General features: G+C 31.6%; 11 protein-coding genes, 1 long non-coding RNA gene and 3 pseudogenes across 19 annotated transcripts; 5 read left to right on the top strand and 10 right to left on the bottom strand.

Moving 5' to 3' along the window:
- Window positions 1–3,061: 3,061 nt before the first annotated feature.
- Window positions 3,062–5,834, top strand: LOC111318080 (uncharacterized). Its single transcript, XM_022920717.2, has 2 exons — window positions 3,062–3,735; window positions 5,497–5,834. The coding sequence occupies exons 1-2, from the start codon at window positions 3,505–3,507 to the stop codon at window positions 5,650–5,652; spliced, it is 387 nt and encodes a 128-aa protein (XP_022776452.1). The 5' UTR covers window positions 3,062–3,504; the 3' UTR covers window positions 5,653–5,834.
- Window positions 5,835–6,967: 1,133 nt separating this feature from the next.
- Window positions 6,968–8,464, top strand: LOC111317708 (F-box protein SKIP28-like; annotated as a pseudogene).
- A 68-nt stretch (window positions 8,465–8,532) lies between these two features.
- LOC111318079 (glucan endo-1,3-beta-glucosidase 3-like) lies at window positions 8,533–13,280 on the bottom strand. Its single transcript, XM_022920715.2, has 4 exons — window positions 12,944–13,280; window positions 9,693–10,946; window positions 9,265–9,292; window positions 8,533–9,155 (listed from the first exon to the last, which is right to left on the bottom strand). The coding sequence occupies exons 1-4, from the start codon at window positions 12,999–13,001 to the stop codon at window positions 8,999–9,001; spliced, it is 1,497 nt and encodes a 498-aa protein (XP_022776450.2). The 5' UTR covers window positions 13,002–13,280; the 3' UTR covers window positions 8,533–8,998.
- A 705-nt stretch (window positions 13,281–13,985) lies between these two features.
- Window positions 13,986–29,277, top strand: LOC111318081 (mediator of RNA polymerase II transcription subunit). Of its 2 annotated transcripts, XM_022920718.2 has the most exons (21): window positions 13,986–14,160; window positions 14,264–14,307; window positions 14,391–14,490; window positions 14,936–15,916; window positions 17,445–17,679; window positions 17,956–18,173; window positions 18,423–18,630; window positions 18,907–19,187; window positions 20,237–20,320; window positions 20,960–21,054; window positions 21,394–21,556; window positions 21,648–21,893; window positions 22,448–22,618; window positions 22,770–22,883; window positions 22,964–23,089; window positions 23,767–23,915; window positions 24,150–24,390; window positions 24,474–25,248; window positions 27,001–27,182; window positions 28,380–28,483; window positions 28,583–29,277. In XM_022920718.2, exons 1-21 carry the CDS (start codon window positions 14,056–14,058, stop codon window positions 28,782–28,784), a joined length of 4,824 nt encoding a protein of 1,607 aa, XP_022776453.1. In that variant the 5' UTR covers window positions 13,986–14,055; the 3' UTR covers window positions 28,785–29,277. The 2 variants fall into 2 exon arrangements, with proteins under 2 accessions (XP_022776453.1, XP_022776454.1); XM_022920719.2 differs by lacking the exon at window positions 14,936–15,916.
- Window positions 29,278–32,436: 3,159 nt separating this feature from the next.
- On the bottom strand, window positions 32,437–35,999 carry LOC111318082 (protein TIFY 6B-like). 2 transcript variants are annotated; one of them, XM_022920720.2, is made up of 7 exons: window positions 35,727–35,999; window positions 34,959–35,131; window positions 34,363–34,655; window positions 34,171–34,261; window positions 33,737–34,073; window positions 33,438–33,492; window positions 32,437–32,835 (listed from the first exon to the last, which is right to left on the bottom strand). In XM_022920720.2, the coding sequence occupies exons 1-7, from the start codon at window positions 35,812–35,814 to the stop codon at window positions 32,763–32,765; spliced, it is 1,110 nt and encodes a 369-aa protein (XP_022776455.1). In that variant the 5' UTR covers window positions 35,815–35,999; the 3' UTR covers window positions 32,437–32,762. The 2 variants fall into 2 exon arrangements, with proteins under 2 accessions (XP_022776455.1, XP_022776456.1); XM_022920721.2 differs by lacking the exon at window positions 32,437–32,835 and adding an exon at window positions 33,209–33,336 and having other exon boundaries at window positions 35,727–35,975.
- Window positions 36,000–45,830: 9,831 nt separating this feature from the next.
- LOC111318083 (plant UBX domain-containing protein 2-like) lies at window positions 45,831–52,127 on the bottom strand. Its single transcript, XM_089754334.1, has 4 exons — window positions 50,909–52,127; window positions 47,945–49,949; window positions 47,197–47,475; window positions 45,831–46,202 (listed from the first exon to the last, which is right to left on the bottom strand). Exons 2-4 carry the CDS (start codon window positions 48,857–48,859, stop codon window positions 45,963–45,965), a joined length of 1,434 nt encoding a protein of 477 aa, XP_089610460.1. The 5' UTR covers window positions 48,860–49,949; window positions 50,909–52,127; the 3' UTR covers window positions 45,831–45,962.
- LOC149520171 (uncharacterized) lies at window positions 51,520–52,043 on the bottom strand. The gene has a single exon (XM_089754337.1). The coding sequence runs from the start codon at window positions 52,041–52,043 to the stop codon at window positions 51,651–51,653; it is 393 nt and encodes a 130-aa protein (XP_089610463.1). The 3' UTR covers window positions 51,520–51,650.
- A 1,687-nt stretch (window positions 52,128–53,814) lies between the features above and the next one.
- Window positions 53,815–57,681, bottom strand: LOC149520172 (plasmodesmata-located protein 6-like). Of its 2 annotated transcripts, none has more exons than XM_089754343.1 (3): window positions 56,753–57,680; window positions 55,063–55,185; window positions 53,815–54,051 (listed from the first exon to the last, which is right to left on the bottom strand). In XM_089754343.1, exons 1-3 carry the CDS (start codon window positions 57,495–57,497, stop codon window positions 54,044–54,046), a joined length of 876 nt encoding a protein of 291 aa, XP_089610469.1. In that variant the 5' UTR covers window positions 57,498–57,680; the 3' UTR covers window positions 53,815–54,043. The 2 variants fall into 2 exon arrangements, with proteins under 2 accessions (XP_089610469.1, XP_089610466.1); XM_089754340.1 differs by lacking the exon at window positions 53,815–54,051 and adding an exon at window positions 54,457–54,925 and having other exon boundaries at window positions 56,753–57,681.
- A 6,519-nt stretch (window positions 57,682–64,200) lies between these two features.
- Window positions 64,201–64,820, bottom strand: LOC111318085 (uncharacterized; annotated as a pseudogene). Its single transcript, XR_016333600.1, has one exon. The product of XR_016333600.1 is annotated as an uncharacterized LOC111318085 (transcript).
- Window positions 64,821–67,800: 2,980 nt separating this feature from the next.
- Window positions 67,801–70,826, bottom strand: LOC111318084 (plasmodesmata-located protein 6-like). Its single transcript, XM_022920723.2, has 3 exons — window positions 69,905–70,826; window positions 68,265–68,387; window positions 67,801–68,127 (listed from the first exon to the last, which is right to left on the bottom strand). The coding sequence occupies exons 1-3, from the start codon at window positions 70,647–70,649 to the stop codon at window positions 68,117–68,119; spliced, it is 879 nt and encodes a 292-aa protein (XP_022776458.2). The 5' UTR covers window positions 70,650–70,826; the 3' UTR covers window positions 67,801–68,116.
- A 4,993-nt stretch (window positions 70,827–75,819) lies between these two features.
- Window positions 75,820–80,597, bottom strand: LOC111317522 (putative peroxygenase 4). Of its 3 annotated transcripts, none has more exons than XM_022919953.2 (7): window positions 80,195–80,597; window positions 79,955–80,071; window positions 79,776–79,861; window positions 77,489–77,583; window positions 76,477–76,602; window positions 76,180–76,326; window positions 75,820–76,063 (listed from the first exon to the last, which is right to left on the bottom strand). In XM_022919953.2, exons 1-7 carry the CDS (start codon window positions 80,229–80,231, stop codon window positions 76,057–76,059), a joined length of 615 nt encoding a protein of 204 aa, XP_022775688.1. In that variant the 5' UTR covers window positions 80,232–80,597; the 3' UTR covers window positions 75,820–76,056. The 3 variants fall into 3 exon arrangements, with proteins under 3 accessions (XP_022775688.1, XP_022775687.1, XP_089610489.1); XM_022919952.2 differs by having other exon boundaries at window positions 75,820–76,022; window positions 80,195–80,592; XM_089754363.1 differs by having other exon boundaries at window positions 75,820–76,326; window positions 80,195–80,593.
- Window positions 80,598–85,496: 4,899 nt separating this feature from the next.
- LOC111318086 (ubiquitin-conjugating enzyme E2 variant 1A-like) lies at window positions 85,497–90,986 on the bottom strand. The gene is made up of 5 exons (XM_022920726.2): window positions 90,611–90,986; window positions 88,012–88,151; window positions 86,255–86,380; window positions 86,060–86,186; window positions 85,497–85,782 (listed from the first exon to the last, which is right to left on the bottom strand). The coding sequence occupies exons 1-5, from the start codon at window positions 90,636–90,638 to the stop codon at window positions 85,724–85,726; spliced, it is 480 nt and encodes a 159-aa protein (XP_022776461.1). The 5' UTR covers window positions 90,639–90,986; the 3' UTR covers window positions 85,497–85,723.
- Window positions 90,987–91,843: 857 nt separating this feature from the next.
- On the bottom strand, window positions 91,844–93,940 carry LOC149520173 (uncharacterized). The gene is made up of 3 exons (XR_016327323.1): window positions 93,802–93,940; window positions 92,113–92,435; window positions 91,844–92,026 (listed from the first exon to the last, which is right to left on the bottom strand). It is a non-coding gene; the product is annotated as an uncharacterized LOC149520173 (long non-coding RNA).
- Window positions 93,941–105,543: 11,603 nt separating this feature from the next.
- On the top strand, window positions 105,544–108,177 carry LOC111317523 (1-aminocyclopropane-1-carboxylate oxidase homolog 4-like). Its single transcript, XM_022919954.2, has 3 exons — window positions 105,544–106,038; window positions 106,418–106,805; window positions 106,975–108,177. The coding sequence occupies exons 1-3, from the start codon at window positions 105,596–105,598 to the stop codon at window positions 107,221–107,223; spliced, it is 1,080 nt and encodes a 359-aa protein (XP_022775689.2). The 5' UTR covers window positions 105,544–105,595; the 3' UTR covers window positions 107,224–108,177.
- Window positions 108,178–127,881: 19,704 nt separating this feature from the next.
- Window positions 127,882–131,024, top strand: LOC111317524 (1-aminocyclopropane-1-carboxylate oxidase homolog 4-like; annotated as a pseudogene). The gene is made up of 4 exons (XR_016333608.1): window positions 127,882–128,419; window positions 128,766–129,153; window positions 129,558–129,808; window positions 130,612–131,024. The product of XR_016333608.1 is annotated as a 1-aminocyclopropane-1-carboxylate oxidase homolog 4-like (transcript).
- Window positions 131,025–132,179: the final 1,155 nt, after the last annotated feature.

Here is a 132,179-nt window from a genome sequence, read left to right on the forward strand (position 1 = left end):
AAAATCAAGTACTGGCATGCAATGCCTAATGTTCACAACGAAAAGATCATGCGACCAAAATTAAGGATAGATTTTTGACTATCTTCATCAAATATCTTTAAATTAATTTCTAATAAAAATATAAAAATGAAATAAAATTAAAATTAGAGTAGATGGACTAAGACCACAAATATGATTGAATTAATTCAATCAAGCTTCTAGAATAATAATATATTTGTTCTATTTTTTCCGTCGTTTTTTTGTATTTTTCAAATTTTTATTTTATTTTTTTAATAATTAAAACTTTTACTACTTTTACATCCCCAAATTTTTTTTCATAATTTTCTTTTACTTTTTAACATTAAAAGAAGTAAAAAGAGTTGGGTAATGTATCCAAATTAGGAAGACAGAAAAGTGTGTGATTCCAACATCATTATTGAAATTTAATATAAACAAAGCAAAGCCTGGAGTGCTAGAGGATGGGTTGCAAAGGTTAACATATATTTATTTAATTGAAAAGGTTAACATATGTTTATTTAATATATATATATATATATATATGATAAATAATTATTTAATTATTAAATAAAATATAATAATTATTTAAGTTGGTTAATGAAATTAAAAACTCAGTTATTGTAATACTATTCGTCTCATCATTTTTGTTTTAAATATTTGGATTCTTATGTAATAGTTAATTTATCCATGAATTAATATATCTCATTTTTTAATTTATAATTATATGTAACGTTATGGAATAAAAAATTTTGGAGTAAAGTTGGTGGATGAATAAAATAAAAAATTATTACATAATCTATTAAGTTCTTTTCTCTTAATAAAAAATATTATTTAATTAATATAAAGTTACCCGTAGAAATGTCAATGGATAAGGGTAAAACATTTTTCATCAATGTTTTCGAATTTTATTTTTGTATTTATATTCAATAAGTATTCTGAATTTATTTTCATATTTATCTTCACAAATATTTAATAGGTACGGATAATTATTATATTTATAGCTTTTTCTAAAAAAAACCAAAATTTATATTTTTACTTTATTTTTTTATATTTATATAATTTTTAATAAATAAGAATATATTAGTTATAATTAATCTAAAATAAAATTTATATTATTTAATAAAAAATTTATTTATTAAATATATATAAATAAATATAAAGTTATTTGATAAAAAGTTTAAAATTATATACACCTTCATTCTCATCTAATTTAAGTAAAAAGTTAAATTTTTAATTGATTATGAATAAGATTGATATCCTTAATTATCCATCATCAATCAATGAAAGTAAATCTCATATGTACATTAAAAAAAGATGATAAATTTTTTTACGTAAAATAATAAATTTAAAATTTATCGAATGTTAAGTTTTAAAAATTATTAGATGAAACTAGAGTAATTATGAGTTTATGATAAAACTAATTTTGATTATTAAGATTTTATGGGTCATAAATATTGAAACAAAATTAAACATACAATCTAATCTAAGACTCTGAGTTAAGATCATAAAAAGATGTAGCTCGGCTTTGGTCGTAGAACTTTAGATTGGAAACTTAATTTAATTTATTATATATTGATACTCAAACTTCGTTGAAAAACTCAAATCAATTACCTACATGTATAAAGATTGCATATTGTATTTAAAAGAAAAAAAAGAAATTCACTATTCATGAATAATGATATTCTTTCTTTTTCTTTAGCATAGTTCTCTGGACTAAGATTGGTCATGATAAAATTGATGGTTCATACAGGAAATGGAAGCCAGGCCAATGAGCAAAGTGAGGGACTGAAACTACCCCCTTAGAAGGGCAAAGGATAGGAGGAGCCAAAAGACCAAACTTTAGTATATAATTTTCGACTCTCGAGTGAAGGTTGGGGGCCCATCACACCTTCTTTTTACCCGTGATTGCCGCTCGTTTGTCCAAAAGAAATCGGGGACCCCTTTAGGAACGGCATTGACTAGGCAACAAGCTTCACAACTGCAGAGTTTCTATACTAGTTCCACATGCCAAACTTCAACAATAATTAATTGTGAAATTACCGCAAATCTCAATTCAATTTAAGAAGTAAACAGAAAGATGAGACTAGAAGGGAAAATTTTGGTAATTAACAAATGATTTTCACTTGTAAGAGTGTAAGTAATCTGCATAATTGGTTGGGGTAGCTTCTAAGAAAAATGGGAAATGGTCAAATGGTTCTTTTCTGATACTGTCAAATCAAACAGGGAGCACACTCATTAAGTTTGGGCTGAAAAGAAAACAAAAGACAAAGTGTAGCACCTTCCTGTATACACCTAGACAAGGATTGGAAAACAGATTTTCTTCGAAACCAAAACTATCTTTTCCAAGACTCCAAATCTTTTGCTTAGATACATATACGCTTGTCATTTCTTTCACTACTTTGAGATAAGATGTACCAACAAGCTCCTTTTCTTGATAATTTATACAAATCCTTCTTTCCCATATGCTGCATCAATGGCTTTCCCCCCTTTCTAATCCCTTCATCTTCAAGCATTCAAAGACCTAATTTCATTAAATGAGGATGTGACATCAAGGATAAGGTACATCTTCTAGACATACATTACCTTTTATGATAAAATTTAATGTAATCAAGGTATCTTAAAATTTTGTGCTAGTTTGTAAGCTAAGCATTTACCCAAAATGATGACAAATAGAATTTTCTACTATCTTCTTCTAAACTTTTACCTGTCCATACTAATAGTAAAATTAGTATTAAAATACTAATTCAAATTAGCATGAAAAGCTCAATCAACTAATCATCAAACAATCTAAACAATGTACAATGATGAACTTGAGGCTTAAGTCAAGTGGTTAGTCCCCTACTCTTATAAAATGAATTTTGATAAGATTGAAATTAGATCCCATCACTTACAATAGTTAAGTAGATTAAGGCATCATTTATCATAATTTCATTTCCCACTTTCCCACCAATAAATTAGTACTATATAAATTTACAATGGGTAACTTCCCACTAATCAATACATAGAAATTTTAATTCATTTTGTCTCAACCCCAAGCCCAACAAATATAAAACTAAATTTTTTTTTTTTATTTTTTTGATAAAAAAATTTAATTCAAAATCAAATTTCTAATACCTTCTCGTGTGCCTTTAATCACTGTACCAAAGACTCGGTAACAAAACTAAATATTTTACCACCGATACATTTAAACATCAGGGCTATGTGCTTTTGCCGTGACCAACAGGCCTTGAGAAGAGAAGTGGGCGTGGGTTCTAGCCTTACCATTCCCTTCGCCCCTTGTAATCCAATGATAAAAAAAAAAAGGCTATGTTCTGTCAGTAACTTTACCTCATATTTATCTACTTTCTTGTTTTTGTTCAGACTTTTTATCAAACCATTGGCACGCATAGCATTGCCAATTGAGAAATCAAGAAACTTTTTTGCTCTTCAATTTCTTTGATTTTTAACTTCTTCTGGGTATTTCTTATTTTGATGATAAATTGAAGAAAGAGAAAAAAAAGGAGAAGAATGGATGGAGCAGAGTTGGAGTTAGAGAGGAGAAGCAAGTTTTTGAACAGTTTGATTCAAAAGAAGAAAGCTATAGAACAACAAGAGCAAAATGAACTTCTTAATATTAAAGTCAGAGCTTTTGATATGCCTTTACCTCTTCAAAACAAGGCTTTTAAATGTGCCCGAGAACAGCTTGATTCTATGCCTGGAAAGCTTGATAGTAAACGCCTAGCCCTTGCTCTTAAGAAGGTTAAAAATTCAATCTTTCTTGCTCTCTTTTATTACCAGTGATTCTTTGTTTAGATTCTTGTTTTTTGATGTAAAGAATAATGGGTTTGTTTAGATTTTTCATTTCATTGTTTTGGTTGACATAGTTTTAACTTTGGCATGTAGGTAATATTGGTCAATTTATTTATTTTTTTTCATAATGTTGGATAAATTAGTTTTTATTTATTTTTGGGTGTATTATGGGTTTTAACATGTTGTTTGGTAAAGAATATTGGGTGAATGAGGTTGAGTGTTGTGGTTGGATTTATTATGTTGGAGTGTTTTGGTTGTACAGGAGTTATAGATACCATTGGTCCTAGTGAGAATTGGATGGAAACGTTTCTAATAAATTAGTTTTTTTTATTTTTGGGTGTGTTATGGGTTTTAACATGTTGTTTGGTAAAGAATATTGGGTGAATGAGGTTGAATGTTGTGGTTGGATTTATTATTTTGGAGTGTTTTGGTTGTACAGGAGTTATAGATACCATTGGTCCTAGTGAGAATTGGATGGAAACGTTTCTATTTCTAGTTTTGCAAGCCAAATTTTGTCTTAATTCAGTTTTAAGTGAACACATTTAACCCTTCTTGTTTTTCTCTTTCCTTTTTGTCTTTTTTGTATTGTATTGGACTTAGTTAGCCTGTTGCATTAAACCCCATTACTTATTACTGATTCCAACTGCAAGAAGATGTTGCTTATTGGTTTTGATTCATTGATGTCGAGGGCGCTGCTGGTCCTTGTGAGAAGAGAATTTTATTATATTTGCACCTTTGTGGAACCCGTCATTTTTTTTTTTTTTTGCCAATGAACCCAACTTTGTTCAGTTTTACAGTTTATTGCCCGCAATATCTGGAGTTGGAATAAGCACAGATTATGATTATTATATATATTTTTTCAAATATCAGACATATTATCTATTGCCATTATGAAAACAGATTGAAGGTCACAGAGAGTTTCATGATGAATTTGATTTAATTTCTCAATATTTACTAGGTTCAAATTTGTCCTGGCCTGAATTTGTGGCAATGGATACATCCTTGATATAGTGCACTCTGTCATCAGGGACGCAATTGAGCAAATCTCATCCCTGCAATTGCATTGGTTTGTATAATTTGAAAATGGTTTGTAATGGACCCTTCCTTGTTAGGCACGCTAGGAGTATGAAGACTGTTTACACATGACTCTGTCGGCAGCGACTGATGAGTCATATGGTTGTCCATACACTGAATCTAAACTAGCACATCTAATATATATATATATATATATATATATATGAGGAGGGATCTGCTGACGCTATTGTGAGAGTTACACATTTTTTTTATCCTTGGATCAAAATGGCTAAGTGTAAGGGACTCCTTAAGCTTAATATGGTTCATAGCATTTAATCACCTCCTGTTTAAGAGTTAATTTGACAATATTATGATACACTTGCTTTGAGAGTCACCTCTCATTTGACTCAGAGTAACTACTTGTGTCTCAATTTCAAGAGATAGGTTATTCAGTTCTGTTTTCCAGTCCTTTGCTGTGGAGATGATAATGAACGCTCTAACTAGTATGGTAATGTGTGTGTGTAAGATTGAGCTTGTCTGATCTTTGATTCTTACCAGTTGAATGATTCAGTATTCTAGTTAGATGTTTGCTAAAACCTTGTAGTCTAAAATATTGCTGGGTTCTAATTATCGGAATTTTTTAATTTTTACTTTGATATATGAATAGCCCATTATAAGGATCCATTTACCTTTCAGGAATTTGACTCAACATATGGTCCTGCTTGGCACTGCATCGTGGGAACTAGCTTTGGCTCATACGTAACGCATTCACTAGGAGGTTTCTTGTATTTTTCAATTGACAAGGTTTACATCCTTCTCTTCAAGACTGCTGTTGAGCCTTTAGACCATTGATGGTTTCAACAGATTTGTGTTCTACACGTTTCTTGTGTTGGTAACAAATTTACAAATTTCCATTTTAAGTTGCATGTACAACTACAGAATGCAAAACTGATAAACACGTGTATTGTTGGTTCTTCAATATCTATGCTGTATTTGCTAAGTGCTAAAATTATAAATGAGTGATAGGTTCTGTCAATTTCCTGTTCTTACAAATTTTTTATCCTTTATAGATACACAGAAAGTGCCAGTGTTTTGGATGGAGTGCTAGCCTTGGTTTTGTATATTTAGTATCTTATTTTTTACGTTCTTTCTCAATTAAAGGGGCAATAATCTTTAACTTGTAGGGTACTTGAGCAATTGCTTTAGTAATAGGTGCCTGTGCCATGCATGTATCTTCCTGCTCAAAGATTTAAGTTAAAATCTCTCCTGCCCCAAATAAAAAAAATTAAAAAAATAAAACCTTTAAATGAACCAACTTGAATAATGTAAAGGGAATTGATCTACATATAAATAAGAATAGAACCGAATGTGCCTGATCAAGATATCTTGATTAAAGATCTTAAACTACATGTTAAAATCTACTCCTTTTAAATCCAGTCCAAAGAATACAGCGAAAAATAGCTCAGCAGTTATAGCAATACAAAAATAATCTTGAATAATCCCTCCTTGGGCTTATTTGTTACGTAATATAATGGCATCTCTCATCTGCTGGCCGTATGTTCAGTCAAATTTGTCACCCTGCAACTCAACTCTAGGAGAAACAAAAATTGGGCACATGGTGTAAGTATTTCAATAGAAATTGTGTCAATATAAAAGGGCAAAAACACAAATGCAGAAGTTTTACAAGAAAATAATGATTATCGCATAGTTGGAAATGAGAGTTGTGTCATCCTTGCATCTTTTTGAAATCCAACTTTGTTCTGTTATTATTGACTGCAAACTCTGGAGTTGGAATTTATTTATCTACCTTTCTGAAATCTTGTTCGTGTCTTGCTGCTTTGGAGCAAGGAAAGCAAATTCATGCCTGTACCATTAAGCATAGATTAAGTCTGGAAGTTCCGAATTGGAAGTTCTCTTTCACCATGTATACAAAGTTTGAAAATCTGGAAGATGAGAACCTTGTCGTTAGGAGAATGCCACGAAGAAATATGTCGACGAGGAAATGCTGGATCACGCACCGAGAGAGGTTGGGTTGTTTCAACACTGATAAATTTGGAATTATTCCAACTTCAAAGAGTAGAGCACCATGCTTGCATGGTTGATAAGCCGGACCGTGCAGGAAATCTCGTTGATGCTAAGTAATTCACTGAATCAGCTAGCATAAACCATGGCATGTGCTTATGGTATATTAACTATGAATTGGGAGCATATGCCGCATCAGACAAAATTGGAGTTTGGCCCTCAAGAATCATCTACCAATGTCTTATTGTCAAGAGTATCTATTTTGCCTTAGGTAGGTTGCAAGATGTGGAGACGTTGATCAGGAGGATGATGAGTATTAGAGGGGTGAATAAAGAACCTAGGTGTGTAGCTGGATTCTGTTTCATTTCTGCAATTTATTACGGTGACCAGGAACTAATCGCTGCTTGTATGTGATAATTTATTCCATTCTTTGGCCAGTCCTTGTCTACATAATTTTCTACATAGTAATCTAACTTTAACATCAGGATTTGTATCTTTATCAAAGAGTGGCAAATGAAATGCATCTCATCTTGTGGCCTGCTAGATGTCAGTCACAGTGTAAGAGGCATTGTTAGACTGCAACATCATTAAACATTATTGTTACTACTCCTAGGACTTTTATCTTATACTGCTAGCTGTTAAAAGTATAAGAGCAATAAGTTTCGCCCAAGCAAAAAAATTATAAGGGTGAGGGGTATGGTTTTGAAAATAGAACTTGTAACTAAGATATTAATTTATTACCACATACCAACTTATTATATGCAACTTTAGTAAAATGCATCTTCATTTAGGAAAGGATCATGCAGTATATAAAGTTTGTTCACTTCAGTCGTTTTTGATGTATTGATTCAGCTGCACATGCCAGGTTGCACTGGCTTAAACCCCTAATGGACTAATAAGAGCTGTGCAGACGCTATCCCAGCACCAGTTAAATCACCACAGCTTAAAAAGCCTTCGGATAAATGGCATCTACAACATGTAGAAACAACACTTCGAAAGGCTATTACCTTCTACCAAACCAAACACAACAGCAGGTGTAGCAAAAGCAACATCCTTTCCTATATCATAATTACAGAAAGTTTCAAGCATACAGATTGGAAGAATTTGGCAGAATCATTGATGTGGAAGTCTGTCGCAAGTGCAATGAAGTAAGGATGGTTTTTTATTGTCCTAGGGAGGAATGCAACAGGAAGGGAGAGCATTCCCTGACTGGTTGTAGTATGTGCCAGTTTTGCATTCCGAGGTGTAAAGAATGTGGAAGGTAAGGCTGTTTGCGCAGAAACTCTTTGCTCAGATTTTTGGATTCAGCTTTCGAAATGTAAATTTTGTAACAAACCATGTTGTAAGCAACATTCCAATCTGCAGATAACTTCATCCGGTTCAACTGGGTGGATTTGCAGTGTCTGTCGTGATAAATTGTTGAGAAGTTCCTATGTTTCTGACCAATGACATTCCTAGCATGTCACATTTTTTCCTCGAAAGCAAATGATTGGAGAAACCTAGACATGTCATTTGTTTTTCCAGATCAAAAACAATTTCAAGACATATTATTTGAGCATGAGATAAATGAACTTACCATGCTCATGCATTCCATTTTTTTTAATCTTTGGATGTAAAAATCAGCGTGACAACTTTCTTTGAACATGATCGTAGCACTATCAATTTAAAATTTTAGTCTCAATATAAAATTTGGGAGAGCGACAAGATTTTGAAGCCCACCAACACTGGCAAAGAACCAAGTTGGCAACATTTGACTGAGCCAATAAATATCTTGAACTACATATTCAAATGGACATTCTACAAATCCAGGCCAAGTTACAACCAAATGTACCTTAACAAGATATCTTGATCAAATAAATATCTTGAACTAAAAATCGAAATGGACACCGCAAATCCAGTCCAAAGAATACAACCCAATATACCTAACTAAATAAGATAGTACACAGCAACAATCTTGAATAATCCTTTGGTTTGTTTGTACAGAATCCAATAACAAAGCACAACTCATTTTAAAACTACTTGCTGTCCATATGTTCAGTCAAATTTGCCGCCCTGCAACTCAACTCCTATAGGAGAAACAAAATTGGGTCTGCTGCAAGTATTCCAATAGAGATGGAATCGAATTTCTTGAAAGATTTGAATGCTGTTAAAACTGAAGGGCAAATAAAAACAAGTTCTACAAGAAAACAACACTCATAAGTAAAACACCTATTATCACAGATGTTGTGAAAGAACCACTCTCATAGAAATACTGTGGTGGGCAGCCCGAACTTGAGGAGTTTGTTGAAGGAGCCACTGATGTGTCATTAATTATGGTGCCGTTTTTTCCAATACTACAAACAAAAGTAAAGTCACATCAGCAGATTTCTCTATGGCCATCATATTATGCATTATATAATCTGGCTTGAAGAACTAGTAACATTTACGAGCATCAGTGCATACCTTCCAGGAAATACACATGAGCCATGACCTGCACCGAAGGACAACATTTGTAAGTTATTAGGTGCTATTAGAAACAAAAAAGTGAACTATTAACTTTTCCTTCGCATGCCTCTCTTTTTTTATGTGAGGAATGACAGAATGCAATCTACTATTCATGTTCTCATTTAATGATTGAATAACACCACAAGTGCATCAACTAATTGCACATTAAAACATAGCCTAAAAGCCCCCTCGATTGTATCCCAAGCCCAACTAGACTCAGTTTTCATCATGTCTTGGAAAGACCAAATTAGCAGCATGTAACAATGATTATACAAATACCAGCAAATGTACCATCAAGAAGTTTGATAGCCTTAACCACTATATTGTCAGTTAATCAATTCTCAAAATGACAATTTACAATAAGAACCAATATCATAGTCACATACTTGGATCAGTTGTAGTGATGGTAGCCACCCCCTTGAAATCACAGGTCCCAGGAGACTTGGCCATCAGCTGGAAATAGGCATTGAAAGCATAAGTTGAATGGGAAACCACATTATTGGGCTCATAACATGGATGCCCCTGCAACAAAGGTGAGCAATCAACTTTCCCTGGTCCACAAGCCCAATCAAGAGCTGCTTGTAACATCTTCGGATCAGCACCCTGCTTTGCAACACAAAAAGTTTGGTTTGTAGTGTCATTCGCCAAAACAGTGCCAGCACCTGTCAAGTGCAAAATATAAACGGGTATTCCATTGGCATCAAATAGCCCCCAGTTTCTTTCTGAGACTGACCCAGATCTCAAATCCTCATTGTAAAGCTCATAGATGTAAGTACTAACTGCAATCCCAGGGTGTTTAGGAGTGCCAGTGTTGTTAAACACATGCTTGATCAAGTTACTATTGTACGTATTAGCATTTTCAACTGTAGCATCAGGCTCAGATGAATCACCCTTAGAAGGCCAACCAGACTCAGTTACTACAATCGGAATGTTGGTAATGTTTAAATAAGACATCGCAAAATATGCTGCATCAACAACAGCATCAAAGACATTAGTGTAATGCAGGAGTGTGTTAGAATCCACAGCTTCTTTGTTAGGAGGGAGAGGACGGAAAAGTGCATAGTCCAATGGGATCACGCCATTTGATTGCATGTAATCATAATACGGATATACATTGAGCATAAGGTACGACCCTGTAGACTGCAAAAACTTTAGCAATGGAACCATGACTGGATCCCATGAACGATTAAAGAAGGCTTGAGAAGGTGGAAAAGAATCCAGAATAATCGAAGAAGAATGTGGAGTAGAGACTTTGATTTGACCGTCAAGATTAGAAGCAACAAGGGCAGAGTGGATGAACTTTAGGGCAGAAACTAGGACTGGAGCAGCATTTGGGAGTGCAGTGAGAACTTCAGATCCAACAGCTATTGCCGTGATATTGGTAGCAGGGACATGGGCTATAATATTGCGAGCTACCCAGTTGGCAGCAGTGGCATTTGACTGACCAATACCAAGGAGTTCATCATTGGGGACAGAGACAGTCACCTGGATGCCTGTGTTGGCAAGTGCAAGGAGCATGGCCCTGTCAGCATCATAAAGCCTGACATTTCTGATATTCTGAGCCTTGAGAAGGGCCACCACTTGAGTAGGGCTGGGCATGTCAGAAAGGTCTGTACCAATGTTCACACCGATGAAGGCATCTGCATAGAGAGGTCACAAGTAGATGTTAAGACAAGTATGTGATCCACAAAAAATGAAAGGTCTTCTATTTTGATAAAAGGTTAACAATGTCAGTGACCACAGCAATTTTAGAGAAGATTGCCATATATGCTAACAATAGGCTAAACCAAATGAAATTTAAAGAATTAAACCACATAGAAGAATGGGGAGAAAAAGAAAAAGGAGTGTGTGTACGATTCAAGCAACTACGATATAGATAAAAAAATTAAGACATACAAGACAATGCAATAAAAGTAGTAAAGAACTACAATAGGCTATGCGGCTAGTGATAACTAAAGAGGAAAAAGATTGATAAAACCAATAGATTTTATAAATCCTATAAACATTATAGTGGCATGGTAATGCTGCAGCATTTGGGGACACTTTCATCAAGATTTACAGTTCCAATCCTTCCATTTAGCAGGATAGAAAATTTTAAAACCGGGAATCTGTAATTCCTTTCAGCCCCTACTCGGAGAATAATTTCATCACATTAATGAAGCATCTTAAAGGCTTCTACATAAAGTTCAATATCAAATCTACACTTCACATAGATATAGATCAATTTTATCAATTCATTTTACTTTAGGATCAATATAATCTCTTAGATCAATCCCATATTTCCATTCAGTAGTAAGTTTTGACTCAAAGGTTCCAAAGTCATTTCAGATTGTTGCCTTCTTCTTAGTAGAAGCAGAGACACAGAGGCAAAACTGTTGTATTTAGAATAAAATTGTATACTTCAAATGAGAGTAATAGAATATGGGTAACATATCAGACCATATAAGCAGCACAATCCTCCCCATACTTGTCAATCTCTCAAGACTCCAGAAGAAATCTAGCATCAGTTAACTTGTATAGGTTTCATATGTATATTATAAATTTTTTCAGTATAATTCTCCCAACAATTAAAGGAAATATAAAAGGAGACATCAGACAAGACACAGCATCAGCATCCATCATAAGTAATACCAAAGCACATGAAATGATAACTCACTTGACAACTAGAATAACCAACAGTTGAATCTGTATCCAAGATTCTATATTAATTTTTTTGATGGAATTTATCATTATTACTTCATTATAAATTTATACGAAACAGTTCAGGGAGGAGATGGCCACTACGTATAATATACAGACCAACTACGCAAAGATGCTATCTTTCTACGATTAAGATGACAATACTACCCTCCAATGTACATTCCCTAGGATGCAAATACCTTAAACATTTGGATCCCTTTCATAAGGTTATTTTGGTCCTACAAAATATTCTGTGGGGATGTAGTTTTTAAACGGGATAAAGGACGCCAAATGAGCAGGGACGCATAATAGTTGAGATTCCCATTAAAGATGGAGGAGAAGAAAGATCAGAAGAGTTTCCAACAAAGGGAAAGACTTTCTACAGAGGCTTCTGCTTTGACAGGAACAGTTAATCCCCAAAGGGAAAGGACTATTCTCTCTCTCTCTCTCTCTCTCTCTCTAGAACCATCATAATTTCCAGTTTCCACAGAAAAAAGTTCATGATAAAAGAAGTAAAGTAACATTGTGATTTCAAACAACACAACCGGATTAATGGCCCACAAAACCAAACAAGAAAATCGAAATAATAGCACTTACAGTCAACTCAAATTTTTTAAAAATCCAAATCAAAATGTAGACACAAACTTATACAGAAACATATCAAGGCATACAAAGAAACAGCAAATGAAGAAGTAAGAAAGTACTAACAAAGACTATAGGGGCAGACAGAAGCAAGGGGCAAAGAGAAAGCTTATTCAAAACACCAAAAAAGTAGGAACCCCCAATCACCAAGAAAAATAGACACAACCCATCACTGAAAGAACAAATGAAAAGAGCAATGACTTAGAGAGAAACTAGAAAGATTAAACATAGTTTTTAACAGAGATAAGCCAGAAGTACCCACAGAGACAAACACATACATAAATGCAGCAGTGACTATAGCTTCAAAGAAACTTACCTTCATCACCAGAAACAGCAGAGACAAGCAAAAGCAGAAGCAGCAGGAAAATAGCCATTTGAGCGAGTAAAGTTTCAGTCTTTCAAAAATATACAAAGCTATTCAGTTCAACCTCAAAAAGAACCCAGACAAAAAAAAAAAAACCCCAGACAGAAAAAGAGAGAGAAAGAGGAAAGGGAGCTCCTTTTGAGGTTTTGGAAGTAGAAATAGAACAATTGGTGGAACTGTAAGGGAAGAGGGGGTTTTAGACTTGGTTTTAGTAGTAAAGGAAAGAGAGGTTTTTTGTTACTTTATACTATTTCTTGCCATAGATACTTGTGTCAGAAATCCAACGTTCCAGATTTAAATGCTGAGATGGCTTTTCATTTTTTTAATTATTGTTTATTTTTCAATTTTTTAAAGATTATGTGTTCGTGCTGTTTGTGTTGTGCTTTTTTGGTCAGTGACTCAGTGTTCATGCAGAATAGAGTCACAGTCTACGAGGAGAGTACTGTCTCTTTGCTGACGTGGCATGCAGATTGGATTCAACGGTCATATTCTCTCAGATCTTTCATCAGTTTTTTCCTACTTCAATAATTCTCTGTTTTTTATTTGTTTGATTCTGTAACTGGAAAAACAGGTTTGCAGGGAAAATAAATTAATAATGGGACAGCCCGAATTAATACAAATTTTGCAGCTGTTTGGTTGCTGAGAAAATGCTCTGAACCGTATATATGCCATTGCCAGTCTACTTCGGTAACGTATGTCATCTGTAGTAATCTCGTTTATTTGAAAAATCAAATGAATTAGGTAGAGATTTTTGTTCTAATAGTAGTGCTGTTTATGTGGGAGATTGATGAATTTTTCCCCTTGATTTAAGTGTAATTATTTAACAAATACTCATGTACTTAAAGCTTGGTTGTCAAATTAATAAGGTAGGGTCCGTAGAAAGTCTTTTGCTTTGGAAAAATAAAACCCGAACAAAAAGAACCGTATCCGACCCAACTCCTTTACCCGAATCTATTAGACTTTTGACGTCGAACTTCCTCATCTTAGCTAGCTCGTCTTCTACGAGTGAGCATAATACTAGGGTTTCAAAATGAACTGAAAATAGAGAAAGAAGAGAAGGAAAAATGGATCAAACGCAGAGATCACTGGCAGCAGCTGCAAACTCCCGAACCTATCAGTTCCACCCTGCCCGATCCGCTATTACCGATCTTTTCAATCTTTACTTAGGAGTAATAATTTCCATTTATTCTTTTCTCTTTTCCCTTTATTGTTTTTTAATTTCCAAACTAAAACGTAATGATTCTTTTCTGTCTTTTTCTATTTTGTTTGCAGAGAAGTAATCGCCAAAAAGCTGAGGATTCTATTCGAGAAGCACCGTAAGTCTTCTTTTTTTTTTTTTTTAATTTGATGGAGGTTTAATCGATTGTTTTTTTTTAATAATTAAACTTTAAATTTTCAGGAACAAAACCCAAAAGCGTGTGCTTGCTCTTAATAGAGAGCTTCCTCCTCGAAACGAGCAGTTTCTTTTAGATTTTGAGCAACTTCAGACTCAATTTGGTGTAAGTTTTTCCCCCTTTTTTAAGCATCAAATGCCACTTTACCTTTTGTTTCTTCTTCTTTTTTTTTTTTTTTTTAAATTTTGCTAATGTTTTATTTAAGCTCGGGCTGGTTGTTACTTTTTCTACTTGCTGTAGTGCAAAAACAGATGATAAAAATCAAAATTTTAACAAAAGAAAACAAATGTCATGTCAATTATAACATAAGTAATATATATATATATATATGAAAGTAAAATCTATGTTTTTCGTTTGTTTAAAGAAATTAAACTTTTAATTTTTAACTTTTTTACGGATATTGGTTGCATTCCTATCCAAATGTAGAAGCAAAAAGCAAGTAGTAGCAGTAACAACCGAATGGCACCTCAATTAATCTGTCACAATAAAATTTCTAAACATTGATTCTCAACTGTACAATTATTTATTGATGCTGTGCCGTTCTTGTCAGGATCAAGATCAGTTGCGGTCTGTGACAGAATCTGTTCTAATATCTTTGGTTATTCAGTGTTGTAGTCATGCACCACGGGCAGAGTTTCTTCTTTTTGCTTTACGTAGCTTGTGCAATATAGGCTACATTAATTGGGATACGCTTTTGCCGTCCCTTCTGTCTTCAGTTTCCTCTGCAGAAGTGCCGGCAGGTCAAGGGAGTCAGGGAGTGCCTTCTGTTTCATCGACAAGTTTATCACAGTCTGGGATGATGCCATCTACTAGTGTAATAACTAACACTTCTAATTTTCAGTCCTTGAATCCTGTATCTACATTAACTTCAGTTCAAGTTATTGGGTCTCCAGCACAACCTACAATTGAACCTTCTTCCGGTGCAACTTTATCCCCTGTAAAATCATCTGATATTTCCTCTAATGGTCAACCATCTACAACTAGGATGAATTCATCTATAAGAGATAATGCTATAAGCAATTTACGTCAGCTATGTTGCAAGATCATTTTAACTGGGCTTCAATATGATTTAAAACCAGTGACTCAAGCTGAAATTTTCTACCATATGCTGAATTGGCTGGTTAATTGGGATCAAAGACAACAGGGAAATGAGGAATGTGAAGGAAAGTCCTGGAGACTGGACAAGGCTCTAATTGAATGGCTGCACAGTTGTTTGGATGTAATTTGGCTGTTGGTTGAGGAAGATAAATGCAGAGTGCCCTTTTATGAATTACTTCGAAGTGGATTGCAATTTATAGAAAACATCCCAGATGACGAAGCATTGTTTACACTTATCCTGGAAATACATAGGAGGAGGGATATGATGGCTATGCATATGCAAATGTTAGACCAACACCTTCATTGCCCCACATTTGGAACTCATCGGATTTTGTCACAGACAACTCCTAACGTTTCTGTTGAAGCTGTGGCAAACTTGCGGTATTCACCAATTACATATCCAAGTGTGCTTGGAGAACCACTGCATGGAGAGGTGCTGACTGTTATAATTTATAAATGCTCATTATAATATCTAAAATATAGTATACTTTCCTTACTGAAATGGTCTCTAAGTTTTTTTTAGTTTCTTTTGGCAGCCTTATTAAAGTTATATTAGTCTATATAATTGCTTGTTATGTAGTAGAATAGTGGTGTGCTTCAATGTTATGTCTTGGAGGTTCTTTTCTTTTGGCAGCCTTATTAATGTTATATTAGTCTATATAATTGCCTGTTATGTAGTAGAATAGTGGTGTGCTTCAATGTTATGTCTTGGAGGTTCTTTCCAGAGAAATGACTTTGTATTCTAACCTTTAGTTATATAAAATGAAGAAGGTCAGTGATGGCCAATGGTTTGTCTTATTCGAAATGAAATGTGCTCTTTTGACGGCAATGGTATGATTGTCAGAGCCTTAAATCAATTCTGTCCATTGACCTATTGGGATAGCAGTCTTTGAGCTTTGGCCTGCCTTTCAGTAAATTATGACTATGTTCTCTTTGAAAGAAAGGGGTCAATGAAACTGCTGCATCTGTTCTCTTTCTTAGTCAATGGGCATAAGGGTCAGCATAAAATAGAGAATCTACTTCAGATAAATCTACTTTGCTAGGCAGCCTGTGGAATGGCCAAGAGCCAACCTTTCTGATATATTATCCTAGTGGAGAATGGATTTGGTGGGAAGGGGGACAAGAGAATAAAAAACCTAGACAAACCTTTGTTCCTCATCATATTTTGTTAACAACGTTTAGGATTCCTCTATGTTGCTTAATGTCATTTCAGATCTATCAGCATATATCTCATGGAGGTCTGACATCTGGTCTTTTATGAACCCTTTTTTAAGGAATCACTTACGTTTCTTATATCTACTTTTTGGAATTTTGAAAGGATCAATTGTGATTTCTGATTAAGTGCCTTTGATCATTTGGAGCTTATAAGTTTTGTTTTGATGTTATTTTTTGGTAAATCCTTTTTGAAATTAATTGATTTGAAGCCTTCTTATTGGTTTCTCTTGTTGTCTGCTTGCCTAATGCTTGTAGATACTTTATCCTCTTTTATGCATCATTCTTAGATATAAACTAGTGAGTTTCTTTATCTAGCTGAGGACTAAATATTAAAATTTGTCGTTTAAATCTCGAGTTTGATTCATGCTAAATTCTCCTACAAAATGGGGAGAGGCTGTCAATTTCTCAAGTACTTTTTAGTTTGCTTCTATTTGGTAGATTCAGCTTCTGGTTGAAAACCATTTCTGTTTGCATGGATATGTAAGCTTTTTCTACGTTTTCTTTAATTATGACTTGTATAAATGTTCTTTGTGTATTTGGGAGGGAGGGAAGTAAAAGAAGCGTGCACATGCACACACACACACACACAGAGACACAGACACACACAAACTCACATATAATGGGTTACAGGGACTAAGTGTGGTCAGATTAGTTTCTTTTAATAGGGAAAGGGGGGGTATAGGGGTTGTAGGAACAATATTGGGTTGGCATTTAGTAAGTATGTATTAATAGTTTCTTTTGTGTAGGATCTTGCAGCTTCTATCCAGAGCAGTAGTTTGGACTGGGAGAGAGCTTTACGTTGTATAAGGCATGCTATTCGCTCTACTCCTTCTCCTGATTGGTGGAAACGTGTGCTTGTTGTGGCACCTTGCTATCGAGGTTCTACCCAAGTGCCTACTCCTGGTGCTGTTTTTACCTCTGACATGATTTGTGAGGCAACAATTGATAGAATTGTTGAGCTTTTGAAGTTGACAAATTCAGGCAATAAATTCTTCCATATACTTATTTATTTATTTATTTTTGGCTCTAGTCAATTTAAAAAGCCTGTAAATCATTATCTTTCCGTTAATAATTCCTAGGTGATTGATTCTGGTCAATGAGTTCTAATTCATCTGTTTGATGCTAGGTTTTTTTTCAAACTTTGTCCTTTTAGCAGTGCCAGTTCCCCAAAATAGTAGTGGAATTATGAAGGAATTGATCTTTTAGATATCCTGAATTTCTCACACTTTCTGGTTTCCAACATTTTTTTAATTGCAGAGATAAATTGCTGGCAGGAGTGGCTTGTCTTCTCAGATATATTCTTCTTTCTTATGAAAAGTGGATGTATTGATTTTGTTGATTTTGTTGATAAGCTGGGTTCACGCCTTACAGAGAGTGATCACCACATACTTAATACAAATCATGTTACCTGGCTTTTTGCACAAATCATTCGGGTTGAGCATGTCATGGCTGCTTTGAATAATGATTCTAGAAAGGTTGTTTCTAAATGGAAAAGTTCATTGCCTTTATCATATTCAGTTCGTTCCAACTTGATGAACTTTAGGTCTTGTACAAGTGCATCATGAGGGGATGTTTATGTTAGGGGAGACTTAGTCATAGTCTCATGAAATATGTGTATCTTTCATTCTAAGGTTTATTATTCTCTGCATTGATTACTTGTTAGTGATTGAGAAAATTATATGAATCGATTTGCTTCAACTTAGGCCTTACAATTCTGCTTGTAGGTGGAGCTGACAAGAAAGATTCTATCATTTCATAGAGAAGATAGGAGCTCGGATCCTAATAATCCCCAAAGCATCTTGCTTGATTTTATTAGCAGTTGTCAAAACTTACGCATTTGGTCATTGAATACATCAACCAGAGAATATTTGAATAATGAACAGTTGCAGAAAGGGAAGCAAATAGATGAATGGTGGAGACAAGTGAGCAAAGGTACATATCATGCACATGCTATTGTAGACTTGAATAAACTTAATATGCAGCTATTATAGGTGGTGAAGCTAAAGAAAACTGTGTCCTGCATACCCTGTTTATTGCTTTTTGCTTTGTACTTCTTGTTCACTGTTACAACGAACTTATCATTAACCTGGTCACATTACGTTGACATGTCAGATCTTTAGCGTGCCTGTAAAATTCATCAATACCTGAATAGACCATAAAATATGGCACATCTTTTTACAGTTTTAACATGTTCTGGTTTTATTTTAGGGGAATGCATGATGGATTTTATGAATATGGATGATAGATCAATTGGGATGTTTTGGGTCGTCTCCTACACCATGGCACAACCAGCTTGTGAAACTGTCATGAATTGGTTATCTTCTAGTGGAGTTACAGAGTTGTTACCAGGAGCCAATGTACAGCCCAATGAGAGATTAATGGTGATGCGGGAAGTTAGTCCATTGCCAATATCACTGTTATCTGGCTTTTCAATGAATCTTTGTTTGAAGTTGGTCTCTCAAATGGAAGAATCTTTATTTGCTGGGCAGGTATGATTTCATGTTTCTGGCCCATATAAAAACTTGTGCCTGGAATAGATTTTTTACATCTTTATGTGTGCTTATGTAACTTAGTGAGAGGAGAAGAGGATTACTATAGAGCTAATTGAAAGGTGGTTTCAAGTAGATTTTTCTTCACTAGAATGACAGTTGACAAACAGGTTTAGGATGTTTCTTAATGAACCTACTTTCTTGCATCCTGCCTTCTCTTGTATTAAGTTGAGCTGTGTGTAAGCGCTGGATGATTTTCAGCTTTGTTGTTCTGGCTGTGAAGCTTCTACCACCTGTAAGCTAAAGCCTAAATGTTGCATGGTACCCTACCATGCAGTGGTGTAGCAAGAAAATTTTTTTTCAATGGTGTCATATATCAATTCACCAACTTCTACTTAAATGCAGTATTTTTAAGCATTGTATTATTAAAAATGTTTTACATTATCCAAAAATATACAAAAAAAAATGTGTAATAATATTTGTAATACAAATATAAAGAATTTTTATTTTTTTTGAAGCTACATATTACTCATTGTCATTATAAAAATGGATGGAAATTTTACTTGTTTTGACCCCTCTCTTTATATTTTTATTTAATTTTACTGGGGTTAAAAAGAAAACTATAAAAGAGTTACTCTTATATAACTATATAAATTCAGATTTTCTAGAGTTGCAAAACGTGGCTATGCCCTTGCTACCATGCATAACTAATTTAGTTGATGTGAAGCAGATAAATTAACAGTTTAATGCTTTCTTGCTTTTGTTTCCACATGCAAGAATGACTTTTGTCTCTTAGGTCGAATGGCCTTTGTTGTTTTGGCCAAATTATCTTTATAACTCAAGATGCTGATGGCAGAAACTATTAAAAAGAGGTGTCAAGCAAAAACAATTAACAGGACCTTGTTTAACTGGTTCAACTTAAGTTATGATCCTAAAATAGAATTGTGTAATCTAATTCATATAGTTGACCTCTGTTTGTTGTAGGTTTAATTGGATCATTACTGGTTGTCGAACTCTTTTTAATGCTTGATATTGATACTTTGATGCAGGTTGTTCCTAGCATTGCTATGGTTGAAACATACACCAGATTGCTGCTCATTGCACCTCATTCATTATTTCGTTCACACTTTAGTGTAATTTACTTTGCCTCTAAAGTTACTATTTCTTATCTTTTTAGAAAATTTCTTATAAGTAAAGGAATATTGCCATTCAGTTCTCTTTTAGATCTGTGGTATAAATTTGTTGTTCGTCTGAAATGTTAGTTTCTTATCATTTCTAATAGAAGCCTTAAGAGGTAATTGTCACTTTAATATTTTTTTCCTTTAACCTTAAGCTAGCTGAAAGTAAATCAGTCATCCTCTAATTTGGAAAAACAAATTTTGACTTACAATGACTTCATCTATCGATATATGTGTTTTTCAGATTTCCTGACATGTCTTGCACTGTCATGACAGATGAATAAATCTGTTCAAGATCATTGGCTGCTCTGGAACTGACTAGAAGAAACAATCACTGATTATAAAACCATTTTTTAGAAAAATTTATATTCTTACACTAATTTTTTGATTTTTCTCTCCAAACCCATGGTGAGTTATGATCAATAGATGACCCGATTTAGTGGGAAAAGGCTTAGTTGTTGACTGCTGCATTTTTCCAATTTAGACCAAAGTTTGAGTCTATTTCCCTTATTCTCACTTTTTTGGGTTTATGAAAATATATATTATTGCTAGCTAATTCAACAATAAGATGTCTTAAAAATCCTATCTTTGCAGCATTTAGCTCAGAGGAATGCTTCTTTATTGAGCAAGCCTGGGGTGACACTTTTGGTGCTTGAAATTGTGAACTATCGCCTGCTTCCACTCTACAGGTGATCTTCGGCCTGGTTCATCCAGCAAAGATATTCCTCTTCCCTCAGCTGCTGATAGTGTGTGATAAAGTCTAGAATGATAACTGTTATCAATTCTTCAGGCACTCCTCTGGACATCAATGTTTCAAACTTCTTTTTCAGAATTGAGCTTTCTGATTCCCTTGGGTTTCTGTGTTCTTTGCCCATTCTTCACTTTTGTCTCATCCCTTAATGAGTTTTTATAAATTCTCAAGATTAGTCTCTTACTCTTAGGATTGTGGCAGCTTCAAATTCTAAGCCTTGGTATTTAATCTTCAATTTGATTATATAGTATATGAGATTTGCAATCCCTTTTTGTAGGTACCAAGGAAAATGTAAAACTCTGATGTATGATGTTACAAAAATAATTTCTGCATTAAAAGGAAAACGGGGAGATCATCGTGTGTTTAGGTTGGCTGAGAACTTGTGCATAAATCTGATTTTGTCATTGAGAGACTTTTTCTCAGTGAAAAGGGAAGGGAAGGTAAATGCTATTATCTCAAACCAAAAACTTTTGTTGTTCTCTCCTTTCCATTGCTTAATGTAGCTAAAATATTTGAAATTGATTTTTACAGGGCCCCACTGAATTCACAGAAACTTTAAATCGGATAACTATAATCACTCTTGCCATCACCATTAAAACACGCGGAATTGCAGATGCTGATCACCTACTTTATCTTCAAACCATGTTGGATCAGATATTGGCAACTAGCCTGCATACTTGGTCAGAGAAAACACTACGTTATTTTCCCTCTCTTCTTCGTGATATCTTAATGGGACGGACAGACAAAAGAGGATTGGCAATTCAAGCATGGCAACAGGTTCAACTGATGTTTCCTTAAAAAAAATTCAATTTTCTTTTTTCTTTTTTTTTTTAAATTTTATTTGATATCTTTTGTGAGATAAAGCGATCCCAATGGAAATTCAAGGCACTTGCTTAGCAAATATGCAAAATGAGTGTAAGAAGAAAAGGAAGAAATAGTTAATGCCTCAAGCCTCAAATGTCTATAGAATTTTCATGAAAGGGCTTGTTAGACAAAAAGGAGAAATCTAACGTAAATAGAAAATGCTCTTGAAAGCTATTAGTTTTTTTTTTTTTTTTAATTCTATTGATTAGTGCTTAATTCCTGTCATAATTTGAGAGTGAACAGATTATTTTAGACACAGGAACACTGATATATACATGTTTTTCATAGGTTTATAAAAAAAACTTGAAATATGCTATCGTTAATCACTCTGTTGAAATATTTTGTGTTGTTTCGATGCATGAGTTTATTGTTATTAATAGTTGTTGTCATCATGTTATCCTCATTTTTTCCTTGTTTGCCTAGATTTCATGCAGTAGCTAATATTGGAACATTTACTTATTTTACAGTCAGAAACAACAGTGATAAACCAATGCACCCAACTTCTTTCTGCATCTGCTGATCCAAATTATGTTATGACTTATATTAGTCACAGTTTCCCTCAACACCGGCAATATCTTTGTGCTGGTGCATGGATACTGATGCAAGGGCGCCCTGAAAACATTAACAGTGGAAACCTGGTATGTTTATCTAGTCTTTTCTCACTTGCCTGGAAAGATCACTTGAATAGAATCATATTGTTACTTTCCTGATAGCTACTATGCACTTCCTTTTTCTCCTAAAAATTTCATTAAATGTTAAAGACATAATCTTTTGCAAAAAATGAGTCAGGCACGGGTGTTGAGAGAATTTTCACCTGAAGAAGTGACATCAAATATTTATACAATGGTGGATGTATTACTTCATCACATTCATATGGAGCTTCAGCATGGGCATTCCTTGCAGGTTTTGTAGCCATTTTCTATGTAGTTTCATTAACTAAATTATTGCTTTGTTAAGTATTTCACCTGATTTGCCTTTTTCAGGACCTCTTTTTGAAAACTTGCGCAAACCTTGCCTTTTTTGTTTGGACCCATGAGTTGATTCCTTTGGATATATTGCTTCTGGCACTCATTGACCGTGATGATGATCCCCATGCCCTGCGTATTGTGGTATGTTCCACTGAAATATTTTACTACTTTTCTCATGAAACTTTTGTTCATAGATGCAGTTGTCTAAATTGATTGTTGTGCATAACAATTGGCCTCATATAAGTTCCTGTCTTGTAGTTTTGTTTCTGGTCTCAATCTTCAGGAGTCATGACTAACTTGGTCATCTGAATGTTTGCTGCAATGAGCAGTAGTAAGGGTTTTTGAAGTCTTGTATTGTACATGTATTTAACTGGCCTTTTATCCTTCTCTTTGGATCTTTAATATGGAGGCTACTATTTTTGTTGATTGCTGTCTATGAGGAATCTGTAACTTTTTTTACTGCAACTATGGTCTTTGCAAGGCCTTTATTTTAATACTGAGTAGCATCATACTCTAGTGTCATTGAGTCAGATTATTGTGTACACGAGGTTCTGATAGCAGTTTGTTTACTTCCCATATTTTTCTTTTATTCTTCTGTCTCGACTCTTGATTTCATTTTCATTCTCCTTTATACCATGCTGACCATTCATTTGATGTCATCTTGGAGATTTTTTAAATAAATTAATTTTTATTCTGCTTGAGTTTATCTAAAAATTTGTAAAGTTTAATGCAGAAAATTCTTACTACTACTAATTAAGATAAACTGTTGACTTATTGTTACTGCATTGATGTTCTGATAATGTAATTATAAATTGCAGATAAGCCTACTTGACAGGCAAGAACTTCAACAAAGGGTGAAACTATATTGTGCGAGTCGTGGGCCTCATGAGCATTGGCTTAACACTGGAATGTTTAAGCGCACTGACTTGCAAAAGGCCCTTGGCAATCATCTCTCATGGAAGGACAGGTGATTTTTTTTAAAACATGAAACACTCCAGGTTGGAGTCTAAACTTTTATTTATCTGGTGATTAGTAGAGCGTTGTAGTTAAGCTAATATATACACTAATATATATGGTTAGGAGTGGAATATGCTATGTGCTCTGTTGGGATAGATACTTAGTAAAGTATGTTGCTCTGTATTTTCTGTTTTGTTATTTATGTTTAGCATTATTATTGACACTGTCTTTCTAAGCTTTACAGGTATCCTACATTCTTCGATGATATTGCAGCACGTTTGCTTCTAGTCATCCCATTAATTGTTTACAGACTTATTGAGAATGATGCTACAGAAGCAGTGGACAGGATTCTGGCGATGTATTCTGTATTTTTAGCTTACCATCCGTTAAGATTTACATTTGTTCGTGACATTCTTGCATATTTCTATGGTCATCTACCTGGAAAGCTCATTGTTCGAATATTGAAGGTATTAGATCTTAGCAAGGTAATTACACTTTCTGCTCCCTTCCATTTACCTTGTATACATACTGGTTTTCTCGAAGCTTATTGGCTTCAAATTTGTTCCAGATTCCTTTTTCCGAATCATTCCCGCAGCACATTGGTTCATCAAATCCTGCGATATGCCCACCTCCAGAATATTTTGCAACTCTTTTATTGGCTCTTGTGAATAATGTAATACCCCCATTAAACAGCAACTCAAAAAGTGGATCAATGGGAGATGCTTCCAATAATTCAGTGCGTGGTCCTCATAATAAAACTCCAGCAACACCTCAGTCTGGACCAGCAAATGCTTCTGAGGGTCAAAAAGCATTCTATCAAATTCAGGACCCTGGGACATATACTCAGCTGGTTCTCGAAACAGCCGTCATAGAAATACTCTCTCTTCCAATATCTGCTTCTCAGATTGTGTCATCTCTAGTTCAAATTGTTGTTAACATACAACCAACACTGATTCAATCCAGCAATGGTTTGCATGGAGCTTCCAATGGTTTGGGGCAAGGTTCAGTTTTACCAACATCCCCTTCGGGAGGCAGCACAGATTCTTTGAGTGCAGGCAGATCGACTCCTTCTGTATCAGGGATCAACACCTCTAGTTTTGTTTCACGAAGTGGTTATACATGCCAACAGCTATCATGCTTGTTTATCCAAGCTTGTGGTCTGTTGTTGGCTCAGCTCCCTCCTGAGTTTCACTTACAGCTTTACATGGAGGCATCACGTATAATAAAAGAAAGTTGGTGGCTATCTGATGGGAAGAGATCAGTGGGTGAATTAGACACAGCTGTCACCTATGCTTTGTTGGATCCAACATGGGCTTCCCAAGATAATACCTCCACAGCTATAGGTATTGTATCATTCATGGCATTGATTTATGTTGACTTTTTTTGGGTGAGAATATTCGTATTAACTCAATTTCATGTTTGCTTTATCCCCTTGTTGACTTGAAGCATTCCAATTTGCTGAAATTGCAATAATTTAATTCTGAAATTGTTTTTAAAAAGGTTTAAAGTCATGAATGGCCCATAAAATGTTCAATGTGGTTTATTAACTTCAAAAATCTCTAATGTGGTACTTGAACTAAGAATTTGTTATCTAATGTGGTACTCACCCTTGATGTGGTTAGCTTCAAATAATGACACGTGGTGGAAAAACAATCTTTCAAGTACCACATTAGTTAACAGATTCATAGTTCAAGTACCATATTAAATATTTTTAAAGTTTAACAAGTACCACATTAGTTAACAAATTCATAGTTCAAGTACCATATTTGAGATTTTTAAAGTTTAAGTACCACATTGAAAATTTCACTATAGTTTAGAGCCATTCATAACATTAACCCTTTTAAAAATTACAGAATATACAAACGTACCTCTGAGAATATGGATGAAGATTTACAATTTAATTGTTTTCAAGATTAGAGAGGACAACTAACTTGAATTTCTCATGAGTGACTAATTGAGGCAAGCAAAAATGATACTGATTCCATGCATGGCTGAGTTAGTTTATGCTCATAAGGTCAATGCAGATCCTCAACAATTCTGCAAGGGAAACAATGTAGTCTCTATATTGATATTGATACAAGATAGGATCATGCTTATTGAAGGGTTAAACTATTAGACATCTGTTTTATTAATTATATATTTTTATGTGTTCAATTATTATTTTAGTATTTAAAGAATTATTAAGGCTTTTAGGATTGTATTGGGTATATTGTATTTATATTAGGGTTAAGGTGTAACTTATAAATATGGAAGTCATTCTAGTTTCTAGTTGCTTCAAAAAACGAGCTGCTGAGAAGTGAGATATGCTCTAAGTAGTGAATCCCCTCTTGCTTCAGTCTCTTCTTCCCCCTATTTCCTTTGTTTCTCCCTCCTTTCCGAGATTTCTATCTGATCTTTATTCTCCCTCTTTTACTCTCTTATACCTCACCAGATATGTTCTCTTTGATTTACTACTTAGAGGTTGATAGCTGGGGAACAATCTTATTCCCCCTCCCTTTCTCCCCCACCCCCATTATCTCTCTCTCTCTCTCTCTCTCTCTCTCTCTCTCTCTCTCTCTCTCACACACACACACACACACACACACACACATACTTACACATACATGGATATGCAAGCACATCTTATTTGCCTCTTTCTGCATTTGGCTATTATATTCATTTTACTGAAGTGGATTTGTCCTGAACATAGCCATCCATACCTTCATAAAGGGAAGGGGACAATTTCTGTCTGGTCTTCTCTTTTCAAGAACTTTAAGATTAGTGCTAGACTACTACTTTTGGATGCTACATTTCTACTGATTCACACCCTTTCTGCTTGCTTCTGATGATTGGTTATCTATCAAAAAATAAAATTTAACGAATAAGACAATAAAATGTTATCATCCCTAGTGAAGTTCAAACAGATGATAATCATTCATCCATTGTGCACCTTCAGCTTTTCATCATCGATAATTTTATATTTTAAACATCCAGATGTCTTATCATAAGGTCTTCCAGCTTCCATACTTGACAGTTATATTAAAAGTGCCAGTGCCAACACAATGACTTATCATTCTATACTGACTTGCACTCTGATTATTCCACTGTTGTATCAGGTAATATAGTTGCATTGCTTCATTCTTTCTTCAGCAACCTTCCACAAGAATGGCTAGAGGAAACCCATGTCATTATTAAACATCTCAGGCCAGTAACATCAGTTGCTATGTTGAGAATAGCATTCCGTATAATGGGCCCCTTGCTTCCAAGACTTGCCAATGCTCATAATCTTTTCAACAAGGTATAACAGTCAATTTTTCATATCTTCTTGAATGTTTTGTCTCTAGATGAGTTAGATTTCTTTTTATTGGAAGCTTATTTTGTTTTATTAATTTCTCCTGTATTGCTTACCTAAGATTTAACAAACTTCTGGTTGTGGAGGTTTTATCTTGAATATGAAACTACCATCACTTCATCATATAGAGTTTGACGTCCACTTTGGAGATTCTAAGTTAGCAAACTTGTTCTTTTGACAGTAATTTATCAACATGCTTACACAGATGTAGCTTGTAATCACATCTACCCTTTCATGTGTACTTGTCCTTGGCTCTGGTGCATCATTAGGTGTTATGTTGCATGTCCAAACAATTGAAGTTTCGACCTTAAGAAAAGAAAATCTTCAATTGGTTCCATCTCCAACATACAAATGACAATTATTTTATCCTATTGGATAGCAGTTAGGAGTTGCAGTATGGTTTTGACAAATATTATGATATTATTATTCTGAAAACTAAAAGTATATAGATTGTGAAATATTAGAGAAAGATGCACACACAGACAGTGCAAAATATTAATCTTGAAATCTTAATGTAGGACAGGTAACTCACAACTCAAATATTAATAAATCTCAATAAGTCATTCATCACAAGCCCTCCGTTCTCCACCACTTAATGTCTTGAACCCCAAGTCTCCAAAATATTAGTCTTTGTAGTTGGACATCAACCAACAAGAGGTTCTTTTTGGTTTTATAACAAATCATATGGCAAGATGATTTAGCAAAAGGCTTATGTTCTAAAGAAAACAGCATTAGGATGCTGACATGCTTGGTATATGGTATATTGGTATTTGAATAAGTATAGAATCTTTAGTAGAAAATGAAAAGAAAGGGAAAACCTTGGCTGATATTGTGGTCAGGATACCAATTCATTACTAAACCATTTCAGAGACAATATTTACCATTGAACTACTATTTGGGATTGTTGGGAGCATTCCCTTAATAACAACGAAAAAGGGGTAAGTTCCCACTCTTTGTAATTATGCCAAAAATTTATTAATTTGATGGACATGATCGCATGTCTTATGATTTTATTGTGGACCTGCTTTTTATGCATATTTTCAATTTCTCTACCACAGCAAGCATAGTCCATTTTTTTGAGGTTAACATTTAACTATGCATGATTTGGTTTCGTATGCTTAATTTTCATTAATTGTCTTTCAGGTTCTGTCATTACTTTTAAATACATTGGTGGATGTATTTGGGAAAAACTCTCAGACACCTGTTCCTGCGGATGCGTCAGAGATAACGGATATCATTGATTACCTGTTAGTATTACTTTTTTTTTTCCTTGGTAGAAGGTTTAATCTTTCCTTTATCTTTGCTTTAAAGTACTTTGATGTGTGCCTCATTCATGTTCTTTTCAGTCATCATGTCATCCACTATGAAGGACAAGGAGGGCCAGTGCAGGCTAACAGCAAGCCTAGGCCAGAGGTCTTGGCTCTTTGTGGGAGAGCTGCTGAAAGTCTACGTCCAGATGTACAGCATCTTCTATCCCACTTGAAACCTGATATTAACTCTTCAATATATGCTGCTACCCATCCAAAGTTAGTTCAGAATCCCCCCTGACAATTAGTTGCCCAGCATCCTTCATGAGTTGATTGTGTTCAAGCCACACCTTTATCACCAAAAAAAGTTTGTGTTTAACTGCCGTTCCTCGTCCCATAAGTTTTGCTGTAGTTTCTGGCCATCAGGTGGCGACACAGAATCAAAATACTTTCCAATTTTGATCACAGAGGTAAGGGCACCATTTTGAGAACTAGAGCTGTCTGCAGATGTTTTTTATGCCATTATAGAAAACAAGCAACACTGTTGATAAGATATGACCTATATAACTCTTACGGCTTTAGCAAAAAGCTTAGACCAAGCTTCCAGTGTTGACCACCCATAAAGCATCGTTATCTGATTGTTCTAATGTAGAAAACCAAGCACATACTGAAGTGCATATTGTAATATATTTAGTGGCTGGGTTTTTAATATAATATCATATAAGTTTGTATGTGAACCAAAATTTTAAGAGGATGAAATGGGATTGCTAATAAAGAGTGTTTTTCTTGACACACTTGATATTAGTCTTCTTTTATACTAAAAATCGCACCCCCTTCGCTTCAACATGCAAACTTGATAACTCTTTAAGTTGGAGTTTCAAATTCCACCTAGCAGTGGCAACAGGACGGGTACTTGATATTTTCGAGGTATCTGTATCCAAACTTAATGATTTATCGTACTACCTGAATCCGTTGATTACTCGGATCACTTTGATTTTTGCTATTGGAACCTTATCTTGTCCGAACCTGTTACATATCCTATTATGAGGTTCTTTTGTTCCCCCTTGTCCTTTCATATTTGCAAAAAGGATTTAGTAGTCAATTTAAAAGAAGTGATCAACAAATGGGCATGAAAATTATCCAATCATTTCTGGAGATTTATAGCGAAGCAAGATCAACGTCTGCCTAGCATTTGCCTGGCTTCAGGTAGCGGCCAACCTGCTTGAATCAGCCAAACCCCCAGACCCCAGTCCCCTACTGACCATCAATTGTTTTGAACTAAATTGACTCTTTTTCAGTACCAATTGGGACCTGAAAGGTAGAGAATAGAACTGAAATCCCCAACCAACTAATACGACTTCAAGAGAATAGTTGTTGAGAATATTTGACTCTTCTTTTGGGTAATAAACTCTCTCCAAATGTCATTGGACACATGTTTTTCACTTGAAAACAAAGTGCAAATTATTCGATGTTAAGATATTGTTGGTTGGATAGCTCTGGGCTTCATAAAATATGAGGTCAGAGCGTAAGAATATGGTGTTACATTTTTAGAATTGAGAAAAGTATCTTGCTTTTTTGATAGTTGGTGTTAAGCATGGTGATGAAATTAAAAAATTGCATCGCTTAATCTATTGGATTTTTTAAAAATGAAAAATAGATTTGGAGTGACAAGTCATATTACTATCCTTAGCTATGAATAAAGGTGGTAATTACTTCAATTTTAGCTTGATGGGAATAATTTTTATCGGATTATAATGATGTTTTATTATTGAATTTTAAAGATTTAATTATAAAATAATATTATGATTCGATAAAAGAAACTTTCCTCATATGTAAAGGACCTTTAGTTTGAAAATATTATTTTTATTATTTTTGTTTCAAAAATTTTGAAATTGATTACTGTCTTCTTTAATGAAAAGTTTGAGTGAATTGCATAATTAGTTTGTGATTTTTTTTAATGTTTTATTTTATTTATGGCCTCAAATTTTTAATTTTATTAAACTCCAACAATCTGTCAACATGCTATAAAAGTATGAAAAGGATCTCTCCTCCCATTTGTATTTGTATTTTTTTAATTTACGGCAAATTTCATCCATATTCTCATGATGTTTTAATTTGAAATAAATTTAAAAGATCGTGAACAAGAAATCAAATATTTTAAGTTGTCGACGAAAATAGAATATTATGAAAATATTATAAATTGATGGTTCAAGTTTACGCTAAAAAACTTAAAATAGAAAGAGTAATAATCCCTTTACAAATATAACATTTGCAACTAAAGGAAGACTAAAAGTAGCATCTATTTATGTTGAATTAATAATTTATAAAAAAAATGTATTTAAATAAATATTTTGAAGGTTAAAATATAAGATTTTGAATAAAAAATTACGAATTCCAACTTTGAAATAAAAGAGTTGATATTTACGACAAGGGTGAGAAATGGTGACTTTGCTTGTACATTATGGGTTTGAATAATTTATAAACAGCATACTAATCAATATTTTATAAAAAAAGTTTATAAATGTTAAGATTTAAAAATAATTATATAAATAAATTAAATTAAAATTTTAAATTTATACTTATTAATAAATTATTTTCAATTAAAAAATGGAAGTGATAAAAAGTAAAAAGTTGAACATTAATGAAATGAAAATAACATAAACATAAAGATGAAAGGAAAAGAGTAAGGAATAAAAAAATGAAAATGAAGTTCTTTGACATATATATTTTTTTTGTAAGAAAAAAATTTAAATTAGTTTAGTCTCTTATATTAAAATAAAATATATTATATTTAATAATTTAAAATAAATAATTATAAATTATGTATTTAAAATAATTTTAATAAATGATCATTGATAAAATTTAAATTAAAAATTTTTTTTATAAAAATAATAATTTTAATGATTAAATTAATTATTTATTGATAATATATCTAGTGACATACAGATATAAAATAATTAACTGGGTTAAGAAAAGGACTTAAAAACAGTTGGAAAAGCAAATATTATTTGAATTTATTCACGCTGCCCGTACCCATACCAATACGCAAAATGAAAATCTCTTTCTCTCATTCGATGTGAAGTTTGACGAAAACTGTACGTTATGTTATGGTTCACACAACTTGGTGCGGTAGCCCATAGGCCTGCCCACCAAATAAAATAATAATAAATAGATCACTGAAAACGTGACGGGATATTATTTTTTTTTTGAATTGGGGTTTCTGAAACCACCGAAATCCTCCATCTAATCTATGGATGAGAATTTTAAAAGATTAAAAAAAAAAAAAAAGGTTTGTTCACTTGATTTTGGTATATTTTGGAAAGCAAATGGACATAGAAATTGGATTTTTTTTTTTAATGATTTATGAAAGGACAACCACTCATCTCATCGATCTACATGATATTACTTCCATTGTCTTTCTGTGAGCACGTGAACCTTGTGTCTAATTTTGAGGAAACTAATAGCCCATTCTAATTTTTGGAGACGGCCTTTTTTTTTTTTAAATCTTTTCTGCCATTGAAGGTTTTTTTTGGAATGCTATTGGAAAAAATCTCGAGACAGTACTATACTTGTTGCTAAAGTTGAACAAGTATGAAACTGGTTGCCGAGGGCTTAGCCTGGCCAAATAACCAAAACTGAATATTAGGGTTGGAAAGATTAAGGTCCATTTGGCAGCGTGATGATACCATGACTGCCTCACAGCATCGTGAAAATCCCTCCCATGGTGCTGTCAACCTTAAGAGCAGCCAAGCAACCTCAATTCAACATTCTTCAACAAAATCCATATCAGACCTTAACATGGGACACAGCTTTAAAATCTAAACATGTTAAGACACATTGAAAGGGATAGTCTTGCCAAAGTTAGCCTTGCATTGTTTAGTTACAAAAAATGCAAAGATTACTCCAAATAAAGCAAGAAAAACAAAGCATAAGATGATTCAGAACTAAATAGATGAGATAGAATCTTAGTATTGTATTATTTCTACCATGTAACATCAATTGAATGGTTACAAAGTAGCAAATCGTCCACACTAAATACAAAGAAAACAATAAGGGTAATAAACCTACACCAACTACATATTAAACTTAGTTGATGGAAATTAAGCAAAGTCAGGATTACAGTTCTTTTAATTAGAGATACAAAACGCCAATTACTTACATTTTCTACCACACACTATATAAACTTGCATTAACTTCCTTCTAATGCCGAATCATAGATCATGTTTCCCTCATTACTTGCCCAGAGAGAACAACCCTGCTGCAGAGATTACAGCAAAGTTCACGCATTGGATTCCAAGGTAGCATAATCTAAAGACTGCTTGGTAAGATTGTATGGAGCTGCACTCATAACCCTACAACAGCAAATAATGGGCTTTATTTGAGCACGCGATCAGAAGTCCAACTTCTATTGACAACAATAACTTATATAAAACTTAATAACTGAAGGCAGCCGATTTTTAGGATTATAATTCTATATAACCATAAATACATGTCCAACTAATATAGCAATAATTTTATAGGCACAGAACAAATTCCAAGCTAAATTCTTTAACCTCAACTCCATCGAGAGATGTTGACAAAGGGAAATTTTTTTTCATGGTTTCTTTGAATTCTCTCCCTTAATCTCTCCTTACATAAAGAGTGTAACACCAAACTTGCTCATAAGCATAAAATCCCAATCAAAGACAGGCACATGTAGCCAATAACTGAATAACACAGTAAAGTAGCCTATACATGCCTTAAAGCTCAAGCTAAATACCCAACATAATCTGGATTCATGCCTCAACCATGATTTTAAACACCAAGTTAGGGATTAATATTATGCATCCTAGATGTCTTGCAACTTCTGGCCTCTACCATGATACAAAAGAAACATAGTCAACTAGTAGTTTAAAAGATTTTCAAGAACCATATTTAGGATGAAAGTACAAAAATATCTTGTACAGCAACTAACCTTTCCTTGCGCTTCTCCAAAAATCGAGCCAAGGAAGCTTTGCGAGCCTGTGGAACTGCAGGCAAACAATTTGGAATCATTTATAAATGAAACTTCATTGATACGCCATGTTCCAAACAGTTTATTTAGCTAAAAAATAGTGCAAGCTAATATAAAAGCATGCAAATTTCTTTTGTAATTTCTGGAATATGCATGGTTAACAAAATGGTCAGAGATAGTTCAGTTTCTTTCCAAGACCAGAAACTTTTTCCTTGAAGACAACACAAAGAACGGAAATCTTTAAGAGCACAAGGGCATACCAGAAGGCATCATGCCCGTTGCAGCAACAGATTCTATGGTATTCACTAATTTTTTAGGCTCCACTTTGCTGATAGGGGTTGTTGGAGTTCGTGTGGTCTTGCATACCATCAGTTCTTCAGTGCCAGAGGACCCACTCCTGGACTGAGAACCAGTATGAGATGAAACAGATAAAGGGCTTGAGATACCAGAGCTCAGTTGTGTATTTATGAGCTGGTTTGCAGGAACATTATCAACTTGAACTGGCTTTGAAATAGGTGTCTGGACTTGGAACTTTGGATGTGCCACATTAGAAGCCATGGAGGACCCATTCCCAGCCAGGAACATGATAGCCTGAGCCTGTATAAGATTCAAAAGAAGTAACTTTCTAAGCTCTGCACTGACTGATAGATTGCAACAAAAGCTTATTTTCTGAAAGAGAAAGAAAGAGAAGCACCTTCTCAGGGGTGATATCATCATAGACATTCACTGTACCCGCATAAAAGATAGTCAATTGAGCAGGTGATCCAGAGGCCTTGACAATTTTCCTAATTATAAAAATAAAATTCCGGCCAAGCCAAGTTTGAATATCTTATTGTTAACAAATTTGCTAAAGTAACTGAACTCAAGCATAAATGTTTAAGTTTACCATGGTTCAATACTTCCACCAACAGAACCAAGGGTGGGAAGAATAGTATATGGAGTTGTCACTGGAATTCCTCCAAGTACTTGTGGCTTCTTAGTATTAACGGGAAAATTTTGACCAGTGGTTGCAAAATGATTCTTCATGAATGGGTTGCTCATAGAAACAGAAATTGCCTGGTTTGAGACTGGAAACATCTTCACATCATAAGGATATTGAACAGGATGTACATCATGTTGAACAGAACAAGCTGTCAATGGGAAAGGACTGCCACCTTGCCTATTGTGATTGAACAATTTCTAGATGGTAAAGACGGGAAAATGAAAGCAATATCAGTTAACTATTCACATAGAATTGGATACAGTGCCAACCAATAAATTAAAAAGCTTTCCAAAAAAACCCATGTAAATCAAGGTGCAGCTCTATCTGCATGGTGAAGTGATGCCTAAAGAAGGTTCATTCCTCTCATAATTTGATAAACAAGAAAGAGATTTTTCATTTTAGAAAAAGAACAAGATCCAGGAAAGCTGTTAACATAGACTCAGTTGAAACGGTCATAAAGCAGCTAATCCACAATAGCAAGACAAGGGAAGATGCCAAACCTGAACTTCAGCAACATCTGCTGTTGAGATAGGCATGAACCCAGGGGAAACTAGTGAATCAGATCCAACCTTTTTACTTTTATCTCCTTGAGCAAAATTAAAATTCATCAACTGTGGAACAGCAGAAACCTTGTTTGAAAAGGGCCATTGTAGCCCTGAGCTTTTAATATAACCTAAAATCCCAAATAAAAATTACAAAAACCACCAAAATTAGATAAATGCAAAGTTTTATGTAAAGATAAACATAACAGGCACAACTTTATAACTAAATACACAAATTAACATAAGTAATTGCAGGAAATATCCAAACAAAACAAAGCTATCTATTTCCAACCACCAGTACCCTAAAGGAAATTTATCCATCCTTTTTTTTTATGTGCCAATCATATAATTGCTTACACGATCCTAATCCTGTAATAGAATTATAACAATAAAAGAAAAAAAAAATAGAAAAGACAACTTGTTTTCATAGCACAGTGCTAACAAATGGATTTTTATCAGAATTATCCAAAGAAATAAAGAAATAAACTGTATTAAACAAACACTTCTTATAAAAAAAATCCACATTTAATCCTTTCTATTTTTTCCACTCAAATATCTTTAATTCTACCATCCATACAATACAAAGAACAAAAAAATTTTCCAAATTCAACCCAAAGCCAAATTTTAGTACAAACAAAAAATCACCAACACCCCCACCCCAAAAAAAAAAAAAAAAAACTAAACTTTAAAGAACTTCAGCGAGAGAGAGAGAGAGAAGATACACACCTAGTTCTTTGTACCCATCAGTGTTAACCTCTTCCTTAACCACCGCCAATGATTCCTTTGAGTTCAAACCCAGAAAATCTCTCTCCATTTTTCTTTCACTCTCTCAATTCAAAATTCAAGCAAAAACCACCTTAAAAATCCAACCAAAAATCCACATAAAGAAAAATATTTCACTTTCTCAAATCCCCTCTACGCTTTTTCTTCTCCACCAAACATGAAAAAACGGAAAGCCAAAGACCAAAGCTTTATAACTGCAGGCACAGCAAGAGAGTTGTTTTATAGTACAAAGGTCTTGACCGTTATTTATCCTTTTTTTTTTTTATTTTAAGATTAAAAAAATTCTTTTTTAAGCAAGTTTGGAAATTACGGGAAATAACCGGTAAGGCAACCGGATAAACCCGTAACTCAACACGTGGTTTGAGGCTTTAATTTCCTGACACCACTTGTCGGTTATGGAAGCACATGTGTACTGTCTTTGGTCTGAAAGATTGACACGTGTAAAAAACTCGTGACGAAGTTTTTTTCTCCTCGCTCGTGACTTAATTGCAAACGCGTTTTTAAATTTTTATATTATTTTTGGTGGCCGATTAATCGGGAAATAACTGCTTGGTACTCGCCGCTTTTTTTTAATAAAAAATATCAATGCTTTTTTATTGAATCGGAGGTGTGCCTCTTGGTGTGCCTCTAAGATCAAAAAGAGGACACCTGTACCTTTTTTAGCACAACCACAAATGTTTTGCTACGTGGCACCAGATAAATGAATTCATTTTATTTACTGAACTCGAATTAAAAAAAATTTAAAATTCAATCTAATAATATATGATAAAATAATATAAAAATAATTAATAAAATAATTTAAAATTTTTTAAAAAATTATTTATGATTTAATAAAAATTTTGTTTTTAAAATTGAGTTGATTTATTTATATAATACAAAATATTAATAATTTATATATATCATTTTTAATACGAAAATTATATATTATAATTTATATAAATAAAAAAATTTTAAAATATAGTTTTATTTCTATTAAACCATATATAATATCTTTAAAAAAAATGATGCAAACAAAATAAAAAAATATATATAAAGGGTAGTTGCAAGGATAAACATCCATGTTTACCGCCTTCTTAAAATTATATTAATAGACAAGATAAATTATTTATATTAAACCCTTAAAAAAAATTATTTATGTAAAACAGTGACATATTTCAATGATTTTAAATGAAATTTGAATTTTTAAATTTTATTATTTTAATATATTTATATTGGACTTTAAAGACAGATATTTAATCTTACAATTCTTCGAACTTTCCAACTAACTAAATGCTAACATTTATGATGTAATGGCCAGATGAATATAACGTTGTTGTACTATAAATGGTGGTGTAAATTATAAAACGCCTTTATTTATAATTAAAATAAACTTTTTTTTAAAATATGGTTAAAAAAAAAGAATAAATTGTCTAATTAATTTAATTAAAAATAATTTAAGAAAATTTGAATAGCAACTTATTAAAGGTAAGACTTGGTTATTTAGAAGTAAATAATTGTAATTAATTTAATCAAAATATTTATTCAAGGTAATTTGATATGTGGAATATTTTAATTGTTATTAAGAAATATTTAATGTAAGTTTTAATAATATCTTTGAAATCAAATTTATTTTATTGTTCAAATTTTAGATTTTATTTTTGAAATGTAAAATTAATTACATGATACATGTCAAATTTTTATATTATCCCCATGTTAAAAGAATAGGTTATCCACATTAAATAATTTTTTTTTGTTAGAAATTTTGATTTTTTTATATTTACATAAATTGTAATTTCAAAAAATTACTAAAAATAAGTTTCTTTAATATAATTTTTGTATTGTTTCTCTCTTTTGTGACCCAAAATTTTGGCTTTCAGATTTTTTAGGAAGCCTTTAATTAGTTTATTGATAATGTATGATGGAGAAATGATTAGTTTGAAATCAAAGTTATTAATATCATATCGAACATTTCAAATTTTTTTTAAAATATGATATATATATATATATTGGTACCAGTTATTTTGATATATTATTTTTGATTATCAGTTTAGTATAAATATATTTATAAACATACATAAACTTATACATTATGATATTATTAATAAGTCACAAAATAAATATTTAATACATCCAAATTAAATAAATAAGTTAAAAAACATAAAAAAACGATATCATAAAATTTTCATGATATTTTTAAATACTTAATCTGATCATATAATATTTAAATAAATATTTTTATTATAAATATTAAGATAAAAATAAAAAGATGAAAAAAATTAATCAAAACTTTATGATTGTTAAACTTTATAAAATTAGTATAATTGTTTACTTAAAAAAATTTAAATATTTATAAATTTTGGTTTGAAAAAATAAAATATAAAATTATAAACTTTGATTTGAAAAAATAAAGTATAAAAACAGTTAAAATAAAAAATAAAGATACTCAACTTTTAAGAATTATTTTATCAATTAATTTTATTTTTATTAAGTTAAAAATAATTAAATAACAAAAAAAAATTAAAAATTACAAAATATATTTCACGTTCACGCACCGATTGAAATATATTATTCCACCAAAATTTATTGAAACAAGTAAAAACTAACGAAAATAATCAATATTACTTGATATTAAATCTGATAAAAAAATATTTTTAAATATATTATATTTTAATATAATTAAAGCATATCAATTGATACGACTAATATTAAAATAAAATTGATAATTATATTTCAAACCCCAAATAATATCATTACTGGAATCCAACCTGACAATAAATATATAACAATAAATAATGTAACAAAAAAAAGTTAATAATGTGCCATACAATAAACAATACAAGAGAACAAGAACATGTTGGCCAAAGCCTCTATCAGTCCTTTTTTTTTTCCTTAAGTTCCATCAATTGACTTGTTTATATCAAAAAAAAAAAATTTGTGAAAATTCATCTCTTTTTTCGAGTTGTCTTGATCAAAATTCCCTAGATTTGATCAATGATTATTTTTGTCTTTCCTCAATTTCATTGGTGGTGCAAGAAAGTAATCCTTGACTTATTTAAATGGTATAGCAAGCAATTCGTGTTCAACGCAGAATCATATGATGTTCAATTCAAAATCATCAAAGGAAAATAATATTAATTTGGTATTACATATAGCTGCTAGCCTAGTTAGTTTGTGATCATTAAAAAATTTTTGAATTTTGTTTCTATAAATCCTCTTTTCTGATTAATCTAAATATATTTTATTTACATTGTACTTAACGAAATTATAAAAAATATATATTTTTACAGTTTTTTAATAATAATATAGAGACATTCTTTAATCTTTTTATTACTTAAGCCAACAATCCATTGATAAACTAAGTTTTTTTTTTTTTTTGGCCAATAACCTGTCTAAGCTTTTGAGTTTTTTTTTTGGATGCTCGAGGAAAGAGGGGACTTTAAGATTTTGTAAGAAATGTTGTTTGGGCCAATTATACATAGAGAAGTAAAAATATCTGAAATTGATGGTTTCGATTCAATTTGATCTGTTAAGATTGAATTTTTTTTTTGAAAATCAGGTTGAAGTCGAGTTTTAAGTAAACTTGATCTGATATATATAAAAAAATTATTTTTTAATTAATTTTTTAATTTTATATTTAATTTTATATATTTTTATATATATTTAATTTTATATTTATATTTAAAATAATATTTTATTAATTTATATAATATTAAGTCAGATGAGATTCGAGTATTAAAAAATAAAAAAAATTATCGGATCAGATACGAATACGAATTTTATATGTTTAAAGTCGGGTTAAATTTGAAACAAATAAAAATTCATCCATCCGATCCATTCGATTGTACATTGGACCAATCACATGCTGATTTCTTGACTGTTATTGAAGCACATGTGAAAAACTAACTTGCTTTGGAAATGGCTTTTTCGGGGGGCTCCTCAGATCCTATAAAAGATTTTTCCATGTGATATGCTTCTGCTTGCTTCCAAGAAATTTTGTTTCAGATTTTATCAGCAAACTCTCCCCCTGGTTGGTTTGGCAAACATGATTCTTGTGGATTATGTGTCAAAATTATAAAGCGAAAATTTCAGAAAGACTCATGATTTTTTGCAATATGGATATTGGTTTCTTCTTTTGAAGTGTAGCAGTGAATCCAGCCTTGAGAATTGAATATAGAACAAAGGGTTGTCAGAGACACGGAAGATCTGTATCAGGAGAAAAGAAAAGGTGAAAATCTGACAAAATTATTTTCTTTAGCAGTTGCCAATTTTAGACCATGCAAGATATATATAATTATTATACGTACTACAGCTACTTAATAAATATTTATCCAGACAACATCAAATATAATACATTGATATAATACAAAATTAACACAAATAAAAGGTATAAAAATGATTAGTACAAAAAAAACAGAAAAAAAAGTTCCAGAACCAACAAGAAAACTACTAAGAAAGAATGCCATTATTTTTCATGAATCAAATGACATCTAGATTACATTTTGGAATGGATACATATATAAATAGTACATTTTAACGTTACAAAGTTGCACAGATTAAAATAAAACTAATCAATGAACTCTTAGTAGGACTCTATTTCCTAACAGTACTCAACAAACTAACAAAATCTAACAATAAATAAAAAGTAATTGTAGAAATTGGCCTAAAAACACTCCAAGACTCTTGATTTAATCTTAAAGATTATTGAAATAACATAACGTTAAAATAAAGTCCAAGTACTAGTTTTTAACACTTCCCTTTAGTGCATGTTTATTATCAATAACTCCAAATGCAACTATAAATATTTCAAACTTTGACTTTGCTAGAGCTTTTGTAAAAATATATGCAACTTGCTCATTTGTTCCAACACTTTCCAACTTTATTTCTTGGCTTAACACTTTTTCTTTGACAAAGTGATGATGAACTTCAATATGCTTTGTCCTTGCATGAAATACAAAATTTGAAGCAAGTTTGGTAGCACCTTCATTATCATGATAAATTTGCACTACATAGTTAGTTTCAGAAAAAATCTCCCACTAAATGTTTAAGCCAAATATACTTAAACAATAAAAAATGCTCATAGCATAGCTTCCTGGAGACACAAAATATCCTTGGTTTGACTTTTCAACTTCAAGACCAAGAAAGCATCTAGCCTCACTCAAAATTTTCATTTCAAAATGAGTTGAAAGGTTATCCCTTAGACAAGAAATTTTAGATTCATTGTCCCCACTAATTATCATGTCATCCACATATAACAAAACCAACACATGCATATTCAATTCTAGTTTAACAAGTAAATTAGAATCTGAGTCTGAAACTCTAAAACCACAAAAAGTAAGGTGTTGAGCAATCTTACCATACCAAGCTTGTGGTGATTGTTTCAAGCCATACAATGCCTTTTTCAATCGACAAACATGATGAGGAAATTGAATAGAAATGAAACCTTTAGGATGTTTCATGAAAACATCATGGTTTAGCTCTACATAGAGAAATGCATTCTTTACATCAAGTTACCATAGCTTCCAACCTTTAAATGTAGTAAGCGAAATAATTGATCTCATAATCACCATCTTCGCAACTAGACTAAAAGTCTATTCATAGTCCAACCCATAACTTTGAAAGAATTTATGAGCAACAAGTTGAGCCTTATGTCTCTCAATCATTCCATTTGGTTTCTTTTTCAATCGATAAACCCACTTACAAGTCACTGGTTCATGATTCTCTGGTTTGGGTACAAGCTCCCAAGTTTCATTCTTTTTCAAGGCTTCAATTTTTTCTTGCATCATTTTTTCCCATTCAAGACATCTTTTAGCTTTATTATAACATGCTGATTCTTTATCTAACATTCCTTAAAAGAAACATGAAGTAACTGAACAATAGTTTAGTTATACTTCATAATCTTTGAGATGATATGGCTATCTTATTTTCTTTGTTAATCTTCTTGTAACATGTTCACCACTTACTGAATTTGTGTTTTTAAGTCTAGATGGCAAAAAAGCTTTATTTTTTTCATGTTCAGAACCATCATCACTTGAAGCTTGCATATTTAGCTCAGGAAATGGCTTCAAGTTCTTTAAAGCATCACCATCAAGGATAGTACCATTGTTAGTGAGTTTTGAGGTGAAATAGGAAGATGATGCCTCATCAAACACAACATCCCTTAAAGTAGTGAATCTTTTTATCTTTAGATCCATACACCTCCACCCTTTCTTGTATGAGTCATAGCCAACAAATACACATTTCTTTGCCCTCAGAACAAGTTTAGTTCGATTTTGTTTAGGAACATAAACATAACAAGTGGATCCAAATACATGAAAATAATTTACATTTAGCTTTATTTCATACAATAGCTCAAAAAGAGACTTTCCTCTACCTGGCCATGGAGGTAATCAGTTTATCACATGACATACACGCTGAATGGCTTCTACCCATAACTCTCAAAAAAGTTTTTTATCGTGTGGCCATAACAAACTTGTTGCACAAAGGTGAGCCAATTTACATTCAATGACTCCATTTTGTTGAGGGGTTTTTGGACACATTATTTGGCGTTGAATGTTATTGTTATTGCAATATTTAAAAAATTCATCTGATAAGTACTCACCACCAGCATCACTTCTTAAACATTTTATCTTTCGACCAAATTCTTTCTCTATGGAGTTCTTGAACTCAATTAATTTAAACAAGACTTCACTTTTTCCTTTCAAAAAATACACCTAAGTGAATCTGGAGAAACCATCCAACAATACCATTGTATAGTGATAACCACCATAACTTGGTGTTTTTGTTGGGCCCATCAAATTTGTATGCATTAGTTTAAACAAATTTGACCTACGGTTAGATGAATTTTTTAAAGGAAAATGATGTGATTTACCATATTGACATCCCTGACAAATCACATTTTCTTGTACATGTTTGAGGGCTGGAATTCCATCTCGTAGCTTTTTTAAGGAGATTATCTTCAACATTTGATAGCCTAAATGGCTTAACCATGCATGCCAAATTGTCGCATTGTTGATTCGGCTTGTTTTTTTTTCATAAGTTTATTTTGCTGTCATTATGAACAAAGACCCATTCTTCTCATCAGTAAGAACTATTTCAACTTTGACATTTCTCACTTTATCAAGTATTTTGACATTGTTTGGCCTAAACAAAACATACTTTCTAGAGTTAATAATTTAAGAAACTGAAATTAGATTTTTCTTCAAACCTGGAATATGGTAAAATATCGTTTAAAAGAACATTCCTAACCTTGGATTCATCATCGAGCTTCAAAACACTTCTTTTTATTGGATGAATTGAGTTATCGACTGTAATGATTACACTCTCCTTCTTATGTTTTCACAATTTTGATAGTAGCGAAACATTACTGATCACATGATACGAACATCCGGAGTCTATAATCTAGTTGTCTTTGTAGTTAATGTAGTTAACAAAAGCTTCAACCAAGTTTGGTTTGGTAGTATCAACATCATTATTTTAGACCATTTCAGTATCAAAACATTGCTCCCATCTAATTTAGTTATCTTTATCATCTTCGTATGCAACATTTGCCTTTGAGAGCTTAACACAACAATTCTTCTAGATGTGCCTAATTTTTTTGCATCTGAAGCACTTGATAGGATAATTGTCATTTCCTTTCCTTGCATTTGATCCCTTTGAAGAATTTTTGTTTTTAGTTACAGCAGCCTTCCCATTTAATTGGCCTTTTGAGAATAAGATAATTTCAAATTCAACATTTTTACTTGCCATTTGCTTAGCTAAGACCTCTTGATTGGAGAGTATGTTCTCTAATTCTTCAACTGATGGTTTTTGTATCCATCATTGGATTGAGATAATAAATGGCATATATTCTTTCTTCACTAATCTTCTTATTTAATTCTGAAATTTCAAAACAAATATTCTTAATTCATAAGAAATATTCTGAAATTAACATACCTTCTTCGATTATGGTTACTAACTCATTTTTCAAGAATTATAGTCTTGTCGTGTTCTTCTTAGTGAACACTTTTCTCCTACACTTGTTTTGGAAAGTTGACATCATGAACACGATCAATGTAATCTTTGCTAATTGAAGACTTCAACGTAAATAGTGCATTTCCACATTCGATCCTGCATTTCCTTCGAAGTTTGGCATTTTTTAGGGTATCTACTAAAATTTTTGTGTTAACACCAGTCACAATCTCCCACAAATCTTGACCTTATAGGTAATACTCCATGCACATCTTCCAATACTTATAATTTGTGCCTACAAGTCCTTCAATACCATATTGTATATGAAAATTTTCATTAATAGCTTCAATCTCTTAACTCTAATATCATAAAAAAAGCAAAAAAAAAATAAAATTATAGAACTAATAAGAAAGCTGCTAAAAAGGAATGCTATTATTGTTTGTGAATCAAGAGACATCTACATTACACCTTGGAATAGAAATAGATAGACTTCACATTCCAACGTTACAAAGTTGCACTGATCATAATAAAACTAACCAGTTAATTCTTAATAGTACTTTATCTCGTAAGAATACTCAACAAACTAACAAAATTCAACAGTAAAAAATATATAATTGTAGAAACTGGCCTAAAACACTTTAAGACTCTTGACTTAGTCTGAAAGATTCTTGAAATAACATAACGATAAAATAAGGTCCAGAAATATACACTAATTTTAATAATAAGATTTAAAATTTTAAGAAAAATCATAAATAAATTTAACAAAATCAAAAAATATATTTTATATTTTGTGTCGACATAAATTGTAATACGTAATTTTTATATAAAATATGATATAAATACATAAATTATTAATATTTTATATGATACAAATACATATATTATCATGTATGTTTTTTTGGTATGCTTGATCTTTGCTTTCGGCCACTTTAAAAGGCTAAATATTATGCCTTTTAATGTTGATATGCTAAAATTTTCCATTAATAGACATTGATTTTTTTTTCTTTTATCAATTAATCTTGTTATTATGCAGTTCTCCCATTGGATGAGAAATTCAGTAAGTCATTAAAAGCAAAGGCCCAAAGGCCAACATAAGGGTCAGACCAAGCCAATTTACAATAGCTACAAATGGTTTCAGGGTCAATAGTGCGAGACATAAAAAGCCCTAGGTCGGAGCGCGCCAGAAGTAAAACTCCAAACCCTTGAGGGGAGGATAATCAACTGTTGTGTCAAAAGTCTTACTTTCCAATTTAACTTTTAGGTTCGTTTATTTTCTGAAAAATAATTTTTATATTTTTAAATATTTATTTAGTAAAAAAATTAATTAATTAATGAAAAATAATTTATTGATTAACGAAAAAAACAGATAATTTTTTTAAAAAATTGTTTTATGAAAAATTTTTAAAAAAATTGTGTTATGAAAATTTAAAAAAAAATTTGTTTTATGAATTTGAAAAAAAAAAGATATTAAAAAAATTATTTATGACTAAAATTATTTATCGATATTTTTGAACATAATTTTACTTATAATTAATATTATATTAATAAATAAATATTATTATATTGATAAATATTATCATATTAATTAATAAATATTATAATAATATATTAATAAATAATATAAAAATAATAAATAGTTTTATTTTAAATACTTTTTATATTAATCAAATATTTTAATAGTAAATATTTATTATTAAAATATACTTATTTTTCAATATTAATAATTTAAATGATAAATAATTTCAATATACTTTAGTAATAAATAATTTTTTATATTTTAATAATTATATTAATATTATTTAAAAAAAAACAAAATTTTCAAAAAAAACCAAATAACAAAAAATATTTTCCGTTAACTCATCTAAATAATAAAAACTCTCTTTCAAATAATATAAATATCTTTCAAAAACATTTTTTAAAAGTGATTTTTTGTTAAACCAACAGAGTACGTCTTTAGTTGTACTTTTGTTGAAATGAAGCTTTCTTGATTTCTCCCTGCTTTTATCATTGGTTGCAGGCCTGTAGGCAGTGCCAAAATCAGCCATATCTTTACCTTACAGAGCTTACTACACGATCATTAACTGAATTGATTACTAAACACAAAAACAAGTGGACTCAGGCTTCCTCCAAGGACATTAACAATTATTGACAAGTGCACTAACAAATGTCAAACGGGAAAGAATTAAGGTTTTAGCGAAAAATTACAATATGAATTGACAGCTTTAAAACCAATGTAAAAGAAAATTCATGTACTCAATTGGTTACGAGGGGTTCACTGATTTCCAGGAGTTCATTAGACAGTCCTGTGAAGACGATGTGATCTGTTTCAATAGGCTTGAACTTGATAAGTGCTGAGGGGACCAACTGCTCTTCCTCTAGCGTTATGGGTTTCTCACTTGCTGCAGGAAAAGAAGGGATCACCCGCCGTTTAACCAGTATAGGATCTAACAGCTCAAACTCCAAGCAAGGTTCTTTCAGTGCAGAGCTGACAAACTGAAGATCAAAAAGAGCACAAATCATTTGACATTCCAACATATGCACATTAGATGATTGTCTCGTTAATTGCAGAAAAAAAAAATAGCTTACTCCCTCAATTAAGCATGAAGCTTTACAAATCATATTGAAAACAACAGTTCCACACATAAAGCTTTACCTTCCCCCCCCCCCGCCCCACCATGCTTGAAATGCATGAAGGTGAGACCAAAACCACCACCTCCAAAAGAAATAAGGATAAATAACAAAAAGCATTTGGTGCGGGATGCATTATGGTATGGTAAACTGAAAAAATGCAACTAATGCCAGATGCAGGATGGGCACTAAGTATTTCTGATGCAGTAATGCTTTGCAGACATAGAATCAGGTAGATTTTCATCCATGATTAAAATTTATATTAGGAGGAAGAGGTAATGTTCAAGGACAAGATAGTTTTACACATGGAATAGTGACAGTAAACTTTATGGTAAACATGTTAATTCTGCGGGAGGACATCAAGGCATTAATATTCAACGATTCTTCCATTAACATGAAAGGTCCTCATCTTAGGATCCTGAAAATGCAACAGGTTAAACAATTTTTGCTAAATGCAAACCAAAAAGGGACTTCATACAGGTAGATACAGGAGATATGTGAAATGGATACTGCTAATTTCTGGAGTAGGAGCGTTACATAAACAAAATGTTATTCTAAGTTGAAACAACCAACTATTCTAATGTTTTAAAAGGCTCTCGACTCTCATCTTGCACAACCAAAGTGCAACTAAGTTTCTCTGTTTGATACTAAAAACGTTAAGTATCCTGCTAGAAAGATATTTTCAGTGGGAAAACATGGCTTATGGACAAGATCTTAACCAATGCTGACATTCAACACCACTACCTGTAGATAAAGATACCTAACATGAAATAAGGCCTCAAAATTTGTTTAAATATCAACAGAGTGTATTTAACTCAATTGAAGAAAGTAATATGAACAACTAGACAACAGGACTAACCTCATAGAGAGCACTAGTTGGCTCCCAAGGAGCAAAAACACCTTGAAGCACCACTCCGTCAGGAAATTGGATGCGAATTATTGTTCTTCTGTACCTCTGCCTCACTGCTTTTGCTTGCTTTTCCTTGTAAGATTTAGGAATTAAAAACTGGGATTCTGCAATCTTTTTCTTTCTCATATCTGCTTCTCTCTTCAACTCTTCAGCTGAGAGGTTATAGAAAGAATCTGGTAGCTCGATTTTTGCTGCTACTCTCTCAGGTACAGAGAAGAAAACCTGGATCTATAACAACAAAATTCATGTTCTGAGTTAGAGATATATGCCACAAGACCTAATAAAACGTAAAAGAATAAAGTTGATGTAGTAAGAACGATGAGATACAGGTGACGAACAGGTGATAAAGAACACTTAATATCCTGATTAATCACAATTTTTACTAGTATAACAATGTAAAACTTGTGATATTCACTAAATATCAACATTCAATAAGATAAAAGGGAATGAATGAGAAACATGACAAGCAAGGTTACAGAGAAAATAAAAGCAAAAAACGAAAAAATCGAACACAACACAACGTGGTCAACTTTCCTATAATTTCAAAAGCAACATTTACACCAACCATAAACAAAGGCAATCTACAGTAATGCTCTAGATGTGTAGCAGGACAGTGATTTCATACATACAGAATGGTGAAGTGATTTACGGAAAACTTTTGGGGGACAAAAAAAATATCAGCAAACAATTCATTTACCTGTCTGTCAATCTTCTTTGGCTCAACACTTTCCTCTTTCTCAGCTGGAGCTGCAGGGGAAATATTCTCACTCTGCTTAAGTTGTTCTATCTTTCCCGGTTCCAACAACATTATTGCCTTATTAATCAAACTAATCAGCTCCTCTTTAGGAATCTCCATAACTGCCCACATTTCCCCTCCTTCCTCCTTCAATTCAAATCCAACAAACACCAACAGTTCAACTCCTCCTGCCACATCACCAACTGCTTCCCTTATCCTCGGATTACTCATCCGAATCTTCCTAAACTTGTCATTCCCAGGTTCCTTAACTATATTCCTCAACAACCTATGAACCACCTCAACCGCCCCTTCTGGTGGCTTTCCTGAAAGAAATGAACCAACACAAACCTCCAATTCATTTCTAGACTCTTGTGACTCATTCTCATTCGACCTGATATCACCATCATGGCCTTTTCTATCTGACGAATTAGTATTAACACAAGTTTCTATATGTATAGACACCTCTTCCTCAGACCTATAAGAAGCACCACAAATCGGACACTCAAACACATTTAAAGTAAAACCATTCTTGGATACCTTGCTACAAGTGATCAATGAGTTGTAAGGATCAAACCCATTTTCCCTTTTGCCAGTTGGTTCGAGATTATTGATAGAACTGGGCTTGTTTTGATCATAATTTGGTGGTTTTGAATGCAAAAGAGGCTTAGAATTCGAAGAGGAAGAAGAAGGGGTAGGCTTTGGAGTGGGAATTTGAGTTTGGGTGGGACGCATAAGGATAGGGTTAACAGGTCCAGATGAAGAGGAACCCAAGACTCTACCATGACCCTTGAATTTACCAGATGAAGAAGATGATAATGAAAATTGGTTGTTGACCTTCTTCGTGAATCCATTCCATTTGTCTTTCATCTCATCCATTATTCTTTTCTGGGTATTATTCTCTTGGGTTGAAGCTCAAAATGGAATAATAATACTAATAGCAACAAAGAATATAGACCAGGAATCAGGAACAGAAAAGGCTAATAAAAGAAGCTATTTTATCTCCAAAGAGTCGGTTGGTTGTTAAAGCAGCCTGGTGATATAATTGGGTTTAGAAATGAAAGAAATATGGACAAGAAATGAGTTTTTTATGCAACGAGTTTACCTCGGAGGATCAGAAGAGAAGCGTTAACAGAGTTCGGAGAAGACTTTGGTCCTTGTCGATAACAGATCTTAATCGTTAAGATAGACAGCTGTTATTGGCCGTTGGGATTTGGAATGTGGATTGGGACCTTCTTTTGTATCCGGAGACGTTGAATTCAATGAATTGTTAAAGATTCGATATACACGCTGTTCAACCACGTTAAACTTGCAATTAAACCAATAAGATATCGCCACGTATATGGGCCTTAACAGTTTGACTTATTAGAGTTGCACTTGCAGCAAAGAAGGCCTTGTTTTCCCAGATTTCTTTTGTAGGCACGTGCGAAGGGTAAAGTTATTGAAGAAATTGAAGACGTAGATCCTGCATCTACTTTTGCTTTTGGATCATCCCTAGAAGGGATTTGCAGGAACAAAAACTTCAAAAAGGAAAATATTTTCTCATCTTATCAACAATAAAGGTCTTCCAATCGAAGGAAACACATTGAATAGTTATTTGAAGTTGAGTTATCGACTTTCCAATGAAGTAGCTTTTGCAACCCCAATCATGTAGCATGTTAATCTTCATTGAGTTTCAATCGATTAGCCTTTACAATTGATGGATTATGTGGGTAACCAGTTAGGAGTCCGCATCCAGCGTTCCTCATGGGAAAGTCTTCATAAAAGCCAAGCCCTTCAGTATGTGCTACCTTGCGGCCTTATTACTGATGAACATGGTTACTGATTAACCACGTAAAAAGAGCCACTGTACCCCCCAAAAAAGAAACAGTTTAGAAATACGTTTCATCATATTCTAGCAGTACTTGCATGATTGATTTAGTTTCATTTCACGTCCAACTTAACAAACTAGCAACACTAGAATAAGTAACTGAACGAAGATTTTTTGTGCCCCTGTACTGGCAGATAGCTTAATCAGAAACATTATTTTTGTTCCTTCTCTGGCCAGATGACTCGGTGGTTTGAGATTCAAACATTTCCCCACACTGCACGGCAGAGATTCAAACATTTCCTAACACCGCCGGTCAGTCAAGTGAATCTCATTCATTATTATGGAGTAACTAGAGTTTACCAAAATAATTCAAGAGTCAAGAAGGGAATCATGAGTCATGACTTTTGGCCAAAAGGTTCAGCACCTAGCCTTGAAGCGTAAGGCTGACAGGCAGCCGCTGTCCGGCCAGTAAATACTGAGTCCTACCCAGGCCATTAGCTTGAAAGTCTTCGATGGACAAATATAAGGGCACAATACAATATTTTAAAGAACTCAGAATGGGGGCAAACAAGCCCACACACTTTCGAGTGCTTAAAATTTTAGAGAAAAAGAGTTCAATAGAATAAATCTTCCACCCAACCCAGTGCAAATGCCTGGCCACCATCCAGGTTCTAGAATGAAAAGCTATAGTCAGACCATCCTCCAAGTGAAACGACTGACCACCATATAGAATAAAAAGCCATGTTAAGGCCATTGCCCCAGTTTCAAATGCATATTTCAACCATTTCTTCAGGGGACGGCTGTAGTGCGGTGCAAGAGTAGAGAGCTATAGGTGAGTAAACAGGCGGCTTCAATTTTGACCATTCAATAAGATGGGAACTTGTATCTACGCTACATGAGAAAGCTGCCTGTGTTGAGACATCAGTGACAGCCAGTAAAAAGTATTACTTCAATTCAATTGAACATCCAGATATGGCTGGTATCACCACCAGCCTTACCACGTAAATATAAGATGATTGAATGGTCAGAATTGAAGCCGCTATATCCAATGCCTCGGTTCCCATAGTGCACATATGGTGCTCAGCAAGAGGACTACAAGGGGTACTATTTCTTTTAACTTTAAAAGGAGAAAACCTATGCTGAGCAGAAAATTGGAAAGAATATAGCACTTAAAGAGGTACTCGAAACATTCCAAAAATCAATTTTTAAAAAACTAAGTTTTTCCTAAACCATCTATACAATGTTAAGAAGTAAAAAGTAGAAAGCATAAACAAGAAAGCAAAGCCAGATACTCAGATGACAATTAAGAATTGCCAAATGCCAAGCATATATAAAATTATTTGCTCAGATCATTGGAGATATTATCAGACTCGGGATGGATTTGATGATATAATCCAAAAAGTGAACAGAAAGCAAATTCAGAAGCTAAAATGGCAAGCAGCTAACTTGGTAATATAGATAGTGCACTAATAAACCACAAAAATACCAATTTGTAGCTAACTTTTTATAACCAATCTAGGCTAGGGTAAGTGGAAGCTACATTGCCAAATCCCATATGCTAATCAACTTGTTCTTAATAGAAAACAGCAGGCAGAACAAAATTACTAAAGCTTCCATTCCAACTCCAAAAGCAGCTTTCAGTGTTGAATTAAAATAAATTTATGACATAGCTGTAATTTTGAACCAAAACCCTAAATTCTATATCAAATGATAAATTGAAAAAGGAAGATGCAATGCAAAAATAACAACATATAATTTTCATCATATAAATCCTTCAAATTATCCCAACACATCATAAAGGAAATTTACACAAAAAGATACCCCAAATACAAGCATTCTCAAAATAAGCACTTATCTCACTCAATCGCGATTTTTAAGCATCTCAACGCGCTGGTTCAACTGCTCAATCTTAATAACAAGGTTAGTAACAGAGTAAAGCAGCCAATAGAAAATTAGAGCGGCGGCTATGAGAAGCGCGTTGCGTTGGCTCTTCATGATGGATTTCTGGTGACGAAGATGCTCCGACGGAGTACATGAATCGCCATCGCAGTGAGGGCGCGTCTCGTATTTCCAATATATATCCATCAGAAGGAAGAGGCAGAAGGGGACCACCGACAAGAAGGGTTTCAGGAGGTTACGTGTTACAGCAATCAAGCCCTTGCGGAGTCCGTCGAGGCCAGGGATTGTTAGGAGGAGCACCATGATGGCTTCTGCACCCGCAGCATATCCTAGCACTACCCATTCGAGAGCCATTTTTCGGGAAAATTTTTAGATCTGATTTTGATATCTTTGACCGGGTAGCGGCTTTGGTGTTAGGGGAGTTCGCTTTTGTTACGTGCTTTTCTTAGTGAGGAAGGACGTGGGAAGAAAATGGAGACCAAAGGAAAGACGGGAACAGAGGACACGTGGAGTGTTGTCTACTGAGGATTCGGCCCGTCTTAAGAATATCCAAGTAAGTTAGGAGCCCAACATGGAGGCCCTTGCCAAGTTATAAAGATGGGCTAAAATTTCTTGTAGTGGACAAAAGTTAAGAGCTTGGGCTGAAGTTTTCTCCGTATACGTTGTGAAAATGTATCACGTCTCTATTCTCTTTGTTTAGCTGTGAATAAGATCCATGTTTATCTTGGCATGGAGATCCATTCAACTTTTTTGTTGCTATTATTTGTGCTTTCATAAATCAGTATTTGCATTGGGTAAGGAGGAACACTGGGTCTGAAATTATGCCGCTGATGACGATTCCTCCACTTTGAGGCGCATCATCATCTTACCAGGGAATCAATTCTTATGAAAGCTTTGGTTGCTGCCAAATGCTTTTTACTCCATTGTCATCAAGCATCACAACTAGTTCACTTTTAAAGTTTAACAACAAGTAATATTATTGGAAAAAAAAATTATTGTAGATGCATGTAGAGTCCACCTAACCTTGATCGCACGAAAGGAAGTAGATGACTTTAGGGGAAGCTAACCAGCCATCCATACTTGCATCATTTTCTTCACTTGGACAGTCAACACCGCTACTTCATTTTACTAGAAGGTTCATCTGAGTTCTTATCGGTGCCACGTTTACAACTAAAATGCAAGGATTCTTGCTGCCTTTTTGACAAACAGAGTTCCTACTTCCTTGTCTAGGTTTAGCACTCGCCCTTTTTTTTTTTTTTTTGGTTTAAATAGACCGAGCTGATCGTATTGAATAAGTCGATAGAGAAAGTTATATCCCCTACTTGGTTGCTCCAAAAGATAATAAATAAGAAAGGGAATTCTAGTCTCTTTTTCTTCATTGTCATTATTACTACTTTGAATCAGTCTTTTAGCCTATAAACTGCATGTTCAAACTTCAAAGGACGACTAGCAATCTGTAGTCTTCTCCACGATAGAAGAAAAAAAGTAGAACAATGTTGATTGGTGGATGCTTGGAATTGTAAGATACGACAAACTAGAAAAATCTCATCTGATCAAACAGCCAATGGCCTTTTTGTTAATTTCACAATTACGTTAACAATTCTTTATAAGAAAATGTGTTTTTAAAATTATTTGATAAAAATATTAAATTCGAACAAAATCTGATAATACTCTTAATCAACTTATAAAAAAATGTAAAAAAATGGCACACTTTGATTATAGTGGATGGACCATCAAATTAGGAGTCGCCCAAACTCTATTGATTAGAGACACACGCTTCTAATTCGAGTTTCGCAGACCACAATTCAGAAAAAAAAGGGAAAAAATTTCTCCAAGGACAGAAATAGAACTCAAATCATTTTCCCATGAAGAAAAGAAAGGCTGTGGGGGACTGAAAGAGGAATAAGTTTTGCAACTTGACATGTGTAAAGTGACACTTTTTTGTAGGTGATTGTTAAGCCATAAGTTAATGCAAATATATTGACAGATTATATGAAGCCAAGGGCAAGAGATGAAAATGATGTTCAGCATTCTAACCAAAAAAAAAAAAAAAAGAAATGATGTTCAGCAGATTCTTCAGCATTATGTATTTTGATCGATAAATTTTTTTTCCAATTTGCCTTCCTCAATTTGTCACAACTTTTGTCATCTATGATCATATTTCCTTTTCCTTTCTTTTTTGTCTCCCTTTGTTAAAAGCTAGTCACTATCTAATTCCTCCTCCATCTCTTTGTCTAGGAATAAATATACAGAGGCTTTGAATTGCATTACCGACACCAGTTATAATCCGACGCATGATCCTTTCTGCCACCTTTCTGCCACCCACTTCCGTCTATTTGTTTTTTTTATAGATGTTATAAGCCTGGTTATGAAAAGAGAAATATGTAAAGCAATGGAGCCAAAGGAGTGAATTGGGGCACAAAAAATAGAAAACAAATTACATGGTGCCAAAGGATTTTAGAATGGGACAGAGATCAAAACTCTTGTGATAAAAAACAAAGTAACTCTTGTGATAAAAAACAAAGCCAATTTAGTTTTATAATGGATGAGAGAGAAGATTCTTAGCTAATTCATGAATATTACCCTTAATTATTGGCCTTCAAACAGAGGGAATATTGCCTTAATCATTGCTGTGTGGATCATTAGATATCTCAAAAAGCAAAAAAAAATTGATTGTTCTTTGCTTGATCGATAACTCGTTCTTGGTCTTTAGATTATGGATGTTGGGAAAAACAACACCCACGCGTAACAATCACACACAAAATAGTAAACTCAAATTAAGAATAAAAATAAATAAATATATTTGATTCGATCCAACTCAAAATGGTCTACTCCAAACTTAATCAACTATCAAATAAATCTTTACAATTGTGAGACTTTTAGAATGAAAAAAACCTCCTAAAACTACTTACTCAAAACTTAACCCAAAACCCAATTACACCCTTTAATAACCTACTCACTTAACTATTTTCTTGGTGTCTAACTCTCTGGGATTACTAAACTAAAAATCAAAACATCTTATTTGTAAGGGTAAAACCCTTTATACTTTTACTAAACTCCCAGATGTGGGATACAAGACAAACTCAAACTCACTTAACTTTTGATGTAGGATTCTGAGATTCAAAACAAATATCAACAAATACTCCTTTGACTTTAATCTCCAAACACTTCAATAGTATCTTTAAATCTAACATGCTTACTTGTCTTATTTTCTTCCGTCACAAGCATCTTAGCAGCTGAGTCTCCATCAAACAGGGAAAAGAAAATGAGAGGATGGGAAATTTCATATGTTGTATAAAAAGCAACAAAGCAAACGGAGAAAGAAAAGAAGAAAAAAACAGAGACAAGTAAAAGCATAGTCAATTAAACTTACCTTTGCCTTTCTCACACAGTTTTGATAAGAAGGATACAAATACTATGATCAGAGCAACTCCAGCGATGAGACCAATTAAAATTGCTAGTGTCTTTTCAATCTCATCATCATCATTATTAGTATCTACATACATAAAAATCGAAGAAAACATCATAAAGTTGCCTTTATGCACAATAATTAAACTCATCATCAATGTAGTTTCCAAATTTAGATTGTTTTTTATGAGAAAATCAAAAGAGATTCGTTTTTGGTTCCAATTACACGCTGAAACACAATCCTTTTCATTCTTACTATCCACCATAATTATTTGATCAAACATTTTAGGATCATTCTTAAGGAATTTGGAAAATTCCTACCAAATACAGATCCATGCCCTCATGTATTGCTCATTTAAATATTATCCCAATAATTAGAACTTGAAATTTTAACTCAAAAGTTTCGAGTTCAAATCTTTAATATAACTTGAAATTTTAACTCAAAAGTTTCGAGTTCAAATCTTTAATATATATATATATATATATATATATATAAATGTCTAATAATTTGAACATGTATGAATTTTCTTTTCTTAGGTGGGGGTGGTGTTAGGTACAATGGATTCTTCTTGAGTTCAAATGGGACATTAATTCAAAAGTGAGCTCAATTGCATCAAAATTATACTACCGTTAAGGTGTTGTGACAAGTGACTTTGTTATTCATACAAGAAAGCTAAGGCACTTTGACATTTCTATCCTCACACACCTAATTTGTCAAACTATATTTGAATTCCCATCAATATAATTCATCAAAATCAATGGTCTTCCATTTCCTTTTTCTTTTACAATAGTAATCAAACATATCAACCACATTTAGCACAAAAGTAAAACAGAAATTTCAACCCATGATCTCATATCCGGTACTAGTGGTGATCAAGCAACTATGTGTCATATCAAGGGAAAGGAAGTATAAAGTTAACCATTTAATGGTAGAGTAATAATTCTAAATGCACTTATAATTAACAATCCCATTTTTTTTCTCTCTAAAATCTCTGGTCATTGGTTACTAAGTTACTAATCCTCCTCCATCATTTATAGTGAAATGATTTTCAATTGAACTCAATTTTCAGGATTTAATTTTTGATAATTTTAAATATAAAATATAAAAAATAATTTCGAATATAAAAATATGAAAAAGTAATAGAAAAGTGTCAATTTTTTTAAAAAAAGTAAGAATAAATAGAAATTTGCCATTGAATAGGTTATTAGCTCCATCAAATTAATTAATCAACAATAAATGAAAGTTACTTAAAAAATTTTTGGTACCACACAAGAACAAACATGGAAAGTTCTTAGATTTGAAAAATAAAAAAGAAACGGGCAGAACCGAAACTTAAATCTAAATTTAAATTTAAATATTTATAATTTTTTCATATCTCCAAACAATAATCTTTTTATAAAAAAACCTTAATTCCAATGTCAAAATAATAAAAAACTTTTAGAAATTTTGCAAATATCTTAAATAATTTGGACTAACCAAAATAAACATCCAATTCACACCAATTATTTACACTTCACATGGCATGAAAAGGAAAAACCCAAAAAAATCAAGATTTATCTTATAGTAAATTTCATTCAAACGCACACTGGATTAAACCCAAACCAAAAATAATAATAATAAGAACCGCCATCAAGGGGGTGGCGAAACCGCTCACCTTTTTCGTCGTGCGAGTGGTCTCCACCTACCGAGTACCGAGCGTAGCACTTCGCCAAGTACATGTCACCCCACCTGGCTGCGCCACACTCGGTTTTGAGCCGTTGGATCGCCTCTGATAAGCAATCTTGGCACTCGCTCGGACTTAAATCCCCTACACACTGTGCCATACCACGAAAATCTCCTGACCCGCCAACCCGGAACGGTTTGTAGGTCCCATCACTCGCTAATAAGTAACCCAGCACCGCATCACGCCGAGTCAACGCATCGGAGTAAGACGAAATCAACGGTCCACATTTTTTCACCACCACAGTCTTGTCCTCCGCGCCCATAAAAGTTGTATTATCATATTTAACGAAACACCCTTCGAGTTGCAAGACGCCACCCGTTGAGTCAAGGCAAAGAGTACCGAGTTGACTCACTGCTTTAGCAACACAGCGGCCACAATCACCGTTGTTGAGGTCGCCGCGGCACTGGAACAGACCGTAGACGGTGTCCTGAGAGGAGGAGCCAGCTGCTGGCACGGTGAAGTTGATGTAAGAGGTGAACGTCGCTGAGTTAACTAGGGAATTGAGTATCGAGTTAACGTTATACTCATAAGGTGAGCCTGACATGTATTTCAGCTGCGAACAACCCCCGAAAACGAAGGTATCAGTAGCTGAATTTGATGGGGTTATGAAAAATATTGATAATACGAGAAGAAGACGAAGAAGAAAAAGCAACGTTTCTTTCGTAACTAAAGCCATGGCTTAAGATATTGAGGAGAACAAAGAATGGCTTGAAAGAGAATATAGAAAGGAGAGTGAGTGAGAGATGGTTCAAAGAAGAGGCTATCAGAGTATGAAAACAGACAGCTGACACTGTTTTGTGTGTGAAAGAGAAAGGGCTGTTGCTTTGAGAGGAATTTACGTAAGGAAGGGACTAGCTTCATATTTCATATGAGTTCTCATATCTGATCTGTATTTTTCTTTTTCCTTTTTAAAAATATTGTTGTTATAATTATTATTAAATCATTTTTGCCAACTACTTTAATTAATCAAAATAGATTAACCATTAATATTATTAATATACTAACAATCATAAAATTTATATTTTTTTGGATAAATAATTATAATTATTAGTAATGTTTTAAGAATCAATTACTACAATTACTATGAGTGATTTTTTTCTTTTAATTTTTGTTGAAAAACATTATTGGCTTATTGTTAGATTAAGAATTGTGGAAAAATGATAGATGATTGAAACGAAAAACATTTTGATATATCATGTTAAAAGCTGATATAATTTTAAAATTGAAATATGCGACAAATTATTACTATTATATTAATAATGTTTTTAAGAATTAATTGCCAAGATTTTTTTTTTTTTTGTTTAATTTTGTTGGAAAATGACTTATTGTTGGATTAGGAATGGAGGAAGATGGGTATTGACAAATGAACTAATTGGCTTAATGTTGGTGAGCTTAAGGTCAGATGTGGTTGAGGGACCGGTAATGGTTGACCCAATACATCAAAGATGGTCAGGGACTAAGCTATGCCTCCTAAATTATAATTGTTGATCTATCAAAATCAACTCAATTTGTGATTACAAATATTCAAGTGTTGTTTAATCCGAGATGGGAAATTAACATATGGCACATGTATAAACTTAGTGGGCCGAGCAAGGTTTTCGACCGTTGGACGGATGACGTCCCGTATTATTGGAAGGATTGCAATAGAAAGTGATAGCAGCTAGAATCTTGAGTTTTCTTAGTAGATTTAGCCATTCAAGAAATGCAAAGGATTCTTCATTTTAGTTCTAGAAAATATATATTTGAAAAAAAAAAACATAAATTTTAGAAAATTCAAATGGAAGGTGAGAAGATGAAAATCATCCCAAGTTTGTATTTTGAAGATAATATTTATGTGATTTGTCGATGATATATTGCATTTTCAATTTTAATAATCATGATTTAATTTGATTAATAATTGTAGTTTGGCTATTATATTCATATATGGGACCTACCATATTGTCAAATTGGGGTTTAAGTTGAAATAAAAATGAAAGCTTGTGAATAAGAGCTTTGAAGTAAAAACTTGCAAGAATTATCAGTCCAACCCTTGTTATTATTATTAATGAAGATTATTTTAATCTTAGCAAACATTGTTATAAATGAACAAATTTAATTAATTTGGTTGATAATTTTTTTCTAATGGTGTCTAGATATTGAACCATCCTCAATTTAGGCTGCCTTTCTATAGAGAGATAGCCACTTTGTTCTAGAAAAAGGCAAATTGCTGATTATAACTGTAAATTAATTTATGAACAAATCTTAGCAAGCAATGGGATTTTTATTTCTAATTCATCTAAATTTATTAACCTAAGTCTAACCAATACATATAAAGTAATTGTTCACCGCAAAGGAGTGACTCTTGGCTTCCAAATCAAAAGGATATATTATTTTAATTTATAGGCCTTTTGCACCTTGGTAGACCAAAAGACTTATCTTATGACAAAACAATTTTTTTTTTTTTAATTCAGGTAGTTCTAAATATATATATATATAAAGATATTTTTTATATTCTAAATATAAAAGAAAAAGATATTTTCTATATCAAGGTCTTTTCTTTTTTTTTTTCCCCTTCTATGGATTTAGTTATCGTTGGTGTACCTTCTAATGCAAAATGTAGGGAAAGCAAAAGGGAAGTGATGACACATATAAAGGTTATATTAATAATTCTTTAAATTTCAATTTTAAAGGAACCTTCAAGGAAAAGAAAGAGTTTGTTATTGATAGCAATTTATTCCTACATTAGATTATATATATTTATATATTAATTATAGATATAGAAAGTTCAGGGTGATGAAGGGTCGTTTTCCTTTGATGCTGAGGAATGGAACCCCTATGTTTGGTACAATATTAATGCTCCATATTCATGAAAGTGCATGGAAAATCATCTCACTATTTGTGACAAAGACTTTGATGGTACCCACTTGCAAAATTAAATAAATTTGACTCTAAAATTAAATCAAACTAAAGACAATATTTATGAAACACAAGTATATGTGGTATTCCATGCGTAATCAAATGCCTTTGACTCAGTTTTTCAATCTTTATTTTTCCATTCAAAGTCGACAAGTCTAACTTTAATGGCTAAGAAGAATCCAATGGAGGTTCGGTAAAGAGTAGTGGAAAAGAAATCATACTTCAATTATTTAAGGAAGGAATCGTACATTATATATTATTTCTTTTTTAGTGAAAATAAATTTTTAAAGTGAGGGGAAGCTTCCTCTTTAGTAAAAATTAAATATTCATTTTTGTTCCAGTCAATTCTACCAATACAAGTTCCTGACATTTGTGAATGGTCAATATTTAATTAAGATATGAATAAAAGGAAATGTATGGTGCAAGTATACTTTTTAATACTAGAACTACTTTTTTAAAAGAAACTAAAAGGAAATTTCTTTCCCAATAATTCGCCAGTTTTCTCAACTTTCTTGCCCTGGAATTACTTGACTTTGATTAGACCTTTATAGTTTTAGCAATGATTAATCATATTCATGAAATCGATCATATGTATCTATTTCTAGTTCTGGCTCTCACCAAGAAGCTTCCTGATCTTCTCATGTTTGTTTGATCGTAGATTTCCTTAAGAAAACATGCAGTTGCTTCAAAATAAATACAAGTCTTTTTTGAGTCTTTGGCTCTTGGCTACGAAAAAATAATGATGTTCTTAGAATTGACTGATCTCTTAAGTACATACTCCATTATAGAAAAAATGAGCGAGGAAGTTATCTATGGTATCCATGGTTTAATTTGAGCATGTTCCAATGAACCCACAAAACAAGTAAAAATGAACCTCCCTATATGTTTGCATATATAATTTGCCTATATCTCTAGCTAGGGGGATGTGGACTTTGGTTGTACTAGGGTTGTGGAGGAGCAAGAATGGGCTGTTCCATCAAGAAAAAAATAATGAAGGAATTCGATCGAGAGATGAAGAGAGGGAAAAAGGGAAGGTCACATTCAATAATTAAATCAATGTCCATATATATTCATCACAGTGATGAATGTTTTTGTCTTTGCTATCATGTGCCAGCAGCACTTTTAGGTCTATGGGTTTAACCTCCGACCAAAATGTTGTCATTTTGCCATATTAGATAAGATTAAACACGAGCACCACCGCCAAAAGCCTTGTGTAGCTTGATTTTGGGTTGGATCATGCAATGTCTCGACTTTGGAGCTGGCAAAATAAAAGCAGCACCCTTTATTTTATATAAGCAAGTTTGCCACAACACATTTGTTGCCAATCATTGATCTCTCTTGAACCAAATTATTTTGGTTGTAGTTGAGTTGTAGATTCCAAGAAATAGGAAAATAAAATTTCGATTATGATTGGAGTCTCTGTTTCTAATGTCTTTCCCTGCAAATTTCATTGTTCTTATCTTCATTTTGAAATTAAATTTGAGATAAAACTTTCAAAAAATTATCATGTAATATGTTGATAAAATGTAAAATTCTTAATTTCATTTACAAAAATTTAATCATTGGCCACTTTAAATATATAAAAATATATTTTAAACCACCATATATCATTGCTCAACCACAAGTTTTGTCTTTCTGTTATGTTCTTCAAATGGTTGTTGGTTTCCCTTGCATTCATGAGTCAATATCAGACAAGATGTGCATGTGAGGAACCCAAGACTCTACCATGACCCTTGAATTTACCAGATGAAGAAGATGATGATGAAAATTGGTTGTTGACCTTCTTCATGAATCCATTCCATTTGTCTTTCATCTCATCCATTATTCTTTTCTGGGTATTATTCTCTTGGGTTGAAGCTCAAAATGGAATAATAATACTAATAGCAACAAAGAATATAGACCAGGAATCAGGAACAGAAAAAGGGTAATAAAGAAGCTTTTTTATCTCCAAAGAGTCGGTTGGTAGTGAAAGCAGCCTGGTGATATAAGAGGGTTTAGAAATGAAAGAAATATGGACAAGAAATGAGTTTTTTATGCAACGAGTTTACCTCGGAGGATCAGAAGAGAAGCGTTAACAGAGTTCGGAGAAGACTTTGGTCCTTGTCGATAACAGATCTTAATCGTTAAGATAGACAGCTGTTATTGGCCGTTGGGATTTGGAATGTGGATTGGGACCTTCTTTTGTATCCGGAGACGTTGAATTCAATGAATTGTTAAAGATTCGATATACACGCTGTTCAACCGCGTTAATCTCGCAATTACACCAATAAGATATCGCCACGTATATGGGCCTTAAGAGTTTGACTTATTAGACTTGCACTTGCAGCAAAGAAGGCCTTGTTTTCCCAGTTTTCTTGTGTGGGCATGTGCAAAGGGTAAAGTTATTGAAGAAATTGAAGACGTAGATCCTGCATCTACATTTGCTTTTGGATCATCCCTAAAAATGATTTGCAGGAATAAAAACTTCAAAAAGGAAAATATTTTCTCATCTTATCAACAATAATGGTCTTCCATCGAAGGAAAAACATTGAATAGTTACTTGAAGTTCAGTTATCGACTTTCCAATGAAGTATCTTTCGCAAACCCAATCATGTAGCATGTTAATCTCCATCGAGTTTCAATCGATTAGCCTCTACAATTGAAGGATTACGTGGGTAATCAGTTAGGAGTCCGTATCCAGCGTTCCTCACGGGAAAGTCTTCATAAATCTAAGTCAAGCCCTTCAGTATGTGCTACCTTGCGGCCTTATTACTGGTGAACATGGTTACTGATTAACCACGTAAAAAGAGCCACTGTACTCCCCAAAAAAGAACCTGTTTAGAAATACGTTTCATCATATTCTAGCAGAACTTGCGTGATTGATTTAGTTTCATCTCACGTCCAACTTAACAAACTAGCAACACTAGAATAAGTAATTGAATGAAGATTTTTTGTGCCCCTGTACTGGGAGATAGCTTAATCAGAAACATTATTTTTGTTCCTTCTCTGGCCAGATGACTCTGCGGTTTGAGATTCAAACATTTCCCCACACTGCACGGCAGGGATTCAAACATTTCCTAAAACCGCCGGTCAGTCAAGCGAATCTCATTCATTATTATGGAGTAACTAGAGTTTACCAAAATAATTCAAGACTCAAGAAGGGAATCATGAGTCATGACTTTTGGCCAAAAGGTTCAGCACCTAGCCTTGAAGCGTATGGCTGACAGGCAGCTGCTGTCCGGCCAGTAAATACTGAGTCCTACCCAGGCCATTAGCTTGAAAATCTTCGATGGACAAATATAAGGGCACAATACGATATTTTAAAGAACTCAGAATGGGGGCAAACAAGCCCACACACTTTCGAGTGCTTAAAATTTTAGAGAAAAAGAGTTCAATATAATAAATCTTCCACCCAACCTAGTGCAAAAGCCTAGCCACCATCCAGGTTCTAGAATGAAAAGCTATAGTCAGGCCATCCTCCAAGTGAAACGACTGACCACCATCTAGAATAAAAAGCTATGGTAAGGCCATTAACCCAGTTTCAAATGCATATTTCAACCATTTCTTCAGGGGACTGCTGTAGTGCGGTACAAGAGTAGAGAGCTATAGGTGAGTAAGCAGGCAGCTTCAATTTTGACCATTAAATAAGATGAGAACTTGTATCTACACTACATGAGAAAGCAGCCTATGTTGAGACATCAGTGACAGCCAGTAAAAAGTATTACTTCAATTCAATTGAACATCCAGTTACGACTGGTATCACCACCAGTCTTACCACGTAAATATATGATGATTGAATGGTCAGAATTGAAGCCGCTATATCCAATGCCTCGGTTCCCATAGTGCACTTATGGTGCTCAGCAAGAGGACTACAAGGGGTACTATTTCTTTTAACTTTAAAAGGAGAAAACCTATGCTGAGCAGAAAATTGGAAAGAATAAAGCATTTAAAGAGGTACTTGAAACATTCCAAAAATCAATTATGAAAAAACTAAGTTTTTCCTAAACCATCTACACAATGTTAAGAAGTAAAAAGTAGAAAGCATCAACAAGAAAGCAAAGCCAGATACTCAGATGACAATAAGAATTGCCAAATGCCAAGCACATATAAAATTATTTGCTCAGATCATTGGAGATATTATCAGACTCGGGATGGATTTGATGATATAATCCAAAAAGTGAACAGGAAGCACATTCAGAAGCTAAAATGGCAGGCAGCTAACTTGGTAATATAGATAGTGCACTACTAAACCACAAAAATACCAATTTGTAGCTAACTTTTTATAACCAATCTAGGCTAGGGTAAGTGGAAGCTACATTGCCAAATCCCATTTGCTAATCAACTTGTTCTTAATAGAAAACAGCAGGCAGAACAAAATTACTAAAGCTTCCATTCCAACTCCAAAAGCAGCTTTCAGTGTTGAATTAAAATAAATTTATGACATAGCTGTAATTTTGAACCAAAACCCTAAATTCTATATCAAATGATAAATTGAAAAAGGAAGATGCAATGCAAAAATAACAACATATAATTTTCATCATATAAATCCTTCAAATTATCCTAACACATCATAAAGGAAATTTAAACAAAAAGATACCCCAAATACAAGCATTCTCAAAATAAGCACTTATCTCACTCAATCGCGATTTTTAAGCATCTCAACGCGCTGGTTCAACTGCTCAATCTTAACAACAAGGTTAGTAACAGAGTAAAGCAGCCAATAGAAAATTAGAGCGGCGGCTATGAGAAGCGCGTTGCGTTGGCTCTTCATGATGGATTTCTGGTGACGAAGATGCTCCGACGGAGTACATGAATCGCCATCGCAGTGAGGGCGCGTCTCGTATTTCCAATATATATCCATCAGAAGGAAGAGGCAGAAGGGGACCACCGACAAGAAGGGTTTCAGGAGGTTACGTGTTAAGCAATCAAGCCCTTGCGGAGTCCGTCGAGGCCAGGGATTGTGAGGAGGAGCACCATGATGGCTTCTGCACCCGCAGCATATCCTAGCACTACCCATTCGAGAGCCATTTTTCGGGAAAATTTTTAGATCTGATTTTGATATCTTTGACCGGGTAGTGGCTTTGTTGTTAGGGCAGTTCGCTTTTGTTACGTGCTTTTCTTAGTGAGAAGAAGGAGATGGGACGAAAATGGAGACCAAAGGAAAGACGGGAACAGAGGACACGTGGAGTGTTGTCTACTGATGATTCGGGCCGTCTTAAGAATATCCAAGTAAGTTAGGAGCCCAACATGGAGGCCCTTGCCAAGTTATAAAGATGGGCTAAAATTTCTTGTAGTGGACAAAAGTTAAGAGCTTGGGCTGAAGTTTTCTCCGTATACGTTGTGAATATGTATCACGTCTCTATTCTCTTTGTTTAGCTGTGAATAAGATCCATGTTTATCTTGGCATGGAGATTCATTCAACTTTTTTGTTGCTATTATTTGTGCCTTCATAAATCAGTATTTGCATGGGGTGAGGAGGAACACTGGATCTGAAATTATCCCGCTGATGACGATTCCTCCACTTTGAGGCGCATCATCATCTTACCAGGGAATCTATGAAAGCTTTGGTTGCTGCCAAATGCTTTTTACTCCATTGTCATCAAGCATCACAACTAGTTCACTTTTAAAGTTTAACCACAAGTAATATTATTGGAAAAAAAAATTTATTGTAGATGCATGTAGAGTCCACCTAACCTTGATCGCACGAAAGGACGTAGTGACTTTAGGGGAAGCTAACCAGCCATCCATACTTGCATCATTTTCTTCACTTGGATAGTCAACATCGCTACTTCATTTTACTAGAAGGTTCATCTGAGTTCTTATTGGTGCCACGTTTACAACTGAAATGCAAGGATTCTTGCTGCATTTTTGACAAACAGAGTTCCTACTTCCTTGTCTAGGTTTAGCACTCTCCCTTTTTTTTTTTTGGTTTAAATAGTCCGAGCTGATCGTATTGAATAAGTCGATAGAGAAAGTTACTTCTTGATTGCTCCAAAAGATAATAAATAAGAAAGGGGATTCTAGTATCTTTTTCTTCATTGTCATTGTTACTACTTTGAATAAGTCTTTTAGCCTATAAACTGGATGTTCAAACTTCAAAGGACGACTAGCAATCTTTAGTCTTCTCCACGATAGAAGAAAAAAAGTAGAGCAATGTTGACTGGTGGATGCTTGTAATTGTAAGATACGACAAACTAGAAAAAATCTCATCTGATCAAACAACCAATGGCCTTTTTGTTAATTTCACAATTACGTTAACAATTCTTTATAAGAAAATGTGTTTTTAAAATTATTTGATAAAAATATTAAATTCGAACAAAATCTGATAATACTCTTAATCAACTTATAAAAAAATGTAAAAAAATGGCACACTTTGATTATAGTGGATGGACCATCAAATTAGGAGTCGCCCAAACTCTATTGATTAGAGACACGCTTCTAATTCGAGTTTCGCAGACCACAATTCTGAAAAAAAAAGGAAAAAATTTCTCCAAGGACAGAAATAGAACTCAAATCATTTTCCCATGAAGAAAAGAAAGGCTGTGGGGGACTGAAAGAGGAATAAGTTTTGCAATTTGACATGTGTAAAGTGACACTTTTTTGTAGGTGATTGTTAAGCCATAAGTTAATGCAAATATATTGACAGATTATATGAAGCCAAGGGCAAGAGATGAAAATGATGTTCAGCATTCTAACCAAAAAAAAAAAAAGGAAAAAATTTCTCCAAGGACAGAAATAGAACTCAAATCATTTTCCCATGAAGAAAAGAAAGGTTGTGGGGGACTGAAAGAGGAATAAGTTTTGCAATTTGACATGTGTAAAGTGACACTTTTTTGTAGGTGATTGTTAAGCCATAAGTTAATGCAAATATATTGACAGATTATATGAAGCCAAGGGCAAGAGATGAAAATGATGTTCAGCATTCTAACCAAAAAAAAAAAAAGAAATGATGTTCAGCAGATTCTTTAGCATTATATATTTTGTTCGAATAAATTTTTTTTCCAATTTGCCTTCCCCAATTTGTCACAACTTTTGTCATCTATGATCACATTTCTTTTTCCTTTCTTTTTTGTCTCCCTTTGTTAAAAGCTAGTCACTATCTAATTCCTCCTCCATCTCTTTGTCTAGGAATAAATATACAGAGACTTTGAATTGCATTACCGACACCAGTTATAATCCGACGCATGATCCTTTCAGCCACCCACTTCCATCTATTTGTTTTTTTTATAGATGTTATAAGCCTGGTTATGAAAAGAGAAATATGTAAAGCAATGGAGCCAAAGGAGTGAATTGGGGCACAAAAAATAGAAAACAAATTACATGGTGCCAAAGGGTTCTAGAATGGGACAGAGATCAAAACTCTTGTGATAAAAAACAAAGCCAATTTAGTTTTATAATGGATGAGAGAGAAGATTCTTAGCTAATTCATGAATATTACCCTTAATTGTTGGCCTTCAAACAGAGGGAATATTGCCTTAATCATCGCTGTGTGGATCATTAGATATCTCAAAAAGCAAAAAAAAATTGATTGTTCTTTGCTTGATCGATAACTCGTTCTTGGACTTTAGATTATGGATTCATTTGGCAGCGTGATGGAATCCAATCATAAAAGGACAGTCTCACTCTGCCAAATGAATCCTATATGTATATATCTAGGTTGGTTACATATTAGTTGGCAGATATGATGGCTGAACTAATTACTTTTATTTGATAAAACTATAATATTTGCTGAAAACACGAAGATTGAACAATCTATGAATCTCTCTCAATTTGACCAGAAACAGTACTTTGGCAATTCTTATATAAAATATTGACAAAGATATCGTGTGGGGTTTTAAGAAAATTAAGTTTAGTAGTCTCTGTTCATTCCAGTTCTGATTGATAAATTGCATGCAACTCAAAAATGACTTCACAAATCAATTCATTCATGTAAATCTACAAATTTTGTTCATGGACGTTTGATTTAATTCAATATGTTTTTATCATACGCCTCGAACTGCACATCAGTTGCCTACTTAGCTATCACTAGTGCCTGAATATTTGGTTCAACGGTAAGTGCATATGTTTCTATGGGGAGATTACGTGGAAACATCAAACAAGTAGTGTTGCAAATATCAAAGCAAATCGAACATTGAATTGACAGAAATTATATGTAACTTTAATCTAAGGTATAGATGAATTCAAGCTTTTGCCAACCATACAAACTGGAAAGCAAAAGCTCTAATAACACCCAACAAATGCACTAACTACAGCACTATAAAGAGCACTTTTCATAAAAGTGTTCACTCATTATACACTCAAAAACAAGCTCTAGACATGGTTGAAAAGCTCAAGTGGAATCAGAGTCTTTAGGCTTTTTTCATCTTACTGTAACTTTCTTTTCACTTGTTTCATGAGATCCAGAAAGTGTTGTTTGTTCATTTATTTACCACCTGCAGATATTGAAACAGGGAAAAGAAAATGAGAGGATGGGAAATTTCATATGTTGTATAAAAAGCAACAAAGCAAAAGGGAGAAAGAAAAGAAGAAAAAAACAGAGATAAGTAAAAGCATAGTCAATTAAACTTACCTTTGCCTTTCTCACACAGTTTTGATAAGAACGATACAAATACTATGATCAGAGCAACTCCAGCAATGAGACCAATTAAAATTGCTAGTGTCTTTTCAATCTCATCATCATCATTATTAGTATCTACATACATAAAAATCGAAGAAAACATCAGAAAGTTGCCTTTATGCACAATAATTAAACTCATCATCAATGTAGTTTCCAAATTTAGATTGTTTTTTGTGAGAAAATCAAAAGAGATTTGTTTTTGGTTCCAATTACACGCTGAAACACAATCCTTTTCATTCTTACTATCCACCATAATTATTTGATCAAACATTTAGGATCATTCTTAAGGAATTTGGAAAATTCCTACCAAATGCAGATCCATGCCCTCATGTATTGCTCATTTAAACATTATCCCAATAATTAGAACTTGAAATTTTAACTCAAAAGTTTAGTTCAAATCTTTAATATATATATATATATGTCTAATAATTTGAACATGGAAATCATGTATGATTTTTATTTTCTTAGGTGGGGGTGGTGTTGGGTACAATGGATTCTTCTTGAGTTCAAATGGGACATTAATTCAAAAGTGGGCTCAATTGCATCAAAATTATACTACCATTAAGGTGCTTTGACAGGTGACTTTGTTATTCATACAAGAAAGCTAAGGCACTTTGACATTTCTATCCTCACACACCTAATTTGTCAAATTATATTTGAATTCCCATCAATATAATTCATCAAAATCAATGGTCTTCCATTTCCTTCTACTTTTACCTTAGTAATCAAACATATCAACCACATTTAGCACAAAAGTAAAACAGAAATTTCAACCCATGATCTCATATCCGGTACTGGTGGTGATCAAGCAACTATGTGTCATATCAAGTGAAAGGAAGTATAAAGTTAACCATTTAATGGTAGAGCAATAATTCTAAATGCACTTATAATTAACAATCCCATTTTTTTTCTCTCTAAAATCTCTGGTCATTGGTTACTAAGTTACTAATCCTCTTCCATCATTTATAGTGAAATGATTTTCAATTGAACTCAATTTTCAGTGTTTAGAATTTAATTTTTGAAAATTTTAAATATAAAATATAAAAAATAATTTCGAATATAAAAATATGAAAAAGTAATAGAAAGGTGTCAAATTTTTTTAAAAAAAGTAAGAATAAATAGAAATTTGCCATTGAATAGGTTATTAGCTCCATCAAATTAATTAATCAACAATAAATGAAAGTTACTTAAAAATTTTTGGTACCACACAAGAACAAACATGGAAAGTTCTTAGATTTGAAAAATAAAAAAGAAACGGGCAGAACCGAAACTTAAATCTAAATTTAAATTTAAATATTTATAATTTTTTCATATCTCCAAACAATAATCTTTTTATAAAAAAACCTTAATTCCAATGTCAAAATAATAAAAAACTTTTAGAAATTTATAAATATCTTAAATAATTTGGACTAACCAAAATAAACATCCAATTCACACCAATTATTTACACTTCACATGGCATGAAAAGGAAAAACCCAAAAAAATCAAGATTTATCTTATAGTAAATTTCATTCAAACGCACACTGGATTAAATCCAAACCAAAAATAATAATAATAAGAACCGCCATCAAGGAGGTGGCGAAACCGCTTACCTTTTTCGCCGTGCGAGTGGTCTCCACCTACCGAGTACCGAGCGTAGCACTTCGCCAAGTACATGTCACCCCACCTGGCTGCGCCACACTCGGTTTTGAGCCGTTGGATTGCCTCTGATAAGCAATCTTGGCACTCGCTCGGACTTAAATCCCCTACACACTGTGCCATACCACGAAAATCTCCTGACCCGCCAACCCGGAACGGTTTGTAGGTCCCATCACTCGCTAATAAGTAACCCAGCACCGCATCACGCCGAGTCATCGCATCGGAGTAAGACGAAATCAACGGTCCACATTTTTTCACCACCACAGTCTTGTCCTCCGCTCCCATAAAAGTTGTATTATCATATTTAACGAAACACCCTTCGAGTTGCAAGACGCCACCCGTTGAGTCAAGGCAAAGAGTACCGAGTTGACTCACTGCTTTAGCAACACAGCGGCCACAGTCACCGTTGTTGAGGTCGCCGCGGCACTGGAACAGACCGTAGACGGTGTCCTGAGAGGAGGAGCCAGCTGCTGGCACGGTGAAGTTGTTGTAAGAGGTGAACGTGGCTGAGTTAACTAGGGAATTGAGTATCGAGTTAACGTTATACTCATAAGGTGAGCCTGACATGTATTTCAGCTGCGAACAACCCCCGAAAACGAAGGTATCAGTAGCTGAATTTGATGGGGTTATGAAAAATATTGATAATACGAGAAGAAGACGGAGAAGAAAAAGCGACGTTTCTTTCGTAACTAAAGCCATGGCTTAAGATATTGAGGAGAAAAAAGAATGGCTTGAAAGAGAATATAGAAAGGAGAGTGAGTGAGAGATGGTTTAAAGAAGAGGCTATCAGAGTATGAAAACAGACAGCTGACACTGTTTTGTGTGTGAGAGAGAAAAGGCTGTTGCTTTGAGAGGAATTTACGTAAGGAAGAGACTAGCTTCATAATTCATATGAGTTCTCATATCTGATCTCTATTTTTCTTTTTCCTTTTTTAAAATATTGTTGTTATAATTATTATTAAATCATTTTTGCCAACTACTTTAATTAATCAAAATAAATTAACCATTAATATTATTAATATACTAACAATCATAAAATTTATATTTTTTTGGATAAATAATTATAATTATTAGTAATGTTTTAAGAATCAATTACTACAATTACTATGAGTGAATTTTTTTTTTAAATTTTTGTTGAAAAACGTTATTGGCTTATTGTTAGATTAAGAATTGTGGAAAAATGATAGATGATTGAAACGAAAAAAATTTTGATATATCATGTTAAAAGCTGATATAATTTTAAAATTGAAATATGCGACAAATTATTACTATTATAATAATAATGTTTTTAAGAATTAATTGCCAAGATTTTTTTTTTGTTTAATTTTGTTGGAAAATGACTTATTGTTGGATTAGGAATGGAGGAAGATGGGTATTGACAAATGAACTAATTGGCTTAATGTTGGTGAGCTTAAGGTCAGATGTGGTTGAGGGACGGGTAATGGTTGACCCAATACATCAAAGATGGTCAGGGACTAAGCTATGCCTCCTAAATTATAATTGTTGATCTATCAAAATCAACTCAATTTGTGATTACAAATATTCAAGTGGTTAATTGTTTAATGCGAGATGGGAAATTAACATATGGCACATGTATAGACTTAGTGGGCCGAGCAAGGTTTTCGACCGTTGGACGGATGACGTCCCGTATTATTGCAAGGATTGCAATAGAAAGTGATAGCAGCTAGAATCTTAAGTTTTCTTAGTAGATTTAGCCATTCAAGAAATGCAAAGGATTCTTCATTTTAGTTCTAGAAAATATATATTTGAAAAAAAAAAACATAAATTTTAGAAAATTCAAATGGAAGGTGAGGAGATGAAAATCATCCCAAGTTTGTATTTTGAAGATAATATTTATGTGATTTGTCGATGAAATATTGCATTTTCAATTTTAATAATCATGATTTAATTTGATTACCTCATATAAAAATAATTGTAGTTTGGCTATTATATTCATATATGGGACCTACCATATTGTCAAATTGGGGTTTAAGTTGAAATAAAAATGAAAGCTTGTGAATAAGAGCTTTGAAGTAAAAACTTGCAAGAATTATCAGTCCAACCCTTGTTATTATTATTAATGAAGATTATTTTAATCTTAGCAAATATTGTTAAGATATAAATGAACAAATTTAATTAATTTGGTTGATAATTTTTTTCTAATGGTGTCTAGATATTGAACCATCCTCAATTTAGGCTGCCTTTCTATAGAGAGATAGCCATTTTGTTCTAGAAAAAGGCAAATTGCTGATTATAACTGTAAATTAATTTATGAACAAATCTTAGCAAGCAATGGGATTTTTATTTCTAATTCATCTAACTTTATTAACCTAAGTCTAACCAATACATATAAAGTAATTGTTCACCGCAAAGGAGTGACTCTTGGCTTCCAAATCAAAAGGATATATTATTTTAATTTATAGGCCTTTTGCACCTTGGTAGACCAAAAGACTTATCTTATGACAAAAATTTTTTTTTTTTAATTCAGGTAGTTCTAAATATATATATATAAAAAGATATTTTTTATATTCTAAATATAAAAGAAAAAGATATTTTCTATATCAAGGTCTTTTCTTTTTTTTTTTTTCCCTTCTATGGATTTAGTTATCGTTGGTGTACCTTCTAATGCAAAATGTAGGGAAAGCAAAAGGGAAGTGATGACACATATAAAGGTTATATTAATAATTCTTTAAATTTCAATTTTAAAGGAACCTTCAAGGAAAAGAAAGAGTTTGTTATTGATAGTAATTTATTCCTACATTACATTATATATATATATATTTATATATTAATTATAGATATAGAAAGTTCAGGGTGATGAAGGGTCGTTTTCCTTTGATGCCGAGGAATGGAACCCTATGTTTGGTACAATATTAATGCTCCATATTCATGAAAGTGCATGGAAAATCATCTCACTATTTGTGACAAAGACTTTGATGGTACCCACTTGCAAAATTAAATAAATTTGACTCTAAAATTAAATCAAACTAAAGACAATATTTATGAAACACAAGTATATGTGGTATTCCATGCGTAATCAAATGCCTTTGACTCAGTTTTTCAATCTTTATTTTTCCATTCAAAGTCGAAAAGTCTAACTTTAATGGCTAAGAAGAATCCAATGGAGGTTCGGTAAAGAGTAGTGGAAAAGAAATCATACTTCAATTATTTAAGGAAGGAATCGTACATTATATATTATTTCTTTTTTAGTGAAAATAAATTTTTAAAGTGAGGGGAAGCTTCCTCTTTAGTAAAAATTAAATATTCATTTTTGTTCCAGTCAATTCTACCAATACAAGTTCCTGACATTTGTGAATGGTCAATATTTAATTAAGATATGAATAAAAGGAAATGTATGGTGCAAGTATACTTTTTAATACTAGAACTACTTTTTTAAAAGAAACTAAAAGGAAATTTCTTTCCCAATAATTCGCCAGTTTTCTCAACTTTCTTGCCCTGGAATTACTTGACTTTGATTAGACCTTTATAGTTTTAGCAATGATTAATCATATTCATGAAATCGATCATATGTATCTACTTCTAGTTCTGGCTCTTACCAAGAAGCTTCCTGATCTTCTCATGTTTGTTTGATCGTGGATTTCCTTAAGAAAACATGCAGTTGCTTCAAAATAAATACAAGTCTTTTTCGAGTCTTTGGCTCTTGGCTATGAAAAAATAACGATGTTCTTAGAATTGACTGATCTCTTAAGTACATACTCCATTACAGAAAAAATGAGCGAGGAAGTTATCTATGGTATCCATGGTTTAATTTGAGCATGTTCCAATGAACCCACAAAACAAGTAAAAATGAACCTCCCTATATGTTTGCATATATAATTTGCCTATATCTCTAGCTAGGGGGATGTGGACTTTGGTTGTACTAGGGTTGTGGAGGAGCAAGAATGGGCTGTTCCATCAAGAAAAAAATAATGAAGGAATTCGATCGAGAGATGAAGAGAGGGAAAAAGGGAAGGTCACATTCAATAATTAAATCAATGTCCATATATATATTCATCAAAGTGATGAATGTTTTTGTCTTTGCTATCATGTGCCAGCAGCACTTTTAGGTCTATGGGTTTAACCTCCGACCAAAATGTTGTCATTTTGCCATATTAGATAAGATTAAACACGAGCACCACCGCCAAAAGCCTTGTGTAGCTTGATTTTGGGTTGGATCATGCAATGTCTCGACTTTGGAGCTGGCAAAATAAAAGCAGCACCCTTTATTTTATATAAGCAAGTTTGCCACAACACATTTGTTGCCAATCATTGATCTCTCTTGAACCAAATTATTTTGGTTGTAGTTGAGTTGTAGATTCCAAGAAATAGGAAAATAAAATTTCGATTATGATTGGAGTCTCTGTTTCTAATGTCTTTCCCTGCAAATTTCATTGTTCTTATCTTCATTTTGAAATTAAATTTGAATAAAACTTTCAAAAAATTATCATGTAATATGTTGATAAAATGTAAATTTCTTAATTTCATTTACAAAAATTTAATCATTGGCCACTTTAAATATATAAAAATATATTTTAAACCACCATATATCATTGCTCAACCACAAGTTTTGTCTTTCTGTTATGCTCTTCAAATGGTTGTTGGTTTCCCTTGCATTCATGAGTCAATATCAGACAAGATGTGCATGTGAGGAATACAAGGGATTAAGAAAAGTAAACTTTACTATAGAATCGATGGAATTTGGATTTGCAATTCAAAGACAAAATGGACATAATATATATAATATTGATAGGACTTAGCTATTCATTCACTTATTTTGTAGGTTGGTTCAACAGCTGTGGGAGGGCCATATTTCTTTTCCAATCGTGAAGAATTGCTTCAAGAGAAGATGATTTGGAAGTTGATGGATGATGAAGCTAACCAAATTTTCAAGGGGATTAATCATCATTACCATGACTAATTAATGCAAATGTAATGATGGTTTAAGAGTAGTAAAATTTTAATTATAACTTCTTAATAGAGATTAGAAACACTTGGTGTGATTAAAGTTTCTTAGCAATTAAATTCACATAGGGGCAGTTGCTTGACAGATGTTAAAAACAGCTGATTTCTAAAATAAATACTTGGGGGTATATGATTAGCCTGAGAGTTGAAAATTCTAAGTTACAAGTCCGAAGATGACCGTAATTGATGTAACCTGTCTCTAGATATTGTACTTGGACGGTTGGACCTGACTGGGAGTGAAGCTGAGGGTCAAATATATTAGTTGCTTTTATTTCTTACTATCTCTATCAATAAATAATGTAAAGATTGAATGCAATATTTTTTTTTTTTTAGAAAGTTACAATTATAATCAAAATATTATATTATATGACAATTATTGAATTAAATTAAACAAATAAATCAATATATAATAAAATAAATTCAATATAAAATTTGATCAAACCTCAAGATAATTTTGACACGATCGAGTTCCAAGATCAAAAGTCAAACTTTTGACGTAGAGGCCCCATATAAGAGTGAATTGGACAATGGACTTCTCAAAAATCATTCTTGCGTTGGGCCTAGTAAAAAGTTTACGGCACGAGCTATGTATATGCAAGAACCTCAAAAGAGCCCGCCAATCCTGAATGAAATGCAATCATACAAACTAACAGGAAATGGAATATTGTGAACGATTTGTTTTTTTTTTTGTTTTTTTATGTGTCAATAAAAAATAATTTTTTTAGATTAAAAATTTAGATTTGGAAGCATTAAGTCATTAACATTGTGATTTGAGTGGATTTATGAGAGTTTTTCAAAATGCAATGTTCAAATTAAAGTGATTCTGGATTTGGACGTTAATTTATTGGGAAAGAAAAAAACTAGGAGGTTGTCAATTCATCCAAGCATAGCAACAAATTGATATAAATTGGACAATGGTAATTCATGGTTATATATGATAAATAAAATCTCTGAAGCATCAACAAGAAGATACATTATTTCTTTCTACTAATCTAAACAAAAAACCCAAAAAATAGTTAAATTACAAATCCACGAATCATATCTTCCCAACCCGTTTGAGGCCGAGCAGACCATACCCACCATACGAGTAAGCATTTTCTTTACATCCAACTGCATCACAAAGAATCCCACTATAACTCATTCTTCAATTCCTTCAAAATATTTGCTTCAAACGATTAATTAATTTACATATTTTAATTTTCAAAATAAATTAAATCATAAATTAAAGCCAATTGGTAAATGATCGATGTAAAGGCTAGCGCATTACGCTTTCTTTTTGGCAGATGCTCTTTCCCTCTCCATATGTTCAAACAGGCTTCCATCATAAACAGCTTTAATCGTTTCTTTCCTTAGTAATCCACGGTTGTCCTTGCAAAGATTGTATAATGTCATCCATTCCGTCCAGCTAGTAAGCCTGCAAATTTTTTCCCATATTTGAAATTATCAGAAATTGAGTCCTATCACTGAAATTATAAGTTAAACACTCTATCAATTTATGACACGGCTGTTGCAGATTATTGTTATTTATATGTAACTTAGAATAAGAAATTTAAGAACTAATTACCATCCTTTGTAATCCTGTGGTTCCCTGTTAGCCTTGAGCATTGCCATCAGTTCATCAGATGTTAAGGCACTGGAATGCGTACGAGCGAATTTGCTGAAGATTTCTTCAAACTTCAAGGATACAAACCTATCGTATAATTCCAAAATTAGATATGAGATCATAAATAATTCACATGGGAGTACCAAGAAATAACGTGCTAACCAGCACAAATGTAGCTTTATTAAAATCTGTCATTAAATTGAAACGAACTAAAAACCAGCCTAATTAACAAAGTAACAAGTAACAACTTTGGTCTCATTTCATCATCACATGGTGGGTCAAGTTTGGTAGCATGAGCCACGTATGATCAGGTTAAATAAGATAGTACTGAAAACCGGCCTAAGTGCCAACTTTTGGTCTAATTTCTCTATCATATGGTGGGTCCAGTTTGGCAGCATGAGCCAGAGTTAAACTTGTCTAATTTAAAATGCATTGAATCTGTCTAGGATCTTCACTAATGTATAAACTAATAGAAAAAGGATTTCATCAATAATTGGAAAAGTTAAAACACTAAGAATTGGAAATTGCATTTTCTTTATAGCCTTATAGAACAACAATTACTTACGTTTGTATTGCCAGAAAAGCAAAAAACAGTCATGCAAGTCAGGTTTTTTTGCAATTACTTGAAAAGTGTTGGATGAGTAAAGAAATCTGGAATAGATCCAAATCTAACCAGGGCTTAATGATAATAAGATTTTCGAGTTGTAAATACAGATTCATATCATAAACAAAGCCATATGAAGAAGCAACTCATGACTATACCTTACCCTTCAGATAACAAAGAATAAGACATTTAGCAATAGAGACATGGAAATTGAGGCATGATGGATAGAACAAAGGGCACACTATTTTACTTACGAATTCTTTCTCAAGAATAATAGCAACAGAAAGATCCATCTGATTAATGCAAATTGATAAATGAGATAGTATATATATATATATATATATATATATATATATATTTTCCATTTACCTTCCCTGACTGTCATATACACCAGAGTCACTCCCATGTTTTGCCAAATGGATATTTTTAACCTCGATGGGAAAGAGTAGAGAAGGATATTTTCCCTGCACCATATAGTGGAAAATAAGATCATAAAATATGAAAAGCAAGAGGTCTTAGATTAACATAAAGAATTAATATTATGAATGATTTTTTATTTATATTAAAATATTCAATGTGATATATAAATTTTAAAAATAATATTTAATAATAAAAATTTTTAAGAACTAATCAAATTTGACTCAACTTAATCTGACTCGTAAATATCGTATAGGAATTATTGATCTTTATTTTCGATCAATGCAAAAAAAAAAAAAAAAAAGAAGGAAACTTTAGACTATTGAAGCCGTTCTTATATGACTTATTTTGGCTTTGGTTTGGTTATACCAGAAATGTAAATTGCTCTTAACTATATGGAAGAAGATCAGGGTAACTAATAAATAGCTCCGATTTTCCTTATGCCAACTATCCTTCGGGGATTTTTGCACCAGTTAATAATAGAATATGCTATAAATTAATATTTGGATCAAAAGATTTCTATATTAAAAGTTAAAATTTTCCTTTTTAAATATTTAAAATTGTAAAAATTTAAATTTAAATTACTTTAATTAAAAATTTAATATTCTAATAATAAATTACAAGACTCTTACTATGCATGTCTCATTTGGAATAACCCATCAAATACGCATAGAATATGAGTAGGTGAAGATTCGACGCATAAAAGAAAGTTGTCGTTTTTCAAAGAAATTAATTTCATGCCACCAACAAAAAAATCATGATGTATGAATAATTTATGATGTTTTTTCCCTTTAATCAATCTATATTTGATACATCTAAGGTACCTATATTCTTCGAGCAATGGAAACCATATAATTTTCCACGTGGCCAACCAGAAAACTTGACGTTTTGACACGTTAGAAAACTTAAAAATCACAATAAGATGTAATTGAGTCAAGTTGAATTAAGTTGAATTGATATAGTAAAAAATTTAAATTTAAATTTTATTTAAAAAATTAAAATTATTCGATTTTATTTGTTTAGATTTGTTTTATAAAAATAAGTTTAATTTTTGAAATCTATTATATGTTTAAACTCAAGTTAGAGCTTAAATTAATATATATATAAGAGTAAAATAGTAATTTTTTAATTAAAATAATAAAAATATATTAAAATTTTAAAATTTAATTAAGATTACGAGTTATTTAAATCAAATATTAGAATGTTCGAATTCAATTTATTAAATAAGTTAAATTGTTCGAACTCAAATCGATAATAATCGAATTAAATTTAAGTTTTATCTGAATCAAATCTAAATAATTTACAAATATTAATATATCATTTATATCTTAAAATTAAAAGAAAAACAAATAAATAAAAGAGAGATATTTATTAAAATATAATATCATATGAAGATTTCATAAATTAATAACTTGATAATAAATAAATGAAATTTTAAAAAATTTTAAATTATATTCATAATTAAATATTACATTCATATAATCAATTAAATAATTAACTTATAAATTATTACTTAATTAAATAATTAAACTTTAGTGAAATTTGAACTTTGAAAATTTTTTTCGTAGAAAAAAATCCCATTGACTAATTAAACAAACAAGCAGATTGTAATTAGTTACATTTATGCATCTTTTTTGTGCTTTGAAAGATTCCAAGCAATCTTGAGTTCTTATCCTTTCCTTTAATATCTCTAATAGTTTTTTTCAAGATATTGCATATGAACAGCTATTCTTTCATGACAAATATATAGTTAGAGTTGTGAAATTTTTTATTAAAGTAATTAAATAAAATTCAAATCTGTTGAGAATTTTTATTACTAGATTAAATATATAAAATTTGAAAAGTTTATAATAAATTTTGATATATTTTTAGATAAATATTGTTATTAAAAACTTTGACAAATTTTTTTATGTAAGTACTAATCAAATTTTGATTCCAAATACTATCTTAAATAATTTTTTTTTACATATTATGAAAATTTTCATTAAATTTTATGAATTCATAAATTTTTATACGTAAAAAATTTAAAGTCTCATCTTTTTCATATTTGAAATCCAATTTTTAAGAATAAAATTCACAAGATATTTCTTACCAAGAAAAGGATATAAAACAACAATTAATTTGAGACAGACAAAAAAAAAACAGAAAAACTGGGATCAGAAAAAAAATTGTAGGAAAAGGAAACAGGATAAATATATAACATAAAGAAAGAAGAACAAGCAAAGTGGCAGAAGTTTACAGGGCGAGTTTTGCGACTGAGAGCAACGTTGATGAAGAAGGCACCGATCATAGACAAGAAATAACCAGCACCAATTGCTCGAAATCCTGTAAAAATGAAAAAACCCAAAACAGATTTATCCATGAAAATAAAAATAAATAAAAGGAATTCTCTCTTCTTTTTTTAGGAGTAAAAAGAACCTTCAAAAGTCTCCCATGGATAAACAAGACCATCATGGTTTCTGTCAAAGAATGCAACATGTTTTTGCAGAACATTTTGGTCAGTAGGCGTAGGTCTTCCTACATCATCAACTCCTCCTGCATATGCTCATTCTCTTCAAATCAATTACAAAGAAAAAAAAAACTCTGAAAAATTAAGACATAGATTTGTTCATAGAAATTCAAGAAGAAAAAGTTGGACGTATAAATATATAAACATACCCGCTTGAAAATCTTTCGATGGTAAAGAGGAAGCCATGTCTAAAAAAGCGTTGGATCAAACTAAGAATTTGGCAGATAAAAAGAGAAACGACAAGTAATGAAAAAAAGAGACCTGATAAAACAGGAATAACCCAATTATTGCTTTGCTTTTGCTATGACGAACGATGATGATTACAATACAGACTCAGGGTCAGGCTTAAGAACAATTTATAATGGAAAGAAACGACGCATGCATCGAGACTTCGAGAGTGATTATTGAGTGTACAAAAACTTCACGCGCTTTAAAATGAAGAATATGGCAGATAAAAAGAGATACAAGTACTAATAAAAGACACTTGCTAAAGCAGGAAGGTAAACACAATTGTTGCGTTGCTTTTGCTATAATGAACCGTGAGTATTACAATAAAAGACTGAGGGAACAGAGGTTCCTTTCCTTTGCCAAGTTCTTTATAATTTGGAATAAATAAAGGAAATAGAAGACGGGTTTTTTACAAAAATTAATTTGGGTTCGAAACTTGCATTCATGTAACACCCTAACATGGCCGCCTGGCTAGCACACTTTGGCACCAAGTGATGAAATTCGTGTACGCAACATTTTATATGCCTTTACCCATGTTTGCTTTGATGTCTTTTGTCTTTTTGGTAAATAAAAATTTAAGGTAAGGCCAGTTTTCAAGATCAAAGCATACTGTAAGTTTTCAAAAATATTGATAATGGAATTCAACTTTATATCTTATAAATAAATTATTTAAATTTTATCAATTCAATCAACCTGTTAGCTATGCTTTTGTTTTTGCTTTTGGCTTATTATCTAAAAAATTCAAGCTCTGATATTCTTTTTAGGTTGAAATGGCTGTTTTTTTCATGCATAATAAAAAATGACAGGTTTTTCTGTCATGAATGTTGCAAGAGTAGAGTCGATAGAGTAATTGATATATGATTCTCGTTTGAAAAACAAAGTTCAAATCTTGTTTTCGCTCAAATTAAAAGAAAAAAATATTACAGGAGTAGATTTCAGCATTACTGATCCAATTAATTGTTTAATGTTTTAATTTCAATTTTACATCATTGCATATAATCTTGGATAGAAAATCTAACAACTAACAAGCAATTAAAGATAGTGATTAGAAACGTTCTGTTTACAAATAGCCATACTTATTCCTAAACCTTTTTGTATGCCTTCATTCTTTCAATGAACATTATTTGAATTCTTAAATTCTCTTCATAAATATTGAATTTGGAAAACAACAAATAATTTGTTTTTTTATACATAAAATGGGCATAGCAAAAAAAGAAAAATTTTTGGTTTAAAATAAAACTATTAAATTCCATTAAATACTCCTCAATTTGGTTTCGAAAGCTCGAGTATTGGATTCCTACTGTTGTACTTGACATTTTGACAAATAAATAGTATAGCAGACAAACGGATAACGAGAAAAAGAAAGAGGACTAATGGTAGAAAACGACAGATTTTTCGATCAAAGACAACAAACGAAGCTGCCCAAATGTGAACACTGAGCAGGAGAGAAAACAAAGTAGTCTATCTTTACTGCCTTTGCTTGACAGCAACAAAAGCAAGCACTCCTCCGGAAAAGCCACACGCATCGCCGTCTTTGGCTTCACGTTTCTCCCGCTCAAATCAATCAACTTTCAGTTACGCCCTCCTCACGCGCCTATTATTCCATGATTTTCGTTGGGTCGAATTCGTCTGTTTGTTGGCTCCAAATATTCGCTGACTAAAGTGCTAGATTTTAAAAATGAGTTTTGAAATTTAAATTTCGATTCGAAATTAATAAATTCATATTTATTTATATATATATATATATAAACGTATGTTTTAGTTTTATAAAATTTTTTAAATTATATTCATAATTAGATTTAAATTAATAATTATATTTATATAATTAATTATTATATTATTAAAAATTAATAAATTATAACTTAATTAAATAATTAAATTCACATATAATAAAACTTAAACTTAAAATTTTTATATTTTATATTTTTTTATTACTAAATCAAGATCTTGACATTAAAAATTTTGACCAAAGCCCTAAAAAAGTGATCTTCTTTTTATTATTTTATGCATGAAATCCAGAATAATAATTTAATTAATGATAAGCTTGTATTTTCTTTTGGCCAATGATTAAATTTGCTATTTTTCTACGTGCAAAATATATATCTCGGAGATTATTTTTTTATTAATTTAGAAAATGTTAATGACAATATCGACGGCGTTCGTCTAACATTTCGTCATTTCCATATTTTTATGAGAAGATGACATTTGCAAGTGTCTAACTTGAAAGGAAAATCGACTGTGATATTTGAAAGCCACTCACAATTGGACTCCCGTTTCTTCGAGTCAAAGACTACGGTTTCTCCACCAATGTTGTGGTAACTTTTAAGCCACAGTGCCCCATCCTTTTGCTTGTGCAGTGTTTCATCTATGCGGCACTCACTATTTTTTAACCAAATTATAATAAAATTTTAAATTTTAAATTAAATATTATATTCATTTAAAAACCCATTTAGTCAAAAAAATAAAAAAAAATCCGATGAATCAACATATAATTTACAAATTTAATCGAATCAATGCAACATGATGTGAATTTGATCCTTAAAATTTTTGAATCTCTTCCTTATTATTATGATAAAATTTTATCGGTGGCAATAAAAAATGTTTTGATTCAATCATATGGTTAATATTGGTTTGTGGATATTGAAGAAACTGTTTTATTTTTATCGGATATTGTTAAAATAAAAAATTATAATTGCAACCAAATAATTCTGACCATATATCATATAGTCATTATTAAATCAATCAGAACAAATAAAAAACAAATTATAGATAAATTACAATCAAATTTAGAATTTAACCAAACTCATATTATATATATGATAAAACTCAACACTTCAAATTTAAAATTTTCAGAAATTCTTTTTCATCATTGAAATAAAGCCTCACAGGCAAGAAAAAAAAAACATTTTAGTTAAACAATTGGCTGGCGGTTAGATATATCAATGGCAAATATTATCGGTTCTTAATTTCAATAGCTCTTTTGGTACGTCCCCGAAGATTAAAATAATTATTTATTAAGGATATTAAAAAATTAATGTGAAGAAAAATAATAAAAAAATATAAAGCAAAAGCGTTTGTATGAATCAAACATACTCAATTATTTACTATTATTGCAGTCTAATTTAAAGGAAAAAAAAAAAAGAATCAAAGAGCTGGAAGACTTTAAAGCTGATGAAAGAATCTAAGACAATTGCATAATCAACTAATTTTTTTTTTTTATTGTAACATGGAAATGGAACTTCGTCAGTATTGAATATTGAAATTTTATAGTAATATATGACACTTTCTTTCGGCTCATCAATATGTCATCAGAAGACTCTGGAAAAGGACGCTCTACGAGATTCACGTTTAAAACTGTCCTTAATTTGGACTCGTTTTTTTAGAATTAATTAATTATAGTAATTTTTTAAGAGAAAAAAAAAAAAGGGGTGATCGACGATTCATACGTATAAGATTGTGAAATTTATATAATATTTGAACGATAATTAAAAGTGTATTGAAACATGAAAAGAAATTAAACATGGATATTTTTCAATTTAATTAAAGTTACTCAATTATTTTATGTTATTTAAGCATCTAATTAAGGTTGGCCAAAAGGAAAAAAGCATCTAATTGTGGATAATAAATACGAAAAGGGAATGGAATTAAAGATTAATAAAATGAATCCAACTCATTTGGAAGACATTGGGGGTTGATCAAGGCATCAAAAGAGTTGTTTGTAAAAGGTGGATGCATCAGAAAGTAAAGTAAACATGTGATTCTTTATTTAATATCAAAATTTACATGTAAATACTTTCTTTGAACAACTTTGTTTTTGGATAAAAAATACACATGCATGTTCTTCAATTTTTTCTACGTGTCATAATCCTCTTTTTTTTTTTAGGTCGTTTCCAGTTGTTTCAACACGTTTGACTAGTGAAAATTGGTTGGAAGATGATTTTCCTTTTTCTCCTTCACTTTTTTTGTTGTCATCAGTCAGTCAAAGTTAGGAATGCAATAATGTTAGAACTTTACTCATCCAATTCAATAATAATAATAATAATAATAATCATAATAATAATAATAATACAACATTAAGCAATACCAACAATATAATATATTGATAGAATATTAAACTTAATTTCAATAATTAAAATTTAAATCTTTATTATTATTATTATTATTATTATACAAAATATACAGCGATACCATCAACAGTATAATATATTGATAAAATATTAAACTTAATTTCAATAATTAAAATTTAAATCTTGATCACAACACATCAGCAACTATTTTAGAACTTGAAAATTTTAAATCAGGTTTTCTCACTACAAACAACATTACACAATAAGGGTTTGTCCCAATAATAAAGGGAAAACTCTGAAAGTTTTAAGTTATAAAATTTTAAATTATAATTTCAAGTCCCATTGTGTTAATTTCTTTTTTAAAATTTTATGATGATAAGTTAATTTGTTTATTCTATTTATTGCTTTTTTTTTTCTTGAATATGGTAATATTTATGTCATATGTTAAGTTTATTTCATTTAATTGTAACCGCAACTTATACATGTAACGTTGTAAAAAGAACAAAAAACCATTATTTACAAATAACAAACAGTGCTTATTGAATATAGATGATGGAATTCTTTTCTTAATTGCATTAAGTTTTGGAAATTAAATTCATATTTAGAGAGATTTAGATATAGACAGGAGAAAAGAGTCGAATGAATCATGTCTTGAACAGAAAAAATTGTTGATGTGAACAGAAAAATTATGGACCAACCACTTAACCAAATGCCATATACGAAAATACCACCATTATGTGGCCCAACCATTACATTTATTTTAAAGAAAAAAAAGTGATGCACGCATGCTTTCGTACTCTAAAAATGAGGATATGTTGGTAGTGATTTGAAAGAAAAAAAAAATACATAGTAAAATCAGAAATTCTGGATGAAACTTGATTTACTATACATGAACAAGCACAGAAGGTGTCCCAAGTAAGGAAGCTTATGACCGAACACGGAAATGCAATTCAAACGTTGTAGGAGAGAAGAATAAACATGAACCCCAAATCCCGATGGTACAAAGCAACTTTCTTTCCTTCCTGGAACCCAAATATCAAAGAAAAAGCACGTGGAAGGAATATAACAATTTTCTCAAACTGGTCAAGGTTCCATTCTCATGTTGGCCATAGTTTTACATTCTAAATTGCATCAAATGAACACGAAAAGGAAGAAATAAGAGGAAAAAAACACGCTCAATAACTAAGATTGATATCAGCAGAACTCATAAATCTTCAAATGTCATCAATTCATTAAGAAGTTCGATTTATTTAACCAACCATTTGGTGGAACCAAGGACATCTTTCTCATACACAAGCATATATATTGATGGTGCTAAGCCGGTTGCTGGAATTATCGTGTATATATTTTATATACATTATGTTCATACAACTCTGATGAAGTTCAAAGGATGCAACACTTCAGCACTAAACCCTTTTGATCGAGCCTTGCCTCTTCATTGCCTGGGAAAACACCATCATAGTTTAAACTTTACACAACATGCATCAAAGAGAGAACACTTATGCACTGAAGATGTTTATCTACATCCTAACCAATATATCACAAATAATAACATTAGTTAATCTATATTGCAAATAACCATAATCTATCATTCCATGCAACAACCAATATTTTATCCATTAAAATTCCTCACTTCAGAAAAGAGACAAGCTTAAGAAACTGACATGAATATAAAAGATTAAGTATATGGCAAGAAAATCAGATGTAAGATCTACACACCTTCAGGAGGCTGAGCAAGCTTCCTGTTCTGTGGAGACATCATTTCTTTCTTCAGCTGAGTCAATATATTCTCCATTGTATACTCCCTTTGCCAATTAGCAAGCATGGGGAAAAGGCTAGGTTCAACCTGACAATTTAGCAGCTATAAGTATATCATATTGTAGCATAGAAGGTCCCGAGAACAACATCACCTACCACTCCAGTTTCCTGATTGACACATGTCATGTTTATCCTTGTTTGAAACCTCACACTTGGTGGATTATCTGGATAATCCTTGCCACAGAACAATTTCAACTGGTAAATGCGTCCTTCATGAACAGTCTGATATGCATCAAGAGTAAGCAAGATATCAACCCAGTTTTCATTTTAAGAAATGATTAGTTTTAAGAGGAATTATTATTATTTACTGTTTTGCAAACAACAGTAACTATGGTGTAAAACTCAAAGTAGAATTCCTTTGACTGGAAGTCCTATACCATATTAAGAGGTGGAAATTCATTAGCTGTTTTGGGAGGTAGTATTTTATTTCAGATTTAACCCGACTTGTATGAGGTGATGCAAGAGCTTATTCTAAAAATCTAGTTATAAGAAGGTGATGCAAGAGAAGAAGCACTTGTACAAGCGCCCGAGGTGACAAGCAATCCAGAAGATTTGGCACCAAATGGCTGATTAGTGTCTACCATAAAAGAATAGATCCCACAAAAATGGGCTTGTGAGATGAGTCATAATATTGATGAGGCTAATTTTTGGACTGACTAGCTGGTTTCTTACCTTGAGTATTAGGAGTTGGGGCTATATGTTTACAATGGTACTAAGCTGGCCTAATGTTTTATGTCTTGTTTTCTATTTGCTTTTCCTTTTCTTTAAAGATAATATTAACATATAGCACCGTAGCTATCTAGCAGGCTAGGACACTTTTAAGCCTACAATGTACCAAATTGTAATATTATTCCTATGCATAATTCTAAAAGCGACCACGGCAGAGATCAACCCTGCAGGGCAGCCAGCTCACCAGGTCATTAGCCAGATCACAGGTCAATCAACAAAGTTGCTTGCTTTACAACTTTTAGATGTTAATTAATATATTTATCATTAAAATTGCATTATCAATCAACATTATTGTGGCACCAGTGATTCTTGTCGAACTTAATAATGATCCTAACCAGTGACCCACATACCAGTCCAGATTCAATAATGCTGATTTCATTTTTCATTTATTTTTAAATAACTCTGATTTTCTTAACACATGGGCATTGAACTTCATTAAAGGTGCATCCGGTGTATAAAACTATGCATGGGACAGGTTAACAAGGTTATGAGATCTTATCCATGCATGATAATCCAATTCTTTTCCTCTCCATAAGATTGTCTACTCCTACCCACATTTTCTATAAAAGCCTAATGACCTACAGCATTGAACAAAGAGTCATTCTACCTAATCATATCCTTTGCACCAAGCTAGCCTAAATGAATTGAAGTTACTAAGAATTGGAACTGTTTTATGAGTGAGTATGTAACATAATCATGCATTCAGGTTTCACAAAGAAAAAGATAATAATGATGACATATTTTTATTGATAAGTACAGAGAAATTTCTAGCTTTAAAAAGAAAATTAAATGTGAAAAGTACTGCTCTGTTCTCATATGTTTCAACAAGCTACAATTGCCTCCCTAAAGTTGAAAATATGTCAGTCAAATGCTTCCTACCCTAGGGTCCAAAAGAATTGTGCATTTTTCCTATTCTAGCTACAGCCTAATGTATCTCAACCATATGCAACACAATATGCAACACAAGTAAGAAAATGTATTGTCTAGTTCTCATTATTAATCAGTCAATCATGTACATGTCAAACTTCGAAGTTGGGCTTAGACCCATCATTGTACTTTTCCACACCAATACATAGACATGTGCACCAACCACTGAAAAGAGCACAACAGAGAGTGTGACTCACATTAGGGGGACCAATAATAGTCCCAGTCCATGACTGCATGTATATATCATCAGCATCATCCATTCCATAGCTGACAGTTCCATCCCCAATACCCTTTTCACCCCTCTCAAGCTCTTCTAGCAATCTGAAATTCCTGGGCACTGCAAAGACTACACTTGTTAGTCCCTACTTCAGGATTGTAACATAGTTACTCATGAAGTTTGCATTAAGTCTAATCTTTATTAAATGCAGTTTCCCAAAATATGAAAAACAAAACTTTCTTCAAGAGCAAAAGCTAAAACTTAAGAGTAAAAAGAAATGCTTGCACATCATGTTAAAAAACGGAAAGCAGTCAACCAAGAACCCAGAAATAACTAAAGAAATCCTGACAGCACACAATGCATATGCTTTCCACTCTTTAAGTTCACCATTAACAAGGTTTAATCCTAATCATGAATGAGCAGAAAAAAACAGATATAGAGACAAAATTAAAACTTTCCCCTCATAAATAGCATAAAGTTGGCTCCACTGTCTAGAGAGATATGTGCCAATATCGTCACTCAATCAACGAAAAACTTCTACTGTGAAGTCTGCAGTTGAAGGAATAATCCGCCCAACTCTCAAGTTGGTTTCACAATGAAGATTGCACCCAAAGCCTTCCGAGATCAAATGCCACAGCATAACATTAAGTTTCGGGAAGGCATTGATACCAAGAAGAGTTCACTTCTGAAAAGCCAAGAGCGGTGATCCTCAACAGAAAAAAAAGTATGATATTTAGATGGTTGAGGAGGAAATAAAAACATGATTTGGGAACCATAGAAGAAAAATTTTATGGCCAGAAAAAGTGGTCAAGGAAGTTTCCTCGATTTCATTGACAATAGCCTTAGTTTCCTATGCCTTATATATTTACGAAGCTCTAGTGCATCTAGCTTTAGATTCAATAACTTTCTACAGAAGTTGTTCTCACATCGTGACCAGAATCATAGCATTTTTCCTTACCTTCTTTTTGACTCAGCATACATGCTTGCATGTAAACCTTGGGTCTTCACACCTCAAAAGCTAAGGAGTGAAGCAATAAATTTATGGGAGTCCTCGATCACAAAAAGATTCATCTATCCTAATACTAACCTAACAACATTGTCCAATCTCATTGTCATAAGTTTTCTTATACCAACCCAATGTCAACAGAAGTTGAAGCCTCATGCAAAGAGGTTAGCTTGTTCGATTAGAATTATCATATGCATTATTTCTTTTCTTTTCATACACTGTATAATTAATTGACCACATAAACTGCTTTGCTTGTTTGATTGGCATCTTGATCAGTACTTGTTTCATTTGTTTATTGATTGTATACTTGACCAGGATTTCATCTACCAATTAGAAAGAAGTACCAACTACTCCAGATACGTACAGCTACCCTTCATCAACACAACCAGAGATTAGGAAATCACTGATTTCTGGAACAGAAAAAGTTTATTTAAAAGAAATCTGCCTATCTCTTTTTTTTTTGGTCTTTTTGTCTCAATTATTCATCACAAGCTCATCAAAAAGAATTCTTGAAGCCTCTGAAAGCCAGCAGTCATAATAAAATATTTATGTAACTGGTTCTAAACGGCCAACCATCTCTTAAAGCCAACTTAGGATATTATGGTGGATCCTACAGGTCATAATCTTCTTTTAACTTTAACCAAAATCACTGCCATTCCACTACAAGCTAAATCCCATACCTCTGCTTTGAATGAAGTAAAGGTAATAGTCAGTTAAGAGTGCTATCACCTCATTAACGGTTGCACATTTGTCACATATTGCATCCCATATCAACGGTATTGTAAGTTAATCTCAACAAATCCATTAAGAAGTGGATCAATAGTCTTGATGTATGAAATTGGTAAAAGGAAAAAGTAACTTCAGAGCTAGCACAGTTCATATATCATCAACAAAGTGGCCAATTTAGCAAAAATTTCATGCATTATATATAGCTCTCAAATGCTAAAACACATAGGCATGGAAAAAAATAGATGACACCTGGTTAAAGGTTACTGCTTCTTCTATTAGAATGCACTCAATCAACCTCAATATTCATTTTTTGAAACAAGGTACACTCCACAACGTAGCCAGATCTAATTAGTTATAATATATTACAATGGCTCTGTTACAGCTACAAGTATAAATAACTTAGACTCTTCCATTTATTCTTAAAATATCTAATTTTTTTTTTCAGACATATGGATACAAACTCATAATCATACATATTTCTAATATTTAAGCCCATCTGACATCAGCAATAAACCCCATTAAAACAACAAAAATCTTACAAAAAATTTTCACTGGAAAAGCCCGTAAAATATTCACCTTGAATATCAATCTAAGCACGACAAAATCCATTCTCAAGCATTTGAAAACAGGAACAAGAAACAAACAAAGAACCCTAAATATCAAAGTTAAAACCCTATTTTGTACCAAATCAAAGGATTATCAGAAAAAAAAGACAAATCCCATATACAATATAACCCTCAAAGCTCCAACGAAAAAGGAATGATAGAAAAAAGATGGATACTAAAAAGTGGGAAATTAGAGAACACATGAGAGAAATCTAGGGCTTTGGAAATCCAAAACTTACCGAGCACCCTCGATCCTTCCGAACCCATGTCTTCTTTTGATCGTTTCAATTCAAAGAAAAAAAATACAGTTATAGGTTTCTCCGATTGAAAACAGAGAACCCAAAAAAGGCAGAAGGAAAAGAAAGTAGAAGACAGAGAAAGAGGAAATGTTAGAGACAGTTTAAAGTCCGAAACCAACAACCACTGTTCACAACTCTGAATGGTCTACTACCACTACGGTGATGCACCGAGGTATGGTATGGTAAGTGTAAGGGAGGATAAAATAAAAAGGGCGAAAGTGGGAAATGATTGCCTGATCATTTTTCAACTGCCCATCTTCTTTCTTTACATCTTCCTATATTCCTTAATCACACTATCATTTTTTTTTTTTTTATTGAATACTTCTTTTTTTCTAAAACAACCTCTTACACGTTTTTTTTTTTTTTTTTCATTTTCATTTTCTGTTAAGGTTAGAGAGGTAAATTCCAGATTGAGATGGAGGAAAAAGAAAGACCTGAATTGATGATAAATTATTTGATACAGTATTAGAATTAAAAAACTGACATTTTTTAAATTAATTTTTAATTTTTTTATTTTTTAGTTAAATTGTTTCATTATTAATATATTTGATAATTTTTTTGGAATATTTTTATTGTATTTTTTGAATTGTCAATTGTGTATGTAAGAACGGACATTTAAGCTTTTTGTTTTTAATTTTTTTAATATAAATTGATTAATTGAATAGTGTAACTTGAAGCACAATTTTTTTAAAAAAAATATTAAATACTAAAAACTTAAAAAATTTTAGAATTTAAAATGAAAATTTTTTTTTTTTTATCAATTAGCATTGAGGGTCGAACTTGACTAATTCCAAACGTGACAAATCTTGTCCAAGGCTCGATCCGATTAGGGCCGGGCCTAATCAACTAGACTTTTAGGCCAATCTATTTCACACCAAAATTAAACTTGTATGAGTAAGCATTGAACAAGGGTTTTTAACCTCAGACTCGATCAGGCTCAAGCTATTATATATTGAATTAACATTTTTTCATTTAATTTTATTTTAAAATATATTTTAATATTTTAATAAATATTTTAAAAAATAAAGTTTATGAGGTCTGATAAACCGAATCAAACCTTGGACATAGCATTCAAAAAGCCAACCAAACTTGATCCAATCTAATTTATGGATAAATTTAACTAAAATGATGCTAATATATATATATATATATGTAGAGTTAGATGATTATCTTAACACATTATTCACTATCAAATTAGAACATTGGGGCCCTTAAAGGAACGCCTTTTCTGATTTGCCTTAGCCTTGGCTCTTTGGTTAACGGTAGCCGAACATATGCTGCTTCATCTTCATCTTTGAGACAATGCATGAGTTTGTTGCTTTCTTCTCTGTGTTCATCTCCGTATATGTCTAAAACCTGTCAAGAAATATATTGATTGTAAAACTCGTAAAAAAAAGAAAGCTCAAAAATGATCTGCTGGATCAAAAAGAAAAGAAACTGACCTTGCATGCTATACTGCAATAGAGTGAATTATCTTGCAGACTTTTGTCACAAATGGTACAACTATAATCCCTTGAATAATTACTTTGTTGTTGTTGTTGCTGATGATGATGATGAGTCGTTCTTTGCTTCAAGAATAGCACTTTGGCTTTATTTGTATGATAAGCCTGCCAACCATCAAATAACATTTCTGTATATAATCAATGTGATCTAACATTCATGATATATAGAGATAGGCAATACTCTTAATTAGGGTCCATTTGGAAGCTCAATTGTAGGGCTCTCGCCGTATTAGAGGATGCGTTTTATGGTTGGATCCTTAATCCTGTGTGGCAAGGTGAGAACCCTCTAATTAGGCTTCAAAGTGGACTATTATTTAATTTGCTTATCCTAAGCCATGTAAAATGTCATATAGAGGAATTAATGACTTAATGAACCAAATGCCTGTAAATAAATTTAAAGAGAAAAAGGTCACTCGCAAATTGAAGGATGTAATTATGGGAAATTTAGATGATATTGATATGTTTCATCAATGTATCAACATCATATTTGAGTGATTAATCAAAAACTGTAATAGGATGAAATTGCGTGGTCCAAGGTATGCATGCAAATGTAATGGTGGATATGATGAGATATTTAAGAATTTTGTTTCTCACAACAATTGACATATATCATTGATGATCATAATAAAATGTTCCCATGTATGGGAATGCATCAAAATATATGGATCTTAAATGTTAGAAGATTTCGAATTCAAATTTTACGTTGAAAAAAATATTATAAGATGAAAGAGAATTAGCTATCATAACACAATCAATTATCATATTTTAAAATAAAAAAAACTGATTATGAATAAGGCTTCGCGGATACAATTTTATTTAGAAGATCTTGACGATAGCTACAAGATTAACAACTACATAAAATTAGAAGGATTCTATTTTATTTTTATAACCCAAAGGCACAATTTAATTGAATATACACCGTCCAAATTAAGCTGATTAAAAGCACGCATGTGACACACAATCATTTATTGTAAACTGAATTAATTTGATAATAAATTTTTAATCTAAAAGAATACTTTCACTGTGAGAGCGTCCCAAGTATTCGAACGGTAGGTGAATCATTAATATCCTCAACTTAATATCTGAATTCTGGTTATTGCATAATCTAACATGGTCCCCCTCATTAAATAACTATATATTGATGAAGAATGACTAAGGCCAACTGATCAAGTGAGTGTACTCATGTCTACCATATCACCCATTTTAAGAATTCATGCATGATTGTTAATTGTTATATATATTAGCAAAGCAAAGATTATTTGATTAAAAATGAACAAATAATTAATGAAATTTTAAGACATTATAATCGACCATATATAATATTGTTTCATTGAAGAAAACATTCCATTATTTAAAATAAATCGAATTTTAATTCTTAATAATTCGAAGTTAATATTCTTTTTTTTATTTTTTATGTTAAGACACTTTTTACCATTTGTTTTCAAACACAGAAAGCAAATTATAGAAATATAGTAGTAATCAAGCCATGTAAGATTCAACATATCAGAATATGTTCACAAAGAGTGCTGCCATGAAAAATTCATCTTTTAACATATCAGAAAAGAAAATAAATTGATATGAAAATGATTGATTAAAGTAGCAAAATTAGGGTAAAGACATTAATCTGACCTGGATGCCAGAACAATTGAAGAGCTTACACAAATCTTGTCGATTGATCACGTCACTGTAGATGTATCTCCGAATCTTCAATATATCATATACACAATTAATGGTTAATTAGTCGAAAATTCACCTTGTTTAATAAATTTGAATTAATTTGTTTTTCAACTAATTAATTATTAATTAATTAAACATGATGATGAGAAAGAGAAGAAGAGAACACCTTAACGTGCTTGTGAATAGCATGAGAAGGAAGGCAATGAGAGCAAAAAGACTGAAGACAGTCGATGCAAAACCGGTCTAACTCGTTCTTCTTTGCGTTTGGATGACTAACGCAATTCCTAAAGAATATGGTGTTATACATTACAATCACCCATGGCGGCACCACTGCAAAACTCTTCTGCAAAAATAACCAAAACCAAATTCTCAGATAATACTGTTTCATGAATTTTCTTGAAAAGAAAAACCATGAAATCCTTGAAGAAAAAATGTATGAAAATGATGTCAAGAAGGAAAAGAAGAGAGAAAAAAAAAGAAAGAAATGAAGAAAGGACAGAGGACTATATTTACTTGTTGAGTTTTTGATGGATGCAATCTTTTGATGCTCAAGGTCTTTCCCATGGTGTTTGTTTTTGTTTTTGTTTTCTTTTTTTAGTTTTCCAAGCAGAATCTTACGTATTTTTCTTTGCCGTCTCTATCATCGACATATCAGCCTATAAATAGCTGCTTTGGCTTTCCCTTGGGTGTAGCTTCGTACACAAACTTTATTAGATTTTCAATGAGACTTGTTCATGTCAGTATTTCATTTTGGACAAAAAAAAAAAAAGAAAAAACTTCACAGCTTCAATACTTAAATCAAATTATAAATTGGATCGACTAATTCAGTTACCTTCTTTAAGTTATAAAAAAAGAAAGAAAGAAAGAAAGAAAGAAAGAGAGTAGAAGTAGCCTACTTGCCAATCTCTAGTTCAATTACCTACCTCATTAATATTTCTAAATTCGAATCCACAAACTTTGATTTTCTTCCAAAGAAGTAAATACTTCCCACACCATAAATGTTGGTTAAATAAAATTATCTTGATAAATTATTAAATATATATATACCCTTCCAAACGTATCAATAATCTTAAAACTTGACAATCAAAGTCAATACATAGTTAAAAATTAGCATGTGAGCATGTGGGTAGTTACTTTAATTGGATCTTGATAAAACCGACATGAATAGAAATGCTTTTATCATTAGATTAAATATTCAAAAATTGTATTATAATTTCCTAATAATAATTATCATGTCAAATTAATGGAAAGTACATATACATTCAATTTTGTGTCACGCATCTTGTTTTTTCGAATAGGTGACGGAAAAGATTAATATTAATTTTTATATTATTTTATATGTGAGAATTAATTAATTAAATTGGCTCTAAAATATGTAAAATTTTCAAGGCAACTGCATATTCATTTATTCATTTACTTGTGTGAATTATCAAATTAAAAAATTCACAAGAGTACAGTGGGATTAAATTCAAAATTTTGAACCTTTTAGGTCAAGCCTTGATTAAAAATCTATCTATACATTGATGTTACCAAGGCCAGTTTGTTGCCTGTCGCAATACATACAGGGAAGGGAAAAAAAAAAAAAAGGAGTTTGAGAGCCCACTTTCAGCATTGTCCATGCTATATCGGTGTGTTTACTTAAATGAAAGATAAGGGTTTCTTGTATTATCCCTTCAAACTCTCTAGATTCTTTAAATTCGTAAACTTTTACATTAATAGCAACAACCTGCAGTCATTTACTCTCTACACCAAAACGACATTAAACTTTCCATCAGATATAGCATTCTTTCATCACTCCATTTATAATTTTCATTTCCCCTTTTTCTGCTTTTGTTGTGTACATAATTCCAGTTACATGAATTTTACACCTACCTCACCTAACGGTCCTAACCCATCTATAAGGCAGATTTATTTATATGTCCATTTCTGGCTAATTAAAATCAACTCCAAGAAGGAATAATACTTGTTCTAATAAGCTTTAATTCTCTCTTATTTTTGGTCCCAAGGGGTGTGCTTATTGTTTTTACTATGGCAGAGGTGTTGGGTAGGGCTTATTTATTGTTGTTTTTCTCTTAATGCATATAATACAATGGTTCAAGGTTTAGGATTTAAGATTTTAAATTTGAATTACCTTACTTTGGTATGCGAAATCTTTGATATTAATTATTATTGGTCATTGCTATTGGTGTAGAGTTTGTGTTTAAGTTTTGAATTTTTAATGACTTTTTTTTTTTACTTCTAAAATGATCAAGAGCTGATGGAAGGGATATTAATAAGTAAAACAATTTGCATGATAGTGACAGAACAATAACATTCAGAGATAGTGACAAAACCATATTACCAATTTTAGTATTCCAATAGGGATAACAAGAGATGGCGGTGTTCAGAGTATTCATCAACAACATCCTTCCATGGATCCATCGGAGAACATCATCTCAGATTTTTTGAAAGAATGGTAAGGTAGTGGATGTTTTTATTCCTAAGAAAAGAATTACAAGAGGCAGGAAGTATGGTTTTGTGAGGTTTGAGAAATAGTAGAAGTAGTTAAGGGGGTGAATCACTTGAATGATACATGGATAAAGGATTACAAGATCGAGTTGTATTTGGAGACTCAGCCCTGGTCATTTATTAGTTATGAGGTCCAAGTTAGTCAAGCAATTTGAAGAAGTTCAGTTTAAGCATCGCCTAAAGAGGAAAACCAAATTGTTGACGCACTAGCTACTTTAGCTACAATGATCAAAATGGATGCAAAGATCAAGACCTAACCCATCAAGTTGGATGTGAAAGAAGTACCGGCACATTGTTTAGGCATTGAAAAAGAAGTTGATAGGAAGCTATGGTATCATGATATTCTTCAATATATAAAAAGTTAGCAATATCTAAAGCATGCAACAAAAAATGATAAAAAGATTATCAGAAGGCTGACTATGAGTTTCTTTTTTGATAGAGATATCATTTATAAAAAAAAATTGAAATCAAGTATTCTTAAGATGTGTGAATGCAGTTGAAGCAAAAAGAATTCTTAAAGAAATGCATGATAGGATTTGTGAGACATATGCAAGTGGCCATATGATGGCTAGACAAATTATGAGGCTGACTATTAGTGGTTAACAATAAAAAATGTCTATTTTGATTATACTAAAAAAAATCATAAATGTCAAATTTATGTTAATAAGATTCATGCTCTTGAGTCAGTTTTGCATGTTTTAGCACCTCCTAGGTCATTATCTATGTGGGGCATAGATGTTATTAGTCCTATCACATCAAAAACTTTAATAGGCATAAATTTATCTTTGTGATAATTGATTATTTCACAAAATAGATAAAAGTTACATCACATGCTAGCGTGACCCAATTGATGGTATGCAAGTTTATAAAGAAGAAGATAATATGGAGATATAAGCTTTCAAAGAGGATTATTTTTGATAATGCAAAAACTTGAATAGTAAAATGATGAAAGAAATGTGCATTCAGTTTAAGATTCATCATCATCATAATTGTTTACATTAAAAAATGTGTTAAAAAATATTGATAATGAAATTATTGTACAAAATTTTCAAAATATGAAATCTCGTCAATGACAATTGTAAAATTTTTAACAATTATAAATGAATGTGGAAATTTTTTACTACTATTATGTTATTATTATTGTTGTTTTATAATTAATATAATTGAACTGAACATTCACTAAATAAAATTTCTCTCTCTCCAATGCTGCTTTTAACTTACTCCCACCTCTTATATCATTTTTTGTGTCCAAAGACTAAAACCCGATTCAAGGGATTGAAAGGCTTTAAAACTATGACAATACTGACATATTTTTGGCTGGAGACTACAATCACAACACTATTTAATTTCAGTCTAAATATATCTGAATAACAAAGTTATATCAATATCTGAATAACAAAGTTATATCTATATCAATGCTAGCGACAATAACTGTTGGCAGATGGCAGCAAATATAAATACTCTTGAGACCCTTTCTTTTTAGCCAATTTAAAATTGACCGCGAGCTCAATTAGAAACCAAAATATTTGAAATAGATTGGTCATTTATATATTTGTGTCGCATAAAAAATTGATAATTCATGCATTTATATTGTATTTAATATAAAAATTATATTTTATAATTTATATTGGTATAAAAAATAAAAAATATATATTTTTATTTTTATTAAATTTATATATAATTTTTATTAAAATTTTAAATCTTATTACTTTTATATATTTTTTATATAATTTTTATGTCTTGTTTTGAATATTTATATCGATTTTGAAGAAAAAAAATCATTACTCTCATAAATCTAACAATGGTTAAAGCCAAGTGACGACTTAATATATAGAATACGAGACAATAGGAAGACTACGATGATTCTTAATTGAAGAAATTACCGGCCGGCAGGAACATTTCACTCCTGAGAGATAACGACTAACATTGCTGCAATAGTAAATTTAATAAATGATGAGAAGTAGAAGAAGCGGCAGCAGTTCATACTTGCTTTTGTAGTGAGTGATGAACAATTGAACAGTAATAAATATTTAGTAGGTACAAATTTTTTTTTTTTTGTATTCCTCAGATTTTCTACCCTATTTATTATTCTTATTTGTAATTTAAAACCGTTTCAATAAACTATTTTAATTTACTTTTACCCTTAAAAAAATATATATTTTCCTTTTCTTGCTCTTATTTTAAAGGGAAAATAATCTTTAAGGCAAACCTTTTGTTAGAACAGTCTATGGGCTAGACCACGTCGGACAACGCATGGCTTAGTACGTCAAGCCTAATAAGCCTGATTTTTAAAATTAAAAAAAAAAAAATACTTTTTAACTATTTTAGAGTTAAAATTAAATAAAAATATTTATTAAATTTTAACTAAATGAATTTTAAGTTCATAACTTGATTCGAATGATGGATATAAACAAAATTAGGCAGCTAAAAGCCTAAAATTACTGAAACGTATTCAACCACCATGGCCTAATTTTTGGATGTCTAATTTGCTAGCCTTCCTTGATTCAAAACTTTCGGAAAAAATAAGTACTGAAGCTAAATGAATGCCTTAATGGCATAACATGTGAAGATTATTGGAAAATCATCTATTATGATTTGCATAATTAACTTGAAAAACATTAAAAAAGTTTGATTCACAGATTTTTAGATTTTAAGAAAGAAAGTCATTTTGGAAAAATTGATATTGAAGAATAATTTGTGATTTTTGGATTTTGTTGATTTTAGAGAGTATCGTAAAATAATTGTGTTTAATTAGAAGAATATAAAATTATCTAATAAAATCTTTTAATATATTTTTTTGATGACATATAAACAACACATATAAGTCATAGCACATGAATAGCAAGTGATTTATTTAAATTTTTATGTAAATTGTTTATTTTATATTTTTGTTAAATTATTTAAGTAAAAATATTTTAAATTTTATTACACATATAATATATGTAATAATAATAATTTTTTTCATAATGATTTTCTCAACAAAGATCACATTTTTAATATTAAAAATGTTATTTAAAAAAATAATATTTTTTTATATTTTCAACAAAACATTAAAAACATCATTTTGTTAAAATTTGAAACATTAAAAATTTCATAATTTTTTATATTTTCAACAAAGACAACAATTTTGTCTTAAAAACATTGTCTTTGTTGAATTCTAAAAATAATTTTTTTCAAAATATATTTTTAACAAATATCATGTTTTTAATCTTAAAAGCATCATTTTTGCCCAAATTATAAAAACAAAATACTAAAATTTTTAGGCAAATAATGTTATTTATGTAGTGTGAAAATGCAATTAAGTAAGGTTAAAATTTAAAAAAAAAAATCACTTTTCAGTCGGAATCTAAGAAAAACTTAAGGAAATGACAATTTTTTTATTTTCCGTACTTTCTCTCTTTGAATATTGTTGGAATTGTAAAATTCCTGATGTGAAAAAAATTTTTGAATCAAATAAAAAATTCAATTAAGAAAATTTTGTGTACCAAACGCGGCCTATTACTTAAAAAATATCTCTTATATTTCAAAAAGTTCCAAAAACAATTTGACCCAAATTCGTTGAATGGGAAATTTAAAGACTTGATCCATTTGATAAGAAGTTTTAGGACTTATTAATTAAGTCAATTAGTTAAATTGATTATTTTCAAGACACAGCATGCATTCATTCGATTTTTTTTTTTTTAATGAATATTTATTTGAAGGTTTTGGTTGGTGAGACAATTTGGAATTCACTAATTTTATTTATCGTATTTCCCAATATTTATTTGAAGGTTGATACCCATGTGTGTATAAAAACATAAATTTGTGAACAACAATTATTCGACGTTTGACACTTTGCTTCGAACATTTAATTCAATTAAATGATGTATGATCTCTATTTAAAGGAATATTTACTCGACACCTATTATTCAAGTGGGCATATGTCGGTAGTGGTATTAAATATTTAGCCATACTTTTTCTTCATAAAATTAAAATCCCAGCTTTCAAGCATATATACATCAATAAAGATGGCGATATTTAGTAATTAATAGACATCATCTGTATACATGGCAGCATGCTGAATCCAAAAGAGATTCAACCGGTGACATTTTTATTTCTGTACGTAATTTCTTTGGAAACTTTAATACGAAGAGGTTTGGTAAGTAAGGCAGAAATTAATTATACATATGCTTTGAGAAAATTAAAGCAAATAGAGAACGAAACATGTGCTTTTTGGGATAACAAGTTCGGTGGAAGTGTTTTAAGTTAATTTTTTTTTATAGAATTACATATATAAAAAAATTATAATTGCCGTCAAATATTTTTTATATGACATCTAATATAACAAATTAATGAAATAGATCCACCAACAAATTAGTTTATCAGCAAATTTAACATAAATTTTGGTTAAATTTGAATATGATACAATTTGTGAACTAAAAAATTTGAAAACCTGTTTTTTTGCAATTGAAACAAAATCGCATTGGTTTTCAGCTATAGGTTGACATGAATGCTTTTTGTGTTGGGAGAAAGTCATGAATGCTCTTCAAGGTGGAATTTATAAGGTAGACTGTGTTTATAGGCAGGCTTGATGAAAAGACTCGACCCAAGCCTTATAATTTGGAAAGAGCAATATGTTCATGAAAAATTTAATGGAATGCAAAAGCAAAGTCAATATAAGCATTCAAAAAAAAAAAAAAATTTGTTATCAAATTGCAAATTCAATTTTGAAGATTAAGTACTAAATGATGTGGAAATAAGCAAAAATATTTAAATATTTAAATTACTTATGAGGTGAAAGAAAACCTTGAAATTAAGAAACTATGCCAAATCTTATGTGCAAAACATGATAGATTATGAAAAGTCCACATTTATTTTGGTTTAATAACTGTTATTTTAAAGGGTTTTTTTTTTTTTTTTTGCATATGTTCACATGTGGCTCACCCAAAACCCCAAAATGGTTAGTTTTAATACTAAGGTATTGATTAGAAGTAACATATAAGTTTAAATAAAATTATATCTTTTATTTAATAAAACAATAATTTGGATTTTGTTTGGGCTTAAAAATTTTATTACAAGTTAATTTAAATTTTGATTTTAGCGAGTAGCGTGACCCTTCCAAGTCTCTAGGTAGATTTTTAATATTTCTTCACCCAATGTCTTGTTGTCCGACGTTGCTTCCCTAATTCTTCTTTAAGCTTGTATCTTCCTTTTTTATGCTTGGATGTATATGCATACTAATTAATCATTCGCTCCGGTTGCACATGAAGGGGCATGTTAGAAACTTAAATATAATATTATCGGTCCAACTTAGATATAATATTTGATCTCGTCCTATCAGCTTAAGTTTTTGGAATAATCAGTTATTCAACTTTAACATTGTCTATGGGCAAAACCATTTGCCAAGTCCACAGGTTGAGCCTTAAACTGAAATTTTTAAGTCTAAGTCAGATCTGGATTATAATTTTATTAATAAAAATTATTTTTAGTTCAATTTAATTTTAAATATAATAATATTGAAATATATTTTTATATTATTTTAAATAATAAACAAGCTTAATTCGAATTTAATGGGAAAGTCTAAGTTAGACCTTAAACAAAGTCCTAAAAGTATCAATCTAACCTAACCCTGCCTGACTCGGTTTAACCATGAACACCGTTATCTCTAGGTACAATACAACTCCCTTTTTTTTTTTTTTTTTATCGATTATGCATTTTCTTCTCATAAAGTTAATTATAAAAATCAAACAAGACATTTTCTTCTCAACCAGACCATGCCAAGACTGGCGCCAGCTCTTCACGGCCTATTTTAAACCTCTAAATTTCTCTCATAAGAATAAAATCTCGCTGTGGATGCTTAAAATTTTGCTCTCTAAAGTCAAATTCCTTTGCTTGAAAAGGCTTAAGCTGTTAAGCACATTCCAGCTCAAGGCCTCTCGACCTTGTGCTGGACTGCTGAGTTTTGGCGAGTTGGGTGAGAAGCTTAGTCAAGAAAAAGACATTCAAGATAAATTCCACAACTCATGTCCCCACCACCACTTACCATCATCTTCGACTTTAGGCAAATTGCCATTGCCTCGTTAAATATTTAGTAAACGGTCAATGTTAGGCATATAAGATTATAAGATAATAGAATTAAATTAAATTGAATAATATCATCTTATTTTATGTATGATATATATAAAAATTAAGATAAAATAATTTATTTATTGATCAAAATAATTTTTTTTCAAAGTTTATATAACTTAAATTATTAGTATAATTTTTAAAAGTATAATAAGATATATAAATTTAATCACATAAATTAAAAATAATTATTTTCACTTTGAGAGTATTGAATCATTTTATATTAAGAAGATAATTAATTTTTTTTTGTAATCTTATCTTTTTCTTTTATAATCCTATCTTTTTTTTTTATAATCCTATCTTTTTTTTTTAAATACAAATCAAATTGTAGACACCCAATTGGGTCCAAACCCAGATCAATTGGGTCTGGCCCAAATGGGTAAGCCTAATTCAATTTTATCTTGTATTTTTTTTCTTCTTCTTTTGTATTTTATGTATTGTATTATTTATTATTATTATTATGTATTAATATATGTATATATTTATTTATTTATTTTTTGTTAATATTTATGTGTATTTTATTATTTATGTATTATTACTAATATGTATATATATATATATATTTTTTTTATCTTTTTTATTTTATTTATTTTTACTTATCTAATTATATATCTGATTTTTTTTATTATTATTTTTATCCTATAATATCTTTTGATTTATCTTTTCTAATTATCTAGTTTTTTTTTTATTATTTTGATTTTTATTTTGGAGGGCTAGGATTGAAAGTTGAAGAATCCCACTGGGAGTGGGAATTCAATCAGAAGAGTCCAGACTGAATTCAAAGATTGAATTCCCGTCCAAAGGGGAATTGGGATTGATCAGAAACTCCTGATCAATCCCTATATAAAGCACCTCCTGGAACAAAATGAAAGACACAAAAAACAGTAAGCAAAGCTACTGATTTGAGAGAAAAGGAGGCGTATAGGAAGCTAGGAAAAGTTCAGGAGTGTTCTGGGAGTGAGAAAAAAATTTTAGAAATTTTTGGCAAAAAATTTTTTTTGGAAATTTCTGGAAAATTTCCAGAATCCGGCGAAAATTTCGACGAAATTGAATTTTTCGGCAACAATTCCGGTGAACATTGAAGTTTCCGGCGAAGAATCCCAGAAACCGACGATCTTCCGGCCAACTTCCGGCGAAATTTTCAGATTCTGACGACATTTTCCAAAATCCGGCACCAGTGTTCTTCAGTTTTTAGAGAGAAGGGAGAGAAAAAGGGAAGAAGAGAGAGAGAGGGAGGAGCGTTCTGCCGAAAAAACGAAGGGGATTGCCTTTTATACCCTCCTAAAACGACGTCGTTTTGGCCTTAAGTAACCCAGAGGATCCGCGTGTTTTACCGAATCCGACCCGACCCGGGCGTCGACCCGCTTTCTGACCCGCGCGTGCCAGCCCCCCTCCGAGCCGAGCCGAGCCGAGCCAAGCTACCAAGCCGCTCCCTCGAGCCGTTTCCCTGCCTTAAGCGGAGCCGAGCAGAGCCGCGATCAGAGCCGCTCCAGGTTTTTTTTTTTTTTTTTTCTTTGTTTATTTGTTTCTTTTATTTTTTATTTATTAGATTAGGTTTATATAATATTCTTTTTATTTATTTTTATTTATTTATTATTATTTTATTTTCTTTAAATAAAAATAAAAAATTCCAAAAAAATATATTTTTAAGGAAAAGTTGAAAGTATCAATTTTCCTTAGAAATAAAATTCCAAAAAATATTTTTGGGAAAAAGTTGAAAGTATCAATTTTTCTCAGAAATAAATTTCAAAAAAAAATATTTTTAGGGAAAAGTTGAAAGTATCAATTTTCCTTAGAAATACATTTTCAAAAAAAGAGATTTTTGAGGAAAAGTTGAAAATATCAATTTTCCTTAAGATCAAAGTTTCAAAAAAAAAATATTTTTGAGGAAAAGTTGAAAGTATCAATTTTCCTTGAAAATCAAAGTTTCAAAAAAAAATATTTTTGAGGAAAAGTTGAAAGTATCAATTTTCCTCAGAAATAAATTTCCAAAAAATATTTTTGGAGAAAAGTTGAAAGTATCAATTTTCCTCATAAATAAATTTCCAAAAAAAAATATTTTTAGGGAAAAGTTGAAGGTATCAATTTTCCTTAAAAATAAATTTCCAAAAAATATTTTTGAGGAAAAGTTGAAAGTATCAATTTTTCCTACAAAAAAAAATCATTCTTTCCTCCCTTTCTATCTTAATTTTGATTTTGTTTTTTTCTTTTAAATAATCCGACGACGGAGCCTCTGCAAATGAAACAGTAGTTTTTCTTGTATACTCTTGAGGTGAGGGAATTTTCTCAATTTTCTGCTAAAAGTATTAGAGTCAATTGAGAATAATTTTCAATAATTAATTACTTGGTAAAATTTTAAGGCTTTTGGATAACACAAATTTAAGCTGGTACCATCTTTTGATGGGCGTTGTGAGGGTGCTATAACCTTCCTCACACGTAATCGAACTCCCAAACCCTGTTCTGGTTTGTAGACCTGAACCTATTCTTTTAGGAACCCTTAAACTTAGGTGTTCCCTGAAAGGACAGATTCCTTAGATGACCAATCGCACCTAGATAAAAAAGATTGGTGGCGACTCCTTAAAAGTCAATGTCTAGCGATAGATCCCCGGATCTAGACGTTATGACACAAATAAAATATAAGATGATTATTATCTATCGTATCTATTATTTTATACACCAAATATAACTTTCTTTAAATATTAAATAAACTTCTTAGATAACTTTTGAATAAACTTAATTTTCAAAGCATGTATTTCTCAAAATTAATTTAATTCAATAAAATATTTGATAACTAATTAAGGTCAAAATTGAAATAATTGAACCTAAAAAAATCATACCATACAATATTAATGAGACAAAAAAGAATACTATATTTGTAGAATTTTTAAAATTATTTGCTCTCATTAAGTATATTTATAAAAATTATTAAATTATTAATTAATTATTAAAGAACATGTAATAATTCTTTAATATTATTTGTGAAGTCTTAGATTGTTTGTTACTATTTTTTTTTGGTCTCTTATACTTTTCTTTCAAGGATTATTTATATATATTCTACCATATACTACAAGTTACATTTTGATCCCATATAGCTTAGCTTGTTAGATAATAGATCAAAAACAAGAAAAACGAAATGGCAATAACTATTAACGTCGAAAACATATACGACAGAGCCCAAGAAGTAAAACGATTCGACGAATCAAAAATCGGAGTGAAAGGGTTAGTCGATTCAGGCCTCACCGCTATCCCTCGCTTCTTCATCCACCCACCCGAAACTCTTTCCGACCTCAAACCCAAACGCAAACCCGAGTCCGTTGTCATCCCAACCATCGACCTCTCGGGGCCTCGGTCAGTGGTCGTGGAGCAAGTTGCCTGTGCATCTCGATCCTTTGGCTTCTTCCAGATTGTAAACCATGGAATTCCTGTGGAAGTTCTGGACCGTACGATTGGTTCCGTTAAAGCTTTCCATGAGCATCCAACGGACGTCAAGGCAAGGTTCTATCGTAGGGACACCGGAACCGGTGTATCCTTCTTTTCCAACATTGACTTGTTTCACTCTAAAGCCGCAAGCTGGAGGTACTTATGAAATAATAATAATAATAATAATAATAGTAAATATATGATTATTACTTGTTGTTAATTTTACTACTTATATGTGGCGTCTAACTTTAACCATGTTTGTAAGTGTTGTCCTTATATCCTTGTTGTAAAGGTGACAAGTAAACGAAAAGATTGAGTTTTCGGGTTATTAACTGTTCTTGATTTTTCAGGAAAATTTGTAAAGACGACAATTTAACTTGATTTCTGGTGGAGTAGATAATTAACATTTCGAGTTAATTAATTTACGCCTAATTTTTATAATTAAAACCATAAAAAATTAACTCTTAGAACACTAAAATTAAAAATCCAATCGACTGCTATTGTTTCTAAATCGTAGTTTTGGGTGAAACAACAGAGACACACTCCAGATAAAACTAGGACCAACTCTAGCAGAAGTTAGTGAGATTCCCGAGGTTTGTAGAAATGCAGCGGTTGAATGGAACACGGAGACAAAAGCGTTGGGAGAGCGTCTAATGGGATTGTTGTCTGAAGGGCTTGGATTGGATACGGACAGGATCAAGAACACTACTTGTTTGGAGGCAAGAGTTATGGTCGGCCACTACTATCCATGCTGTCCCCAGCCCGATCTGACGATAGGGGTTGCATCTCATACGGATCCAGGAGCCCTGACAGTGTTGCTGCAGGATCACATTGGTGGGCTGCAGATTAAGCATGAAGGGGAATGGGTGGATGTCAAACCTGTTCCTGGAGCTCTTGTTATAAATGTTGCAGATGTTCTTCGGGTAAAGTTTTTCATTCTTATTATTATTGCCATTTTTTTTAAAAATTTTGAATACTATTCTTGGAAGTTTGGAGTATGGAAGACTGAAGTCTAGGCGGAAAATTCGAGCTTGTAAGGAAGTACATCCCGATGTCTTGGTAATTGCTGCATATATTTGCTGCATTTTTCAGATTATGTCCAATGACGAGTACAAAAGTGTGGAGCACAGAGTGTTGGCCAATCCTTCCCATGAACCTCGAATATCAATTGCTGTTTTCTTCAATGCAAGTGCTAGGGAGGACTTATATGGACCATTTCCAGAGCTTACTTCACCAGAGAAACCAGCCCTCTACCGGCAATTCACATACAATGACTACCTGAGAAGGTTCTTCACCAAGGCATTGGAGGACAAAACTGTGACAAATTACTATAAGCTGTGAAAGATAAATCAAAACCACGTTCTTCAAGTCAGCTATAATAAGAAAGATCAGCATCGATGCTGTCAATGGAGGAGAAAATCATAAACTACGTAAAAAGGTTTAGAAAACACTTCTCCCAATACAAAGAGTGTTGTTGTTGAATATATTTATAATAAATATATATGTACACTAAGAAAAGAAGAAATGAAAAACAATTAGTGGAGTTGACCTAAGACTACAGCTAAGATTGTGCCCACAGATAAATCAATATTACAGAAAATTATATAGTTGATTTGTTTTAATTTATTGCTCAGATAAATCAATATTACAGAAAATGTTGCATGCAGCATTTGAAAGTGATTGCGGCGAAGAGCTTTCGTGAATATATCGCCCAATTGATGCGAAGAATGCACATAACAAGTAACCAAAGGCCTTGAGCCACTTTTTTACGAACAAAATGATAATCAATTTCAATGCGTTTCATTCATGCATTAAACACTGGATTATAAGACATAAAGCATTGATATTGTCATAATATAAAATATATGGCTAAGACAAGGGAACACCAAGATCACGCATGAGAGAGGAAAGCCAAGTGAATTTTGCAGCCGTTGAAGCAATGACCTTGTACTCAACCTTTGCACTGGATCTTGCAACAATTTGTTGTTTCTTAGCTACCCAAGATATCAAATTTAAACCAAGAAAAACTGCATAGCCGATGATAGATCAACAAGTCAATGAACAACTTGCCCAATTAGCATCAGAAAAATCATACAAATCCAAACTAGACTCGTTAAGCAAGTGTAAGCTATGGTCTAAAGTCCCGACATATCTCAGTCTTCTTTCTACAAGCTGAAAGTGTCCAACAATTGGTGAATGCATAACTTGACAAACTATATTGACTGCAAGCATAACTCATCTCTTGTAATGGTCACATATTGCACTGCACCAACCAGGCTACGAAAAAACGAAAGATTTGAAAATGGTTCTATATGTGATAAAACTGAAAACTTGTTGATAATTGGAGTGGCTAAAGGTTTGCAATCAATTCAGCACGCTGGAGAAGTTCATGAGCATATTTTTGTTGAGATAAAAACATCCTATGAGAAGTGTAAGACACTTCAATGCCAAGAAAGTAGTTGAGGTTTCCCAAATCCTTCATGGAAAATTCTATACTGAGTTCAAAGATGAAATTATTAAGCAGATCAGAATTGCTTCCTGTTAAGATAATATAATCCATATATAACGGTTGGAATATAGTGCCTTTTAATTTCATGATGGAGAGTAAAGAGAGTTTTATTACTATGGCTATTATAAAACCAAACTGAAGTAGATAATGACTAGACCTTTCAAACCTTGCGCTAGGGGCTTACTTAAAACCATACAATGCTTTATTAAGTTTACATACATACTCTAGATGCTTAGAGTCTTGAAAACCAAGGGTTGCTCCATGTAGATAGGTTCTTTCAAAAAGACCTTGAAAAAAATGTATTTTAGACATCAAGCTACTAGATAGACCAACATTTAGCGAGTGCAATAATAAGAACAACGCGAACTGTTTCAGGTCTAATAACTTGACTGGATGTATGTAAGAATAATGCGAATTGTTTAAGGTCTAATAACTTGACTGAATGCATCTTTATAATTAATGCCATTTTGTTGGTTGAAACCTTTGGCAACCAACCTAACTTGAGTCTTTCCAAGCTGCCATCTGACTTCAATTTGGTTTTATAAACCCATTTGGGTCCAATAATATTCATTGAAGATTGTCGAGGAACAAGAGTCAAAGTATGATTCTTGAAGAGGGCTTGTAGTTATTTTTGCATTGCCTTGTACGACCCTGAATGAGCAAAAGCAATCTTCAAAGTTGTCAGTTCTTAAGGTATATCACATGATTGATCAGAATTAATATGTAAAAGGCCTACCTTTAAGGTACCTCTAGTTGTCATAGGATGTGTGTTGAGCTATAAATGACGTCCTAGATCAAGAGAAAAAAATTTGTTTGTCATTTGATCTTGTTGCATGAGAGGATGGATGTGGAAGTGAGTCATTCTCATTTTTTAATTTTCAGCTTCAATTTGCATAGCCTATTCTCGTGATGTGGCTACTGAAGTGTTGCGACTGTCATGAAAGTTCCCAAAAAAAGGTGCAGGAGACATAGATGACGAAAATTCCAGCATGTTCTGATATTCAGGATATCAATAAAGTTCATCCATATGTTAGGATTACTGAGCTCCACTTTAGTTCGACGATCAATGCTAGAATCTGCCATGTAAGAAAATTCATTTTCATAAAAAACAACATGTCTTAAAATATATATACGGCTAGTGGGAAAAAGAAGATATCTATATCCTTTATGGTTTTGGTTGTAACTAATAAAAATATAAAGAAAGAATAAACATTTAATTTTATCCGGGCCATATTTGATTTCGATTTTGGATTGAACATGTCAATTTGAATAATTCAACATTTGGATTTGATCGGGCATATTTTGATCTTGTATTAAATATTTGGAATTAAATATTTGGAATTGCATTATACGAGCGAAGCTCAATTAATTAAATTTTAAGTCCGTTAGGCTTAGGTCCAATAAAAACCTAAGTTAATTGTTTTAACTTAGATCCAATTATGGAACTTGAACTTCAATTTTAAGCCCATTCTAAATCAATTTTGGGTTAATCTTACATGAATTTGAAAGAAATTTGAAGTCCAAATTTTAATTTTAATTTTAGGGTTTGAATTATTAATTGAAAAATTACAAAAAATTTTATTTACAAAAAAAAAAAAGACTTCCTTAGCAAAGCTTTTCATCTTCACTTTCTCTTCAAACTAACACCAGCACTGTACATTTTCGCTATTAACCTTTTTTTAATTTTAATTTGAAAGAAATTTAAGTCCAAAATTTAATTTTAATTTTAAGGCTCAAATTATTAATTGAAAAATTATAAAAAAATTTATTTACAAAAAAAATAAAGGGACTTCCTTGACAAGGCTTTCATCCTCACTTTCTCTTCAAACTAACACTAGCACTACACATTTTCACTATGGACCTTTTTTTTTACCTCATCTTGTTTCCATTTACTTCCAATATAATTTGATCAAAATTTTCTACTTTTTCTTACCCTGAAATGCAACATTGCAAAACCCAAAATGCAGCAACTACTATTACAGAAAAAGAAAAAAAGGCCATCTAAAACAGGAAAGGCTCAACAACCAGAAAGGGGGAGAGTACCATTTTTTTCATAGGGACCATCCTTAAACTTCAACACAGAAGCTTCAAACCACTTTGTTGTTTAACCACCATCAAGCGACTAGTGGCCACTAAGGGTGTAATCAAGTTGAGTTGAGTCGAGATGATATAATGAGAAGCTCGAACTCGAGCTCAAGCTTGACTCCCAATTCGTAGCTCGATACTTGGCTCGAACTTAATCAAGTTTCATTTTCATAGCTCAAGCTCGATTCGTAATCGAAATCGAGTTACTCGATCTCACTTGATTAAGCTCGATTCTTATACTTAACAAGAATCGAGTATTTGTGCGCGAGCTTAAGAGCTCAGCTCGAGTTCGAGATCTTTTACAACTATTTTTTATCAAACCTAATAAATATTATATTTTCAAGATAATAACAATAACAATAGCAACAACAACAACAACAACAATAATAATAAAAACTTACACAATATCCAAATCAAAGCAAATAAAAGTCTCATCAAATGATTCAAATACAACACACAAATAAAAGAGATAAAACCAACAAGAAAGAATAAGCGATCTACTTCTTAAGTAAAAAATTCACTGATTACAAGTTCAAGTATTCACCATTAAAGAAGATGTGTTGTGCATTGGCCTGGACAGCTCGAAGGCTTATACAATATATGCTTTACCACACTATTTTGCTCATAGCGAAGTTGGATCCTATTAAGTATATCTTCGAGAAACCTTCATTGATAGGGAAATAGTGTGGTAGCAAGTTATGCTTTCATAATATGATATTGTTTATATGACTCAAAAGGCTATTAAACAAAGTACAATAGCCGAGTTTCTTGTCGATCATGCAACCGAAGATTATGAGCCAATGAAACTAGATTTTTCTGACGAAGATAATGGCCATTAAAGAAAATGAACCTATTGGAAAATCTTGGAGGTTGTATTTTGATGGAGTTGTTAATGCTTTAGGCCATGGTATTGAGGTAATTTTAATATCTTCCGATAAACATTATTATCCCATCACAATATGGCTGAATACGAGGCTTGTGTTACGGGTCTACAATCAGCGATTGAAAAGAAGATCAAAGTGTTGGATGTGTTTGGAGATTCAGCTCTAGTCATCTATCAGTTATAAGGAGAATGAGAAACAAGAGATTCCAAGTTGATCCGATACCATAAATACATCTCTGAGTTGGTCAAACTATTCGAAGAAGTTCAGTTTGAGCATTTACCTAGAGAAAAAAACTAAATTGCTTATGCACTGGCTACTCTAACTGCAATGATTAAAATAGATGTAAATACTGAAATCAAACCCATCAAGCTGGATGTGAAAGATGAACCAGCACATTATTTAAGTGTTGAAGAAAAAGTTAATGGGAAGCCATGGTATCATGACATTATGCAATACATCAAAAGCTAGCAATACCCAGAACAAGTAACAAAAAATGATAAAAAGACTATTAGAAAGTTGGCTATGAGTTTCTTTATGGATGAAAATATCCTCTATAAAAAGGGTCGAGATCAAGTGCTCTTAAGATATATGAATGCAGCTGAAGTAAAGAGAATTATTGAAGAAGTGCATGATAAAGTTTGTGGGGCACATGCAAATGGTTATATAATGGCTAAATAAATTATGAGAGCCAGTTACATTGGTTGACAATAGAGAGTGACTGTATTAATTATACTAAAAGATGTCATAAGTGTCAGATCTATGCTGATAAAATCTACACTCTTCTAATAGCATTACACATTTTGGCTCTTCCGTGGCCATTCTCAATATAGGGCATGGATGTCATCGGTCCCATCACTCTAAAAGCTTCAAATGGGCATAGATTCATATTTGTGATGATTGATTACTTCACAAAGTGGGTAAAAGCTGCATCATATGCTAGTGTGACCCAATCTATGGTATGCAAGTTCAAAAAAAAAAGATAATATGCAGATATGAGCTTTCAAAAATGATTATTTCTAATAATGTCAAAAACTTGAATAGCAAAATGATGAATGGAGTGTGCACTCAATTCAAGATCCATCATTGTAATTCAATACCATATCGTCCAAAGATGATAGCACAGTGGAGGCTGCAAATAAGAATATCAAAAAATCTTAAAGAAAATGACTGATACTTATAAAGATTAGCATGAAAAGTTACCTTTTGCTTTGCATGCTTATAGAACATCAGTCAGAACATCTAATAGGCCAACCCCTTCTCTTTGGTATATGGAATGGAAGCTATGCTATCAATCGAAGTAAAAATTCCCTTGCTGAGAGTCTTGGTGGAGGTAAAGTTAGAAGAAGTAGAATTGGTTCGAAATCGCTACGAATAATTAAACCTCATTGAAAAGAAAAAACTTACAGCACTTTGTTATGGTCAATTATATCAAAAGAGGATGATAAGAGCATATAACAAGAAAATCAATTCCCGTCGCTTTAGAGAAGGAGACTTAATGTTGACAAAGATTTTTCCAAATCAATATAACAATCGAAAAAAATGGACACCAAATTAGGAGGGCCCATACGTGGTGAAAAAAGTATTTTTTGATGGGACATTGATTTTAACAGAGATGGATGGAGGTGATTTACCTATTTCGATAAATTCAGATATTGTAAAGAAATATTTTTGCTTAAAAAAATAAAAAATAAATAAAAAGTGAAAAGTGAAAAAGAATGACATATCTAAGCTAAAAATCTGAAAAAATATGGCTTAGATGCGAAGAACAAACATCATTAAGAGAAGATCCCACAACATAGGGGTAAGTGTAGTTTGACGAAGTTTGAAGGATCAAGAAAGTCATTTGATTTAGTTTTAAAAAATGAATCTGAGAATATTTTATTCATGATTATTTTATGATCATTATTTGGGCACCTTTGTTTAGACTCAAACACTTTGCCATGTACTTGTTATCAGTTTATTGAAATATGTTATCTTTCCTTTAGGAATAATGCCTATCCATTCTTTTATTCTCATTTGATATTTTTGTTCACCGTATAAATAGGAGAAATGTATGATTGCACTTTTTTTGTTTTGAACTTAAAATGATGAAAAAAAAAACAAACATGAAAGATTTTAGCATTACTTTTTAAAAGTTGTTAAAGACAGATGGAAAAAGATGAGAAAAGCATGACAAGACATTAATGTTGCAAGCTTTTGAAGAAGAAAAGTATTATTAGGGAAGAATACAATGGTCAGATGTTAAAAACAGATTGGTCATATGGTAATTGTTGAGAATTCTGATAAAAGAAGCAAAAAGTAAGAGATTTTGAAAACTTTTTTACTGCAATGAATAATTTTGATTGCATTACATGCATTGCATTTAGAGCACTCAGTACATACATCCATGAGCAGTTATAATAAAGACAGAGACTTTTCATTTTCTAATAAAAATAAGATTTTGATATTCAGATGAAGATAATAATCAAACAAAAGATTTCAAAAAAGAGAAATTTACTTGTTCAAAGATGAAAACTCGATTTTGAGAACATATGAGATTTTTTAAGTTGTTAAGCCTCTACTTAGATGAGCTTTTCAATATGAATTTTTAAAGTTGTTGAGCCTCTACTTAGAAGAGTTTTTTTCAGATAAAATTTTTAAAGTTGTTAAGTCTCTGCTTAGATTAGTTTTTTTAGAATGATGAATTTTAAATTATTGAGCCTCTGCTTAAAGAAGCCTTTTTAAATTTTTTAAAGTTTTTGAGCCTCTGCTTAGAGGAGCCTTTTTCAGATAAGATTTTTAAAGTTGTTGAGCCTCTACTTAAAGGAGCTTTTTTCAAATGAGATTTTTAAAGTTATTGAGCCTCTACTTTGAGGAACTTTGTTAGATGAGATTTTTAAAGTTATTGAGCAAAGTTGTTGAGCCTCACTTAGAAGAGCTTTTTCAAGATGAATTTTAAAGTTGTTGAGCCTTTGTTTAAAGAAATTTTTTTAAGATGAATTTTAAAGTTGTTGTACTTCTGCTTAAAGAAGCTTTTCTAGGATGATGAATTTTAAAATTATTGAGCCTTTGCTTAAATGAGCCTTTTTAAAATTTTTAAAGTTGTTGAGCTTCTGCTTAGAAGAGTCTTTTTCATATAAGATTTTTAAGGTTGTTAAATCTCTATTTAGAAGAGCTTTTTCAAATGAAATTTTTAAAGTTGTTAAGCCTTTGCTTAGAAGAGCTTTTCTAGGATGATAAATTTTAAAGTTGTTGAACCTATGCTTAAATGAGCCTTTTTTAAAATTTTTAAAAGTCGTTAAGCCTCTACTTAAAGGAGCCTCTTTAAATTTTTAAAAGTTTTTGAGCCTCTGCTCAGAGGAGCCTTTTAAATTTTCAAAAATATTGTTAAACTTTCGGAGCCCTAAAAAAAAAGATTTTATGCTCAATGTTTCTTCTTTTCAAACAAAATAGTTAGTTATTTGTCTTTGCCTTATTCTTGATTTTCAAAAATAGGCAAAGAGAGGTAGCTGTAAACACCATTTTGTATTTTTTTTTATTTTTTTTCTTTTTCTTCTTCTTTCCTTACCTGGTTCAGTTTGACAAAAATCTGAGTGCATTAAATGCACTCTCTCTAAAGTTCAAAATCATCACCGACAGTCGCCTGACACCCTGCCTAACTTGGTAGTGTGAATCTCGACCACCAAAAGTCTACCACACTGATTGAAAATTTGATATTTGAATCTCAAAATATCTAAAATTTGAATCCCAAAAAGCTCTATAAATAGAGCTAATTTCCTGCACAATTAAAAAGGAAAAGGAGCTATCAATTAAAAGCCCATAAACTCTACAAAAGTAAAAAAAAAAAATCTACCAAAATAAAAAGAGCTTTATGTAAAAAAAAAAAAAAGAGAACCGAAAGCCATAGCCCCTAAGTGGGGGAACTCAGCACCAACATTAAAAAAAAAAAAACACACAAACACAAAAAAATTTAGTCGAAACTTCAAAGGCAGATCAGCACCGTTTAGAGCCTTTTTTTCATCAAACAGAGATTGGATCTATGTTTAGGGGGTCGAGGAAAACATTTTAGGTGATTTTAGCTTTTTTCGATCACCAACAACGGCAGCAGGTGACCAGTGGCGACGATAGTGTCAACAACCGACCGACCACTTTGTGTTTTGGCTGAGAGAGAAAAGAGAGGTTTTTTTTCTAAAAAAGAAGAAAATGACTGAAAAATTTCTTTTTGGCATTTTATAGAAACTGCAAAAGCCAAAACAACGCCATTTCTATAAAAACCAAAACGACGTCATTTTAGCCCCTGAAGATCTGCACATTAACCCATGACTCGACTAGGGATCCGCACACCTGAACCGTTTCTCTTTCAACATTTGACTAGTCTAATTAAATTGACCCAAACTAAACCGTTGACGTCAGATAAAACCGTCAAATTAGATCGCGTGTTGATTGGATTGTTGATCGATCCGGTTCAAGTAAAAAAAAAAATTTTTGAATTTTTTAAAATTTTTTTTAAAATGTTATTTTTATGATTTTAAATTTTATTATTAATATTTATGCATATAAAAATATTTAAATTTACTAAAATAAATTTTTATTGTTTTATAATAATAATTAATAAAAATATATAATAAAGGTTTTTGATAATTATATTAATTTTAGAATAAATCTTATAAATTAATAAAAAATGTAAAGAAAAAAAAATTTTATCCGATGATGAGACTCAAAGGTACTCCGAGTAGTGATACTTATGAAATCTCTAGGTGAAAAATTTTTTTTTAAATACTATCAATATATTAGAGTATTTATAAAAAATTTTCAATACAATAAAAAAAATTTTTATAAAAATAAAAAAGTAAAAATTAACTAATGTATTAAAAAATAAAATTAAAAAAAATATATAAATAAAAAAAAGGAAATTTATCCAATGAAGAGATTCCAAAAAGTATTTTCAATAGTGATGCTTTATGAAATCCTTAGGTGAGAAGATTTTTTTTAAATATTATCAGTATATTTGAATATTTATAAAAAAACTTCAATATAATAAAATTTTATTTTTTCTTCAAAAATTTAAATTAAAAATAAAAAATCAAATAAAACAATTAATGAAATTTTTAAAAAAAAGAATAAAATGTGTGCATCAACATAGTAACATTTTGCATTGCATGCATGACATATTTTTTTACAAAAAATAAATTTGAGCCCTCGAGGATGAGATTCTAAGGTATTTTGAAAAGTGATGCCTAAAAAATCTCTACGTGAGAAGGAATTCTTATAATGTTACCAACGTACTAAAACATTTTAAGAATTATTTTAATAAAAGGGTTTTAATTTATTTTTCTCAAATAAAATTTGAACAATAAATAAATTTTAAAAAATTAAAAAAAAATCAATTCCCAATAAGTAAAAAATCAAGAAAATTATTTTTCAAACACCGAAAATAATACTGTTTTTATTAAAATCAATGGATAAGACATAGTTAATTGGTACCATTTTAAACAGGCATTATGGAGGTGCTAATTATTTTTCACACGTAATCGACTCAAGAACCCAGACTGTTGCACATACCCTAAAATTATCCTTTTAATAAATTTTAATTAATTTTAAGATTTCATTAAAAGGATATGTTTTAATAGGTGGCTAATCGCACCTAGCCAAAAAAGATTGGTGACGACTCTGTTATTTTTTATTTTATTTTCAAATTCGTCAGGTGAACACAAAATTATTACAATAGCAATATTTTCTCTTGCTTCTCTATCAAGGTATATTTGAGGAAAGCAAAACTCAACTACCCTTATTTTCCACCTTGGATCCAAGATAGCTGCTATAACCATTAATGAATTACATTATCCCCAACACTTATCAAATTTATTCTTCATCTTGCGAACCATTGCTTGAACAAATTCATTTTAATCAATCATCATTTTATCCAACAACATTTTCATACGATAAACTTCATTTAGAAATAGGTTTAAAGTTGGATAATCACTTTCAGAGATAATTTTAGTGGTTGAATTAGAAACTTCTAAAATCTCATAAACTTTATCCACATTTTCCCAATCTTAATGACTTGGACAACGTTCGTAATGAGATTCTCATTTTTTTAGTTTTAGAAATACTTCTTTGAATTTGATTACAGTCGATAACATCTCGAATGTTGAATTTCAACATGTTTTACAATCAAGAATGAATTTCTTATCAAGCAACTATAACTGCTGTATTATGTTAAAAAATGAGTTAAGTCTTACCTCATTTTAATTAATAAAACTGACACTTTTATGAATATCACCAATTACACACTTTTATGAATATCACCAATCACATTCTTAATCTTAGAAAAACTATCTTGAACCATGAGATTTAAGATGTGCGCACAACACTGAATATGAAATAATGTTCTTCCATAAAGCATCCTCCTATTTCTTGAAAAGGTATATTTAAAAACTTTAATTATCACATTATTGCTTGAAGCATTGTCCACAGAAAGTGTAAACACCTTGTTTTTAATTTTCTATTCCTTTAGACACTTAAAACTATAATTGACAATCTCAACATCGCGAGGAGGAGAAGGTATATGAATAAAGCTAATAATGCATTTTTGTAATCTCCAATTAGAACCTATAAAGTGTGTTGTAAGAACCATGTACTCAATCTTTTGATTACTTGACTTTCATAAATTGTCATCAAAGTGATCTTGTTGACAGTTTTCAATAATGCATTTAATTTTTTCTTTTCTACTTTATAAACTTGCATGCAATCCTTTTTAATAACATTACGTGATATCTTTTCCCATTTAGACATCTTACATTTTTACATCGTGTTAAAATCTTCCTCTTCCATAATCGAAAAAGGATGCTCGTGCATAAGTATCCAATGTGCAACTGCCTCTCTTATCTTTGCCATATCAAACTTGCCATCTGTAAGAGTAGGTAATACCTGTAAATCACCACATGTGTCTACTGGCTGAAAGTGATCATTTGCTGTTGATTATGAAAAATTTTTCGCTTGACACAAGTTATCAAGTGCCTATTAAATTAAGTTGTACATTTACTTACATTTATTGCTAGCTTATTCTTACAATGGACACATTCTTATTTTTTAGAACCATCAGGAAGAGTAACTTTTTTTAAACTCCAACCAAACAGTAGATGTCTTTTATCTCTTTTTCTCATTATCTTCCTCACACTCTTCAGGGTTAGTACCATCACATTCTCTATCATTGGTATCAGTGACTGGTGCTTTATTTGTGTTACCATCAGTGGCATCTAAAATTTCATTCTTTGAATCATTATCATCATCTGACACAATTCGGCTAGCAAAAGAATTTATTATCGATTGAGTTGGTATAGATGAGATATCTAGTGTGGTTGATGACATGTTTTGTTCTCTATAACAAAAAAAGGACAAATCAAAACAATAATTCAATTTTGGGATCAAACAATAATGCCAAACAAGTTGCTAGAAACAAGTTATTGGAAGAGTATAGAATTTAACAGTAAATAATAACCATCTATGGCAATTGCAAACAATATACATAGTCTTTGCCATATATGACAATTAATCCAAGACTAAAATGCAATAGGGTGGCAGTAATTATGTAAATAAATAAGATCTAAATTGATCTTACATGAGCAGTAACTAAAACAATTGATCCTACACATGCAGTAACTAAAACAAACAAAAAAATGTATAATTACATAAAAAAAGTTGTGTTTAAATGATCAAGAATCCACTTAATTGCATGTTTGACTTAAAAATCAACCCTTGTCATAATTTACCAAGAAACATTTGGGATCACTTTTATATTCTGCTTTTCACTTTTCTAATCATTATATACAAACAAAAATTTTTTCAAGTAATTAAGGGTAAAGCCTACAATGCCCCTAGAAATATCCTTTAGGAAAATACATAGAAAAAACACTAAAAAAACTCTAAATGGATTTCTTTTTTTAGGTATTGAGATTTAAATTTTAAATTTTTATAATATTATTATTTTAAAATAATCATATAAATTAATTAAATTAAATTTTAAATTCAAATAATATGATTTCTCATGCAAGGGAAGTTACATTTAAATTTTATATTTATAAGATTCTTTTTATTATTTTGGTTTGGTAGGTTTATTAACAGTGGGCGAATTTAATAACAGTATATAATATAACCAATGGAAAAGAATATTTGGAAATTTTCAATTTCACTTCAGAGATTATATTTTTAAAATTTCAACTTTGAACAATAATTTATATTCAAAATTCTTCCATTAATGGCTACATGTGAAAAAATGTTTTATCAATAATTCATAGGAGATGCATTATTATGGAATCAAGTCCTCAATAATATTAATTTTTGACCCAAACTGTCACTAAGTTATACCTTTTTGTACAAAATTTTCCATTGTTTTTCAAATCCACCCTTGTTATATATCTTTGGAGTTTTTTTTTTTTTTTTTGAAGTCAAACAATCACACTATTGCTATATATCTTTGGATTTTGGTTTTTAGTATTATTTTGCCTTTTAAAAATCTTGTTAATAATTTTAAATTATTCAAAAAAAATACAAATTTGGACATGGAAAACAATGTTTAATAACATCATCAAGTGACAATTATCAAGGCAAGTGTTTTCCTTCAAAAAAAAAAAAAAAACCTATGATATTGATTTTACGTGGATGAAGTGGTACAAATTAGAAATCAGTCAAACATTGTTAATAGGACAATGATATAAAAGATTGAAGAGATCTCCATCACATAATAATTAAAATACTATATAATTATGAAATATTAATGTTGTAATAGTGAAACAATGTGGTCAAGCCCATCAATTCATCCTCCGTCAATATATAAAGAGACTACAAAATGACAAAAATAATGCCAAGAAATAATAATCTGATAAAAAGTTTAATTAATATGTTTTATGGTAAATATATAAAACTTTAAGTTGTTTTTTTATACATTTTTAAATGTCATCAAATGAATAACAAAAACAATAATCAATTCAAAAGAAAGACTCCACCCAAAAAAAAAAAAAAAAACTGAAAAAGAAAGAAAATATACGACTCAGAGATAGAAATTTTTGACATGCAAAACAAAATTATGCATAGAAAAACAAACATTTTCCTGTTTATTTTTCATTTTTTCACATTTTCTCAACAGACAAATAGAAGATAGAAGATCGTATACCTAAAATTTATCTCAAAATTTGATTCAAGCCTCTTTTTAAACCCTAACTCCAATCACACCAACAAATCTTTTTTAAAAAAATAAATGGATAAATAAATTTAGGGTTTTTGAAAGGGTCAAAGAATAATAATAATAATAATAATAATAATAATAAGGTAGAGTGAAATAAAAGCGAATAATTTAAGGTATTGATAAGAATCTTATCGAATGGAGAAGACAAAGCAGTAAAGAAAGCATGCGAGAGACAAACCCGAGAATCCGCTGTTAGGTGCATAGCCGCTGCAAGAATAAGTTGTGTAAAAATAGGTTGCTATTGTGAAAGAATAAACTGTTATTTCATTTTCGGCTATTAAGCCAAGTGGGCCATTCCATCAAATCAGAACTCTTACTCAACTATAATATGCTCTTACTATTTTCATAACCAGGTGTCGACTCCGATCCAACTAGTAAGAAGAATAAAATGGAAAGACTAACAAGATCAAAAGGATTGGAAGAGAGTGTAGTAGGAAGAAAGGGTGGTGCAGTTGGTGACTAGTGAGATGAGAGAGATAGGGAGAAAGGGGGAAAGAAAAAAGGGAAAGAAGAAAATAAAAGTTTAGGGTTTTTTAGGTTAAAGGTAAGATGATAATTTTATAAATAAAATAATAAAGATATATATAATAAAAAAATTCAATTAAACTCGTGAGGTATTCGAATCAGATATTAATATACTCAAACTTGGCTCGTTTGATAAGTCGAGCTACTCGAACTTGAGCTCGACTTGACAATTATCGAATCAAATTCGAATTTTAATCGAATCAAATCTGAATAACTTACGAGCACTAATATATTATTTACACCTTTAATGATCACCACCAACCCATAAACCACCCCACCACCACTACATATCCCAATTACAAGTCCCAAAACCCCGACCCTTCCATGAACTATGACCCACAAACAATACACCCAAACATGCTAAACCCATCCAAAAAACCAACCTACCACGACAGCCCACATCATCAAGCCTATTGCCAAAACTATACCCCACAGCCCCTAACGCCAACCTGACACCAAAAGTAGAGACCATCTGCAACCTCCACCAAAGCCCTGTCGAAAACCAAAAATCTCAGCCCCAAACCTCAACAGTCGCCCATACCCATAGCAAAAAAACCTAATAAAAAATCCTCTTTATTCCTTTTATCCCTTGCTCCGAAAATTAAAAAAAAAATGCAAAAGCATTATAAAAATTACCACAGTCCTTACCAGTTGGTGAGCAACCCAAAAGCAGAAAGATAAAAAAAAAAAAAAAAAAAAAAAACATTTGGCTACAAGAAAAATCGAAGAGACAAGAAACAAGAAAAAATGGTTGTTTCCAGCGCTTAATTTGTGGCAGCGCAGTGAATGGCTGCAAAGGACGACAACGAATGGAAAAGCAAGCCTTTGGCCAATCTAAATCGACGGAAATAGAGGGGATGGGAGCTTTACTAAACCACCCTAAAAAAAAAAAAAAGGAAAAAAAGGGTTAGATTCGGTTGCTAAAAACAAAAAGAAAAAAGAAAGAAAAATAAATTAAAAAATGAAATGAATGGATAATGATAATAAATTCTTAACAAATAATAATAGTAATTTTACAATAATAAAAATAATTTTTATTGAAGTGATTTGTTTTTGAAAATTAAAAATAATAATTAAAAAATTTATTTTGGAAACCTTATTTATTTGTCGAAGGGAATTCAAAATTGTATTTAAAAAATTTTAATTTCGCTTATATGTTGAAGAATTAAAAGATTAAAAATATTAATTAATTAAAAAATTAAAATAATAAAAGCTTTTCTACACAAACCAAAATTATAAATAAAATTTCTTTTTTAATTTTTGTTTCAAGAAGAAATTGATAAAAAAAAATAAGTAAATAGGAATAAAATATATTAAAAAATTGAATAAATTGGTTGTTTTAATTTTTAGCTTTCATGTGCATAATTTATTTGCTTTGTGTTGCATCAATAAATTATTAAAGAAAATGAGAAATTATGAAAATTGAACTTATTTCGAAAAGTCTGTCTAAATGTTAGAGATAATTGAGAAAGTTCGAATTATCAACAAATCTCATTTTTCTCACAAAAATATATTTTTTTAAAACCCTAAAATCTCAAAATCCTAAAACCTTAAAACCCCAAAAACCTAAAACTTAAAACTCCAAAACCCTAAAAACTCGAAACTCTAAAAATCTAACAAAACCTTAAATTTAACCCAAACCCTAAGGTCGACTCGCAACCTCGAATTATCACCCAAAATCATCATTCAAATCTTAAAAACTTTTACTTGAGCCCATATCCAAAATCATTTCAACATTTTAAAGATAGTTATGAAAATCTCACGTGAAGTAATTTATTTTTGAATGTCGCCTAAAAAATGAGATATTTAAAAAATTTTATTTCATCAAGTTTTTCATACAAGTCTTTAACCTGCAATAATAATGAGATTAAATAAAATAAAATCTTAAATATAAATAGTCGCACTCAAATTCTACCCAGAGATTGAAAAACCCTGATGGGCTCATCATATTTAAGAATCTGATTTCAAATGGCATTTTATACTCATACATATCATCCATTGGTACATATATATTTATTTATTATTACTTGTATTCATTCCGTATGTTTATGCCTTTTACTATTGCTTATTAATTAATTATAGCATCAATTTTTTACATAAAATATTTTTTTACGAAAAGTATTATTTAAAAAAGTATATTTTTAAATAAAACTAAATTAACATTCTAAAGGAAATAATTTTTTATACTCTGCTTAGATGTTGAAGAGTCATCAATAATTATTATCCACAAATAATGTTATTTTCGTTTTGAGGAATGTTATGATGAATCTTAGATAAAAAAAGTTATCAGTAAATTCTACTTAAACGTTGAAAAATTTTAATATAATTCTTTAACGTAAAGACGTTTTTAATATTCCCAAATAAAATTTTTTAATAAAATTATTTTTTTTTCAAAAAAAATGAAATGAATTATTATTAAATTTCAAATAGAAACCATTTTATCTAACACCGACAATAACGCATGATTAATGGGTACCAATTTTATGGGCATTGTGAGGGTGTAATCTTTCTCCTACGTGTAACCGATTCTTGAATCCAATCTTATTTTCGTAAACTAAAATCATATTTTTGATAAACTTTAAGCTTGTTTTACTGTCTTATTAAAAAAATAAATCTTTTAGGTGACCAATAGCATCTAATAAAAAAGATTGATGATGATTTTTTTTTTATTTTAAAATTTTTTCATCTAACTATCTCAAAATCATTATGACATAAGGCTCTTAGGAAAAAATTTTATTTTCTCTATAATATAATATCTCTAAGTAAAGATAATGCGACAACCAAAACTTCTTTAAGAATGAATAATTTGGCTCTTTCACAAAAAGGATTTTGTATGGTGAACTCATATTTAAGGTTGTTGTAGGAGTTCGATTGATAAGAAATATAGTTGTATAGACTACTTCTAACCACAACCATTTAGGTGCATGGCCATGGAAAATAAAGTCAAAGCCCATTCGATGATACGCCAAGGTTTCCTTTCCATTGTGCCATTCTTCTCAATTGTATGAAGACAAAAAATATGTCGAATAATGCCATTGTCAACTAGAAATGAAAAAAATTCAATCTTGTTAAAATCACTCCCACCATTACTTTGAAATACTTTAATTTTCCTCTCTAATTGTGTTTCAATCATATGCATAAAATCCTTAAAGCATAGAAAGAAATCATATTTTCATTTCAAAAGGAAAACCCAAACATATTTAGAGAAATCATCCACGAATCTAACAAAATATTTGAACCCTTGTGAAGATGTATAGGAAACTGAACCCTAGAGATCACAATGTAATTTCTAAAAATGAAAGCCACTGCATTTATATCTAGGCATAAAGGGTAATTTGCAAAACTTTCCAAATTGACAACTTGAACAAATAGAATATTCCTTTGCTACTTGGATAAAAATAAAATTTTTATTACTTAGATAATTCAATATTTTTTTATTATGGATGACCTAACCGTTGATGCCAAACTCGCTAAGTCACCTTTCTCTGTCTGATTGAAAAGAAAGCCACCTTGTCTTGCCCAGGAATTAATAAACCGTCCTTTTTAACCATGCTTGCCATTATTTTTCAAGTCTTCTTGTCCTTAATAATAAAACTAAAGGATAAGAAGATAACAAATACACATGGTGAGACGTCAAGTAATCAATATAAATTAAATTTTCAATAATATCTGGAACCACTAACTCATGTTTAAGTAAAAAATTGCTTAGGGATATAAGAATTGTTGCATCTCCAATATGAGAGATTTTGAGTTTCTTGCTATCTCTCACTATGATTCTAGATGTTCTTTTTTAAGGTTTGATATTAGTAAGGTTACTTGCATCATTTGTAAGATAAGAGGTTATTCCAATGTCTACAATCTAATCAAATTATAAAAATCATGTGTAGACCATGTAGCAAGAGCTTTTGGGACATCCTCTTCTTGATATACATGATTAAATCTCTCATAAATTCACAATGCTTTATGTCATAGTTTGTTGCAGATTTTACAGACAATAGTGAATCGTTGAATCATGTTTGATCTTTACGAATCTCACTGTGGAACATTCAAGTTCACATCTCTGTTGCTACTTCTATGATCATGAGAAAATCCTTTTCTTTTATGATTGGAACGGCTTTGAAAATTACAATTGCTAGAATGCCTTAATCCTCGATTTGCAACGAAAACTTTTTTGTAATCAACAAACTTGATCATGTGACATTTCTCATAATCAGATAACAAGTTTATGAATTCATCAAATGAAAGAGATGGAAAACGAACCTCACAGCAGTGATAAAAGTTTCATACTTATCGCCAATTCCATTAATTGACCAATACACTTTGTCACATGTTGATTGATTGCAAGTAAGTTCATTACTAATCATCTTCATTTCTTGTAGATAGGCTTGAATTGTGAGATGTTCATCCCTTAAACTTTTTTTAATTTTTGCAAGAAATCTTTTAGTCTCTACTTTGAGAAGTTTAGAAAGTGCTCCCCCAAGATTTTTCCATATTTCCCTGGTTGAAGAAAGCCCAACAGTGAAAGGATGAACTACCGATGATAGCATTGACATGATAAGACTTTTGGCAAGTTTATCTTCTTGCTACCATATAGAGAATACATGATTTAATTCTTTTTTGCCATTAGAAGATGCGATGATGGCTGTATGAGCCCTTTAGTCAACAGGAATATGATCTGCCATAAAAATCCTTTCTATCAGATGAAGCACTAGGTCTTGCCAAGTCACATCATTGTTGGCAGTCAATTTTTCAATGACTATAGCAGAAATTTGTGCTATGGTTTGGATGGTGAAAAAAGTGGATGAGCTAGAAGATGCCATTGAAAGTTAAAAAGAAAAACAATATAAAAGAATAATAATTCTACAAGAGCTATGATACCATAAAAAAATTTAGAAACACCTCTATGGATTTACTATCCCTCGATACAGAGAGTGTTATAATTGAATGCATCTATAATAAACGTATGTGTATAATAAGTAAAGAATAAATGAAAAACAATTAGTGAAGTTGACTTTAGGCTACAATTAAGATTATGCCTACAGATCCATCAATAGTATAAAAATTATATAATTGATTTGTTTTGATTTATTACACAAAATTTAAGATTGGATGTAAATCCTTATTACTAGGTGGGTAAGAGTTTGTAAATTAACTTAATTGTGTTTCTGTCATCACTTCATCATCTAAATATTAAAGCCATTTCAACTTTCCCTGGCTATCAGTGGATTAGATTCATCAATTTCCATCATCCTTGTGGGACAATATGACTGTTGACTAATGGAGTTTATCACAATTCACTTGATGTTAAGTGTTCATCACAATTCACTTGATCTTAAGTGTTCAAAATCATAAAATGTTTTATTATAAGAAAATGCAAAAAACCACATAAGGTTGAAGTTAAATTTTTCCAGAGTTATAAAAACTGGCTAACTAAGCAACGCAAAAGCAACTTATATTATACTTTATCTTTTGTTTTCTTTTGTAAAATTGTTCTATTATATTTATTAATATATATATGCACACACGTGTACAAAGATATACTTATAAAAAAGTTCACAAAAAAATTATAAATTTTATCAATTTATAAATAAATGTAAAAACAAACAAAAGATCTTCAATAAATAATTTTATTTAAAATTGTGAGTAATAATTTTTGTGTAAATAAATTAATTGTTAAATAATATATTTTTCACCAAAACAAGAAATATAAAATAAATTATTAGAAGAATAAAATTATAACTTTGTAATTAAAAGAGAATTTTTTTTTAATAATTTACAAATTGCTTTACAATTTGCAAATTAACAAGAGAAAAAAATATAAAGTAGAATCAAAAGAACTTGCAGTTTACTAAAAAAGAAAAAAGAAAAATCATGTTTAATAATTGATTAGAGATTTGAAATCTTGCTGAAAAAGTTGAAGAGTCAATTTGATTTTTTTTTAATGTAAATTATTGTAATTTAATTCATGTAATAAATCTATTGTTTTTAAGGGCTTAATAAGTATTGAGTGAATGACATAACAAATATATAAATAATAATATAATTTAAAATTTTTTAATGTGTAGTTTTAATTTTAATAAATATAAAATTATATTATTAGACCACACTGAAAATTAAAAAAATTACATCATTTTAGTTTGAAACCATCAATTTAAATTTATTTAATATAAATACATATAATTTGGGTTTTAAATTTTGGAGGGACCACGTCCACTCAGGCTCCTTTGCAGTCCCGCCTATGAAGGCGGCACTAAGTTGATTAGCACATGGTTGACATATATATATATATATATATATATAAAGACGTGATTCATTTATTTTAGTATAGTGTTATATATTTTTTATTATTAAATTAAAATAACTAAATATATGTGTTGTAAATTTAATTGTAATTTAAAATAAAAAAATGTTTTAACGCTTTATTGTAACACTAATGTAATTAGATCTTTATATATATATATATATATATATATATATCATCTAACATGATGATAGGATTTTAAATTTTACAATAAGATATTAAGATTAGAGTATTGATACTTTGTCCTATCATGTTTATAAATTATTATTTTGTATATTGTCAACTTTACAGACAGAATTAAAATATTATTACAATTTTTATTTATCATATAATTTATTTTAATAAAAAATGTGATAATTTTTTTAATTTCACCGATTAAATTTAAATATAATTATTAAATGTACAAATAATAATCTTATATATATTTATTTGTCAATCTTTTTAATTTTATCTCTTTTATAATTTTCTTAAAGGATTATGGATAGGCTGTCATATTCATCCATATATGCTATTACAGATCACGAACCCAGCGTTGAACATAAAAAAAATTAACAGATTAGAAAGAAGGAAAAAAAAATGGCAGCGGTGAACGGTGAAAACCAGTACGACAGAGCCGAAGAAGTAAAACGATTCGACGAATCAAAAATCGGAGCAAAAGGGCTAGTCGATTCAGGCCTTACTGCTATCCCTCGCTTCTTCATTCACCCACCCAAAAATCTTTCCGACCTCAAACCAAAACTCGAGTCTGTTGTCATCCCAACCATCGACCTGTCGGGGCCTCGTTCCGTGGTAGTGGAGCAAGTTGCCAGTGCATCCCGATCCTTTGGGTTCTTCCGGATCCTAAACCATGGAATTCCCGTGCAAGTACTGGACCGTACGATCGGTTCCGTCAGAGCTTTCCATGAGCAGCCACAGGACGTCAAGGCAGGGTTCTATAGGAGGGACAAAGGAACCGGTGTATCCTTGGTTTGCAACAATGACTTGTTTCACTCTAAAGCTGCCAGCTGGAGGTTTCATCAAACTCAAAATCTTTTAGTTACGATGATCATTTCTTATCGTTTTTTGAATTAATTTGAGCTGTGTTGACTGTTATGAACTCTATCTTGATTTGACTTTTATGAACTCTATCTTGATTTCAAGATTTTACTATAGCAAACTTGATATATAACTTTAAATTGATTGTTATCAAGAGAATAGATAATAGTATGGATTTGTGACAATTGAATGGATGGTAGAGTATAGGTTATTACCTTTTCCAGTCAATTTAACAAGATAATTTTGGACCTTCAATGTAATTTGTTACGAAGTTAGTTAAAATTTGCCTTTGACATTGTAAAATTTTGGATGGAATGACAGGGATACGCTCCGGATAAGCGTAGGACCAAATTTACCAGAGCTTGAGCAGATTCCTGAAGTTTGCAGAGACGAGGTAGTTGAATGGAACTTGCAGACTAAAGCTTTAGGAGAGTGGTTGATGGGACTATTGTCCCAAGGGCTGGGATTGGATACCGACAAGCTTAAGAACACTACCTGTTTGGAAGGAAGATATATGGCGTGCCACTACTATCCTTGCTGTCCCCAGCCTGATCTGACGCTCGGCATTGCATCTCATACAGATCCTGGAGTCTTGACGGTGTTGCTGCAGGATCACATTGGTGGCTTGCAGATTAAGCATGAAGAGGAATGGGTGGATGTCAAACCTGTACCTGGAGCTCTTGTTATAAACATTGCAGATGTTCTTCAAGTAAGGGTTATTTTTTCTTTTTTCTTTCCCATTTTCTTTATATAGTATTCTTTGCAGTTTAGTGCCTGAAAGTCTAATTGTACAACATTAGAATTTAGGAACTTTTTTTCTTACTTTTTCCATTAATCTAGTAAACTGCAAAGAATTGTTTTTGCCTATCTTCTATTTTCATTTCTGATAAATTTTACATGCATCTAACCCAAAACCTGATGATGTGGAATCCTTCAACAGCCTTTTATCTGAATCAAGATGTGATTTTCGGGATGGATTTGCCTTTTTGCTAGAAGCAAATTTTGAAACTATTAGCACCTCAAAGCATTGTTGTCTTTAATTATTGGATCTATTAATTATTTTATTTGCTACGATTTCTGGTTCCTGAAGTTCTGTTTTGCTGCATTTTTCAGATTATGTCAAATGATGAGTGACAGAAGTGCAGAGCACAGAGTGCTGGCCAATTCTTCCGATGAACCCCGAGTATCTATTGCTGTTTTCTTCAATGCTAGTGCCAGGGAAGCCTTATATGGACCATTTTCTGAGCTTACTTCACCAGAGAAACCAGCCCGCTATCGTCAATTCGTATATGATGACTACATAAGAAGGTTCCACAACATGGAATTGGACGGCAAAACTTTGACAAATTACTATAAGCTCTAAGGTGATGTTTCGTATCTTTTGCAATATAATTATGAAAGCGATCTTTTATCAAAGTAATCTTAATATTCGTAATTTGAAATCTCTTTATTTGGTTAACAATAATTAATTTTTAAAAATTAAATATCATTGTGTTTGGTATTATTAAAAATTAAATATTATTTTGCTTAAAAATATAAAAATAATCATGTATATTATAATAGTTACACAAATTAATAATTTTATGGTTGTTTAAAATAATAAAAGTTTTTTATCTTTTTATATGATAATTAAATCATCCTCCAAAATAATAATTTAATCACTCTTTCAGTGATCTAAGATCACGAAGTCTTTACTAAACACAATTATCTTATCATTATGTGTAAATTATCATGATTTTTGGAGTGATCACCCATACCAAACACTACCAAAAAGAAAATATAAAACCATGTTATGCTTTGTTAGTAGTTTTTTATGTAACAATATTCTGCCATATCAAGTCAGTATACAATAAGAATGCTCCATTATAAAGTATAAATACGAATATGTAATACAAATATGATATAATATGAATACAAAAACTTGATACTTTCTAAAAAATTAAGACATGATACTGTAAGACATAAAAATAAAAAAATAATTTGTATACATTTATATATATAAATATGTAATGTAAATATAAATATTGAAATAATTATAATTTTTAATAGCCCAATTTCTGGACTCAGGATGTAAATTTAGTCTCCTATGATGCCTATGGTATGGAATTTGCGGGGGTTTTCTTTTTATCTAATATGGGCTTGTACTGGACTTTCTTGGGTTCACTAGAGGGCCCAACTTTTTTTTTGTTCCTCTCTCAGCCTCTCTCGTTGAAACTTGAAAGAGCCCCTCCATCTCCATCCAAACCAGAAGCTCTCTGTGCAACGAGTGGCTCGGCATTCTCCGACGACTTCGACGACTCAGACAGGGTTGACGCAGTCCCTTCTGCAAATAAACGCCGCTTGTTCTTTAAGATTTTTCCTCAAATGAAAACCTGGTATTATTCAAGATTTGAAATGTCCCGATAGTTCTAGTGGATTTGATTTGTTTGAAGGTTCTTGCTTTGATTCAATTTCATTTTGGGCTTTTCAAGTTTTAGATGCTTCAAACTTCAAACCATACTGAACCCTTGAATATAACTCAGCTTCTCGTGTAAATTATACCCATTTTTCAATGTAACCGCCGTTCTCCTTTTTCCTCTTCGTCTGGTTCTGCTTCTGATAAGTGGCTACGAGTTCGGACGTGCCGTCACCTTTTCTTGACCATGTCCAAAATTTTTTTTCTATTTTACCGTGTCCGGATGTATTCCGTAAACATTTATGCCGTTTTGGTGGAGTCTCCGTATTGGATACGAGTACGCGAGGTTTCCCTCGTGTTCATGCTTTATACATGGTTGAAAATCTTTTCTGTAAATAGAGGGAACATATCAAAAAAAATTAGCTGGAAGGGACTTGGACAATTTTATTTAATTTTATTTTTTTATAAAAAATTATAATTGGAAAATAAAATAAAGAGTTAAAGGTATTAAAATTTAAATTTTATTAAATATTATTTTTTAAAACAATTGCATGGAATAAATTTTTTAAAATGATTATATATAATAAATGAATTAAATTCATGTTCACATAAATTAATTAAATTAAATTAGTGTAGCTATTGAATTAAATTTGTATACGGCTTTACATTTTAGCAAGACATGGTAGTCCCACAACCTTCACAGCAGAAGGAATAGGATAAAAAGGAAAAGAAATACTAAATAGTTGGAAACGTTGTTTTTGACATAGGATGGTATGTAATTTGATTTTTGTATTATATCATATTTTATGATTTGATATTTATAAAAAAATTATTTATAATTTGATAATTAATTTTTATTATATTATATTATTTGTTTTAACCATTAATTTCTTTAATAATATTCAAACTTGATAAAAAAAATCAACAAATAAAATTATAACATATAATATATTTTTATTAATTAATATTTGTACATCATTAAAATTTATGATATCAAATATAATTTTTTTTATAAATATCAATTCTTAAAAGTTATATAGTTCACTGATTGATTTACACATTAATTCTCTTTTAACGATGACAGATAATTTAACTTTTCAAAGGAGTGGACGTTATCATACATCAATCACATTAATATGGGCTTTTAAAAAAAACCATTCATCTTGCTCGATCCCAACTACTTTTAGGTGCAGGTATAAAGTGACCGTCACCAAAAAGTTGATGTAGAAAATCTCTTTCACTGCGCACATCAACTATTAGGAACAACCAAAGAAAAGAGCCCCACATTTCCTTCGTCAAAGCCCACAAAAGCTGCAACTTCATATCTAGGCTTGGGCATC

Source organism: Durio zibethinus, chromosome 2 (assembly GCF_047325235.1).
Source record: "Durio zibethinus cultivar Kanyao isolate XHJ-2024 chromosome 2, ASM4732523v1, whole genome shotgun sequence".
NCBI classification, from domain to species: domain Eukaryota; kingdom Viridiplantae; phylum Streptophyta; class Magnoliopsida; order Malvales; family Malvaceae; genus Durio; species Durio zibethinus.

Excerpts from the sequence above, each read along its gene's own strand:
- LOC111317522 (XM_022919952.2), bottom strand. The coding sequence starts at position 80,231 with ATGGCTTCCTCTTTACCATCGAAAGATTTTCAAGCGG. Across the intron at positions 80,072-80,194 it reads ATCGAAAGATTTTCAAGCGG|GAGGAGTTGATGATGTAGGA; the intron begins GTATGTTTATAT and ends GAGCATATGCAG. Across the intron at positions 76,603-77,488 it reads GTATATGACAGTCAGGGAAG|GTTTGTATCCTTGAAGTTTG; the intron begins GTAAATGGAAAA and ends ATTATACGATAG.
- LOC111318083 (XM_089754334.1), bottom strand. The coding sequence starts at position 48,859 with ATGGATGAGATGAAAGACAAATGGAATGGATTCACGAAGAAGGTCAAC. Across the intron at positions 47,476-47,944 it reads CAAAGAAGATTGACAGACAG|ATCCAGGTTTTCTTCTCTGT; the intron begins GTAAATGAATTG and ends TTGTTGTTATAG. Across the intron at positions 46,203-47,196 it reads CAACTAGTGCTCTCTATGAG|TTTGTCAGCTCTGCACTGAA; the intron begins GTTAGTCCTGTT and ends TTTGATCTTCAG.
- LOC149520171 (XM_089754337.1), bottom strand. The coding sequence starts at position 52,043 with ATGGCTCTCGAATGGGTAGTGCTAGGATATGCTGCGGGTGCAGAAGCC.
- LOC111317523 (XM_022919954.2), top strand. The coding sequence starts at position 105,596 with ATGGCAATAACTATTAACGTCGAAAACATATACGACAGAGCCCAAGAA. Across the intron at positions 106,039-106,417 it reads TCTAAAGCCGCAAGCTGGAG|AGACACACTCCAGATAAAAC; the intron begins GTACTTATGAAA and ends GTGAAACAACAG. Across the intron at positions 106,806-106,974 it reads ATGTTGCAGATGTTCTTCGG|ATTATGTCCAATGACGAGTA; the intron begins GTAAAGTTTTTC and ends TGCATTTTTCAG.
- LOC111318079 (XM_022920715.2), bottom strand. The coding sequence starts at position 13,001 with ATGGCTATTTTCCTGCTGCTTCTGCTTTTGCTTGTCTCTGCTGTTTCT. Across the intron at positions 9,293-9,692 it reads CATCACTACAACTGATCCAA|GTCATGGCTCATGTGTATTT; the intron begins GTATGTGACTAT and ends CCTTCGGTGCAG. Across the intron at positions 9,156-9,264 it reads TCATGTGTATTTCCTGGAAG|TATTGGAAAAAACGGCACCA; the intron begins GTATGCACTGAT and ends TTTTGTTTGTAG.
- LOC111318084 (XM_022920723.2), bottom strand. The coding sequence starts at position 70,649 with ATGGCTTTAGTTACGAAAGAAACGTCGCTTTTTCTTCTCCGTCTTCTT. Across the intron at positions 68,388-69,904 it reads CCACTCGCACGGCGAAAAAG|ATACTAATAATGATGATGAT; the intron begins GTAAGCGGTTTC and ends TTATGTATGTAG.
- LOC111318081 (XM_022920718.2), top strand. The coding sequence starts at position 14,056 with ATGGATCAAACGCAGAGATCACTGGCAGCAGCTGCAAACTCCCGAACC. Across the intron at positions 18,174-18,422 it reads TGAATAATGATTCTAGAAAG|GTGGAGCTGACAAGAAAGAT; the intron begins GTTGTTTCTAAA and ends TTCTGCTTGTAG. Across the intron at positions 19,188-20,236 it reads AATCTTTATTTGCTGGGCAG|GTTGTTCCTAGCATTGCTAT; the intron begins GTATGATTTCAT and ends ACTTTGATGCAG.
- LOC149520172 (XM_089754340.1), bottom strand. The coding sequence starts at position 57,497 with ATGGCTTTAGTTACGAAAGAAACGTTGCTTTTTCTTCTTCGTCTTCTT. Across the intron at positions 55,186-56,752 it reads CCACTCGCACGACGAAAAAG|ATACTAATAATGATGATGAT; the intron begins GTGAGCGGTTTC and ends TTATGTATGTAG. Across the intron at positions 54,926-55,062 it reads ACTGTGTGAGAAAGGCAAAG|CTGCTAAGATGCTTGTGACG; the intron begins GTAAGTTTAATT and ends ATGGAGACTCAG.
- LOC111318086 (XM_022920726.2), bottom strand. The coding sequence starts at position 90,638 with ATGGGTTCGGAAGGATCGAGGGTGCTCG. Across the intron at positions 86,381-88,011 it reads CTATTATTGGTCCCCCTAAT|ACTGTTCATGAAGGACGCAT; the intron begins GTGAGTCACACT and ends GATGCATATCAG. Across the intron at positions 86,187-86,254 it reads TCAATCAGGAAACTGGAGTG|GTTGAACCTAGCCTTTTCCC; the intron begins GTAGGTGATGTT and ends CTAAATTGTCAG.
- LOC111318080 (XM_022920717.2), top strand. The coding sequence starts at position 3,505 with ATGGATGGAGCAGAGTTGGAGTTAGAGAGGAGAAGCAAGTTTTTGAAC. Across the intron at positions 3,736-5,496 it reads TAGCCCTTGCTCTTAAGAAG|GAATTTGACTCAACATATGG; the intron begins GTTAAAAATTCA and ends TTTACCTTTCAG.
- LOC111318082 (XM_022920720.2), bottom strand. The coding sequence starts at position 35,814 with ATGGAGAGAGATTTTCTGGGTTTGAACTCAAAGGAATCATTGGCGGTG. Across the intron at positions 34,656-34,958 it reads CAGATGTTGCTGAAGTTCAG|AAATTGTTCAATCACAATAG; the intron begins GTTTGGCATCTT and ends TTTACCATCTAG. Across the intron at positions 34,262-34,362 it reads GGTGGAAGTATTGAACCATG|GAAAATTGTCAAGGCCTCTG; the intron begins GTAAACTTAAAC and ends TTTTATAATTAG.